At 49.5% G+C, this 139,658-nt stretch overlaps 5 protein-coding genes and 1 long non-coding RNA gene across 17 annotated transcripts in view; 3 read left to right on the top strand and 3 right to left on the bottom strand.

Annotated features, from left to right (window-relative positions):
* Positions 1 to 4,183, top strand: part of DEFB125 (defensin beta 125) — a 6,166-nt gene extending 1,983 nt beyond the window's left edge. The window contains exons 1-2 of the mRNA XM_031504548.3: positions 1 to 2,130; positions 3,911 to 4,183. The exon at positions 1 to 2,130 is cut by the window's left edge and continues 1,983 nt beyond it. Coding sequence (XP_031360408.2) covers positions 2,070 to 2,130; positions 3,911 to 4,032 — 183 coding nt within the window. The 5' untranslated portion in view covers positions 1 to 2,069 and the 3' untranslated portion in view covers positions 4,033 to 4,183. The remainder of the gene's footprint in view (positions 2,131 to 3,910) is intronic.
* Positions 4,184 to 23,330: 19,147 nt separating this feature from the next.
* Positions 23,331 to 35,929, top strand: CTSB (cathepsin B). Of its 5 annotated transcripts, none has more exons than XM_085574389.1 (10): positions 23,331 to 23,391; positions 28,544 to 28,695; positions 29,227 to 29,312; positions 29,726 to 29,840; positions 30,451 to 30,569; positions 31,194 to 31,279; positions 31,951 to 32,097; positions 32,743 to 32,859; positions 34,296 to 34,424; positions 34,535 to 35,929. In XM_085574389.1, exons 1-10 carry the CDS (start codon positions 23,343 to 23,345, stop codon positions 34,630 to 34,632), a joined length of 1,098 nt encoding a protein of 365 aa, XP_085430515.1. In that variant the 5' UTR covers positions 23,331 to 23,342; the 3' UTR covers positions 34,633 to 35,929. The 5 variants fall into 5 exon arrangements, with proteins under 5 accessions (XP_085430515.1, XP_021405722.1, XP_085430514.1 ...); XM_021550047.4 differs by having other exon boundaries at positions 23,373 to 23,450; XM_085574388.1 differs by having other exon boundaries at positions 23,373 to 23,945.
* On the bottom strand, positions 34,755 to 48,399 carry FDFT1 (farnesyl-diphosphate farnesyltransferase 1). Of its 2 annotated transcripts, XM_021550039.4 has the most exons (8): positions 48,245 to 48,399; positions 47,147 to 47,244; positions 43,473 to 43,656; positions 41,393 to 41,521; positions 40,839 to 41,030; positions 40,080 to 40,256; positions 39,714 to 39,866; positions 34,755 to 38,623 (listed from the first exon to the last, which is right to left on the bottom strand). In XM_021550039.4, exons 1-8 carry the CDS (start codon positions 48,344 to 48,346, stop codon positions 38,402 to 38,404), a joined length of 1,257 nt encoding a protein of 418 aa, XP_021405714.2. In that variant the 5' UTR covers positions 48,347 to 48,399; the 3' UTR covers positions 34,755 to 38,401. The 2 variants fall into 2 exon arrangements, with proteins under 2 accessions (XP_021405714.2, XP_085430506.1); XM_085574380.1 differs by lacking the exon at positions 48,245 to 48,399 and having other exon boundaries at positions 47,147 to 47,436.
* Positions 48,400 to 49,680: 1,281 nt separating this feature from the next.
* NEIL2 (nei like DNA glycosylase 2) lies at positions 49,681 to 55,652 on the bottom strand. 5 transcript variants are annotated; one of them, XM_085574386.1, is made up of 5 exons: positions 55,352 to 55,652; positions 53,176 to 53,376; positions 52,178 to 52,494; positions 51,128 to 51,324; positions 49,681 to 50,703 (listed from the first exon to the last, which is right to left on the bottom strand). In XM_085574386.1, the coding sequence occupies exons 1-5, from the start codon at positions 55,400 to 55,402 to the stop codon at positions 50,465 to 50,467; spliced, it is 1,005 nt and encodes a 334-aa protein (XP_085430512.1). In that variant the 5' UTR covers positions 55,403 to 55,652; the 3' UTR covers positions 49,681 to 50,464. The 5 variants fall into 5 exon arrangements, with proteins under 5 accessions (XP_085430512.1, XP_085430509.1, XP_085430511.1 ...); XM_085574383.1 differs by having other exon boundaries at positions 49,681 to 50,781; positions 55,352 to 55,648; XM_085574385.1 differs by having other exon boundaries at positions 49,681 to 50,781; positions 53,176 to 53,364; positions 55,352 to 55,648.
* Positions 55,653 to 56,870: 1,218 nt separating this feature from the next.
* On the bottom strand, positions 56,871 to 85,117 carry GATA4 (GATA binding protein 4). Of its 2 annotated transcripts, none has more exons than XM_021540519.3 (6): positions 84,440 to 85,117; positions 65,972 to 66,138; positions 63,030 to 63,155; positions 62,403 to 62,490; positions 61,996 to 62,141; positions 56,871 to 61,387 (listed from the first exon to the last, which is right to left on the bottom strand). In XM_021540519.3, the coding sequence occupies exons 1-6, from the start codon at positions 84,963 to 84,965 to the stop codon at positions 61,205 to 61,207; spliced, it is 1,236 nt and encodes a 411-aa protein (XP_021396194.2). In that variant the 5' UTR covers positions 84,966 to 85,117; the 3' UTR covers positions 56,871 to 61,204. The 2 variants fall into 2 exon arrangements, with proteins under 2 accessions (XP_021396194.2, XP_085430508.1); XM_085574382.1 differs by having other exon boundaries at positions 65,972 to 66,141; positions 84,440 to 84,972.
* Positions 85,118 to 85,155: 38 nt separating this feature from the next.
* On the top strand, positions 85,156 to 89,377 carry LOC146767764 (uncharacterized). Of its 2 annotated transcripts, none has more exons than XR_014953527.1 (3): positions 85,156 to 85,571; positions 86,484 to 86,646; positions 89,033 to 89,377. It is a non-coding gene; the product is annotated as an uncharacterized LOC146767764 (long non-coding RNA). The 2 variants fall into 2 exon arrangements; XR_014953526.1 differs by having other exon boundaries at positions 86,390 to 86,646.
* The last annotated feature ends 50,281 nt before the right edge of the window (positions 89,378 to 139,658 follow it).

Genomic DNA, 139,658 nt, shown 5'->3' with positions numbered 1-139,658 from the left:
ATCTGTTTTTTGTTGGTACTGTATAGTCCTGGATTTCTTTCCCAAGGCACGTTCTGCAACGTAACCCATGTACCACAGCTGCAGAACTGGGGTTTGTAGTGGTGTGGAGGATGCAGCCTTGTCCCCATGGAGTCTGCAGCATTTAAACAGCTCCAGGCACAAATCACCCTCTGCAGTGGTGCTGCCCTCAGCACGGGAGAGCAGCTGAGCTGGAGACAAACACCTGGAGTTTTGCCATCCGTCACTGGGAACACCGTGGCCACGTGGTACCTTGGCTCTGTGCTCCACATCCTCTCTGGAGAACACCAAGCCATCTGCACACACATGTTCAGACACTACAGGTCACACACTCAGAGCAGGACATTCACAGGAGCATCCACACGTTCCTTCCTGCTTGGACTGTAGCTCAAGACCTGCTGTCTCCTTTCTGCTGGATAAGCCCTTCCCAAATTCTTTGCTTTGGAAGTTCTTCCCTGTGAGGGTGGGGAGGGCCTGGCACAGGGTGCCCAGAGAAGATGTGGCTGCCCCTGGATCCCTGGAAGTGTCCAAGGCCAGGTTGGACAGGGCTTGGAGCAGCCTGGGATAGTGGAAGGTGTCCCTGCCCATGGCAGGGGGTGGGACTGGATGATCCCCAATGTCCCTTCCAACCCAAACCATTCTATGATTCCATAATTCCAGGAAATCCCGCTGCACCATCTCTCACATTGGAGATGTCAATCCTCAGAGGTACAGGGTGGTTATTGTCTTCCACCCAGGCAGAGCACCAACACTTTTCCAGAGGCTCACACACATCCCTGCATCCAGCTCTCCCCCAGGTGGGATTCCAGGTCCATCTCCCTTCCCAGGCTGTGCGTGGCCAGTTTGCAGGACACCCTGGTTAAGAGCTCAGTGTCCTCTACTCCAAAGTCCGACTGCTGAAGGCCCCTTTATCTGCACTGTTTGATGAAGGTGATCCTTGTTCTGTTCAAGCAGCCCGAAGGACACGGGGTTTGCATTTTCCAGCACTCCCTGGCATCCAGCCTGCAAAGTAAAATCCAACGAGGTGACTTCTGAAGGGAAAAGGGAAAACTTGGTGATGGCCTCCACTGCATCACCACTGTAAAAAAAAAAAAAAAAACAAAACAAACCTTTATAAAATTTCTATTTCCTCTTCCTCCATTTGTTGTTGGCTGGAGGACATTCCTGCTCATTGTTTGCTTTGCGTTGTTTTCCCAAGTTGAAATGCAGGTCTCACCTCTGCTGATTTCCTGGAACTGGCCTGGAGAACTGGCACAAACCTGAGAGCCTGCCAGGATCCCTGGGAGAGTTGTAATCCACCTGATGCCACTAAGTACTGCAGGGAGATACCCCAGCTTTGCCATTGAATGAGTACATAAATGAATAAAATATTAAATTTCCATTTTTTCTTGACAGTTGTAAACAAAACCTTGGCAAGCATCCTCTCTGCAGCAGGAAGTTGGTTGGGAAATTTAAGCAGATCCATTACTTTTTTAAGGATCACATTATTTTCAAGCCAGCTCTGTGAGTTGGGGAGTGCTAAGGAGGGGACTCCGGATTTTTTAAGGCTTGACTGTGTCAATGCTAAACACAGAGAGTGAAAGCTGGGAAAAAAAAAAAAACAAAAAAACAAAAACCAAAGCCCAACACTTTGATACTGCAAACACTTGGATTGGATTTTAACATCACATGCCCAAGACAAACACAGAGCCAGACTCAGTCAGTCCCAACATCCTGTCTCCAGCAGCAAGCAGTAGCAGACTCCCCAGTGCTCAGTGTAATTGTCAACAAAACCCTGATTTCCTCCACACTTTTTGGTCTTTTTCCTTCTATTTTTTTCCTTTATTTCCCCTTTATACTTTCTGTCTGTGACACGATGTGACTGAGAGCAGGCACACCCTGTGCAACTGTTTGCCTTCATGTTGAAATGCACCTGAGATTGACAAAGTTCCCTCCACTCCAGGAAAATTACACAACCCCCCTGTACTCTATAAATCCAGAATTTCCCTCTTATTCCTCTCCGTAGGGCCCTTCACTCCTCCTCGGGGTGGAACCTCCACCCACACTGAGCCATGCGTGTTCTCCAGCTGCTCTTTGCAGTCGTTGTCATTCTCCTCCTCCAGGGCGCTCCGGGTAAGATCAAAATTCTCACAGGGGTTCCTGCAGGACTATGGAGAGAGAAAGGGCAGGTTCCTACTCTTCTGAGGTAGAAGAGGACAAGACAGGGCCCTCAAAACAAGGCTGACCTAACTCGCCCTTCCAAGGAAAAATTTTCTCCTGAGATGGTCTCCATGAAATTCCTGGATGCAACCTGAGTTCATAGGCTGTGCATCCCCTCCTCTCAGCACCCTCAAAACTCATCTAGAAATGCTGAGCCTATTCCAGGAGCCTGAGCTTTGCTCCTGACCAGGATAAAATCCTCATCCCCCATCAAACATGGAGAATCATTAAATTCTCCATGAGTGGACTATAGATGTGGCAAATGCAGGAAGGTGCAAGTGTGACCAGAAGGCTGGGGGAGGTGATTTTCACCTTCTGATCTGCTCTGGTAAGATCCCACCTGCAAAGCTGCCTCCAGATTTCGGATCCTCAGCATCAGTAGCTCATGGAGCAAGTCCAGAGGAGGCCATGGAGATGCTCCAAGGGCTGGAGCCCCTCTGCCCTGGAGCCAGGCTGGGAGAGCTGAGGGTGTTCACCTGGAAAAGTGAAGGCTAGAGGGAGACCCCAGAGACCCTTCCAGTGCCTAAAGGAGCTCCAGAAGAGCTGGAGAGGGACTTGGGACAAGGGATGGAGGAACTGGAGAAGAGGGAATGGTCCTGAGCTGAAGGATGGTAGGTGTAAATTAGATATTTGGACTAAATTCTTGGCTGTGAGGGTGGGAAGGCCCTGACACAGGTTGACCCAAAAATCTGTGGACTCTCCATCCCTGGAAATCTGTTTTATATCAGGACAAGGATGGATGGGGCTTGGATCAGCCTTGGATAGTGGAAAGTGTCCCTGCCCATGGCAGGATGTTGGAAGTAGATGGTCTTTAATGTCCATTCCAATTCAAATAATTCTGTGTATCTTTGATTCTATAAAATCAAAACTATCTTTCAGGGGGGAAAAGAAGAGGGAAAGGCAGATAATTTACTTTTCTTTTTGTTTGTTTTCTTCGGGGATTCTGGTTTGATAGAGATTTATTCCTTGGTTTGGTATTTTTGCTGGCTGCTTGTATACATATGTCAGAGATCTGGGTTTCATTCAGGTGTAAGGTCACTATGATGTTAGCAGAACTCTGGTGATACCACATTTGCAGAAGGCAAACCTGATAACCAAGAGGAGGAGATTTTACTTGATTAGCCTGTTTATGCTCTCATTTATTTAACTGAAGTCCTGGGGACAACAAAGGGACAGAGAAGGGTTTGCCCACTCCACTGGTGGTGGGCCCTCCAGAACCCACAAACTTGGTGTTTTGTCTAAAGAGAAGCAGCACATTTTAACCAAGACAGCAAAAGATTTGAAAAACCCAAGCAAACAAAAACCCCAAAACACCAAGAAGCCAAAAAAATCTCCAAAAGAAACAAGGAAAGGAAACAAGGTGAAACAACAGGTGAAACACCTGTTCCAAAAGGCACTTCTCTGCCTTTTGATGCAGTCCAACCTCACCTAACTCACCTCACCTAACACAGCCAACCCAAACCTGGCTGTCTCACCCAGGCCAGTCATTAAAAGACTCCCAGTGCCTGCTGGATGGAGAAGCTCCTCCCAAGCACATCTGATCCTCACTGTGGAACCAGCTGAATTTCCCTGCTGCCCGCTGAGAATATCCCATTGCTCAGCCACCAACACCAGCGCAGCTCCCAGTAGGTTTTGGGGCTCTGAGCAGGTTCCAGCTCTCCTAACCAGGTCTCCTGTCCCCTTTCTCCAGCAGCCAGAGGCCGTTCAGACACCCAGCAGTGCAGAAGCAACCGAGGCCACTGCCGGAGGCTCTGCTTCCACATGGAGCGCTGGGAAGGGAGCTGCAGCAACGGCCGCCTGCGCTGCTGCCGGTGATAGCAGCCACACCAGCGGGGTGTGACAGCCCCAGGAGAGCCAGCCCAGTGATCCTGCAGCCAGAACTGTACACAGAACCTGTCCTCAGACTTCTCCGTGCCTCCACGTGCAGCTCGGTTTGCCCGTCACCAATAAACCTTTGGGTTTTCTGTGTCCTGCTGGGTCCGGAGTGCAGCCGTGCTTGCCCCTCAGATGGAGCGCCCTGCCTGACACTCGGGGGTTTGTGGTGCTGGAGGTGCACTGGGGGATCCAGATCGTCTGCACAAAGGTGGCAGATGTGGTGTAAGAGCAAGGGGTGTCCTTCCAGAGTGGCAGCAAGAGAGGCATCTGCTGGGGTGGTCCAAGCAGTTCTGAAGCATCTCTTTGGACACATTCCTCCACCTCTGTCTCAGTCACTGCCTTTAACAACCTCAATTTCAGAAGAGGCCATGGCAGGATTCATCCTCTTCAAGGGGATGGACCCAAGACAGAGGTGTGATTTTCCCTCCAGAAGTTCCTCTTCCTCTCCCATAGCAACAAGGTGAACCTGTATGGGTGACTCAGGTTAGCCAACTTGATCTCCTTGAAGATGTCCTTGCTCATTGCAGGAGTGCTGGACTAGATTACCCTTAAAGCTTCCAACCCAAACCATTCCATGATTCTGTGATCCATCTCTGTGAGGAAGGAAAAGTTGGTAAGGCTGAGAAATCCACATGGGGAAAACAATCCAAACAATTCACCCAGTCTCACAGGGAGTGTGGTAGGTTCTGCATCTGCCCTGTTCCTGCGTGGAGCAATTCCCAGGTGAAATCTTACTTCCACAGTGGATGTGATTCCAAAATCTATCCCAATATCACCCAAGGGGTATCATTGCCTCTTGTCCTGCATAGGCTGATTTATTGAGTAGAATTAAGAGTGGGAATGAGCTAAGGCCAAGTTCACTTCCAGCAGCTCCTCACCAGGGAGTGAGAGTTGTTGACTGTGGACTGTTGTCCACTGAAGCCCACTGTGGTGTGCTCTGGAGCAGGACCCCCAAAGCAAGTCCTCACCTTGGAGGTGATGAGACAGGAAGGAGGAGGTGTAGGAGGAGCAGGAATAGAGATGTCTTGGAGCTGTGAGTAGAGAGTTGGCTTGAAAGGGCATGAAAATCTCCTCACCAAAAAAAGCTGGGAGATTTATCCCTGGAAAACACCCACTGTGGTACTCAGGACATGGAAGAAATGAAGTGTGCAAAATTCCCACCCTAAAACCCCCAGCTGCACACCTGGCTTCAACCTAAACCCACTCTGCTATCCATCCCAGAGTCACCACTCTTGCCCTGGAGGAAACCAGTAAAACCAGTGACCCAGCTATGCCAGTTAACACCTAGTGGAGATCTGACCCATCTCTGGCTGGACTGTGAGCAGGGAATGATCCCCTCACTCCTCCCCACCATGAACTGAGGCAGTGAGGGACTGCCGGGCTCCATGCTGGGATGCCCCATCCTTGCTCCTGTGGCTCTGCAGGCTGCAAACACGGTGGCAATGCCTCCATGCAGTCCCCTTTCCTGGATGCTTCTCCTCTGTTGAGTGACAGCCTGGCTCCTCAGGGGCCTTGGAAAGCTCAGCCAGGGGTTAGCAGCCACTGTGGCTCGCAGGAGCCATCAGCCCCATCGAGAGATAAGGCTCCCCTTGATAACAGGACCTGCCAGAGCTGAGCCTCCACTTTTTCCACCTTTTTGAAGTCTGGCCGGTGAAGTTTTGCAGAACTTTGTCTTCTTGCCAAAGTAACCAACTTCCAGCTCCAGCCTTTACCTTCCCTCCTTTTCCCCGGCCTCCTCCTCCTTGCCTTCCCTCTTCCTCCTCGCCCCTCCAAGCACAGCCTCTCCGTGATAGGGATTCTGGGGGGAGGATGGACACGATGAGGGGATGATGTCATTTGTTTTTGGCCCTTCAGAGGAGCGAGGGTTAGACACGTCTGCCTCTACCCAGCCTGGCGCCGGGAGCAACTGGGAGCCTTCCTCTGGCAGCCGCCCCTGCGCCTTATCAGGGGCAGGATGACATCCCGGGGCCGGGATGCCGGAGCTGCGAGGGAAAGGAGGTGGGGAGCCCCTGAATGTGGAGCCCTGTGAGAGGCATGTGCACAGGGATGTGTCTGTGTGTGTGTCTGAGCTCGCTGGCAGCAGGGAAATCGCTCCCAGCAGGATGGAGCCGGCTATCAGCCACCAGACAAGGGGAAAGCACCGCTGTGCCAAAGCCCGGCCGAGTCAAGGGTGATGCTGTCACCCAGAGCTGCTCCTGGGGGTTAAACCTCTCATATCCCAGGCAGACAACCTGGAAAATTCATCTGAAAAAGGTTAGAAGATGCCCTTTGCCACCAAATGAGAAGGTCAAGGCAGATGGAGTGAGATAAATTAATTTGTCCCATACCCAAAGCTCAGGGTCTGGGCTACTCTCAAGCAGAGCTGGGTACAAATTTACCATGGAAATGGGTTTGGGATGGACCATTGTTTCCTCCTCTTGTTTTGGCATCTTTCTCCATTCTTTTAAAAGGCTACCACCACCCCCTCTTTTCTTCTCTCCCCCAGAAAGGTGGTTTGATCAGAAAAATGTAATATTTGAGGCTAAATCCAGGGAAAACTGGCCTTCCTATCTCCTACAACACAGCCCTCAGAAGAGAAAAGCTTTGTGGGACATGGGAGCCCAAGGAGAGACACAGTTCCCCACAGCAGTGGTCTTCAAATAAATTTAATTTTGTATTATTTTTTTATGTTAGAAAAAAATATTTTTCCCCCCATTCCGATGGATCATCATGCTCACTTTGGAGACCAGTGCTCTGGAGGAAAAAGGAGGTTTTGGGCAGAGCATCTACAGTCCCTGAGGATTGGGACAGAAATCTAAACAACTGGTAGGTCTCCTTCCAGCTGGAAAATTTATAAAATTTATAAAATAAATAAGGTTTTCTGCAAAAGTAATTCTCAGTTGCTGTAACTAGAGTGAGAAAATAAATACCAAAAAACTAGGAGTGCTATAAAATTAGAGGGAATGGCCTCAAGCTGTGCCAGGGGAGCTTCAGTTTTGACACCAGGAGGAATTTCTCAATGGAAAGGGTGGTCAGGCTTTGGAAGGGGTTGCCCAGGGAGGTTTGGAATCCCCGTGTCTGGAGGTATCTAAGAAATGACCAGCACTCAGTGCTCTGGGCTGGCGACAAGGTAGGGATTGATCATAGATTGGACTCAATGGCCTAAATGATTGTCTGATTCTGTGTCAAATGAACCTCTGCCAGCCAAACCCTGGCACTTTTTTTCCATTAATAAATTGGTGCCCTGTTTGTACATCCCTTCTTCTGGGAAGAAATGCAGCCACTGGCACTGCCCAGTGCTGACCTCGGCTCTCCACATCAGCACAAAAACCTGGCAGTGGCTCAGCCCCAGCAGCTCAGAGGCTGTGCAATAAAGGACACGTTTTTACTAGGAATAAATAAATGACTTCACCTTCTGGCGAGCTGCTCCGGGCTCTTTCAGCAGCTCACGTGGAAGCACGGCAGTGCTGGAGCAGCACAGCCCCCTCTCCCCACAGAGGGAGCACTGGCTGATGGGGAAGCTCCAAAACAAACACCGTGGTGAGCAGCTGCTGGACTGCTCCCCAGCACAACAGCAAAGCCACCTGAGGCCAAAATCTGGTGGCTCTCAGTTTGGAGATGCTCCAGGGAGGGAGGAATTTGGGGAATGTGCAGGGGAATGGCTTTGCACCTCAAATGGGGAGGGTGGATGAGCCCTTTCCCCTCTCCAGCCTCTTCCTCAGGACCACAGCCTGCAGGACCCTTTCCCAAATCCCACAGCTTCTTCCAGGACTATCCCCCCGTGCCAGGATGGACACAAAAGCTGTCAGGAGTCTTTATTTTCCAGATCTTTGCACCGTTATCAGCAACTCCCACACACTGGAAGTGAGATATGTGTGACAACATTTTTTCCATCAGCGAGCTTATCATGGCTGAGAAGAGTGGAAGGGGTTGGGGAGGGTGATGGGGAGGGGGAGGAGGAGGAGGGAAGGAGGGGAGGTGCATGGGCATGAACGCCCACCCAGCCCATCCTCCACCCACCCCATGATCCCACATCTATGGAAGAAGGAGAGGAAGAAGAAGGTTTTGGAGCAATGTGTTGTCAAAGCAGTTGTGTCAGACCCAAGACCTCCTGACTCAGTAGAGCCAGTCCTAAATTCCTTAGGTAAGATCTGAAAACACCCTTCCTGCAAAAACTCATCTCTTAATTCATATGGGTGTATGTACAAATGAGGAGAGCCTCTACAAGGATGCTGGCTGGGCTAGCAGGACCCCAAGGGGTCTGACCCCTCCTTGGTGTCAGGCTGATCCTTCCCAAGGCAGGGGGAAGCTCCAGCCAGCAGGAAAAATATTAATGTGGAAAATATCTCAGCTGTATCAGACCACAACAGAGCTACTGGGACGCCAGCGCTGCATCTGTGGTTGTGAACTGTGTGCTGCATCTCGCTGGGTTTCTGCTGTTGCCACTTTTCTCAAGCTCTGGGCCTACAACCCAGGTTTGTAGGGTAGAACCTGAAGCCTTCCCTTCCCTGTCTTCATCTGGACAAGGTGGAGGGAGCAGAAGTAGGGAATGATTCTTTAAGACTGGAAGTTCATCCCCAGCCTGGAGGACCTGATGCCATGGTCCTGAGGCACCAAGAAACGCAAAGTTTGTGCTGCAGGAGCTGTGGGGACAAAACCCAACCTGAAGCTGGGTGATGGGAAGATTTTAGGGAGCTACAAAACTTGGTGATAGAGATGAGGAGCTGGCAGCACTTGCCAGGGCAACACGTCCCAGTGAGGTCTGCAGGACAAGCTAAAAATACAGACGTGATTTCACAGAATCATAGATTATTTTGGGTTGGAAGGGACTTGAAAGACCATCTCATTCCACCCCCTGCCATGGGCAGGGACACCTTCCACTATCCCAGGTTGCTGCAAACCCTATCCAGCCTGGCCTTGAACACTTCCAGGGACAGGGAGTCCACAACTCCCCTGGGCAATCTCATCACCCCTATAGTAAATAATTTCTTATTTCAAAGGCTCTGTACATTTGCTCTGGATAGGACTATGTTTATTCCAAGTTCACGCATATCCCAAGTTTGCCATTAGCCCCTTTTCTTCCAGAGATCTGGGTTTCTGTTTGGTCCATAGCAGCCACTTCAAACGAAACACATTTCTTTTGTGTTGGGGTGAAAAACACAGAAATTAAATAATCCCTCCTTCCAGGATGCTGCTTTCAAGGAAAGCCCAAGAAGATGATGCCCTGGTTTTCAAGCTGAGGAGTCTGGCAGTGCTGTCTTGAGACCATGGGGAGGTGGTTGCCCAAGGGAACCAGTTCTGGAAGCAGAGGTGAAGCTGAGGTCCCCCTGCTGGCATGGGAACACCTTTGCCTCCCTGAAGAGGACAGTTATGGATTTTCCTGTTAGGATCTGCACGATGGACTCTCTGCCCCATGAACAGTTAAAGATCTGCATTATGGACTCTCCAGGCTGATGTTTGCAAGGATGAGGCCGGGTGACAACACAATCCTTCAATATATGATCCACAGCCCAGGGGCAGCCCTATCTGAGCACCAGACAACTCCTGACACAGAGCACATGGAGGGAAAACACATGGGAGGGGAAAATGTGGATGTTTTGTCTGCTCAGGGCTGTGACTGGTTCTGGTAGCTGGGGTGGGGAGGTGGCAGCTGTGCTCCTGTGATTAATGGGAGGTTTCACCGTCAGCATCGTCGCTCCCAGGCTGCCTGTTCCCCCAGGAGCTGCTATCTGCTGGGAGATGCTGCTCTGGGAGCTGCTATCTGCTGGAGAGGCTGCTCTTCAAGCACAGCTCATTAGCAGTGTCCCCTGGGGGGTGACAGACTGTGGTGGGTTCAGCACAGGCTGGAAAAGGGGATTTTGGATTTTGTGAGTTGACACAGTAGGGTATGATCCGAGGTCCTGCTGACTGTAGGCAGAACCAATTCTGGCTCGAGCTAATCATGTTATCAGCCCCAACAACAGCCCTGTCACTCACCAGAGTCACATGGTGAAATACTGCAAAAATGCCTTCAGAGATGGGAAGTAATCCTACCAGCCATTGTCAGTCACCAGCTGGTCAATCCTGAAGTAAAAGTGGATCCCAAAATATGTGCAGAGACCTTCTGTAACTTAGGAATGGGACAGGATGAGTGGGTATCTCATGGATGATCTGCAGCAGTGACTCTCTCATCAGCCTTAGACCAAGAATTGATGTTTGTGGATGAAGGTGGTGCAATGACAAGATTTTTAGCAGAGGCTGCTGTGACAGGACAAGGGGTGATGGTTTTAAACGAAAGGGGAGTCAATTAAGATTAGATATGAGAAAACATTTTTGCAATGCAGGTGTTGAGGCCCTGGAACAGGTTGTTGTGGCTGCCCAGTCTCTGGAAGTGCTCAAGGTCAGGTTCTGTTCAAATCAGTTTTTCCAGGGCTGAATTGTTTGGGTTAGAAGGAACCTAAAGGCTCACCCAGTTCCACCCCCCTGTCATGGGCAGGGACACCTTCCACTATCCCAGGCTGTTCCAAGCCCTGTCCAACCTGGCCTTGGACACTATCAAGGATCCAGGGGCAGCCACAGCTTCTCTGGGCACCCTGTGCCAGAGCCTCACCACCCTCACAGGGAACAAATCCTTCCAATTTCCCATCCATCCCTGCCCTCTGGAAGTGTGCAGCCATTCCTGTGTCCTGTCCCTCTATCCCTTGTCCCAAGTCCCTCTCCAGCTCTCCTGGAGTCCCTTTAGGCACTGGAAGGGGCTCTGAGCTCTCCCTGGACCCTTCTTTTCTCCAGATGAACACCCCCAGTTCTCCCAGACTGGCTCTAGAGCAGAGGGGCTCCAGCTCTGGAGCATCTCCGTGGCCTCTGGACTCTCTCCAGCAGTTCCATGTCTCTCCATTGCTGATGACCCAGAGCTGGATCCAACATATATCTCTCACTTCATTCTCTTTATGTTGGAGAGGGAAAGAGGGGCTGCTTCTCTCTGCAGCCCATGCACGAACAACTCTCTGAGCCCTTCTTTTTTTTTCCCTAATTAGTGGCAGTTTTGTATCACAGTTGTCCTAGGCACCACTTTCTCACATCCAGGATGTGTCACCAACCACATCCTCATCAAGTTCCCTGTGTGCTTGTGACTCTGAGGCTGGAATTTCAGTTTCCATCCCCAGCACTGTCAGTGTTGGCTCCTGGATCAGGTCACTGGGATGATTTTGCTCAGGCTCCTCTGCTCACACCTCTTTTCTGGCAGCAGAGTTGGTGCTCTGCATCCCATCTCATGCCAGGGGACACCGGCACCATGGAGGTCTCCTCAACCTCTGCTGTGTCTGGAGGATTGACCTCTTCCCTTCTGGGGTTATCATCTACCAGACCCTCACTGCTGACAAGTTACCTCGGCAAGACAGGGATAATCCTTCCCATCCAGGAGGGAATTAAATTTGTCTGCACTTTTAAATTAGCCACTCGTTGCTTTTAACGCTGACCAGTGAGCACAGAGCTAAACAAGCCCTTGGCACAGTTTGGCCATCAGGGCACTCCCAGCAGGCTCCTGTAGGGAAGAGGTCCCAGAGAAATGATTCTGAAGGAACACCAGGTTAGGTGTGCCTCCATTGCACCCATCTGTGTTTTGGGGAGGGTTCCTCCACAGGTTATGGCTGTGATCAGGAGGGATCTGGATTGGGGTTTTATCCATGTAAACGGAGAAGAAAGGCAGTGTCTTGGAGTCATGACAAGATTTCCATGTGCCACAAGTGTGACCTGCTCCAAGGTGAGAATGTGGAAGTGATCAGTGCCTGAGGGATCAGCAGAAAGTGGTGGTGAGTGCAGAAACCAGCCAGGAAATGCAGTTGTGGTGCTCTGCCACAGTGAGATTAAACAGCAGGGCACCTGCACAGGGAACCTGAGGCAAGACACACCTGGGATATGGACACAAGCTCCTCTCTCTGGTTTGTTCCACCCCAGCAGGATCCAAGGGGCTGGTTCACACTGAGTCATAGAAACATGGAATCATAGAACTATCGAGTTATGGAATGGGTTGGGTTGGGAGGGACCTTACAGATGATCTGGTTCCAAACCCCTGCCATGGGCAGGGACACCTTCCACAGACCAGGCTGCTCAGAGCCCCATCCAGCCTCCAGGATTGTCCCTGTGCCAAGGATTTCCCTCTTTAGGGACAGCATGCACGAGGCTCAGTCCCACAGCAATGGGAATCAGGCCACTAACAAATTAATTAGCAGTCTTCACAACAGGCTAATTACCATTTTTGTGCAGGGTTGTTCTTGGAGTTTCCCAGCCAGGTAGGACCTGTGGGTGTAGGACACAGACCTGCTGAGCACCCCTGTGCTGTGAGGCTGAGACTCGTTTCCCAGTACAATGAGAAGGATATTTCTGGGCTGCTTTCCTTTCAGCAGCTTCCTCTCGCGGCACGACGTCTGCCGTGATCTTCATTTCCCCCTCACCCTCCATCATGCCTCAATATTCCTCTTCCAGGTCCTTTTCCTTATCTGCCGCCACTTTCCTGTTTTTCTTCCTTGCTCAGCACCCTCCAGCCTGCCCGGCTCCTGGACCATCAGCTCCTGTCGAAGGGTTTCCTCCTCCTCTGGCCGCTGTCCTCCCAGAGATAGCCCCGAGCATCCCGGGGGACTGTGGGCATCCCGTGGGGTCCTGTCAGGAGAGGGTGGCGGTGCTGACCCCTCACTGAAGGAAATGGCGCCAGGAGGAAACAGCAGCTCTGGGATCCCAGAATATCTCTGCTCTGGGTTACCCCAGGGATGCAGAGATAAGCAGAAAAAGGGCGAAGGAGGAGGAGGTCAGGGCTGTTCAGCCGAGATGTTTGTGTGTCTTCTGGCACAAACACCAGTCTGGGCTTCCCCAGCAGGCGCCAGTGTCGTTTTGGGGGACAATTGTTGGTTCAGCCTCGCTCACCTTGGAACGTGCAGCTCAGCACCACGGCGGCCAGGGAGGTGCTCAAGGCCATGGGGAGACAATGCTGGGAGAGCCAAGCCCTGTCACAGCAATTCCCAGGGGAGGATCCCATCTTTTTGTGGTGTTTGTTGCCTTGGGTGGGTGCCAGTTCAGGGCTAGGACCTGGCTGTGCCTGGTGCTGGAAAGACTCAGGGTTATCCCTTACCCCTCAGACAGGACTTACAGGCACTTGGTGTCACAGCCCATCCCATGGGACAGCTGTCCGCTGTGCGGGAACTTCCATGGGCAATGTCCACCCTTGGTAGGGCAGTCCCAGGAGCTCGTGCAAGAACCAGCAAGTAGAGTTTGCCAGGTACAAGTCCTTGGAGAGGCTGCACATGCTTGGAAAATGCAGCAAGACCCCTCTTGGGAGACCCCATGGTGTTTAGTCAGTCCTCAGACCCTGAGGTCCATCCCAAGACAGGTGGCCAGGGGATTTGGCACAGTGGAGGCTGCAGCCAGGAGTCACCACCTCTTTCCCCGTGCCAGGAACTTCCTGCAGCCAAGTGACGCCTTGGCAGATAAATAAAAGACCCTGGAAGAGGAATATTGAGGAATAATGGAGGGTAGGAGGGAAATGAAGATAACAGTTACTCCTTCAGCACAGGCATAGCTGGAGATAGTGACATTCTATTCTATTCTATTCTATTCTATTCTATTCTATTCTATTCTATTCTATTCTATTCTATTCCATTCCATTCCATTCCATTCCATTCCATTTCATTCCACTCCATTCCATTCCATTCCATTCCATTCCATTCCATTCCACTCCACTAAATTCATTCAAATGATTCATGATTCCATGACTGTGCCATGACCATTGCTGTGTGTTGGGAAATCTGCCACCCTCTTCCCTGGAGAGAAAAGTCACCTCAAAACTAAAAAAAGCCCATTCCAATCCAGCTGACTTGTTACCCCATCAGCTGAGAAAAAAACCCAGCTGCCAACTTCCCCTCCAAACCCCAAACCCTCTCCAAAAATCCCAGGACAGCATAACTTTACACTTAGGTCTTGCTTTAAGCACATACACGTGACTCTGTTGCAACGATCACAAAACTGTCCCAGAGCCAGTTCCCTCTGCCTGTCCCCAGCCAAACCTTCTGCCTTCCTCCTGCTATATTTATCAGAAGGATTTGGCTGGTTGGAAAGTGCTTGGGGAGGCAGCAGGGGTGGAGTCACCCTGGAGATCAGCCATGGGAGAAAACCTGCAGCTGGCTCCAGCCCCATGTGGCTGTTTTGAGATGGTCTCACATCCCCCTCGGGGTAATTCCAGTGCAAACTTGGGAGGCTGCTCTTCCTTTGGTGGATTCTTCATGTTTTACAGATAATTTATAAGTCTTTAGCACCTTTGTGCTTGTCCTTGTGCTGGGGTCTTGCTCCCCTCTTGAACCTTCATAATCCTCATCTCCAAACAGAGATTTCCAGGAAGAGATGCTGCCACATTTTTTTCTATCCAGATTTCAAATTAATTTTTTTTTGTCACCCTAAACTGGGAATTCTTACAGATACAAGTGAAATCGGTGCATTTGAGTACCTAAAAAAGATTTGTCACCCCCCCACTCTCCTGTAGCAGTGAGAGCAGAGGAGAACAACACACAAAGCTCCTCCCAAACCTCCACAGTCAGACAGGACAGTGTTAGCTCCTCACTTTTCTGCATCCCATGAGAAGATCCATTCACAGCTGGAAGCCTTGCCCGTGCCAGCCTGGAGGCACTCCCTCAAATCCCAGCAGCTGCAGATGTTGAGCAATCTGTGCAGAGATTGCTGCTGCACACCACAGCACGTGGGCTGCTCTTGGGCAACCAGGCTTGCAGCAACACAGCATCAAACCTCTTGAACACAGAGGTTTTATGGTGCTCAGCTTCCTCTTCATCCCCGGAGCACACACCCCTGGAATTTTGGGCTCTGAATATGTTTTGTCTTTCTGTGCTGGGATCCCTCTCTGGGAAACCTGTGCCAGAGCCTCACCACCCTCACAGGGAACAATTCCTTCCCAATATCCCATCCATCCCTGCCCTCTGGCAGTGGGAAGCCATTCCCTGTGTCCTGTCCCTCCATCCCTTGTCCCAAGTCCCTCTCCAGCTCTCCTGGAGCTCCTTTAGACTCTGGAAGGGGCTCTGAGCTCTCCCTGGATCCTTCTCTTCTCCAGGGGAACTCCCCCAGCTCTCCCAGCCTGGCTCCAGAGCAGAGCAGCTCCAGGCTTCAGAGCTTAAAAAGAGATAGGATGAGACAGCCCAGCTCCCTTGAGGTATTCAGGATGGAAATTCCCAAACAGACATGGGATAAGATGATGGAAATCATCCTCCAGGAATGAGACTTATTCAAAGTGACAGGGCCAGGGGCAGATTTCACGATTCTGCCAGGGAAGTGACAGCAGTAGCTGCCCGAGTTGGTTTTTTGCTCAGCCAAGGAAGTACACTCCACATATCCTCCTCTGTAAAACCTTCCCGGACCACGAGATGGCATCAAAAACCAGGGCTGCCTGAACCAGACAGGTTTTCCCTCTGGTCTGGCCTCCTCCAGCAAACCCAGACCTTCTAAGATTCATCCTGCTGGGATGAAAGGCACAGCATGTCTCTTCTTACAAAAATATCACTTGTGTCCCAGAAAACTCCCTGTTGGCTCCCTCGTCCTGCGCTTTGTTTTTTCCTGAATAAATTAAATTTAAATCAAAATGAAATTCAATGTACTTCCAGTTTCTTCTACACCCCAAAAAGGTCCAGGCACCCATCTCACAGGTCCCTTGCTGCTGACATCAGAAAACCCTCCTGGCATTTTTGCCTTCCTGCCCCAGCTCCTTAGGAATGACCTTGATTTCCAGTCCCACCAGTTCTCCTCCTATTTCCATTTCCCCCCTGAGGCTCACGTATAAACAAAGCAGAGAACTGGGAAAAACAGAGTTACCAGGAGAAAATGGGTCCCAGCGGCCGGGTGGCTTGTGACAGACCCTGCCACGTCACCGGGAGCCTGGCACGGTGCCTGCTGAGATAACCTTCCACTGGAGCACCAAAAACGCCCTTTTCCGAAGGATCTTGGGAGGTTTCCCTTCCTGCTAGAAGCCAGCAGCTCTTCTGGCTTTGCAGGCAGTCAGAATGAAGGCATTGCAGCAAGGCTCTCCATGGCTCAGCACTGTGGCTTTCTCCAGCTGGACTCACCGTGGGATGGAGACTTCCTGCCTCAGTTCCCCTTCTGCCAAGAGAAAACAGAAAATTGCTCTGCAGAGAAATTGGTCTCTTCCCCAAAGGCAAATTCTGCCTGTGCCAGACACAGTCTCCATGCCTGTATCACCTTTCCAAAAACTACACAGAACAAATGGTTGGGCCTAAGGAATGTCCCCACCCAATGGGTGTTGCATGCTGTGGGCAGGAGACATCAAGAGATGAAGTCACAGACACAAATGAGAATCTGGGGGTCTCCTGGAACAGACAAGGGCAGTCACAGCCCCATTCCTTGACCACACACCAGAGCTGGGAAAACACCTTCCCAACTCTGTGTTGGAAAGGAAGGCTCAGGTGAGTGTAGGAGGAGCCAAGAGCTCAGGTGATCTGGGCCATGGACAATCTCTGAGTTTGCAGAGAAAGGCCAAATTGTGGAACACTCCCTCAAAAAGCCAGGATGGCAAAGTTGCTCTGGTTGGGGCTGACACACTGGTCATGCAGAAGAGCAAAGGACACAGAACAGGGGTTTTGTTTCCCTCTCTATAACACCCACAGAAAAGTGCTTTGGATGCAAATTTTCACATGCCACTGTCCCCACTTCTCTCTCACTTCTACTTTTCAGTGGATTTTCTCCTTTGGGGTCAGCTGGGAGTTTCTTTTTGAAGCATAAGATCCTCATCCTTAGATGCTCCCATCCTACATCTGTCATCTGGGCAGTGGGTGACCACAGAGGGACACAGAAGGGAAGTCAGATCCCACCTTCTGTCACAAGCCAGGATGGATGGACACAGATGCAGCCAAGTGGCTCCAAACCACGACCTCAGCAAGAAGTGGAAGGATGAGGTCAGGATCAGGTGACAGGGCAGAGCAGCTGGGTCCTGAGCACTTCCCAGCACTTCTGAATTCCCTGGAGGGAATGGCAGGAGCAAGAGCTACGTCAGGCATGTACCACAAAGGGAACAGAGACCACAGTGTCTGACCATGCCTGACCCTGCTGGACACGAGCCAGGTGTGCCCAGGTGGGCAAGAGGACAAAGGCACCAGGGCTGTGCCAGCTCTGGGGTGGCAGCAGGACCAGGGCAGTGCTGTCCCCTGTGCTGGCACTGCTGGGGCACCTCCAGGGCTGGGGACAGCTCTGGGACCCTCCAGCAAGAGAGACATTGAGGGGCTGGAGCGTGTCCAGGGAAGGGAATGGAGCTGGGAAAGGGTTGGAGCACCAGGAGCAGCTGAGGGAGCTGGGAAGGGGCTCAGCCTGGAGAAAAGGAGGCTCAGGGGGGATCTTGTGGCTCTGTACAACTCCTGACAGGAGGGGACAGCCAGGGGGGTCAGGCTCTGCTCCCAGGGAACAAGGGATGGGACAACAGAAAATTACATCAAGTTGTACCTGGGGAGGTTTAAATTGGATATTAGGAATAATTTCAATCAGAACTTTTCTCCAACCCTGGCACAGCTGCCCAGGGCAGTGATGAATTCCTCATCCCTGGATGGATTTAAAAGCCATGAGGGTGTGGCACTTGGGGACATGGGGCAGTGGTGGCCTTGGCAGTGCTGGGGGATAGTTGGATTTGATGATCTCAGAGAGCTTTTCCAAACTAAATTATTCTACAACACCTCGTATAGAAAGCACATGGCAAAAGTGCCCTGGAGTTAAGGCGTTTTCAAAAGGAACATCCTGGACTATCTGGGGCTGGAGCAGCTGCCCCAGCCAGCCCCTCATTGATGGGGACACAGCTCTGGGGAACTGCTGCAGCCTGAAAAGCTGAAAAACACAATCCCTTGTCAGGGCAGAGAGAGAACACGGAACAAGTTCCCATAGATTCAAAAATCTGTCAGATTCATGGAGGAAAATTCAGATCACATAAAGTTCCACCTTTGACTCTAGGAGTGATGCAGCCAAAAATTGCTGTGAGAGTGGGGAGAGAGGTCTGGCCATGCTGAGCAGTGACATTCACAGGGGTCTACAAAGCTCTGTCTCAAGCAAGACAAAGGACAAGTTTATCTCTGCCTCTCTGATGTTCCACACATGAAGAGAAACTTCCACCTTTGGATGAGAGCAGCTGAGCATGTCCTTGGGCACAGCTGATGATGTTTGCTTGAAGAATTAGGAGGGGAGACACCCCAGGAAGATAGGATGGATATGGAGCACAGGAACCCACCCAGGAGAGATTCTCAATAAAAATACATCAAACTATTAATGTTTAATTTAGACAAGGACTCTGCCTTACGCTGGTGCTGAGGATCAATTTTGTCACCCTGCAAAGGGACATAACATTGCAGGAATTAATCATATCCCTGTCCTTGAATCCCCACATCCATCCAGGGCCGGCAAGTTCAGCCCTGGAAGTCTCGCTGCTCGCCCAGCTCCGGGCTGGACTGGTCCCAGCGATGGTGGCAAGAAGGTTTTTAGGTTTTTGCTGATGCCATCTGCTGCCGAGCCACCTCCCGGCGGTCACAGGGCTCCTCGTGAGCCAGCCCGGCTGAGTCACCGCGGCGTTGTGTAACCGGAGTTCCCGGTTTGCGCCCGATTTTCGGGCAACCAGAGCTCCCTCTTTGCAAGGATTTACCGAAAGCAGTGGGGAGGATTCTGCAGCATCCTTCAGCCTCTGAAGCAGCATCAGCAGCACAAGGCTAAAGGTGCTGCAGATGGGTGTCCAGGGGGTGTCGGACACCAAGACCCCCCAATGCCTCGAATTATCTCCCACCCACACCTGGAGCACACAGCCCCACCAGCCAGGACCGCCTCTCTTGCTCAAGGAGACAGCAAAGCTCATTTTCTGTCTGGACAGGAAAAAATCAGTCAACAAACCTTCCACCAGAGAAGCCTAAATCCCTCAGAATTAGCCAACAAGGCATATTCCAGTGAGTTTTTTAAAGCCACGTGCTCCAGCTGTGACTCTGGCAGACACTGAATGCTTGGGGGGTGAGGATTGGAGCTCAGGATTATCCAGCTCCCATGGGAGAGGTGAGGATAACATCAGGGCCCAACCCATCCAGCAAGGATTTCTTAGGCAGTGTTATGGCTTTATAAAATCCTGTTTTAGTTGCCCTGGGTGAGTATTTTACCTTGGCAGCTGATGCAGCCATGTAATAACCATCATTATTCCCATCAAGGCCTCACAGATGTTCTGCTGCTGCCAGGGAGAGCAAGTCAGCTGCCAAATCATGCCACAGAAATCTTGGAGTCACAGAAATACTTGGGTTGGAAGGAACTTTAAAGCTTGTCTCCTTTCAACCCCCTGCCATGGCCAGGGACAGCTCCCACTATCCCAAGTTGCTGCAAGCCCCATCCAACCTGGCCTTGGACACTTCCTGGGATGATGTTCAAAGAGGGACAAAGAGCCAGGAATTAAAAAAACTTCAGAAGCAAATATTGTAATGCTGCTTGAGCAGTAAAATTACAGTTTAAAAGCATCAGAAAATGATGAATCAGGAAAAATCTGGGTGGATATTCCCCAAAGGAGATCCAGCAGCCCAGACAGGCTTTGAGCTCAGGGAGGAGCACAATTCACCACTACCCAAAGCAAAGCAGATCTATTTGGTTATTAAATAAACCTGCATTTCATGCTCTTTTTGTAAGCAATGATGGTTTTAAACCCTGAAGATGAAAAAAGCCACCCCTGCATTAATTAGGACCACAAAAATATTATGGTAGGGAATGAATATACACAGAAATTTTTTTCTAAAACCTATAAGTGTTGGTCCTTCAGCAGCCTCCTTAAGAGCTATTTGTTGTTCAGTGCTGAAGCAGGCTCACCATGATTCAATCAACACTGATTTAACAAGTGATAAGAGAAGATTGCCCAAGGCCTCCTGACCCATTTCCTTATCTTGTTCCTGTAGTGTTGGATTTTGTTCCAAAGGCCAAAGCCTCAGCAAACACCATTCTTTTTTTTTTTCTGATATGCTATAAAAATACGATGAGATAAAAAGGGGATTTGTTTCATGCCTGGTTTGGGCACACAAGGGATTTTTGAACTCTCTGGGAAGTCTCAAATGGGGAAACTTTCCTGGCTGCATTCAGCATCATATATAAAAACAAATTATAATTGAACCACAGAATGGTTTGGGTCGGAATGACCTTAAAAGTTCATCCCATTCCACCCCCTGCCATTGCCAGGGACACCTTCCACTATCCCAGGTTTCTCCAAGCCCCATCCAACCTGGCCTTGGACACTTCCAGGGAAGCCACAGCTTCTCTGGGCACCCTGTGCCAAGGCCTCACCACCCTCACAGGGAACAATTCCTTCCCAATATCCCATCATACCCATTGCCCCTTGTCCAGTCCCTCCATCCCTTGTCCCAAGTCCCTCTCCAGCTCTCCTGGAGCCCCTTTAGGCCCTGGAAGGGGCTCTGAGCTCTCCCTGGATCCTTCTCTTCTCCAGGTGAGCACCCCCAGCTCTCCCAGCCAGGCTTGAGAGCTCCAGCCTCTGGAGCATTTTATCTCAAAAATGATCATATTATCTCAAAAACTGACATGTTCTCAGTCCAGACTAACAGCAATAGGGGAAGCAACTTTGACACTTCCTCAAAAAGGGCAGAAAGTCAGCACTCTGTGCAAAATTTTAGTTCATACTTTCATTTCTTGAAAAAGACACCAAATCTTTGCAGGGAAAACAGGTGGCTGGTCCCTCAGCCCACAGAGGACACCAGCAGAGCCTGAAGGATGGGCTCCCTGGTGACTCAGAGCAAGGCAAAATAAAAGGTGTTTTATGGGACTGCACAGGTTTAAAATCGCTATTTTGTGACTTCTGGGTGAAAAGCTAGCTGGAAATAAGGAGGTGTGGGGAATTCAGAGGGAACTGACCGAGTTACTGGAATAAATCAGAGTTCAGTGATGTCCTGACTGCAGCTCCACACAACTGGAGGCACTGAGGCTTTTGGAGCCAGATTGTACAAAGGGCAGGACAAAATCCAGGTTATTTCTCCTGTATTTTATGCCAATAAAACCTTGCAGACAATGTGGAAAACTGAAATCGACCTTCAAAGGAGAGAGAAGAAATCCTGTGGAGTCAGAGGGAAGTCAGGCAAATTACAACTGATTTTTAAAAAAATTATTTTAATTGTTAAGGCACAAATAAAAACATAGTGAAGGGGTGGTTAAATATTACATGCAAAGGCATGCAATGGTCCAAGGGCCATTGCACACAGAGCATCGAAGAATAAAAACATTTAAACACATCAAATACATCTCCCATTTTACTGCCTAAATGCTGGGTTGTACAGTCAATTGTATTAAATGTTATTCTGATTTTTCTCATCACTTCACTAGGAAATCTTCACAAACCAAAATCAACCTTTAAAATGTGAGAGTGACAAAAAAATTGATTGATATAAATGGAAACGGGGAAAAAGGAATATGCTCACTGTTTTTTGATCACTGATTAATTATTTTTTTGATCCAGGCCACATGGTCTTTTCATTTCTGAGAATGGTGGGGAGTATAGTTTTTACCTCCTCACAGAGAAGGGTGATAAAATAATAATAAAAAAATATAGTTTTTCTCATTAAAGAGAAGGTTTAGTGTAATTGTGGTTTAGTACAGGGCTTGAAACTGGTTCCTGAGATTATTTTTCTGTTGTTCATACTCCTGAAGATTGGCCAAAATGAGGGAAAAAGTGTCAGTCAGCACAGTAACACAGTGAAATATTTCTGTATTTCCAGATGAAAACTTCAAGAGATGCTGACAGGACAGCATGGAGACGGGATAGTGGTGGGGTGCAAGGAGGTTGGAGTAGGAAAATTAGATGGGAGAGAGGCAGGCTGGAAGAGGGAAGCAGGAGGATCACAGAACCCCAGAATGGTTTGGGGGGGAAGGGACCTTAAAGCTCATCCTATTCCACCCCCTGCCATGGGCAGGGACACCTTCCACTATCCCAGGCTGCTCCAAGCCCTGTCCAACCTGGCCTTGGACACTTCCAGGGATCCAGGGGCAGCCACAGCTTCTCTGGGCAACCTGTGTGATGCAGGTGGAGTTGAAAAGGGATGCGTGTGGGATGCAGAAGGGTTTAGGAAGGATACAGGCAGGCTGGAGGAGGAAAAGTAGATGGGAGAGAGGCCAGCTGGAGGAGAGAAATGGGAAGGAAAAGGTATAGAGGCAGGATGGAGACAGGATAGCAAAGGGTGGGATACAGGAAAAATCCAGACAGGTTGCTGGAGGAAAACTAGATGGGATGGAGATGGGATGGAGGAAGAAAGCAGGAAGGATATGGATGGGATTAAACCAGGATAAAGGTGGGATGCAGGTGGGATTGAGGAGGAATCAGGCAGCTTGGAAGGTGAAAAGGAAATGGGATGGAGTGCAGCACAAAGGGAGAAAGGCAGGAGGGAAGATGCAGGACGGGATGGCAGGGGCAGAACATCTTTGGGATCGAGGAAGGTCAGAGACAGGCTGGAGGAGGGATACAGGTGGGCTGGAGGTGGAATTGAGGAAGGAAGGATGCAGGAAGGATGGAGGTATGAAAAGCAGGTGGGACGGAGGGATGGAAGCAGAGCAGGGGTGCAGGCAGGATTGATGGAAGCCTGCAGGGACAGGGATGGAGGCAGAAGGGAAGCAGGCAGGAGGAAAGAAGGAAGCAGTGAGGAGCAGGGATGGAGCCGGGAGCAGGGATGGAGGAAGGAGGGAAGCAGGGACGAGCAAGGATGGAGGAAGGAGGGAGGAAGGAGGGAAGCAGGGAGGAGCAGGGATGGAGGAAGGAGGGAGGAAGGAGGGAAGCAGGGAGGAGCAGGGATGGAGCCGGGAGCAGGGATGGAGGAAGGAGGGAAGCAGGGAGGAGCAGGGATGGAGGAAGGAGGGAAGCAGTGAGGAGCAGGGATGGAGCCGGGAGCAGGGATGGAGGAAGGAGGGAAGCAGGGAGGAGCAGGGATGGAGGAAGGAGGGAAGCAGTGAGGAGCAGGGATGGAGCCGGGAGCAGGGATGGAGGAAGGAGGGAAGCAGGGACGAGCAAGGATGGAGGAAGGAGGGAGGAAGGAGGGAAGCAGGGAGGAGCAGGGATGGAGGAAGGAGGGAAGCAGGGACGAGCAGGGATGGAGGAAGGAGGGAGGAAGGAGGGAAGCAGGGAGGAGCAGGGATGGAGCCGGGAGCAGGGACGGCTGGCTGGAAGGATGGAAGGAGGGAGGGAGGCGGGCTCTGGGGGCGGGCAGCAGGCAGGATGCTGTCACGCCGGGGGCGGGCAGCCCGGCATGACTCAGCCTCCGGGAGCTGCCCTGGCCGTGGCTGCCGAGCGGGGCCGTGAGCGCCGGTGGGTCCCGGTGGGTCCCGGGGAGAGCCGCGGACGCGCGTAAGAAGCGGTAAGGGAGGGGATGCTTAGGGCCAGGGCACACGGCAATGGGGCACCCCCTTGCACGGCTCCGTGAGAGCCACGGAGCACCCGCAGGGACAACAGCAGCAGCGTCTCCCGCTTTTTCCAGCGGCGTTTTGGGGGATTTTTTTGGGCTAGTGCGGGATGCGGGATGCGGGGTGAGGGAGGGAGATGCGCTGCGGCGCGGATTGTTGCCCGGAAAATGAACCCTCGAAACGCATCAAACCTTCAAGAAAGGTCACGGGAGGGGAGAGGAAGCCTTGTTTTTGTGATCGAGACAGGAAAACAGCGCAGCTCTGCCCGTCAGCTGACGCCGAGGTCGCTTTGGCACCCTGGGAGCATCCCGTGATGCACAGCCCAGCCTGGGTTCGGAGCGGGACCACGGCTTGGGAATGGCGCTGGAGAAGCTGCCCTGCGTCCCTCTGGCCTGGAATGAATCTCCCATCCCCGTATCCCACTCTCGGGGATGCTCTGCGGGCGTGAGGTAGCAAAGATCGCTTCCTCCTGGCATTTCCCTCGAAGGAAGGGATTTCCGTAGCACGGGGTGTGTGGGGGTTTGTGCAAGACTCTGGTTTATGGGCTGGTCTGTAAGAAGAGGGAATTAAAAATCAGTACAGCTTCATTTGGGAAGAATCTTGTGCTTTCTGTGCACGGAAGCTGCGGAGGTGAGTGCTGCAGCTTGTCTCAGGAGGGAATGACTTTGTCAGATACAGAGCAGCCAGGTCTAGTAGGGTTGAAATTAGATCACCTTTAGGATCTCTTCCAACTCAGATCTCTCTAGGATTCTGTTACCTGACCTGTGTTAGTGATCCGGCTTTGCTAGGAGGGAATAAGCGTGGGGAGGAGCGCCTGATATTGTTTTTTTCTCGATGAAAAAATAATTTAAGCTGCGGTAAGGCAGCGAGAGCTGTGATGAAGTCAGCAGAGCACGGGTTTGGTGCTGCCAAGCTCACCTGGTGACAGCAGGCTGAGCTGGATCGGGAGCTGGAGCTGAACCTCGCTGGGTTCGCTTTGTTGTGGCTTGGAGTCACAAGCCCTGGCAGAGAGAACAAAGGACAAAGGCTGGTGCTGAGCAGGACACATGATTTGGGCTGTGCTGAGCACCCCTGGAGGGCTGGGGGGTGTTGTGGAAGGGAGGGTGGGACAGCTTTTACCTTCCTCAGAGCCTTGCAGAAGGTGTGGACGCCTCTGTCTGTGCCTGCAGGGGGTTGGCCCAGACAGTGCAGAGCTGGAGATGCTGCAGGGCTGTGTCTTATCTGTGGTCTGAGCTGCCTCGGCTGAGTCATGTGAGCTGGGCTCGGAATAGCCGGTTTGGGGGTTGGGTTGTTCTTTTTCTTAAATGAAGTTAAATGGGACTTGTGGGCTTTGTTTTGGGGAAGGACAACCAAGAGTGAAGGGATTCGCTGCTTGGCTGCTTGGGAGGGTGATGTGGGGTCCTGCTGAGGTTGGGATGCCAGGGTTCGACTGTCAGGAGCTCCATCCTCCAGAAAACAGGCGGGGAGCTGCCCTGGCTCCCCGACCTGCTCAGGAGGGATGGAGATGGCTCTTGGGTGGTGTCTCCTCCTCCGCTGCGGCAGCTCAGAGGGCTGTGGGTGGATGCTGCAGCACCAGCACAGCCACAGCCCTGCGGGTGCTCTCCTCCCTCGCAGGCTGCAGCAGCTCCTGCAGAACCTCCGCTGCCTCCTCCTCCCTGCCTGGGAGAGGGGCTGTGCTCAGCTGGCCCAAATTTCCTCTTTCTGAGCGGCCAGCTGGCTGAATCGTGAGTGTCCTGTCCCACCCAGGGGCAGGTGTGCTGGTGGGTGTTCATTTCTTGCTTATTTCTTCTTCATCCTTCAAGAAATGACATTAGCAGATGCTTTGGATCTCAAAGTATTCCCTGCTCTCAGTCCAGGGGAAGGTGGAGCAACCCAAGGGGCTCTTTGCCAGCCCCAGACATCTCCTGCCACCTGGGGAATTCTGCAGGGTGAAGCTGCTGTGTCCTGAGAAGCCCAAGAGCCTTGTGTTGTTTCCAAGGTGGTGGGATGTGAGCTGTGGATCAGCTTTAGCCAGGGTTATCCTGAAGCTGAGGCACCTCTGGAGATGTTGTGGGGTGCAGAGGGAAAGGATCTGCTGGGGTTCCTGGGGAAACTCCTCTGCCCTGTTTGCTGTGCACGAAGCGGGGAGCAGATGTTGGGGTGCGGCAGCTGCGATGCAATTTTGGTTTTGGGGCTGCTCTGGGGTTCAAACGGTTTTAGGTGTGAGGAGGAGATAGCGGTGCTGGGGGAAGCACCAGGGTGATAACACTGCCAGGGGAAGCTTTGCTGCTCGGATCAGCTGGGACAGGGGGTGAGGGAGGAAACCAGCAGCTTTTAGTCACTGTCGGGTCTCTGGGCTTGTTGTGGTTGGGCTGCACATGAGCCACGGTCAGTGGGAATCCGTCCTGCCAGTCCCGTGCCCGTGTCCTATTTATAGACCTGCTGAACACAGGATAAAGCCTGGGAGAGGGGGGGTTAGGGAGGAAGAAATCCCACGGGGGTGAGGATTTCCCCTTCCTTTTCCAGACAGATCGTGGCATACCTGATCTTGGGTGTCAGCTCTCACCACCCCAAACTCTGCAGCCATAGGAGACCTCGTAGAATAATAGAAAGATGTGGGGTGGAAGGAGTGTTTAAAAGGGCATATAAATCCAACCTCTTTGCCATGGGCAGGGACATTTTAACTGTGTATTTTAGCTGTATGTCAGGTTGCTCAGAGCCCTGTCCAACCTGACGCTGAATGTTTTTTGGGATGAGGCATCCCCCATCTCTTGGGGCACCCTGTTCTAGTGCCTCACCACCCTCACAGGCAACAATTCTTTCCCAATATTCCAAATTCCTTCCCATCTATCCCTCCCCTCTGGCAGTGGGAAGCCATTCCCTGTGTCCTGTCCCTCCATCCCTTGTCCCCAGTCCCTCTCCAGCTCTCCTGGAGCCCCTTTAGGCACTGGAAGGAGCTCAGAGGTCTCCTTGGAGCCTTCTCTTCCCCAGGCTGGACACCCCCAGCTCTCTCATGACCCATAGGGAGGCTCCATGCCCACAGGAGACTTGGCAAGTAGGTTTTGGTTTTTTTTGCCTCAAGAGCCATCTGGCTCCCAGCTATTTGCTTTGCTGGGTTTGCTGGCCCTGGGCCATGTCCAGGGTGCAGATGCAAAGCAGCAGAGCTGAAACTCTGCCTCTTTCAGGAGAAACTTCTGGGATCTATTTTCAGTTTGGTTTTGGGTTGCCTGGAGAGTGTGGTCTGGTAACCCGAGGCTGGGAGATGTCCCTCAAAAGCTGGGTGTGAGCAGCACATCCATGCCTGGCAGGGTGCTTTTCAGCCTGTCAGCAGATTTACAAACATCTTGCTGGAAAACAACAAAAAAAAATAAATTATAATCATGTGACTTCTGACCTCAGAAACGCCTCCTGCCTATGCTGTGGGAAAATACCGAGTTGACTGCAGGAAGTACAGGGGGTTTTGGGGTTCGATATTTGTGTGTCTGTGTGCATTTTCTTTTATTATTATTATTTTTATAAGATTTTTCATTAAAAAGGTACTTCAGCTCAGGCTTGTTAACTGCAGGCTTCCTGTTGTGGGCAAAAAGCACAGTTGTATTATACATGTGTATTTATTTTCCTGGGTGTAGCCTTCTGTGTAAGCAGGGAGCCAGCGAGTGCCTTGCCTGCAGAAACCTCTAAGCAAGAAAATATTCATGAAACCCCTGAAAATATACATAAAACCCCTTCAAAGAGGTGATATTTAGGAGTGAGAGGACCCAAATGCTGCTGAAACTCAGCTGGTTTTCTTTTGGGCAGAGCTGAAAGCACACAGAAGGGGGAACAAATAAATAAATGGTGTAAGGAGGAGTGGGAAAGGAGAAAAAAGCCCCTTTATACAGCGAGCTGCAGCCTCCTGGGCTCACTGCTGGCAGAAAGTAGGGCACTCCTGCTGGGTTTTCTTCTCTGGAAAGGCTGAACTTGGCTGGAGTGGGTGGAAGCAGCCGGCAGGGAGGTGTGTGTGTGTCCCATCCCCATCCCCTGCTCATCCAGCTCTGCTGCTCTGGGGGCTGCTGGCAGGAGCTGCGTGTCAGCAGGGCTTGCAAAGGTGCTTACAGGTTCAGCTGGCTGAGTTGAGCAGGAATTAAAGCCTGAATATCTCTGCTGTGGAGGAGCTGAGGTTCTGGAGTGCTCACCAGGCTTGGGGTGGATGTGGGGCTGGTGGGAGGGAGCTGGGAGGGTTTGGAGGAGGAGGAGGAGGAGGAGGGTGCCCTGGTGTGTTTGCAGAGATAAAGGAGCTCGTGATGTGTCTGAGTCAGGCGTGGGGACGTGGCTCAAGTGGCTGCTGGCGCTGGGGTTAATGTGAAGTTGGGCAATTCGATGTGAATTAGGTTAAAGGGAGCATGGAAACCACAGAGCCCTGGGGTGTTTGGGCTGATGGTGCCTGTGCTCCTGCACGGGAGGCTGTGTCCTTTCTTTCCTGCTCTTCCTTTGCATCCCTGATCCCCAAACTGGAGCTTTCCTCACTCCCTGCACTTCCCTGGGGAAAAGCCCCAGTGGGAGAGGAGCAGAGGAGAGCAGCCACAGACAGCTCTGGTGCATGGACAGGGGGTCACACCTGGGGCTGTGACACCCCCAGGGCAGCAGGCTGGCCAAAATGAGGCTCTTACAAATGTAATTTGGAGTAACATTTTAAAAGGGAAGAGCAGGGGCAGGGTCTATCAAATCCCATGCCTGAAGTTTGGGGTGGAGATGGGATATCACTTATTCCTTCTCCTGGTCCTTAATCTCCATTGCTGTGGAAGTAAACACAGGTTTTAATACCCTCCAAATCCCTTGGATCTGCTTCAAAAGGTATTTTCCTGCTGCTGCTAATCTTGCAGTGGTCAACAAACAAGATTGCCTTGTCTGATTTCTCCTGAGCTGCGGGAGGGGGGTTGCTCTGTTCCTGTGTCTCTCTCCTGACCTTTGGGGCAGTTGGGGATCTGGAGGGATCTGCTGCAGCCACACCAGATTTTATCCTCCCACGTGTTGCTGCAGCTGAGCCCACCCTGGGAATGTTTCCAATGATGCTCCAATCTGGCTGCAGGTGGAGTGTCCTGTTCAGCAGCCAAGATGTGGCCACCCGTGTCCCTCCTGTGTGTCCTGGTGGCCTTTGCCAACGCTCGCAGCATTCCTTACTTCCCTCCTCTCTCTGATGACCTGGTCAACCACATAAACAAGCTCAACACCACCTGGAAGGTGAGTACTGGGCTGATTTGGGGTTCTTTTGGAGAGGCATTGCTGACGGTCTCTGTGGGGTTCAGTGTCTCAGCTTTGGGAGGGTCACTGTGGTGGTGACACAGATCCAGCCTTGGTCCCAGCTGGCATTTCCAGTGAGGTGATGCTGCCAGGGATTCCTGCAGTGACAGGAACTGTGAGCTCCTCCTTGGAGCAGAGCAGGGTGAATTTGTGGAACAGGAGCAATGTAAGAGTAGGAAACTCTGCAGGGGGCTGGAGACAAGCGGTGAGTGTCCAGTTATTGGTGACCTGACCCTCCTTGGCTGCTTTGCTCTGTCCAAAGCCTCAAGCTGGACCTCACTGGTCCTGATGGGCAGATCCTGGGCTGTGTTTTGTGTCTGTAGGTGCTTGGCTCTTGGCCCCTGGGCTTTGCAGCAAGTGTCAGACTCTGGTTGGGGTTCAGGGAGCTCTGGAGCACTGGGCTGTGATCCCAGAGATGCTCCCGGTGGCTCTGGAGAGTCGTGTCCCAATGCTGTGTGTGTCTCTCCCCAGGCAGGACACAACTTCCACAATGCTGACATGAGCTACGTGAAGAAGCTCTGTGGCACCTTCCTGGGTGGGCCCAAGCTCCCCGAGAGGTGAGTGCAGGGAGGAGAAGGTGAAGCTCCTGTAGAACTTGTGTGGATCCTTCATGAGCATCTGGAGTGGGTCAGGGGCTCTCCTGGCAGGCTGTGGGCAGCAGGGTGGACATTGGTGCAGCTTGGTGGACATTTTTCATGGAATTAAGCATGGAGCACACGTGAGGGGAAAATCCATCCTGTGTCCTGCCAAATACTCAGCCAGTTGTGCAGTTTGTTATCCTTGAAAATGAACACGCCAGAGGAGCTGCTGACCTGATCTAAGGACAGCATAACCATTTATGCTCCTTCAGTAAGCAAACAACACAAACGTCCTCCAGGCCACCTTCCACCTTCAGAGGAGGTTGGAGAGTGCAGTGCACCCCGTGGTGGTTCGCTGGTGCTCCTGAGACAGGATTTCCCTCTCCTCACAGGGTGGATTTTGCTGCAGATGTGGAGCTGCCTGATAACTTCGACTCGCGGACGCAGTGGCCCAACTGTCCCACCATCAGCGAGATCAGGGACCAGGGCTCCTGTGGCTCCTGCTGGGTAAGGACAGGGGAAGTTTAATGTCGTGTTCATAAAATTTACTGGGCAAAACCCACACCTTTGTATTTGCTGCTGAGCCCCCTGCCATGGGCAGAGGCACCTTCCACTCTCCCAGGTTGTTCCAAGCCCTGTCCAGCCTGGCCTTGGACACTTCCAGGGATCCAGGGGCAGCCACAGCTTCTCTGGGAAACCTGTGCCAGGGCCTCACCACCCTCACAGGCAGGAATTCCTTCCCAATATCCCATCCATCCCTGCCCTCTGGCAGTGTGCAGCCATTCCCTGTGTCCTGTCCCTCCATCCCTTGTCCCAAGTCCCTCTCCAGCTCTCCTGGAGCCCCTTTAGGCTCTGGAAGGAGCTCTGAGCTCTCCCTGGATCCTTCTCTTCTCCAGGGAACACCCCCAGCTCACCCAACCTGGCTCCAGAGCAGAGGGGCTCCAGCCCCTGGAGCACCTTTGTTTCCCTTTGTGAGGGGACACTGTGGGATCCTGCAGTGTCTGAGCTCCTGGGTGGCTTCTCCCAGCCAGGCCATGCTTGCTGCTCTCATTTCCAGGAGGTTTCCTGGTTTCTCTCCCCTGGCCAGCTCTAATGGGTGTTTTGGGGTTGCCCTCAGGCTTTTGGCGCCGTGGAGGCGATTTCGGACCGGATCTGTGTCCACACCAACGCCAAGGTCAGCGTGGAGGTCTCAGCTGAGGACCTGCTGTCGTGCTGTGGCTTTGAGTGTGGCATGGGGTGAGCTGCTCCTGGTCCCTGTGCACCTGGGAGGTGGCTGGGGGGAGCAGGGGCAGACCCTGGAGGTGCTGATTGCTTCAGCCCTGCCTTAATTGTCTCCCTTACGAGCACGGAGCTCCTCCAGAGGTTTGTGCTGTGGATGAGGGAGTTAGGTGGGAACGTAAAGGTGATTTGAGGGACTGGGACACATCCTGCCCCCAGCACAGTGGGTGCTGATGGCTGCAAGCACATAGTGCTGCTCTTCCACACAGAGCTGGCAGCTGCCAAAGCCAAAGGAAGGATCTTTTCTTAGTCCCAGACCCTTGATTTTCAGGCACAAGCCTTTTACCTGCAGCTTTCCCAGTTGTTGAGCACAGGGTAGGGAGTTGAGTCTCCAAGTTCTGTTGCTCCTGGCAGCAGAAGCTGGTCAGGGACCTGGTAAGAAGGCACTTTGGGATTTGGAGCCGTGTTACCTCCTTGCCCGAAACCTTGGTGTCTCAAGGCAGATCCTGGGGAAGAAAAGAACAGCCTAAGAAAAGGCTTAATGTGCCCAAACCTTCCTCTGAACCATCCCAGGCTGGCTCTGTTCCCTTGCCTCTCCCAGAACGGGATGGCTGGGGCTGGAGCTGGTGCCTCTCCTCCCAGGTGCAATGGTGGTTACCCCTCTGGTGCATGGAGGTACTGGACAGAGAGGGGCCTCGTGTCCGGGGGGCTCTACGATTCCCACGTGGGTAAGTCCTGGCAGACACCCTTGGGGAAGTAGGGAGGAGCATCTCTGCTTGGTTGAGGCTCCTGTTTTTTGGGCTGCTTTTCTCCTGGTCTGCATCCTTGTGGCTGCTCCCTCCTTCAACTCGAGCACCTCTGCAGTCCCAGCTGGCTGCCCGTGCCCTCATGGCTCCTTCCAGCCACTCCTTTGGGACAAGGGTGCCTGAGCAGCACCCAGAGGCAGATCTGGGAAGGGAGCCAGCAGCCCTCAACCCACCCCACAAGGCTCCTGTTTCCATAGCAAGAATGAATCAGCCTGTGAATTTTGTGTTATTGCTGGTTTTGAACCAGTTCACTACGCTTTGGATGAGGTCAGGAGTCTTCCTGACATGTTCCCCCTTTAAAAAAAAAAAACTTTCAGACTGGAACCCTCTGCCTCTCCCTGTCATTACCTGATTCATGTTTCCACCTTTTCCATCACCGTTTGGGAGAGGGAGGTGGTGGGAAGCAGGTCTGGTGGGAAACACGTTGCTCGTGGAGGGATTGCCAGTTTGGCAGGGGAAGATCTCCTACACCCCACTGATTTTTGGGGTTCCTGGGGCAGAAAGGCTCTTTCCTGGGGCTTCTGCTGCCTTCTCCAGCGTGGCTGTCGGGATCTCTGGGGACAGCCAGCTGATGTCACCTCTGTCCTGGACAGGCTGCCGGCCCTACTCCATCCCACCCTGCGAGCACCACGTGAACGGCACCCGGCCCCCCTGCACCGGGGAGGGAGGGAGCACCCCGAGGTGCAGCCGGCACTGTGAGCCCGGCTACTCGCCCTCATACAAGGAGGACAAGCACTATGGTAAGGGAGGTGCCCTCCAGAGCTGCTCCTCGTGGCAGCTGGGAGGGGTGGGCAGGATTGAACCCATTCCTGGTGTGTTTTTTCCCCCCCTGTGCCCTGTCCCTGGAGGCTCCGTTCTGGCAGTCCTGGAGCAAACCCGAGTGTGGCAGATGCAGAGTTTGTGTTTGCTGAGACTCAGCTGGGAAGGGGGAACTGGTGGAACAGGTTTGAGTCCTCGTGGTGCAGGTGGCTGGCTTGAGGTGTGTAGTGCTGAGCCCCATCTGGTGTCAAAGCCACCTCCAAGTCTCCTTGGCAGCAGCCAGCCCTGTACTTCTAAGATAATCCGTCTGTTTCTTGGAGATGTGTCTTCACCTTGAGTATTATGGGTTTTGCAAAGCAGAATGTAGCAGGGAAAAAAGTCCCTTCCCACTCAAGCTGTCTGGAATAGGTCTTTGGGTACAGAATAGGACTCAGATTAAATAATTCCCTCTGGAAGAGGGGTGGCTGGAGCCCACTTTTCCTGCTTGGCTGTGTCAGTCCCTCTGGAGCTGCCGGGTTTGGATTTAACCTGAATTTAAGTGCAAGAGGCCTCCTGCAGGGTCACACTGAGCCATCCTGTGTGGCCTGACCGTGCCATCCTAATGGTGGGAATTCTTCTCCTTTTAGGCATCACATCCTACGGAGTCCCTCGCAGTGAGAAGGAAATCATGGCTGAGATCTACAAGAACGGCCCCGTGGAAGGAGCCTTCATTGTCTACGAGGATTTCCTGATGTACAAATCTGGTGAGCAGCAGCACTGGGGCTGTGGGGGGAGCTTCAACCCTCTTCTGTGCCTCTTTTTGTCCCTCTTTTGTGGCCCTGGTCTGTCTGCTCCAGTCTTGGAGATCTCAGCCTCACACCTGAGTCTCTGGTGTGGCAAGGACACGGGCAGATGCCATTTCCTGTATCCATAGCAAGGGTAATTGGTTCTTGGGACTGGATCAGGGAAGGAGCCCTAATGGGAAGCACCCCAAATTCCAGCTGACTGCAACAGCTCAGATTTGGGACCTCAAAACTCTTGTGAATAGCATTCCCTTGGGGAATGCCTCTGGGTGTCCTGTGTGCTCAGCTGGTGCTGAGCATCAGTCACAGAATCATGGAATGGTTTGGGAGGATAATATTTAAAAAATCATCCTGTTCCAACCCCCTGCCATGGGCAGGGACACCTTCCACTATCCCAGGTTGATCCAAGCCCTCTCCAGCCTGGCCTTGGACACTTCCAGGAATCCAGGAGCAGCCACAGCTTCTCTGGCCAGCTTGTGCCAGGGCCTCCCCATCCTCACAGGGAAGGATTTGCTCCTAACACCCAACCTAAATCTCCCATCTTTTAGTTTAAAACCTCCCCCTTCTGTCCTGTTGCTATCTCCCCAGCAGAACTCCTTCTTCCAGACTCTACACTAAGTTTCAGTTTCACATTTAACCAAAAACCCCTCCTCAGCCACTCTGGGGTTTGTGACACTGGGTGGCCCCCAGGCTGTGAGCGCCCTGTGCTGTGGACAGATGGTGCCTGCTGACATTTTGGGGTGTTTTTCCCTGTCAGAGTCCAGGACATCCCTCTGGCTGCCCTGGCTGTCTCGAGACCCTGGCAGGGGCCTCGGAGACCCTGGCACGAAGTCAAAAACATCTGTGGCTTTGATTTTAGCATGTGGAAAAAGCTGTCTATTTTATATGAGGAATTACAAGCCACAAGGGTTTTAGTAGTTGGATATTTTAACTAACACAGGGTAGAAAAGTAGAAATTTGGGATTTTTAGAATGGGGTTCATGGGGGTACAAGATGGAGGAATTTGGGCGTGTCCTAGCCTTCTTCTCCTTTGTCTTGTCCTCCATGTCTTGGTGTGATGGTGACACTTTTCTATTGGTTTGAGGTAGAGGTTCACAGTCTAACACAGATGATAGGAGTTGGTAAGAAATTGTAAACATAGACATGTAGTTTTGAATATATAAGGTGGGAGCCACCCAAGGCTCAGGGGCAGATTGCCATGGCTTCCTTTCTGGACAGAGCTCAGCAGGTCAGAGAAAGAATGTTTAGATAAGAAGAAATAAACAACTTTGAAAGCACAATCAGAAGCATTCCAGGCTCCTTCTTTGCTGCTTGGGCTGGGGAAGCAAAGAGTCTTTAGGATCTCAGGGTCACCCTGACCTTAGGAACCCTCAGAGAAATGGACATTTCCCTTGCAGGCGTGTACCAGCACGTGTCTGGGGAGCAGGTGGGAGGCCACGCCATCCGCATCCTGGGCTGGGGCGTGGAGAACAACACTCCCTACTGGCTGGTGGCCAACTCCTGGAACACCGACTGGGGGGAGAACGGTGAGAACCACCGGGAATTCCCACCCCATTTCCCTGCCCCGTTCCCCTCGGGATGGATGGAGAGGGTGACTTTTTTTTTTTTTTTTTTTTGGTTCTTGGTGTTCTTCCAGGTTTCTTCAAAATCCTGCGAGGAGAGGACCACTGTGGCATCGAGTCCGAGGTTGTGGCCGGCATCCCCAGGACGGAGCAGTACTGGAAGAGGATGTAACTCTGATCAAACCACAAATAATCCTGAGTCCCTGATGCTTTTAACTGATAGTGGGTTGGGTGCAGAGACCCTCCCTTCTAAAAGAGACTCTAGTTCAGGTTACTTTATTAAGGCTTTTTATCTTTTCTTTTTTTTTTTTTTTTCAATTTTTTTGTTAGTGTTTTTTTTCTCTTTTAAGAATTTTTGGGTTTGTTTTGTTTTTTAAATTGTATGGTGGAGCTGGAGGTGGGACTGCTTTCTGCCAACCTCCTGCTTCTGGTGGGTCACAGCAGGACATTGGGGCATTCCCTGCTCAGAGGACTGCTGGAGAGCTTGCTGGCCTCTTGGAATCTGGTTAGCCTGGACCCTTTCCAGCCCAGTTTGTTACTGGGAGGGCAGGAAACAGTAGCTTTGTGCTGGGATTAGGGACTTGGTGGGGCAGCAGAGGTGGATGCTGCCAGGGGGGATTTGTGCACCCCCAAATGGGTTGATCTGACTGTTAGCACCTGAAACAAGCAGGGAAGAATTTCCTGTGAATGTGTGCCTTGAATTGGCTAAATTTAGACCCATTAATGAACAAAATACTGATGAACTTGATGTGGGGGTGGCTCTGGCCAGAGCTGCCTGCACCAAGTCCCTCGTGCATTGCCTGCTCTGCTCCATCCTTCTGGATTTTCAAACCACTCCTTCCTCAGCTGTTCACTGACTTTTTTATCTGCTGTACTCTGGGGTTATTGATGCTGGGGAAGGGCCTGGCTGGAGCTGCAAGAGCTTTTGATCAAATAGCCTGCAAGCCTCTGGGAGGGAGCTGGAAAGAGCAAAGCCCTTCTCCTCCATGGCTGAGCAGCTTGATGTGTGCAGGTCATGCCTGGGCAAGGGTGCAGCACCCAAATTTGGGGTGCTTTGGGGCTGCAGGTGCTGGATGCTAAGCTGAGGGATGGTTCCCAAGTCTGCTGCAGGCAGCTCAAACAGATGCTTGGAGGTGTCTCACTAACTTGGACACAATTAAAGCTTTTTTTTCTTGAGCCACAGTCATTGAGGAAGGTAAAAACCCTTATTTTTGTTACTGGGGGGAGGCAATAGCTTAAGTGTAGGAGGAATCATGCAATTTGCCAACACTAATATAGCAAAGAGCTTTTTTTTTAATTTTAAAGCACAAAATATATTAGTGACCTGAGGCTATGGGTCTGAAATGTGTGAAGCAGGCTCTCCATGCACTGTAAAATAGTCCCTTTCCTCTGCTTGCTCAGGCACCAGTGAGGCAGAGCTGTGCTGTACTTGGCTGGAACACCTGTGCCAATAAATGATTTCTCCAGTGTCTCGGCTCCTGGCTCCTGGCTGCTTCTGCTTGGCTTCCACCACCTCAGATGGTTGTGTGGAGTGGGAGCCAAGTGAGACCCTTCTGTCTTCAGAGAATGGTTTGGGTTGGAAAGGACCTTAAATCTCATCCAGTCCCACTCCCTGCCACAGGCAGGGGACACATTCTTCTATCCCAGGCTGCTCCAAGCCCCTTCCAGCCTGGCCCTGGAGACTTCCAGGGATCCAGAGGCAGCCACAGCTTCTCTGGGCACCCTGTGCCAGGGCCTCCTCACCTTCATAGGAAAGGATTTCCTCCCAATATCCCATCCATCCCTGCCCTCTGGCAGTGGGAAACCGTTCCCTGTGTCCTGTCCCTCCATCCCTTGTCCCAAGTCCCTCTCCAGCTCTCCTGGAGCCCCTTTAGGCTCTGGAAGGGGCTCTGAGCTCTCCCTGGATCCTTCTCTTCTCCAGATAAACACCCCCAGCCTGGCTCCAGAGCAGAGGGGCTCCAGCTCCTGGAACATCTCCATGGCCTCCTCTGGACTCTCTCCAGCAGCTCCACATCCTCCTGCTGTTGGCCCCAGGGCTGGGGCAGCTCTGCAGGTGGGGTTTCACCTGAGGGGGGCAGAGGGGCAGAATCCCCTCCCTTGTGCAGGTGTGGTCACTGCCAGCCCTGTCCCGTGGCCCTGCTGGTGACAGCCACCTCCTGGTGTGTGTGCTGGTGGTGCGGAAGATGCTTCCACCTGGAGCAGAGAGCAGCCAGGACCTGTCCCCAGCATCCCTGAGGATGCACCAGGGCCCTGGAGCATGTGCCTGCAGCCCAGGGCTGTGCCATCACTCCTTTCAAGGTGAATTTATGGACCCTCACCTGTCCCTCTGGTTAAAATTCTTCCCCCAGGTCTGGCACATGGGGCTGTACTTTGATACCCAGAGTTAGAACCAAGGGACCACTGGAATTTCATCAGCTGAAAGTTTGTAACTTGTAGGGAAATTACTCCTGTAAAATAAATGACAGATGAAAAGAAAAAAGATCCAGCACTTTTTTTTTTTTTCCCAAAGAAAACTTTTAATTTCAACAAGACGGGAAGCTGCACAAAGAGAGCTACCACGAGTTTCTTTTAGAACAACAGCTTAAATGTACACCAGGAACTGTGGAGTAGGGGTTCTCCTTCTGAGAAACAGCCTGGCCACAGGGGCTTGGCCTTGCAAAGGCCACCACCCTGCACCTGGTAGCTCTGTCCTAGACCAGGACATGAGCTCTCCTTCCCTTCACAACAGCAAAGCAGCATTTGAAGGAGGTGGGTAGGAAACTTGAAAACAATCCACCCCAGGAGAACAGGACTTGCCTTCTTCAGAGTGTTCAGTGTTGTTTCTTCCAGTCCAGCCAGATGTGTTTGATGACAGCGGTGGGAGCCTCTTGCAGCTCTCACATCAGTCTGACCCAAAGCCAGAGCCAAGTGGGTCAGGGAAACCTGCCCTGGTCACCCCCTTGGTGGCTCCAGCCTTCCCAGCTCCTGGCAGGGATCACTCCTGCCTTCCAGGGTGACAAATGCCCCCCTAAAAAAGCATCCCGTGAGGGACAGCAAGGTGCAAACTCTCACTTGCCCGCCTTGCTCTGCCATGACCACCCATCCCCTGGGGCTGAGTCAGTGCAGAGCCCAGAGCCTGCTGTGGAGTCAATCCTGGGGTTATGAGCTCAGGGCTGTGCTGGCAGCTCCCTTCTCGTTTTTATCACCTCCCCCCAGTGCTGAAACAGGAGCTGTGTCACTGCAGGGCCCATCTGTCCCAGGGCAGGGAGCTGCACAGCTGCCTTTCAGCCGGGGGACATAGTACCTCACCTCCCATATATTTAACATTAAAAGGGCTCATTTCAGCATCCTTCAGCACAACAGAAATGTGACTACGGCCTCTGCCTGTTTCCAGGCTGCAGGATGTCAGTCACTGAGGACCAGAAAGTGGCCAGGGCTTTTTCCTTGGATAAGGAAGCACATTCCTCTCCCAGCTGAAGCAGCATCTTTCCAGCATGGAACAGGCACCAGAGGTAAGGGAGAAGAGGCTGCCTAAGAAAGGGAGGCAAAACCTTCAGGGTTTTGCTCAGCTCTGAGCTGGAAAGATGCCTCAAATCTCAAGGAAGAAAAGAAACAACTGGAGCTTCTATTTCAAATCATCCTAAAGGAAAAAAAAACCAAAACAAACAAACAAAAAAAACCCACCAAAAATAGTCAGGTCAACAGGAAAGAAGGCGGGAAAAAAAAATACTCAACCCCAAACACTAAGACTCCAGTCACCATTTGCAGCCATCCAAGCAGACAGCAAGGGCAGTGAGGATGGAGTGCAGCAGTGCCACACTGTCACCCCAGGGCCTGCAGCTCCCCAGTGTCCCATCCTTGTCACCATCTCAGTGCTGGGCCACCCCCACAGCAGGGGACGAGGAGCCTCTGCCCCCGCTGCCCATCCGCCACCACTTGTCCCCCCGCCTGGGCACTGCCCTTCAGTTGTCTCCTGCCTGCACGTACTCCTCGGTGGCCTTGGAGAGGGTGCTGAGGTACTGCCAGCTCAGGGCTGCCAGGAGCATGGCACAGGACAGGTAGATGGGGGAGTAGTGGTGGCGGGAGGCCATGGGGCTGCCGGGCAGGCTGACGGCGCGGATGGACGCGATGACCTGCTGCGTCTTGTTGGACGAGGGGTCCGTGCTCGGGATCTTCTGGTAGATCTGAAGGAGGAGGGAGGAGGAGTTACGGCTCCCACAGGAAGTTTAGGAGGAGAGTGGGACGAGGTTGAAGTTTTAAGGGTTAAGAGTGACCTTGGTGGTGGAGTGCCACGAAGCAAGGAATGACTGGATGGGCTCGGGGCAATCTCCCTTGGGAAGTGCACTAAGCCAAGCTGCCTCCTGAGGGCACCCCATGATGGGACATGGACCACACGGCCTTGGACACGATCCCTCAAGCCCCAGTGGTGTTACTGGGACCAGTGGTGTAACTGGGATCAGGGGTTCTCACCCTGCAATCCTCACTCGCTGTACATCCCACTTGAAACCAGTGGGAACATTCCTGCCTGGAAACAGCCACCTCACCACCTGATCCTGTGGCATTTGGGGTTTTCTTCTCATGGCCTCCGAGTTACTCCTCTGCAGGAGTCTGAGCAAGGTGGGCACAAGCAGAGACCCTCTCCTGGGTTAAAGCCCTGCAGTGTCACTGTCCCTTGCCATGGGATCGGCCAGCTCACAAGAGCAGCTCTAATAACCCATGGCCTGGGGTCTCCCTGCTGCAGAAATGAAGTCTTTTTACTTAACAGCCCTCACTGGAATTGGGTTTTGGGGAGGGGGGTGGTTTTTTCCCATGAAACCACCCACGAGTTGACTCCATGTGAACTTTACACCCACGAGACAACTTTTCTCCAGGCTGAGCCCCTTTCCCAGCTCCCTCAGCTACTCCTGGTGCTCCACACCCTTCCCCAGCTCTGTTCCCTTCTCTAAACATGCTCCTGGCCTTTCAATGTCCCTTATGTTGTGCGTGGCCCAGAACTGACCCCAGAAGTGGGTCAAGGGGATGGGCACTGCCCTGGTCCTGCTGGTCCAGGCACTGGCCCCAGGCCCTGCTTCTCAACACAGACCCAGACCCAGGGTCATTCAAGGGAACACATCAAGCACAGTTTGGCCCAGGCCAAAACCACACCAGGGTCACCACTCCCCACCACCACTGAGCCAAGGATAGAATGAACAGATCCCCATGTACTCCCAATTCCACCCCAAGACCAGGGACAGGAACAGCCAGAAATGACTCAAAGCCAACTGCTGAGCCTACCTCTTCCACATACTGGTACATGATGGCTTTGACAGCTTGGATGTTGGTGGCATCCATCATGAGGGTGACAGCCTGGCCCTTGCGGATCTTCACCACCCCCCTGAACACCTGCTGGTTGTTGTAGCAGGCAGCCAGCGTGGCAATGGCCATCACCTGAGGAGAGACAGGAACTTGCAACTGCAAGGAACTTGCCAAAGGATCACCCTGTCCACAGTGACAGCCATGGAGTGGAGCCACAATCTCAACAACAGCAGAAATGGCAGGAGCCAAGGAATAAGTAAAAAACCAACACAGAACCTACTCCAACTCCAGCTCCTCACCAGCTGGGCTGCAGAGGATGAGGAACCACTTGGAAGCTCAGCTCACCTGGGGGATAGCGCAGAAGTTGAAGACGCTTTGGTTTTTGAGGCGGGACAGGTAGGTGAGGACGTCGGGGACGTGCTGGAGGGCGTTGGTGATGAGCTCATTGAGGCACTGCACGGCCATGTCGATGTTCTCTGGCTTGGCAAAGTCCGAGAGCTTCTTGGCATATCTGCTCCAAACCTAGACACCAAGATAAGTGTTGGTGAGTTGGAGGGGGCATTTTTGTCATCAGAGAGACACCAGGTCTGGGAGAGCAACAAGAACCACAAAAAACCCCCACACCACAGCCTTGGAGCATCGCTGGGGTAAAGAAAAGCAGGAAGGGAGGGCTGTGGAGACGTGACAGTGGCCTTGGAGTACACAAAGAGATGGTAAAGGAGGAGGGTGCAGCTCATCTCCACGTCTTTCCTAGAGAGGGCATGGAAGAGGTGAGTCACATATCAAGCTGAGCCACATGAAAAAGGGGGAGAAAAATCTTTGGACATCATGTCAGGCACAGGCAGAGCTGATCCTGCTTTTAGGAGCAGACCAGGTACCCTCCTGGGATCTCAACCAGTCTTATCCTCCCTCACTCCTAGAGAAAACCTAGCAGAGGGGAGCAAGAGCTGCCCAAGTAGCTCATGGCAGTGTGTGGTGATATCACCTTGTCCCCACATCTGTACCCAGAGAGCTGCAGACAGATGTCTGCCAGCTGTCATCAGAACTGTCATTACCAAGAAGATGTACAGCCAACAGTAGCAATTTTATGAGGTTTTTCCTCACCTCTCTGGGCCAGAACTCCCTTCCCTCCAGCTGGTCCTCCAGATAGTCACGGATGATGTTGGTTTTCTGTAGGAATAGGCCCATGGAGTTTGCCAGATCTGTGTCCTGCCCCACGATGGAATCTTCCAGCTCTGATGCGGAGAAGAGACGGGAAAGGCCAATCCCCACCAGCCCAGCAACGTAGTGACAATACTGCCAAGAAGGTGCCAAGTTGGGAAAGAAAACAAGATAAAAGGAGCAGTTACAAAGAGCTGCCTGTTTGCCACAGCCAGTTTTATGAAAAGCAACTGACAGTTTATTTGATGCAAGTTCTCCCTGGTCTCAGCTTTCCCATGAAAATACACAATTTTTCCCAACAAGGATGCTGTTTCCTCCTTCCATAGAGACAGGGTGGACCCTACCTGGAAGTGTTAAAAAAACCTGTGGATGTGGCACTTGGGGACATGGCTCTGTGGTGAGCTTGGCAGTGCTGATGGAATGGTTGGGCTCAATGATCTCAGAGGGCTTTTCCATGACCCTGCTCATGCTCAATCCATTGCTCTAGGCTGACTCACCTTATCCCACTCACGCTCAGAATCCACCTTTTTCTCCAAAAACTCTGCCATCCCAATGCCCATCTTGTGACAAATATCTGAAATCACATCCTGGTAGACCTTGGACAGGTTTCTGAACTCCATGGAGATCTGCAGTTTGGTAAAAACAACAAGAGAGTGCTCAGGAATCAAAAAAAAAAAAAAAAAAAAAGCAGCACAGCTCAACATTTATTAACAAATCAGAAAAATACTGTTTACCATGCTCAAATCCTACCCTGGCTGGAGATCTGGGACAACTCCCTCAACCTGAGCTGTTTCAAGGTCCTTGGAGCTCAGCCTTAGCCTGTTCCCAGTCTAAACAGGATGGTCTCTGGCAGGAGATCAGACACAGCAAAATCTTTGAGAAGGCTCTGTGGCCTTGGACTGGTATCATCTGGGAGCTGCAGGACAAAACTGACTGCACTTGGTACACAGAGCTGTTTTCCTCTGTAATTTGAGAGCATTCCATCACACCAGCCATGGGAAAAGACCCATGGGTGGTTTATAGAGCTCTGCTCTCCCCAGCCCTTTCCAGCTCTAGCTTCACAGGGCTCATTTGGCACAACTGGAAAGGCATCAAGCACTGAGGGAAGTGTGAAATCCTGCTACTGCATGTCCAGTGATTGTGGAATCACAGAATGGGCTGGGTTGGAAATGACCTTGAAGATCCTCCAGTTCCAAACCCCCTGCTATGGGCAGGGCCACCTGCAGTGTCTCCATCAGTTTCACACTGAAAAAAAAAAAAATTAAAAGTGTATCCTCCTTTTCCCTAAACTGTGGAGCATCATTATTTTATTGTGCTCAGCTTTATTCTTCATCAGTGGGTGACAGCAGCCAGCCCAAGGTTGGTGTGCAATAAGGGTTTGTCTGTAAAATAAATACATGCATCCACTCTGCTTCTGTCTCTGTAGCTTCAGTCCCCTACACAGAGGAGCACAGCCTGCAAATGCACCTCTAGGAAATATTATTAGAAGTTTTTTACTATAAGAGCGGTGAGGTACTGGCTGAGCATGCCCAGAGAAGTTGTGAATGCCCCCCAAAAAATTCAGGGTCAGGATAGGGCTTTGAGCAACCTGGTCTAGTGGAAGATGTCCCTGCCATGGCAGGAAATTGAATGGGATGAGGTTTTATAGTCCCACCCAACCCAGTAATTTCATGGTTCTACAATTTTATGATTATTAGAATCATACCTGAGCACGGATTGCCTCACATAAATAACACATACACCAAGAGAAAAGCAAAGTGCCACAAACACCTTCTCAAAAGCTCCTCTAAAGCCAAGCCACTGACATACCTACAGTATCCCTACACATCCAGAATCCCAACACAGACATCCCCTACAGCACTCCACCCTCTGACAGGCCACAGCCATGGTCACCCCAAACCTGAGCATCAAAACTCACAACACACCTCAGTTCTGCAAACAACTACCCCACTCCCACTGCTAGGGAAAGCCTGAAAAGGGTAGAATAAACTAAAAATGGTAACAACTTGAACAAAACAGGACATCCTCTGAAAATGAGATGCTCCTCACCAGAATTATTACATTTTTTCTTAAACAGAGCAAAGAAAAAACCCCTAAAAAATCAACTCAATAATAAAAAAAATCAACACAATATTGTTACTAGTAACAGTGAGGGTGCTGTCTGTCATGTAACATGGAATTATGGAATGGTTTGGATGAGAAGGCACCTTAAAGCTCATCTCATTCCACCCTCTGTCCTACCTGAGGGCAGGGACACCTCCCACTGTGCACACAGGCAATTCACCGTGTTGGGTAACAACCCCAAATCTCTCCCCACAAGTCAATGGTAATCTGCTCTTCCAGCAGAGGAGGCAAAAAGCCACTTTCCAGGGCTGGCACTGCTCCACAGCCAGAGCCCCTCTGCCTCACAGCGTTGCACAGTGTTGGAATTTCTCACCCCAGCCTGGCACCCAGCCCCACAGGCAGGTGCTGGAGCCCTTGGGAAGATCTGTGGCACTGGACAAGCTCTAGGAAATATTAGAGGAGACAACCAGACACCCAGAGGTGACACCAGGAGCAAGGAGGAGGCTGCCTTACCGTTGGGAAGTCTTCCAGCACCTGCCTGTCCTTCTCCTTGCTCTCTGTGTACTTCCAGTCTGGCTGGTAGAGATGGGAGTGGAACTCGTGCAGCATTGGGACCTTGACATCCAAAGGGATGCTCATGTCATCCTCTACAGTGTCCAGGGCACGGAGAACTAGGTAGAATATACACACTGCATGTCTGGGAGGGGAGAAAAAACAGTAATCCCTTACTTGGGAGTGCCCAGGAGGCAGGACAAGCAGCTGGGATTAAACAAAGAGCCTTCAGCAGAGGCACTTGGAGCTCAGCATGTCACACACTGGCACTGCCAGGTGCCTTTGGAAGATACCAGCCAGGTTAGGAAATCCAGGATTTTCCCTCATGAGAACTACAGCATGATTTTGGGGGCTCTAAGATGTGGATCAGGGAAGGGTCAGGCCTGTGAGCTCCCTGAGCAGGGAAGATCCAACCCTGCAAGCAAGGCCAGCGCTCACCTGGACCCACAGGACAGAGCCCGAGGTCAGCTTATGGGGAAAAGCAAATGTCAACAGGGAAGGGGGGCAAAACCCAGGTGTGTTTTCCCCATCACTTCCCCTTCTCTGCACCTTTTACCCTGTTGGGGAGGAATAAAGGGGTCACACCGTGCAACTGGAACATTAGGACTGGCAGAAAGAGCCAAAATCGCCCTGTATTTTATATCTCCAGGAACAAGACACTGGATGCAGCTCATCTGTCCCAGCATCCCAGCAGGAAGCAGCTGGAGAGCCACCTCCCCTCCTGCTCCCACCACCCCTGCCTTCCCTATCCCTGCTTCCTTCCCCATCCCTGCCTCCACATTTCTGCAGCTGAAGAGAAATTAAAAAAACAAATAAAAACAAGTCCTGATGGCAAGAAATTCTGTTTGCAGCTCCAGGATTTATATAAAACAATCCCTAGATCTCCATGAGCACAGGGATATATGCCAATGAGATGAGGCAATTGTTTAACAAATGGAAAGTAGCTTGGTCTGCTTAAATGCTAATTACCAGGTGATAGTGCCATACTCCTGGAATGACAATGTGCAAGCAGTGATTAAGCATCCAGGGAAAACTGACTTGCTCTTAGAGCCAATACTGTTAAATTTGGCTATTTTTCCTCCATTAGAAGGGTATTTAACACCTCTGTCAGATCACATGAGCAGCTCTCTGTGCTCCTGTTCCCCTGCACATGACCGAGTTTTTCCATTCCATCCGGGCTACAAATGTTCATCCAACAGGATGCAAGTGCCCAAGGCTCCAACCCGCTTCCAGGAGCTACCAAGAAAGGCAGAGCACAACCTGGAAATGCCATCCCAGAGGCACCTCTCACATGGCCATCATGCCCAGGGAAGAGCCAGCAGTAATTCCAGAACCCAGGAGAGTTAAAACACTTATTTAGCCCCAGTTCTGCATCCAGACCTTACCTGCCTCCCTAACTTCCATCACACACTGAATTTAGACCTGTGGCACAAATGGAAGCAGACATTTGCAAAGAATAAAGTCTGGATCTTTCAGAGCTCAAGCTCCAGCCCTGTCCTGGGTGCAGCTCCCTCCTGCCAGGTGAGGAGGACTCATTTCTCCTTGCCAGGACATACAGCCTGTGCTGAGCCCTCAGGAACAGATCCTGAAGAGTTCCAGAGACAGGCAGGACCATGGAACTGCAGCAGGGAGGCAGGAGCATCCCTCTTCTCCTCTCCATCACCAGGAGAGGAGCTATGAGCTTGGATCAAAAATCTTTTCTACCACCAGCAGTTAGGATGCTGTTGGCTCAGCTGCAGATGAAACTGCAGTTTTGAGCCTCCCATCTTCCCAAAAAACACCCTAACCATGGAGCAACAAGCTGGACAGGGCTCTGGCCAGCAAAACAGGTGGTTTATGGGGCCAAAAAAAACCAAAAAGAAACCAAACAGAAAGGAGGAACCAGATATTTCAGCTCAACTATCAATACCCTGTCTAGCCAGGGAAGCAGTGCTCCAAGCACTTCTCCAGAAGTTCCCCATTTTCCAGCAGCCCTTCTGGGATGTCTGTCTGTAACCACTGGGGCTCAGCTGAACTCCCTGATGGGGTCAACATCAATGCAAGCACTTTTTTTGATCTAGAAAAATTAATTCCTTATGTAAAGCTGTGAGTCTACCTATTTCTCTATCCTCCCTATTATGTATTTCCCTTGTTTGTCCCTAAATTCTCCAGTGGAACTCCTGAGCTTTGAAAATGAGTCTCTCCTGATCCACTACTGAGCCAGCTGTAATCCAACCACCACCCAGAACCGTGGGTTGCAGAGATCAGGCAAGAGCATTTTTAGGATGCCAGGCAGAAGTTTCTGTGCCCTGAAGGCTGATCCTGATGCCAGCAGGCTGCAGGACAAGGATTAAAGGACCAAAAAGACAAGACAAATAAAACTTCAGGAAGTTTGAGGCAAGCACAGGGCACACACATTGCTAACAGGTTTCATAGTGTTTTCTTAATTTTTTTTCTTAATTCCTGCACAGAAAAAGCATGGAAAATAAAAAGCTTAATTATTGGCCCTACTTGTACTTTTCCATGCAATTCCAGCCAAACCACTGAACTTCTCTGCCTTTCCTGTCAACCAGGCTGCAAACACCATTTCATAAACACTGAACACAGCTATGGGGCACCCTCCAAAATGCCAAGCCAGGGCTCAGAAACCCCACAGACCACTCAGTGTTTGGGGTGGTGCCTGCAACTGCTCAGATCAGAGCCATCAGATGTGTATGGAACAATTCCCAGAACCCCTAAATTTGATCATCAATCTGTCTTGGGATTAACTGGGGATTTAAAAACTGAAATCAATAATTGTCAAATGAATATAAGGAATTACATGGAGAATAATTACATGGTATGAGGCCCCCTGGGCAGCTAAGCTTTACATCCTGTTACTATTCCCATCTGAAGCTTTTTGCACATGGCAGCAAAATCTACACAGCAAAAAATGAGTGTGCAACAAACCTGCTGTAACATCTGCACAAGTTTTGAGGCAGCTGCTTCCAAAAGCATCTCCCAGGCAAGGCCCAGAACTTTGGTCAGTCCCAGGTTTTTCCTCACTTCGTCCCTCCAGCCTTTGTCCAGCGCCAGCCTTGGCAGTGCCAGGACACATTCCCAGGGTGTCACACACAGCACACTGCCAGGCCCTGTGTTTGACAGTCTGCTGGCCAGGAAGCTCAGCCCAGAGACCCAGTCTGGGGGATGATGTGGTGCAGAGGAGGGATGTGGTACAGCCAGCTGGGACGTGAAAAACCCCACGTCCTGCTGCACAGGGTGGGGCTGAGCTGAGCGAGTCCAGTCAGCTCCTGATGGGAGAGGGAGCGTGTCCCAGCAGCTCCACTAGTGAAAAATGGAGTTTGGGGATACTGCATGGACCCAGCTCTGGTACTGGGGGGGCATCACACCCACCAACTCCTGGGGAGACCTGAAACTGGGGGGCTGAGCTCCCAGGGATCCCCAGTGTCAGGGTGGCATTGTACCCATCACATCCCAGGGAGGAAAATTACCCCCACCATCTCCAGGGAATTCCCGGTGTCGGGGGGAAACCTGTGCCCACCCCTTCCCAAGGATCCCCAGTGCTTGGGTGCCCCCCCACCTGCCACCCCCCAAAGACCCCCAGTGCCGGGGCTCACCGCACCCCTTCCCCGGCCTCCCGGTGTCCCCCTGCTCACCGCAGCTCTCCATCCAGAGCCTGGATGACGGCGGCGAAGCTGCGGCTGGTCTGGTTGAGGTAGCGGTAGCAGGTGCGGAGGCCACATCCCAGCGAGTCCTGCGGGCACAGCGGGCCGGGGGCCGCGGGTTGGAGGCGGCGGGCGGCGGGCGGCGGGGCCGGGGGCGCGGCGGGGGCTCCGCAGCGCTGCTGCCGCTGCTGTCCCCGCCGCCGGCCCGCTGCCCGCGGCGGGGACACGGTCAGCGTCCGCCGGAGCACGGACACGGCCCGGGAGCCGGCCGCCATGGGGGCGCGGCGGCGGGGGGCTGCGGCCGCCCCGCCCCGGCCCCAAACCCGCCCCTTAACCCGCCCCGGCCCGGCTCCGCGGCCGGACACGCTGCCATGTACGGACAGCGCCGGGGCTCCGGGGATGCGCGCACCGGCACCGAGCAACGCAAGGGATGCTCGGAGCTGGTGGGATGCAGGCGGGTACGGCCAGCATGGGAAGCCTGAGATGCTCGGAGTCAGTGGGATGTTGGTGGGATACCGGCACTGAGCAACGCAAGGGATGCCCGGAGCCGCGGGATGCTCGGGTAGCACCGGGACTCTGCGATGTCCGGCACTGGTACCGCCACCGAACAATGCAAGGGATGCCCGGAGCCGGCGGGAAGCTCGCAGGGTACCGGCACCGAGCAATGCAGGGATGCTTGGAGCCGGTGGGATGCACCTATCTACAGGATGCCCGGAGCCGGTGGGATGCCCGGAACCGGTGGGAAGCACACACAGTACGAGCAATGCAATAGGATGCCCGGAGCCGGTGGAATGCCCGGAACCGGTGGAATGCCCGGAACCGGTGGGATGCACACACGGTACGAGCAGTGCAATAGGACGCCCGCAGCCGGTGTAACCGGGAAGCACCGAGGTGCACACAAGGCGCACAACGCCGGGCAGGTCCTATACACGCTGGATATGGGATGGTCACCCGTGGCAACACTCTGTCCGCTTCCAGACATGACAGTGCCCCCCACCTCCTCCTCCCGTGTCTCGCTCCCCACCGGGAGCACCGCGCACCGGCGACAGCGAAGCGCATCACGCCGCCCGCGCATCCCTCGCCGCTCACCGTGTCCATCCGCGGCATGACGGCGCGGTAGCCGCCCATCTTGAAGCGCAGTAGGTGGTAGATGTCCTCGGGGTGGCCCAGCCATTTCCGCAGCAGCTCCATGGGGGCCGTGCTCAGACCCCGCCGCCGCCGCACGCTCCCGCCGCCGCCCCCCCACCCGCCGCTTAACCGGACACGGGCGGGGCCGCTCGAGCCCCGCCCCGCAGCCAATCACAGCGTTCCGCACATCGCTCGGTGGGGCGGGCGCGGCGCCGATTGGCGAAGGCGCGCTCGCACCAGGGCAGCGCCAGCCAATAGGGAGGGGGCGTGGCTGGTGTGACGGCCGGCGGCGGGCGCTGATTGGCGGAGGCGCGCGTCGGCACAGGCGGAGCGGGAAGGAGTCGGCGGCCCTGGACTCCCTCGCGGGAGCGTGAGGGGAGCGGAGCCGCCATGGAGGCACGGGCGGCTTGGCGTGGGAAGAGAGCTTGAAAACCTTCCAGTTCCGACCCCCTGCCATGGCAGGGACACCTTCCACTATCGCAGGTTGCTCCAAGTCCCGTCCAGCCTGGCCTTGGACACTTCCTGGGATGGAGAAGCCACGGCTTCTGTGGGATTTCCATCCCGACCCCGCGTCCTCCTCACAGGGAAGAATTCCTTCCCAGTATCCCGTCTAACCCCGTGCTCTGGCAGTAGGAAGCCGTTCCCCCTTGTCCTAAGTCCCTCTCCATCCCTCTTGAGCCCCTTTAGGCACCAAGAGGGGCTCTGAGGTTTCCCTGGCACCTTCTCCAAGCTGGGCACCCCCAGCTCTGAGCCTGTCTCCAGAGCAGAGGGGCTCCAGCCCTTGGAGCACCCCCATGGCCTCCTCTGGACTTGCATCAACAGTCCACATCCTTCCTGAGCTGACAACCCAACACATACCCAGCTCCATCCTCATCCTTCAAACGATAAGATTGAGCTTTTGGGGTGCTTTTGTTGTGAGTGGTTTTCTTCGAGAAGTTGGGCTTTGATCATCATTGTGGGTCCCTTCCAACTCAGGATATTCTAAGATTCTTTGTTTTGGACGGGCACTTGGCCAACACTGCAGAAGGGACATTAACCACGTTCTTTGGCCCCATAAGCCCAATTAATTGGTTTATTCAGCAATCGTGTAACATGCAACCACTCAAAGGTGTTGCAATTCACAGGGGAGAGACTGTGCAAGTCTTACCTCGGAAGCAGCTGCCTACAACAGGTGTTTATCTTCAGCATTCCCAGGTGATTTACAATCCATCTTTAAATCCAGTTCCCATTAATGAGACCACTTACACAGCTAAGGAAAGTCACTGGTAGGACCCTCAATAAGCAGCACCAAAGAGGTAGCTGTTAACCAATTCCAGGCAGCTAGAACTTCCATGTACAGCCCAGTTTTTAACCAAGAAACTGCCAGAAAAGACACACTTGAGATGAACATCACCAAGTCTAATTCCAACTTTTATTTTTTTGCTCAGGTCAACAACTTATTATTAAAATAAACTCAAATCCAGGGAGAGAGGACAGCAGCAGTTCCCACCTAGTGTATAGAGACAGCTCTATTTCTAAACCTTTCTGCTTCCAGGTTTCCTTGGAGATCCTGAGTTTTATGCACACTGTCACACACTGTATTTTTGTTTAATTTTACAGCAAGATCTGGAATTGGCAGTTTGCCACACAGCTGAAACCTGTGGGTGCAGAGATGAGCTCCACCAAGGGCTGCTGACGTATATTTTGTACATGTTGACGTGGAAGGAGGGAGCTGTCAGATCTGACACAGGGAACAGCCCCTCACATTTAACCACACCCAATCACAGCCCAGCACACAGAGGCAGGATTATTTAATTCCTAATAATCAAGCTGTTTAGGGAGAGGGATATCCTCTGTTTTGCTGACTCCTCCAGGGTCAAGGGACAGGGCCACTTCAGACCTCAGCAATCCCCTGCTTAAACATTTACACTTCCCATCCACTGCCACCTGAACAGGGTGACCAATGCACCTCAAACTTGGTCAAACTCTTAACACTGTTGTGCCATTGTGACGAAAAAAAACAAAACATGGACAACCACTTTTTCCTTTCTGCAGCCACTCAGGGGACCTGGAACCTCCACTGAGTGCTTAACTCTGCCAGCTCCCTAAGGACCAAACTCAACAGCCTAAAAGAAATCACAGAGACCTTCTAGGACAACGAAGAGCATGGATCAGAGACCACCCAGCACCCTGCAGGACAGATCACTCAGTGACTGGGGAAGGGTCCCCATCCCCTGGCAGCACCGCAGGCTGGCACTGAGGGCACCACCACGTGAGTCTCTTGAAGCCACCCGAGGGTCCAAAAGTGCCCTTCATGAGGGGATGCCCCTGGGGACATTTCTCCTTCTGGTACACCTGGGGGTGCAGCCCATGGCCACGCAGTTTATTGTGCAGCCACTCAGAGCTGAACTGAACGGCGCAGTCCAGCAGACGCTCCAGATCTGAGAGAGCCAAGAGGGAGCCTGGTGTTAGCGGGTGGATCCTGGCCAGGTACAGGATCTCGTTCTTAATGATGTTCCCTGGAAGGGGTCAGAAACAAGGAGACAGCAAGGATATTTCTAATCAAGGTAATGCAGGTTGCTTGCTCCATCCTGTGATTTCTGCCTCAAGGACCACAGCCAGCAATACCATTCCCTGTACCAGAAGTGGCATCCAAAGAATGGACGTAGAGCTGGGATCAGACTGGAAGTGGTTCTCTTCCCTCTACCATTGTTACACACCTTGAAGATGACCACATGCCCTCAACTGGATCAACCAGAACTCTTAAACGAAAGAGAAAGCTGCCCAGACATGCACTTCTGCATCTGTAGACATCCCACCCACCTTCCTCCATTTCTCCTTCTGCCCCTTTTCCCTGGAACTCACCCAGCCCTGAAAAATATCTTTGGTTTAGGAGGGTGTAGCAGACGGGATCGGGTGCACAGAGGGCACGCAGCGCCCGGCCACGGTGGAATTCCACAGACAGGATGTCAGAAGCAGGATCAGCCCTTGGAGAGGAGCACCAGAGCATCCGGCAGTTGTAGAAAACAAGGAAGCCTCCACTCTCAAAGTGCAGAACCAGCCTGGGAGAAGCAGGGAATTTGGAGTCTCCCATCAGAAATATCTCTGAACTCCTTGCTGTACTCTGCAGCTAGCCACTGTCTCAAGGCAAGGTGGCATCTTTAACAACTGCAGCCATGAAGCTTGGTGGTAAACTCACACAGCTGGTGGAAAATTTTTCCTTCTACTGCCCTGTATTTGACAAAGCCTTCAGCAGGGCAGTCCACAAATCAGAGAAATGAATGTTAAAAGTATCACAAAAAACTGTCTAAGAATATTTGTATGGAAATTAATTCATTCTTCAAAAAAATCATAGAACCATAGTTGGAAAAGCACCCAAAGATCATCTTGGGCCACCCTCTGCCATGGGCAGGGACACTTTCCCCCATCCCAGGTTGCTCCAAGCCAGGTCCAGCCTGGTCTTGGACACTTCCAGCAATGAGGCAACCACAGCTTCTCTGGGAAAGAGAAGCTGTGGTTGCCTCATTGCTGCACAATTCCAGTGGGATATAGGATGCAAACCATAGCCATGTTTTCAATTCACTGCTGCCTTCAACAGCATCACTCCAGCCTGTGATTCCAAATGTATACAACATTTGCTATTTATCCAAGATTTTTCTAAAAAGACATAATTGGGGAAACTGTCATTTTTAGGGCATGATTCAGCCTGGCATCCTAAAACTTCTCTCTTCAATACAAAAATCTTAGCAGAACTCATACTATAATCCCCAGACAACTGCATCCTACAATTCCACTGTGGATTCTCTCGTTAAACACACCCTACATTTACTCATACCTTAAAAATTACCAGAGAAAATCAAGGCTAAGAGCATTCCCACACAGATTTGGTTTGAGAGAAAAGAGAAGAGGAAATACCTGGGCACAGGATCCTTCCAGTCCCCCCTTTTATTGGCTCTGCTTGCCCTTGAGAACTCGTTTGCTCGGACGCTGCCGAACATGCCAAAGTGGATGCGCAGCCAATTGCCCCGACCCTCTGCTGCCTCTGGGGCTTCAGATCTTGAGTGCTGGGCTTCCTGTAGCTCCTCATCCTGGGAGCAGGGATGTGGAGCACCATCCTGGGCAGGACAGTGTGCCCCACAAGCAGCCTCTCTTTGCAGCGCTGTCTCTTCTGCAGTTGGTCCAACGGGACCTTCAGCTGCCACAAATGCCAGGTACAAGTTCTTCCCATGAACCTGAGAAAAGACGTGGGATGTGCTGATGATCCATAAAGGATCATAACATTTTAGATGTTTCAAATGGACCTTAAAGCTCATCTCATTCCAAGCCCAGACACAGGCAGGGACAACCTCCACTAGACCAGGCTGCTCAGCCCTCATCCAACCTGATTTTGAACACTTCCAGGGACAAAATCTCTACCTGTTTCCATACAAGTGACTTATTTTCTACAACCTTTATTAGAGTGCACATCAGCCCACCATGAACATGGGATTCATCAGGATCCAAACCATTCCCATCCTTGCAGATTCCTTTCTTTGCCTGCCTGAATCCCTCCCAGGGGCTCCCACTAGGCCCACCAGGACAGACACTCAGGGGTTTGAAATTTTGTCATCATTGCTCCTGATTCATCTTCCCACTTCGTGCTTTTAATTTTGCTCCCCACCTTTAATCAGAGGTGAGGCTGCACCAGGGTTTGGCCAGTCAGGTCCAAATCATCATCTGAGGGTGTCAGGCCAGTGAAGCCCCAGCAGGACCCAGTGTGACTTCTGACAAGTACCCACAGCACAAACATCTCAACTTAGCCAGGTGAAACCCCCAGGGAAACATTCACAGGTTCTGCACCTTCTGTCACCCAGCTGTGGGACAATGGTGATTTCTGCACTCAGACTTGTCATGGATCTGTAAATTCAACTCACCTGGGAGTCCTGGAGCCTCAGGGCATTCAGGTCATTCACACTGAGCTTCCGGCTGCTTCCCCCCACCTTGGCCACCACTTGGCCCACAAAAGGGGAGGTCAGCAGCTGGAACTTCCTCACTGATGGGCCCTCTGGCATCTCCAGCAGCTGCAGAGGGATTAGCAGGTCCTTGTCACACTCTGCCCTAGACTTGAAGAGAAGCTGCAACTCAGAAATACACAAAACATTCTCCTTATTTTCCTCCTTAAGTTGCTGTGGCAAAGTCCATGAAGGTAAATAGGACCAGGATGGTAGAGGAGTTTCCATCCTAGCAGATATGTATAATTCAATCCAACACAGCCCTGAACAACATACTCCAATGGCAGTTTTCACACAACTGGGAATTTGGCCTGGGGAATCTCCCAAAAGTCCTTTTTTCCTGGGGCAGTGGGAGGTTTGCCTGCCAACATCATGGGGGTTGGAAGTGGATGATCTTTAAGGTCCCTTCAACCCATTCCATTCTGTAATTTTATGATTAGTGACCCAGAACCAGCACAGGCCAGTGACCCATCTTTTTCCAAATACACCATGGGAAGTGCTTCTCCCATGGAAAGATCAGCCCTGGAATTAGAGCATCCCCACCCCTTGCTTTACCCATTGCTTGCCCCATTGACTGCAATGGCATGGAACCAGTTGGGGAGCATTCCTACACTCTGCTAGCAGCATCTGGGAGCAGAAGGCTCTGGGTGAGGGGGAGATGAAGCAGCACCATCCTGCAGCTCCTTCCAGGAAGTCACACAAATACATAAGGAGTTATTTCTGGCATGAAGCCCCTGTCATTGGCATTAATTCTGAGGATTTCTGCTGGCTGTGGGTGTACAAGGAAAGCTCAGCTTGGCTTTCATCCCACAGCACCAGTTCTCCCTGCAGACTAATCCCAGAGACCAGCACTGATCAGAGGCTCAGCTTCAAGCTCCACAGCACTCAGTACAGGGCTCTGAGGCACCTGGGACAGCTCTGAGACAGTCTGATGAGAAAATCAACAGCAATCCTAGGGGTTGGCTACCAGAAGAGCCATTCCCACCTCATGCCAGACATTCCTGTGCTGCAGCACAAACCAAATCCCTTTTGGAAGGGCTCAAGAGGAAAACATGTTAGGGAACATTTATTTAATGTCTTAGATGCACATACAGATATTAAGTGGTCATCAAAACTAGATTTGGCATGGGTAAAAGACTGAGCTTTAGTCCTCTGCCTTCAAGGGCACATGGTGATTACTCACAGGCTCCTCTAGTTTAATCCAAAAAATCTGCATATGATGTTGATCAAGAGACAGCTAAAGAGATGCTTCTGCTGCCAAAGGCACCAGCAGCAGTTTGGATCCCTGGAAACAGCTGAGCACAGGTCACCCAAGGAGTCTACCCTGACTATCCAGGCACTGGCTTCACATCAGGCAGCATGGATTGAGCACCAGGACAGCCCTGTTAGCCCAAAGCTCATATCCCAGGGAAGTTCATCACCTGCAGAACTCTGACTGCTGCTAAGTCAGCTCTCCACAGCTCCTTGTGAGAGACTGGAAGTGCTTGGAGCTCTCTAAGGTATTAATGCTCACACTGCCCCAGCTGTAGTCTGACAGCAATGGACTCCTCAGAAGGGAAGACTGCCCTACTCCCCAGCACATCAGAACCACCAGCATCTGCCATCCTTATCCCATGTACCTGATTCCCTTATCTCCATGTACCTCCTTATTTCACATTTTTACTCTAGACCCGCTTCAGTCTCACCCACAGCACTCCCCCCTCTAAGGAGGAAGAGGAAGAAAACCATCCCCAGCCCTCTGCAGGGCATGACACCCATCTCATCATGAGCATGACCACCTGAGCTGGTACCTCTGCAGGTCTGGGGCAGGGAGACAGGCTCCAGGACAAATCCTCCCCCTGTATGGGCTCATTCCCAGTCCTTGTGCCCAGACAAAAAGCCCAGCACCCAGAGCAGAACAGAGCAAGGACAAGGCAGGATTGCAGGAAGGCTCCCAGTGACCTTACACCCCTGGGCAAGGCTCCTGCAGGGACTTCAAGGCACAGCTCTGACCCTCCACATGCAGTCAGTGGGGGTACAGAGCTCTCCATCTTCTCACATTCAGCCAAGCATCAATTTGCAGCCATCCCCAGAAAACAGGCCCTGAGTTCTCACTCACATCGTGCCAGGGCAGTGAAGGCACACACTGCTTTTCTCCCAGGCCCCACATTCCTGCATCCAGCTCTCATCCACTGCTTTCCCCAGGCTGGGCAGCCTTCCCCACTACTTCATTACCTCCCCTCTACTCCTCACAGCCCTTCCTCTACCCCCAGCCACGTCCCACAGCACCTGCACCTCAACAGGACCTCGCACAGCCAAACACCTTTCACCCACTTCTTTATATAAGGGAAGATCCTCCCTCCCCCTTCCCCCAAAAAAATCAGGAGAGCTCCGCTGCTGGGGGAGGGATGGGCGGGCTCCAGGTGCTGCCTGCACTCACCCCGGCAGCGGTAGGGCTCTGCAAACCGGCCCGACTGGAAAGGAAGCTGGGCAGCACCCGGCAGGGCGCTTGGGTGCTCAAGGAGGCTGTGCCCCTGCAGAGTGGGAGGTGGCTGAGCACAGCCCTTGCTGGCAGCCTCATTTCTGCTCGAGGCTGTTGTTGTCCCCGAGTTCAGCTGGAAGCATTCAGGCTGAACAAGATCTACCGAGTAAAACTCAGTGAGGAGATAAAAAAGCTAAGTCGTGATGGTTTTTAAGCGCCCCCAAGGGCTTTCCCCCCCTCTCTGCTGTGTTCGGGTGTTACCAGTATTGGAGATTTTCCTTATTTATATTAAAATCATAGTCACAGTCTGGTTTGGGTTGGAAGGGACCTTAGAGATCATCCAGTTGTGCCTCTCTGCCATGGGCAGGGACACTTTTTACTAGACCAAGTGGCTCCAAGCCCTGTGTCACTGCTGAGTTTTTCATGCTGTGTTGGCAATCCCAAATCCTGTGTATGGGAGGGGGCTGTGTGTGACTCTGGGGCTTGAGAACAACACTGGTTTTCCTGCAATGACTCATTGCTTGGGAATTCCCAGGTCTAGGCAATTAATTTACCAAATATTTTGATTATCTTTAATAACCTAATATTTATTAAATAGGAATTTTATATAGGACAAGGAGTAATAGGTACAAGTTGAAGGAGGGGAAATTTAGATTAGATATTAAGAAGAAATTATTAACTTTGAGGGTGGTGAGACACTGGAACAGGTTACCAAAGGTGGCTGTGGCTGCCCCATCCCTGGAAGTGTCAAAGGCCAGGTTCAATAAGGCCTTGAACAACCTGGTCTAGGGGAAGGTGTCCCTGCCCATGGCAGGAGGTAGGACTAGATGAGCTTTAAGGTCCCTTCCAACCCCTTAACATTCTATGATTTGGGAAAACATTTCCACCATGAGGAGTGTTTTCAGACACTGAACAGGAACCCAGAGAGGTGGTGAGATTTCCATCCTGGGGTATGTTCAAAACTTGACTGAACAGGTCTCTGAGGAACCTGATCTCATCTTTTCTGACTTTCCCTGTAATTTTTTCATTGTGAGCTCTCTGGGACAGGACCCACTTAATTTCTTTTCCAGGTGCGTTTCATGTTTTCAGTATTTCATCATTCACCCCCTGCCCTCTCCAAGAAGCCTACAAGGGAAGACAGAATCAAGCAGAAACCTTCTGGTTTTATTGTCATTGTTTTATTTCCATTAGTTCTAAAGGTGTAGAAGTTACATGGATTGGTAGCCATACTACTTAATAATAGATATTTTTTTACATCTTTAAATAATTACAGCTTGTTCAGTTGGTTGGTTTCCCTCTCCCCCTTACAAATAAGTGTCTGTTTCCATGAGACCTTCCCAAATGACCTGGGAAGCTTCAAACTTTATACAGGGAGAGAAAAAAAAAGGCAAAACAAAACACCACCCCTGACATAGCCACAGCTTCAATATTACATTGAGAGTTGTTGATTGGTTCAAAGCTCCCTTGCAATATTCCTGAGCTCCTCCTGATTGCACACTCTCCATCCAAGCCCAAAAGATTGCAGGTGGTCTGTGGATCTAGTCTGATCAATTTACAAAGAGTAACTGAAGTGGATCAAGATACTGCACTTCCACAAAGAGCAAAGACATTTAGAAGTGGTTAAATGACCTTTCTTGGCTCCCGATCCTGGTTCTCATCTGCCCATCTCACTTCGGTGGCCACTGGCCACTGCCAGTGCCAAGGTCTGATTTGACACAACCAAACTGTAACCCTTCTGTAAATCCTAGCTGTAAACCCTTCAGCATCAAAATTTTCCTGATTAGGGATGGTATTAAGGGGAACAAATCCCACAAATGCAGTTTTAAATGTGCTGAGGTGTTTTGCAGGAGTGGGCCCTTCCCTCTTGCTCCTCAGGGAAGGGATAGTTCTCGGTGCTGTAGTTGTGTAGGACCTGGTATGAATCTCATTAGGTTCTCCAGCAATAAAAGAAATAATAAAACCAATAATTATTTTACCTTAATGGGTCTCTAATAATTGTATCTAATTCATTACCAAAACAGGCTCTAATTGCCTTCCCCATCACAGGCAGGAAAGCAGAGCTCAGGTAGAACCTGGAATTTTGTAATTGGTTCCTCTTGCTGGAAGGAGCCGAGTGTCCTGAAAATGGTGGCACTTTAATCCTCTTGTCCTGTGAGTATCCCTTGGTCTGTTACTTCTGGAATTTGCCATCCTGCAGGGGCCATCCCAGCTCCTGCCTGCAAGACGTGGCTCTGAGGGATTCCTGGGCTTCAGCCTCCCACAATGACTATTTACATGGGAATCCCCAAATGTGAGTAATTAATTTGCCAGTGATTCTTGGGAAAACATTTCCAGCATGAGGGTGGTCAAACACTGGAACAGGAACCCAGAGAAATGGTGGGATTTTCATCCTTGAGAATATTCAAAAGTTGCCTGAACAGGGATTTGAGAGACCTGATCTCATCCCTTCTAAGTTAATTATTTTGTAATCTGATCATTAGAAGCTCTGAAGAAGGGGGCCCATCAATTATAGTGTGTTTGTACCCTACCAGAAATGGTGATGCTGCATCTGAGATCAGTCTCTCACCATCCTGATATCAGCACTGGCCTGAGAAAAACAAAATCTCTTGGGCCAACAGCAGCTCTACAACATTTTTGGATCATTGAAAAGAACCACAGAACCTGGTGTATCCAAACTTCTGCTTCTGGTACAGAAAGGGGGACAAAAGAGCTAATTTCTAGCCCTAAAGAGTTGTCCTCTACCTCTAAAGCTGTCCTCACAGACCCCAGAGCTTCACCTTTTGAAAGCAGATATCTTGTTCTGTTATCAGGGACTTGTAAACACTCCTCACTCTGTTTCAAGAATTGTTTTTCAGGCTTTGAGGAAGGCTAAAATCCAGTTCATAAATCTCTACTAAGGAGACATAGGCAGATATGTTCTGCAGGGATTTTTCCTCCTGGCATTATAAGCAGAGTTGTTTCTGAATGGGTTTTAAGAGCAGGAGAAAAATTCCACTGGGGAATTTGGTTTTGTGGGAAGGAGGAGGAGCACAGCAATAGGGAAGGGAAGGTAGAACCAGTGTGAGCCTCCAGATGCAAGGAGAAGTGGGGATGTGGTTGGTCTGGACTTTTAATCCTCATCAGGAGGCTCCACTCCCTCTTGGGCTTTCCAGGATATTTCTGGATATCTCAAAAGTTGGCATGAGCCACGTAGCATTTTGTGGTGCAGGCTGCTGTGTTATGACCAGGAATTCACAGCCAGATCCCAGGAGAGCTCGACTGCCATTTACAAAGGGATTTACTTCAAGGAGGAGTTTGGCTAAAGATCTTCCTGCCAATGGAGAAACACTTTTGTGTTTTCACCTCAAATTAATATTTTTTGGTGCTATTCCTGGCTTCTTCTCTAAAGCCTAGCAGGTCTGAACAAAATCATAGAATTTAATTTCTTTCTATTCATGTTTCATTAATATCTTTCTCTCATCTGTAATTAGCACTAATGAGGCTAAACACTGCATTAGCTCCACAAAACAGTGGGAACTGGTGCAAACACCACCCAGCTGTTCCCATGGCAGCATTGCCATGGTGTTTTTCTTTAGGGAGTGTGGAGACTCTGTCATCCCTACGAAACCCTGCAAATCTGAGCTATGGAGAGAACGAGGAATGCAGGAAGGTCCAGAACTCTCCAGTCATGACCAGTTCAGTTGAATCCTTCTCCTTAGAGAAGCTTTTACAACACAGGGAGGAACAGGGTGAGTTCAAACAAAGACAACACAATGCCATTCTTTTGCTTCAAACCTGTCCGTGGCTCTCCTCTTTACCAAGCCATGTGGCTTAGTTTGCATGGAAGAACACTCCTTGTGGAGTGGGAGGCAGAGGGTGGCACATTTGGGAGGGCTGCACAATCCCCTTTAGAGATTTTTCACTTGGTAGTTCTGTACTCGAGTTCTGGATGCGGGGAAGAAAAGAGAGGAGCTGGGAAGGTAAGGAGGGTAACAGAGCTTGGGAGCAGACAGGAACCAGAGTGAAGAATCTTGCAGGATGAGGTCTCCCAGGAACTCTCTGCATGGACAGGCAAAGCTATCCTTCCTTGGAAATATGGATGCAAGCGCCATGGGAAGCATCTGGTGAAGCACTTGGACTTCCCAGGGGAGCTGTGGTGTCTGCCCTGCTGGAGTTTGAGTTTGTTAAACCAGAGGCAGAACAGTCAGGGCTGGATTAGGTGGGACTGATCCCTTTAGGAAAAGGGAATGAGTCCTGCTCTTAGCATCTCTTCCGACTCCATTTGCCAGGATTCCCTGGTAGCTGAGAGCCTTATGGGCAAGCAAACTGTCGAGTCTTGTTTAATGGAGTTGTGCTTCTCTTGCAGGCAAGCAAGTCTGTGTACATGCTTGATAAGGAAAACGACCCCTGCCACCTCCAGTAGGGGCTGAAGCCACTGCTTGTTGCAAAAAGTGAAATCCTAAAGGATTAGATGTGGGAAATGGTCACGAGCCAGCTGTTAGGGGGAAAGTGGGCACTCACAGTACAGCCAAAAATAAGTGACAGTCAGATTTCATCAGTGGCATTCAAACCAGCATAAAAATAGGTAAAATAATTAAATTATCTGTCTGAAAAGAAGTGGCCCAGCAGTGTTAGAAGAGCATCTTTCACTTGCTGTGCTCTTGAATAATCTCTAAACCTGGCTTGTTGCTATCCATCAGGGAAGAGCCCAGCCATTTCCTCCAGGATCTGATGACCAGCATGGGTCTCATCTACCTTCTTCCAAAATCCTCCTTTGACTTTGGACCGACCTACTCCAGGCTCAGCCAACAACCTTCTGGAAACACTGTCCCATGATTTCGTAGTGATAAATAGGAAAGGAGTTTCTATTAAATACGGACATTCATGAGCTTTCCAGACCATCTAGAAAAATGAACAAAATGCTCTACACGTGTGAGCTGAAGAGGGAGATATCTCTTTTTTTCTCTCTCCTACATCATATCAAATCCATTAAAGCCACTAAAGAATCTCAAGTGAAGTCTGTTCAGCAAACTGTCCTGGAACTGGCTCCGTTTGGTGGAAGATCACTGAATCTGGGTCATGAGAAGACAATGGCATTTTCTTCTGTTCAGGAAAAGAATGGGTGGTGAAAGAAGAAGTGTCTCTGTTCCACCATTGTCTGAGTCTAAAAATGCCAGATACTGTTAAATAAAACTCAAGAACTGTGTCTGTCTCCATGTTTCTGGCTGTTTCGAAGTAAGTGGTGACAGACAAATAGAGATGCTCATTTAAAGTGGGGAAAAAAGGCTTCAAATCCTTGAGTTACTCTGAGATTTGAGTCTTCCCTGTTCATTTCATAAGATCTCCCCTACACCTCAGATAAGTTCTTTTTGCTTCTTTGCTGGAACATCTCACAAGGGGAGAGAAGGCAGGAGAGCAGGGGAGGTGGAGACAACATTGACTTGATGACTACGTGGCGTCTTCTTCGTCTCTCAAGCGGATCAGCCTGGAGTTCATAGGGAAGGGGCCAGGTTATGCAGTAATGATGTCCCCATGGTTCTCAGCCAGCACCAGGCTGTTCCAGGAGTCCTGTTTGGAGCTGGTTTGGGGAGACTGGCTCATGGCTGACTGGTAAGTCTGGGGGGAAAGCTTCAGAGCTGAGATCGCAGGGTGAATGGATGATCCATGTCCGGACATGGCAGAGACTGAGAATGCCTATGGAAAAAGGAGAATGCTGTGGAAAAAAGCTTCAAACCTTAGAGGACCATGTGAATCCATTTAGTGTGGGCTGGTGCTGTCGTAAAAATGTGTCTGGGTTTGCTGCAGGGCTGGAGATTGCAGCCTATGTGGGATACCTTGGGCAGGCTCTTTCTTCCTGTCTCCCTTTCTTTCTAATTCTAGAAACAGAGAACGATTTGGGTTTGAAGAGACCTTAATGATCATCTCCTTCCCACCCCCTGCCATGGGCAGGGACACCTTCCACCTTTCCATGTTGCTCCAAGCCCTGTCCAGCCTGACCTTAGACACTTCCAGAGGTCCAGGGTCAGCCACAGCTTCTCTGGGCACCCTGTGCCAGGGCCTCCCCACCCTCACAGGAAAGAATTACTTCCCAATATTCAATCTAAACCTCTCAGTTTGAAGCCATTCCCCTTTGTCCTATCACTCCATACCCTTGTAAATACTCTCTCTCCATCTTTTCCTGCAGCCTCCCTTCAGGTGTTTGTCTTTTAAGTACCTAAGTAAAGTTATGAGGATGTTCTCCCCATGTGTACCATGCTATTTCCCTGTTTGTTTTCCCCACTGCCAACACCTCCCCTCAGTACCTGAGAAACGGGGCTGGGGTGCCCGTAGTGAGATGAGAGGCCAGGTTCTGTTTTGATGGGGCGCATTTCCTCGGTGGTCGTGGTGCTGCTGCTGCTGCTGCTGGTGGAGCTGGTGGTCGGGGTATGACTCTCGCTGCTGGATGGGCCTGGGAGAAACCAGAGGGTAAAACAGGCTCTTCCCAAAGACCTTTCACCACAGAGCTGTGCCCACTCATCCAGAAGTTAATGTGGTAAAAATAAATTTTAAAATCGTTGGGAGGGCATTCAGGTATTTAGACATCCCCCATTTTTAAAAAAATTGGCCTGTTTTGTCATTGGATTTCTCTAATTCAAGGGCAATGTGGTTAGAAATACAAGTGCACACACAAAAATGCATAATAAAATAAATTCCTTCATTCAATACTTACCTGCTGGTGCCTTTGTTTTGTTAAGGTTCTTAGGCTTGCGTTTCCTCGTCTGAATTCCCTCTTTTCTCATGGCTAAAGGCCTTGGGACCTGTAGATCCAAATAGAACAGCACATTTGTTTCTGAATGTCCTTAAGGTCATCTAAGAGAACATGAATCCAGTTCTAACTTGTGGTCGAGCTGGTTTAATTGAAAATTTAATTTAATTTAATTAATTGAAAACAAGAATATGGAGCTCAAATTCCCTGGCCAAGGTAGATTCAAGATGTGCATCCAAATGGGAATAAGAAGGCAGATCACACCATGGTATTGTGTGGTTTAGGGCCAGAAGCGAACTACAGCTCATGTATTTGTGCTTTTGACTTGGCTTTTTTTACTATAGTGCCTGAATTTATGTGGGAAGAATCTGGGCCTGGTTTTATTAGGTTTTAAGACTTATTTGCAAAGGGGACCTAATTAATAAATGATAAATAGCCAGCATGCACACGCCTTTGCAGGTATAAACACTTTAGGGGGGACTAAACCCAAAAGGACAGCAGACAAAACAGCTCCAGGAGAGCACAGAGCTAATGTAAAGAACCCAGCCCCCAGCCCGGTGCCATGAACACCCTACCACAGCGAGGATTTACCCCGTGGAGCTTCATGTAGAGCCCGCAGGCGTTGCAGACGGGCTCCCCCTCAGCGTTCCTGCGCCAGAGCGTGGTGGTCGTCGTGTGGCAGTTGGCACAGGAGAGCCCGACACGGCGGGATGCTGACTGTGGGGACAGCAGAGCGAGGAGACAGTCAGCCCTGCAATGCCCTCTCCAGCAGCGTCCCACATCCCAACCAGCTCGCTCCATCATGCCTCAGGGCTTCCTCTCCTCTTGCCTCATGTATTTCTCTGGCTTTTTATCTTTTTGCCCCTTTGCAGTTGTCCAGCTGCCTCTTTCTGCCCCTCTTGCCTTTCCACTGGCTCCAGGAGGTCTCAGCTCTCCTAGGCCATCCCAGATGGCAACAGAGACATGAAATAAAATCATTGGAAAAGACCTCCAAGGCCATTGAGTCCAACCTGTGACTGACCCACACCCTGTCACCCTGCCCAGAGCACTGAGGGCCACATCCAGTTGTTCTTTGGACACCTCCAGGGATGGGGACTCCACCACCTCCCTGAGGAGCCCCTTCCAATGCCTGACCACTGTTTCAATGAAGAAATGTCCAACATGAACCTCTCCTGGCACAGCTCGAGGTTCTGCTCTCTCATCCTGTCCCTGTTTCTCGGCAGCAGAGCCCAAGCCCCACCCAGCTGCACCCTCCTGCCAGGGAGTTGTGGAGAGCCAGAAGGTCCCCCCTGAGCCTCCTTTCTCCAGAATCCCACATCACCTGAACAGAGCCCCAAGATCTCCAGCAGCTCTAGTGGCAGCCTAGAGACCCCCTGCACGTGTACACACCTACACTAACGTGTCTGGATCCCTTTTCCAGCTCCCAAGCCCTTCCAGGCATCGTAGCTATCCTAAGAAAATGTTTTCAATACCATAAATGTTACATATTCCTTGCTTGCTTTGTGCTAGGTTGTTTATAGAGCTCAAGGGAAAGATAAAAAAAAAAAAGAGAAGCTTCCAGCAGCATTTTCCTCCTCTTGATAAAGAGGGATAATTAATAGGAAGTCTCACTAATGAATTACTGCAGGGAGCAGACCCAAAGTTCCTTTTCTGGGTGAACTGGTTTAGTCAGGCTCAGAAGGCAACAGGAGAAAGCAACGGGCTTGAAGCTGTATAAAATCCAAGTTTTGAGCTGGGAAACAGTGGGAGGTAGAGGAAGAAAAAGCCACATTCTCCAGACCTGCCTGACTCTTGCCATCATCCTTCAAAGCTCAGGCCTTGGAGGCCAGTAAAGGAGAGAAGGGAGGTCCTGGGTGCCGGGCGAGATCCTGATCCCGCCGGGATCAGCCGCTCTCTGGAAAGGCGTTTCACAAGAGGGCGCTCGGTGCCTGCGGCTGCTGGCAGCGCTCCGGCCGCCCGTGTCACTTGTGTCACTCTTTGGGCACAGACAGGGCTGAGCCATGCAAAGGGCAGGGCGGTGTGGGGATGGAGCCTCGTGGAAAACAAGGAGTGTGGAAATCTGGCTTTCCGGCGGCTGCTTTTAGCTTGGGTTCGTGATCATAGAATGTTATGGAATCGTAGAATGTTGTAGGATCATAGAATTTTAAGGGGTTATGTTATGGAATCGTAGAATGTTGTAGGATCATAGAATTTTAAGGGGTTAGAAGGGATCTTAAAGCTCACCTAGCCCCACTCCCCTGCCATGGGCAGGGACACCTTCACTAGACCAGGTAGCTCAAGGTCTTATCCAGTCTGGCTTTGAACACTCAGGGTTGGAGCATTCACAGCCTCCCTGGGTAACCTATTCCAGAGTCTCACCACCCTCCTAGAGAAAAAAATCTTCCTAATACCTAACCTAAATTTCCTCTCTTTAAAGTGGTACCCATTGCTCCTTTTCTGTCACTCCAGTTCCTGATGAAGAGTCACGGCTTCCCTGTAGGACCCTTCAGATACTGGAGGGGGCTGTGAGGTCTCCACAAGACCTTCTCTTCTCCAGGCTGAACAGTCACAACCTTCTCAGCCTGTCATGATGGACTCATGTCACTGGGGACACAGAGATCTTCCCAAAGCCCCTCACCAAAACATCCAGGGAGCAGCAGATTATCAACACTGAGCTCACAGATTCATGGAATGGTTTGGGTTCGGAGGGACCTTAAAGATCATCAGGTTCCACCCTGTGCCATGGGCTGGGACACCTTCCACTATCCCAGGTTGCTCCAAGCCCCATCCAAACTTGCCTTGGGCACTTCCGGGGATCCAGGGGCAGCCACAGTTTCTCTGGGTACCCTGTGTCAGGGTCTCAGCACTCAGAGGGAAAAATTTCTTCCTGATATCCCATCTAAACCTGCTCTTGTCAGTTTGAAACCATTCCCCCTTGCCCTGTCATCCTTGTAAATAGTATCTCTCCATCTTTCTTATAGGCTTCCTTCAGGAAAGCTGCAGTTAGGTCAACCCAAAACTTTCTCTTTTCCAGGCTGAACAATCCTGTTCCTGTCCTCCAGGTTCCCTGTGCATGCCCAACCCTGACTCCAGAGGCTTTGGGATGCCCTGATCTGCCCTAGAATGATGGCTTCACCTCACCCAATGGATCTAGGAGCAGAGTATCCAAAAAAAGTACCCAGAAAAGTCACCATGAAGTGAGGGGCGCACCCAGCAGTGATCAGGGAATAAGAGAAGATGGACTGGTACTGTGCTGGATCTGGAAAGAGTTGCCATTCCTCCAAATATACCTGCAGTGGTACTAAAGCAAAGACACCACAAATTCCAAATCACCAGTGCTCTGTCCTACAGCCCCTTCCACTCCCTGGCTGGGTGTCTGGAGTACTGCTCTGGGCAGTACAAGGGCTTGGAGTATCCCAAGCATGAGAAAATCTGGCTTGTTTTGAAAGTCTGGACCTCAGCTGAGCAGATGGGAGTTGAAACACCCTTGGCATCTCCAGCTGGCCGAGATTTCTTTGCCTCCTCCTCACCCTGCGTGTGTGATCTTGACTTACCAGCCTCCTCTGGGGTTTGAACAGGGGCCGGTTGATGCCGTTCATCTTGTGGTAGAGCCCGCAGGCGTTGCAGAGGTAGTGCCCCGTGCCGTCCCTCCTCCACAGCGGGGTGGACATGGCCCCACAGTTGACACATTCTCGCCCCTCGGAATAATCATCAAAAAATTCTGCTGCCAGGATGGGAGAGAAAGGAAAAGACTCCGTTAATTAGGTGGCTGTACCTTGAATTGCTGCTCTGCTTCTCAGTTTAGCCCAGGAGGGATATTTCAAGAAATCAGAATTCAGATTTAATAGAAATTTTCTGCAAGGAACAGATTTTATAGAAATCTTTTGCAAGAAACAGCTCTTCCTTCCCCAAGGAAACCCCCCCAGGATTACTGGGAAGAGGGATTCGTTTCCTTGTCATGGCTGCAGGGATGTGCTGGGACACAGATACCAGGAGACAGAAATAGAAACCTTTCCCTTCTGCTCTGATGTTATCCAATTTTCGAGATTGGCCACAGCCAGGGCAAGCAGATCGGGGCAGGTGAACAACCCTGGTTACAATCAAGGCAGAGACCATGGAAAAACACAAACCCCACAGAGCAGAACTGCCCAGAGATCAGGCAGCTGCATCTCAGCTGGGCAGGGAAAACCATTCCATGCACCCTGTTCCCCGTTGGAATGCTCCTCACCCAGCCCCTCTCCTGGGGGAATGGCTGCAGGGAGCCAAGGGGAGGTTCCTGTACCTTCACCCCACTCTCTGCATGGAAAACATCTCCTGAGTTGCAGGAATCCGCATGTACAACATGAAGATTCCCGTCCATGGAAGGGGGTTGGAAATGGATGGTCTTTAAGGTCCCTTCCAACCGAAACCATTCCATGGTTCTGGGATTCAAACCCCAGCTCAGGCTGACAGCTAGCAGGGATTTTTGGGAATTTATGTGTGTTGGAGGCTCAGCTTTTGATGGAAATCTCTATTTGCTTGATGCCACGCTCCAGGGCTTGCTGCATTCTCACACTGCATTCCTGGTACACCCTGCACTGGGGCTCAGCTGGGATGTGAGGGACAACTGGGCATGGAGTGATGGGAGAAGGGGGAATGCATTTAAACTGACAGAGGGCAGGGTTAGGTCAGATCTTAGGAAGAAATTCTTCCCTGCGAGAGTGGTGAAGCCCTGGCACAGCCTGCCCAGAGAAGCTGTGGCTCTTCCATCCCTGGGAGTGTCCAAGGCCTGAACAGGGGCTTGGAGCAACCTGGGAAGGTGGAAGCTGTCCCTGCCACGGCAGGGGCGTGGAATGAGATGAACTCCAAGACCCCTCCCAGCCCAAACTGTTCTGTCATTCTCTGAACTGCTCTGGGCTGGGCCAGTCCAGTCCCTCTGGCTGTGGCAGGCCCAGCAGATTCAAAGGTCAGCACAGCACAGCTCGACTGCATCATCCTTTGGAAAACACAGCTCCCTCCCCGTTCCATACAAACCCTTCCAGAAACCAAGAACTTCACTGTATTTTTTTCTTGTCCACCTGCTTTTTACCCAAAAATCTCAGCTTCCTGCTGGAAGACAATTGCTCCTCAAGGAGCAAACCAACAAAATTTGGCTTCTGGCTGAGTTGTGCCTCAATTCCATGTGGATTCTCTGATGTCAACCGAGGGTTATGTTCAGACGTGGCCTTATTTTCTCTTTTCCCCAGACTATTTTTGGAAAATCTGCAGGAAACTGCATAACCGTGAAGCGGCCAAAGGACAAAAAAAAAATTAATGAAGTGGCGCCAGTTAACAGAGACAAATATTCACGTGAGCCTAATTCTCCCTAGAAAATCTGACTAAAAATGGCAGGAGATTACACTGTGTGCCCATGGGGAAATGGTAGAGAGGAGTAATTTATTGTACCTAAGCAGCTCTGGAGCCAGAAAAGCAGGAATCCAGTATCTTCCCAGCAGTTTAAGAAAATCTCATTACCCTGGGGCAGTTCTGGTGGTTTCAAAAAGATGGGAATCCCCCCCAGGCAATTTTTGTCTGCATGAATTCAGTGATACCATAACCCTCACTTTCCCCCTTAAAATGACAATCGAGTCACAGCCAAAATCTAGATCAAATAAACTTCCTTTGAAAAGAGAAGGGATTGGAACAGCTGGTCAGGAAAGAACTCATTTCCTTGAAAAATCTCAAGAAAGGAAAACATTTCACTTTTTTTTTTCATCTTAGAAGTTGTTGAGGTTTTTGATTATAATTTTCCAAAGAAAAAGCCAAAGTATTTTCACAGTAATTTTTTTCCTGTATAAAATGCCTTCTTTTTTGAAAATGATTCAGTACAGAGTTGTGGACATAATCCAGGAGAGGTAATCAAAAGGTAACAGTTAAAACTTGAGTGATTTGAGTTGTGCCTGTGACTGATTACAAAATATAGTCTTTCTTGGAGATTTTTCCACCAGGAAGCCAAAATACAAAATTTTTAATCAAAGGAGAAAATTCCTAAGAGTCCCTCGGAAATGTTAAGAATTGGACTAGTTCTTGAATAAGAAGGTCCCTCAAACAATGTCAAGTATGGATATATGTCTGCTTTTATAAAAACGTAAGTCTCCTCTCTTCTGGCAATAAATAATTTGTTGCCAAGTGTTGAGTGTTATTTCCCAAGAGTGGGACACCCAGCTCCAGTGTCATGTTATTTTCAGTGTTGGTTTCTCATTGGCGTCCAAAAGACCAATGCAAACCTGCCTTGACACCTGCTCTTCTTTTCCATCTTCATTTGACTGATATTCTTCCCTATTTCTTTGGTGCCTTTGGGTTGAGTTTTGGGGTTTTCCCCCAGTTTCCATGGGATTTGGTTTGGAACATCTCTCTCAAGGGACTTCCATGGAATCACGGAATAGTTTGGGTAGGAAAAGACCTTAAACCATCTCATTCCAACCCCCTGCCACGGGTAGGGACACCTTAAACCATCCCAGGTTGCTCCAAGCTCCATCCAAACTTTCACTAGTTGAAGTTTCCAAAAGTCCCCTTCTGCTTCTGTGGCAACAACATTTGTGAGACTTTCCTCTCTCAGCTGCAGGCAAAGATCCTTGTGAACATTCATAAACAGGAATCAGTGGTGTTTGAGACAGGGAAGGAACAGACTTTGTTCCCAGGGGACACTGAGGCTGTCTCTAATCACAGCCTCTATCAGATGGGTGTGTCTCCTCCAGGCACCACCCAGTGCTGAGTCAGATGACACCCGCAGAGTGCAAACTCATTAAAAATATTCCTGCAGCCCTGACAGAGTGAGATATCACCTGGAGGAGAGATAGCCTCACCTGCTTCAAAGAATGCTTTGGGATGGCACAGGAGGTGTCTTGAACACTGCTGGAAGTTGGTTTAGAGATGATGGTGTGGGCTTGGTGTGTGTCATTTATTGAACAAAGGGTATTTGGGCCCTAAGGAAGTGGGAAACAAGGGACTGAATTTCTTTCTAGAAAATATTATATCTACGTAATTGTTATTTTGTATATATACAATTATATACATAATTTCACAGCCTCACTGAACTCCAGGATGAAGTTGCCGAGGGGAGCTTTCTGAGCTGTCCTTCTGGCTACATATCCCCCCCTGCTCTGAAGAACCCTGAAGATCTACAAAATAATGAGAACAAGTCACCTGAAGACCTGAAGCCTGTGCAGTTTTTTGTGGGTGGGTGTTCAGGACCCAGGAAACCAAAATGTTCCCAGGGCTCAGAGCCCACAGGAACTGGGATCTGCCACCAGGCTGAGCTAAATTTGGCATGGAGGTCACTGGGCTTCAAATGCACTAATTGTTTAATTTGTCACTGTTATTAATAATGGGGATTAAGGAGACTCCCCAGGAAAAAGCAGCAAAGTGTTTCTTTGGCTTCTGGCTCAGGGCTGGAGCTCTAAATCCTGGCATTATGAGATCCCCTGACACTTATTCCTTGTACTTTGCAGCCGGGAAAGGAAACGTTTATTCAGGCAGCAAATGGCCCGAGCGGCTCCCGGAGGGCCCTGAACAATGAGGGGGGAAGGAAAGGCTCCCCCAGTCGCACTCAGGGCAATAATTTCCGTTCCGTGGCACAGGAGCCGCTGCCTGATAATGGAGATTTATGGGTCCATCCGGTGACCTCTGTAATGGCCTTTCTGCTGGAAAGATTTACTCCCTCTCCCAAAGTCAGGTACAGCCAGCACTGGGACAGGGTTGAGGAAAGGATTTGCTGATCGGGCTGAGCAGGACGCCTCATGTGTGCTGAGTGGCCTCACCTTCCTCTTTGAATGTTCAGCTTCCCCACGTGCCTTTGCCAAGCCCTTATCTTGTATCTTGGGATCATTCAGTCCTTTTTATGGGCTGGGTCCCTGGTGTTGGCTAATCCTGATGGCCTTCTACTTAATTCTTCATAAAACACTGTGTTTAGTCAATGAAGGAGCTTCTCACATGAAAGCAGATCATGAAATCTCACTGAATGACCAGTGGAGAGGATGGATTGTGTCCCATCCCTATCCTGGTCATCAACTTGCTGTGTAAAATGAGATTTTTCCCCCTCACATCTACTGTTTATGAGCACTGCAAGGTCCCCAAGGCAGGAAATGTCACTTGTGTGTTGCACAACAGCCTGCTAATCTTGGGTGAGGCCTTGAGTGCACTCATGTCAGAAATACTTTTCACAATGGGATATCCAGTCCCCAGGGTGCCAGGAGTGACTCCTGAGTGGGGCACGGGGTCTGGTAGGGAAGAAGAATTCTTGGATGTGGCCCTTCATGACACTTGGTAGTTGGGAGGGGTCCTTCACATCCACTGAGATCAGCCTGTACAGACAATGCTGAGGTCATCAGAAACGCAGATTGGAGCTGGCACTGCCAGCACACACCTCCAACACCTCTGGCTCACCAAAAGTCTGAGGAATTTTGCCTTCCCAAACAGGAGAACCAGATACTCACTTGCAGCTCAACCCAAGGCTTGAGCCTGGAGAGTGGCTTGAAATGACTTCTTTCTACCATCTCTGCAAACCCCAGCTCTGCCAGCCTGGCACTACATCCATTCCTGAGTCCAGACCTTTGGGCTTTCTTTAGGAACCCATCCCTGGAAGAGGTCCAGACCAGGTTGGATGGGGCTTGGAGCAACCTGGGATAGTGGAAGGTATCCCTGCCCATGGCAGGGGGTGGAACTGGATAAGCTTTAATGTCCTTTCCAACCCCAATCCTTCTGTGATTCTGTGATTAAATCTGTTTGCACAGGAGACAATGTATAAGCCTGATGGATCAGGACCCTAAGGAATGATGACAAAAAAAAGAAAGGATTTTGAATCCTTCAGTTCAGAGTCAGCATCCAAGTTATGAATTTCTCTTCCCAAAGGATCCTGTGGAAGGGAACAAAGAGCCCTCCTTGCCCTGGTTTGGATCAGACCCTCCTGCATGAGAAACAACGAGGTTGTCTTCTATTTCCCTCCAGCCCCCTCCTGCTCTCACCCTCTCTGGATGGAAAGAGACTTCCATTAATATAGCACTGGAGTTTTGTTTACAGCCAGAGAGATATTTGATATCAACAGTTCCTGCTGCAGAAGTGTCTTCTCAACCCAATGAAGCAACTCAGTAAAGGAGGAACTGTCCTTCAAACACAGCCAGGCCACTTAGAGGCTCTAAACACAGCCTGAGAGCAGTTTTCCCAGCAGAGAAGCAGTTTCCTAAAACAATTTGTTATGATAAGAGGTGAGAGCCACGATCCTGTGTATACACAAACCCCAAATGGACTCTCAGGGGCACTCGCAGCTGAGGCAAAGGACATGGACACCCTGGAATCCCACCCAGGACACCCTCATCTGCTTCAAGGGACAGCCACAACAGCATGGCAGGGGAAACAGAATTTACCATTCCCACCCACTCTGTCCCAAATACCAAAATTGTTCCCATTAAAAAAATGGCAGCTTAGAAATCCTTCCTATTCTTCAAGCCTTTTGGGGTCCTTTAAAACAGCATTTTGCTGCAGCTGAAAGTTGCATCTTCTATTTCTTTGGAATGGGTTGAGGTGTTTCCATGAATTGCATGATTCCAGAAGCTGAAGTTTCAAGGGAAAAAACCCACCAAGAGGTTTCTGGTCAGATCACATCCCAACTAAAAGTGCTGGTTGGTCCAGGATTGTGGCAGAGAAGGAAAAAAACAAGAGGAGAGACAAAAGGGGAATGGGCAGGGAGTGGCTGGGCAAATTTTAAAACCCCAAATTTATGCATGGGGGAGCTCTGTAGCCAAAGGGAAGCTGTCAGGGATCCTTTGTCCATGGGGACATCACCATCTTGGCACACAGGCTGAGATCAGAAAGTGAGGATGGAGCTAAGGGAGCCAAGGGTGTTTCTATAAAAACAGGTTTTGCTCACTGACTTTTTCCCTTCTACTTCCTCTTCTCTTCCTGTTTCCTCTCATACAGAATCTGGGGACAATTCACCTAGGGTTTTAGAGATTAATGGGATCTAAACAGAGAGATCAGGACAGTGCCTGACTGAGCAGTGCCCATCACTGGGCTGGGTGCTGTGGGAATGTGGCTCCCTGCTCTCCCCTGGACTGGGTTAACAGAAGGCAACCCCTTGTGATTGAGGATCTGTAGGGAGTGGGGAACCAGTTAAGTTCCCCACACATAGCCAGAAACATGGTTCGGAGCAAAAAGCATCATTGTGCAGCCTCACAGAAATGGCGTGGTGCCATCTCAGAAAGTTTTAGGGTTTATCTGACACATCTATGGTGGAGAAAATGGCTGTGTACCCAGTTAACTGCCTGGGCCAAACAGTTTTCCCTCTGAAAACATAAAGACCCTACTTATTGCTGAGGAAACATTCACCCTGCAGTTTGGCTTTCCAGAAGGCAAAGAAATCTGCTTTTTCCCCAGCTTCGCAAAACACCACGGCGAGACATTTCCCGTGCAAGCCTTCCCAGGCCAAATGTTTCACATCAAGGCAAAGGGAACATTGTGTCCCTCCCCTGCAGCACTCCCTGCTCTGCCTGCAGCAAGCCAAGGTCTGTGGCACACACCATTGCCAGCAGCCAGGAATACTCCTTTTCCTTCGTGGATATGTTTTCTGCACTTTGAAGGACGGTGGAGGTGGAAGCAGCCAAAGGACCAGCTGAAATCATGTGCAGGAGGGCCACGATGGGAATGTTGGGCAAATTCTGGGCCTGGCTTGGAGCTGAGTCTTGGCTCTGCAATAGGATGCCCTTGAGCAAGGCTTTTCATCTTGTTGTGACACTGTCCTTTCCCCATGGCAAGGAGTGACACTGGAGGGGACCACGAGGACAACTTTCAAAAGCCACAGCTGGAGATAAGAAATGGATGGAAGAAGGGTGGGTGGAAACAAGATGGATTCCTCTAAATCAGCTCTAAACAGTACTTTGGGAAGGGGCAGGAGCTGGGGAAATGGCCAACCTGGTAGCTTGGAAAAGCACTGACGGCTCTCCAGCACACAAAAACCACCAGAGCCCAAACCATCCAGCCCCATGGTTGTCCCAGAGCTGAGTGGAGAGACAGTCCACACACACACTGAAGGACCACGTCCCACATCCCAGAGGTGCACAGCCTGCTCTGAAGGCGACAGGAATGCAGACATCCCTGAGGGTCTTTTGGTGGGAGCCTCTTGGCCACCTCTTTGAGACCGACCTGGTGTCCAACAGCAGCTTCTGCTGACTGTCAAGTTGTGCCTGAGTGAACTCCCACCCACCAAGGTGACCCTCCCCTTCCTTACTCCTCCTTGCAGTTCTTACACTTGTAAATATCTGAGGCTCCTCTGATAAACAGAAGATTCCTCTGCTTATCGACTGTCCAAATATTTTTTAACAAATCTCAGATTAGCGTGGAGAGCCCAGGGAATGGGCAAGATGGGGTCAGCCACAGCCTGGGGTCTGCTTGGCAGGAGGCACCTGGAAATGGTCTTTGTCTCTTTTGACAAAGAAAAAAGAGCCACAGCCTTGCCCTCCTTGAAAGCTGGCCCGTCTCCAAGTGGATGTGCCCATCAAGAGACTCTTCTTTGACAGCCTCAGGGAAGGGACAGTGGGTGAAAAAATGAAGAAGATCAGAAAAGCTTGGGATTTACAGTGCCATGATCCCTCCTGGGCAGCTATTTCTGAGTTGGGGACTCAGGTAATGGATCATGTGCAGCCATTCTTGGTGCCCCACAGGGGATCACAAGCAGGTGTGCTGTGGAGTCCTGCCAAGCTGCTGCTCCGTGCCTGAGCCATGGGAATTGGCCTTATGGCTACGGGGTAACCTGTGAGCCAGGGCCAGCTACTGGCTGGGTGGTGAAGCCTGACCCTAAGCCCAGCCAGCAGAGTTCAAATGTTCTGAGACCACAATCACATCCAAACTTCTTCTCAGGAGCTGCACCAGGAGCTGCTGGGCTCAGGCTGAGATGGTCTGTGCTTGGACCATGCCAGGGGCTAACAATTATCACAGAATCACAGGATATCCCGAGCTAGAAGGGATCCATGAGGAGCATTGAGTCCAGCTCCTGCCTCTGCACAGGACACATCCCAAGATGGTGACTGAGGATTATGGTCTGTTGGGTTTTCATCAGGAGATGGGAGAATGACCATCCTTGGGCATTCCAAAGCCTCATCCACATGCCCTCAGCCACTACTGAATTGATTGTCCTGCTAGGAATCTTAAAACATGCATTTCTACAGTCCTACAACTCCAGGAACTCCAAGTTTGGGGTTTGGTTTTTTTTTTTTCCCACATCAGAAGGACAGACATTTATCTGCAGCAAATGGGCAAAATCTTTCCTGTAGGAATAAAAGAATTCAACTGTATTATTGTTATTATATTTGTGGGCATGTGGTATACATATATATAAACATATATATTTGTATATATGCACATAGTATGTCCTAGAATCACAAAACAGTTTTCCTGGTTGGAAAGATCTTAAACATCATTTAGTTCCAGACCCTCTACCACAGACAGGGATGCCTGGGATGTCCTTGAGAATGCCATTGTAGCAAGTTAGGAATCATCTCTAATAAATTCTTTCTGGATTTGCTATTAAAATTATTATTATTCTGTGACCATATAGAACTTAGTTATACAGAATGTTGTGTGCATATATATGTGTGCACAAATGCACAAATATATATATTTTAAACATTATATGTGTAAAACACATATGATATTCTAAACCTTTATACATATAAAACAGGTCTATACCATGTGTAGGAATATATAGAATATGTAGGACTGCCCCACATGTCCAATCCCTCCCTGGGCATGACAGCACCAACCAATAATGACATATCCAAACCCCTGTCCCGGTTTTGTTCTAATTTCACTGATTTAGACATGGGCTCTGCCTCCAGTGTGGAGCTGCTCCATTGATAAATCCCCCTCAGAGGAGCTGCACCAGCACAAGCCAGGCCAGATCCCGGCCTCCCAGCGGGACTCCAGCCAGGGACAAACAAAAAGGTGTTTACTAGGGCTCATCACGTTAGAGGGGACAGTGAGTTTGTCTAACCCCTGGCCCTTCTCTTTTCCTCTTTTATTAGTTATTCTGGATGTTAAGTCAACTCAGCCCCCGAGCGGGGCGGGAGGAGGGGATGATAAAGCATCTGCAAAGGTCACTTCGCAGCCCAGGCCAATAAAACGGCAGGTACTGAACTTATCAGGGCCACATATAACTTGCAGTTTTTCTAACTCAATTGATTGGACTTTTTATCTAAAATAACAGGCATTATAAGATAGGCGAAAGTCAAGATAAGGAGGAAAATTGAGTAGCCTCGAATCAAGATCAGCCTGGGGACAGGTTCAAACTCCCACACCTGCCCCAGAGGAATCAATGAAAGTTTCTTGGCGCCGTCCGCTCGTTTTGAAACGCTGCTGAAGTTGGGTGAACTTTGAGACCGCGGCGTTTATTCTGTGATTATAATTAACCTGCTCACCCGTTGTTATTGATTTGTGTGGAGGGAGGTGCCAAAGACTGACTGGGATGTGGGTTTGGGAAGAGAAGTGCTCAGGGAGAGAAGGCAGCAGTGAGACCCTTCCCTGGCTCGAGGCAAAGGGAACGGGATGCAAGGGGGATTTCACCCTTCTGCTTGTAGCCATACTTATTTTGGGAAGTGAAAGGACCCCTAAACCCAGATTTTCATGTCCAGAGGGGCAGGATAAATTACAGCATCACTCATCTGTCCCAGGGCAATCATGAAGAGCTGAAACATGGGAAAAGTCATACCCAGGATCCAGAGCATCATCCCAGCCCAGGAGAGAGTGAGGAAGAGACCTCCTGCCCCCAAACCAGCTGCTCCTCTCATGCTCCACACCACCCAGGCATGTCCCAACCCAGAGTCCTTCCCAGCAGCCATTCCCCCAGGCAGGCAGCCCCTGGGGCCAGCACTCCCTTCCCAAAATAATCTCAGACATCTGGGACCACACGTCATTTGGAGGAGTCCTGATGTCTGGGGCTCAGGGCCTCACTGATTTTTTTTTTTTTTTACAGCTCCAGCACTGTGAGCCCTGGATGTTGAATAATAGTGGCTCCCTGGCTTGCAAATCCAAGAGTCTGGCTTGGAAAGTCATAGGAGTTTGAATAATAAATATTAGGGGTTTTTTTTCTTTTTTTTTTTTTGTCTCATCTAAAATTTCAGCATGAAGGAATCAGGGTTTTCCAGCCTCTCCCTTGTCCAGGAAAGCTGTTCTTTCCCTTTCTGAAAGAGCAGAGCCTGACATATGATAACAGGACTCCAGAAGCTGGAGCTTGAAGGAAAATTGAGGTGAACCAAAGCATGAGGGCTGCAACAGCCAGGAGTGGGAATCCAGCAAGAGGGAGATATCTCCTGAACTGTCTGGAGGTGTTTGCAGAGACAAAGGATACCCTCGAGGTCAGAGCACAGCCTGAAATTTGTTTAAGTATTATGGACACAGGGAGCTCCATGTGGAAAAGCCAGGAAGAATTGGCAAAATCTTGCTCGGAGGGACTGGTGTGGCCTCCTTCTCCCTCCCTGGTTCAGCTCTGCCCCCAAATTTGGGTTTTAACTTTTTAGGAGAGCCCGATGGCAATGGGAGCCCAGCCCCATCCCTGCTCCCTGTAAATCCACCGTGCTGGAAGCATTGTCCAGCAGCAAAGGGCTGAGCTCTGGGAAGGAGAGCAGGAGCGGGGAGCAGCATCCCACCACGGGACCTCTCCCAAAATGCTCCCCCGGCAGACACCAACTTAATTCCCAGGGATTAAGAGGGAGCATTTCCAGGCAGCGATTTTGTTATCCCAGATTCAGAAGCAATCCAGTACCAGTCCCTGGTGGAGACGGGAGATGAGCCCTGCGGGATCCCTCATCCGGCTGCCCTCACCCCACCTCTGCTGGAAAAATTATTAAATTTTGGCTTTCCAGGAGTTATTTCTTTTCCTCTTTCACAAACAAAATTAATTTCCAAGTCTCTCCCAAGTCTGGTGTGAGTGGTTCGAGCCCAGCTGGCTCCGATAAGGGTCTCACAAGCTTTAGGGGTGACTAAAAATAATTAAAAAAACATCATGAATTCCTTCATGCTGCAGCATATAAATTAAGTCACTGCTTCTCAAGAAAAAAAGGAAGGTCCCACTGGATTTTGGGGTTTCACCTCGCTGAGAACACATGCAAATTCCCATGTAATTTGCAGTGGGCTGAGTGTTTTCCCTATGGAATCTATTTGCATGGGCCTGATCCTGCGTCAGCTCCCGATGAAGTGCCCTGTGCTTTAATTCAGGGGTGGCTTCAGCTCTGAGCAAGGAACATGGATATTTTTGAGGTTGTTTTTTTTTTTTTGGTCATTGTTTTTTCTGTTTTTTTTAGGGGACGGCTGATCCTCAAACCTGAGCAGGTTTGGCCTTGAAAAGACAGTGAAAGCAAAAAGAGATTGGAAATACCCAACTTGCTCCCCACAAACAAAGACTTCATTCTACAATTAGGTATTCACCTCATTAAGCAAAAAAAAAACCCTCTGTGCAAGCAAATAATTGAAAAAAAAATTAATCACTGGGCACTTCTTGGAAAAGAAAAAATTATTTTCACTTCCAGTTGACGCTGCCCCAAATTTGGCTTTAAAATCCAGGTCTTGCCAAAACCCCAAAGCTGAAACATTTCAGCGCTGATGACGGGGTCAGATCTGCATCCAACTTGGAAAATCTCTGCCTGGCTCTTCTTTTGGAGCACACCCAGCACCCGCCAGTTCTTTTTTTGGGGGATGAGAAAATCCAGCCCGAGCTTATCGTATTGAAAAAGAAATCACTGCCGAGCGCCGCGAGCGTTTAGAAAGGTGCAAGAGCGCGGGGAATGCTGCGAACTCAACATACCCCGCAGCAAGGAGCTCCTGGAGAAAAGGAAAAAAAGGGGAAAAAAGGGAAAAAAAGGGGAAAAAAATGGAAAAAGCCTAACATTTTTGGGTAGGTTTGAAACCACAGGCGTTTTCAGAAGGGCCTTTAATGCCACTCGTGCCAACGGTGCTGGAATTATTCTCGAGCGCTGTCACACAAGTTCAAGCAGCCGTGTGTGGGAAGACCTCAGGGCTCAGGCCTGGCAGATAATTTGGTTTAATTTGTCATTACAGATGTATTTACAGCTCGGGCCCGGTCACCGTGACCCATGATGTGGGGAAGCCTTGGAAAGGCAGGAGAAGTTTTCATATTTTGCCATAATGTGGGATGTGATCATAGACAGCTGCAAGAATTCTGTCCCATGAAGGGGAAAGACCAGTTTGTTTTTTTTAAAAAAAAAAACCCTCAATCCGACCTTATAATGAAATTTGCTTCTATAATTTGGGTTAATTTCAGAGGTCAGAGGAAATTCTCACCTATTTCCCTGGTTATTTAAGCAGCGTTTCACACTCACACACCAAACGCGAATTTACACCTTCCTGCCAGACGGCAGCGCGGATTCTGACCCGCCGACAAGGTGAATATTTGGCATTTCCAGATATTCCCATCTCCCTTTTTGCAATCCTGCAGGCATAATATCACACATTCCCCACTCCAAAGCAATTCAGACCTGTAACAACCCAACCTGGCCATTACAACTGAAGTGTTTGGGCAGCATAATGACATTTTTTGGGATCCCTCGTCCCTGAAACGTGCGGCTGGTGCAGCAAAAATCTGCATTTCTGCCTTTCCCTTCCAGCATCAGCAAAACTTGCTTCTCTAGCTCATGAGGTAGATCCCCACCTGGTTTTGCAGCCACAATGAGCCCCAAAGGAGAAGCAGACTCTTTGTTTTTTATAGTTTGGTTGCAAAAGCATTGAAGAAACCAAGATTTTGGCTTCTTCTTCCCCGTGAATCCCTAGGACCATCACCGAGCAGGGAGAGATCCCCAAAAATCCCATTTCTGCACCTCCTTTTCAATAAAGAAATTACAGAGAGGGAAGGACGCAACAGGCTGGTGTGCAGATTTGGGAGTAAAACCTCTCGAAGTTGATATATTTGCATTCCTTTTTTTCCATATGCTTGCAAAGCTCCACAGGGCTCAAGAAGCAAAAGTTTCAGTCCAGAGCCCTGCACCAATGAGAAACAAAACTTCTGAAGGGTTCGGGACAGCACAATCATTTTTTTAAATTTAATTTTCCTTAAAATTTCACCTTTATTTTAATATCTTCCCTCAGAAACAACAGGCTGCCAACCTTCAGGCACATAAAATGCCACTTTTTCACCCAGTTTGGAATTTTATTTGCTGTTTGGTGCTTTGTTGGTGTTTTTTTCCATGCACCCTTAAATTTTCAGAGAAAAATGGTTTGCCCATTCAAAATACCCCTCTGCATTTGGCAGAAGCATTTTTGGGGAGCCCCTTTCTGCTGGCCAATCCGAGGTTTTCCCATCATCAGAAGAGCACAGAAGTGTTAGGATTGGGCCTAGTTTCCTTTGGAATACTCTGCCTGATAAACCCTCATCTATGTCCAAGAATTTCACCTCTTTCCTTTAAAATTTCTGGCAAAAAATAATATGTAGAGTGTAAAATATAAGTTGTCTCATAAAAAAAAATCTGTTATTGTTACAGGGATAAAGAAATGCACATGGATGGGTGAAAAATAATTAATCCTAGTTTAATAAAGTCTTAGATTAAGCACCATCATCCACAGCCTTAATTTTACTGCTCTACAAAAATTTGTGAACACTTATTTTATATAGTACCCCATGGCTGTTCTGTGCAAAATAAGCTGCACTTGGTAACACAAAAATTGCTCACAAAAGTGCAATTTTTAAGTAAAGAATTGAATTATTAATAGGGGTGACAGAGTGCCCGCGATGGTGTTATTTTTATTATTACCATTGATTTATTTGCAATTTAAATTCTACTGCTTGGGGGCTTGGAGGGGGGAATAAACTCTTGTATATCCAAGCTTGATCTTGCTCGGAGATTAGAAACCCTGATTTCTGTGGGTTTCATCCCAAATCCCAGACCGGCGGGTGACAATTAAATTAGGAGGGAGAGCAGAAGGTGAATTCAAACCCAGAGGGGGGGAACAAAGCCCTGGGAGAACCTTCCCCGCCGGCGGGGCTGGGGTGAGAAATGCAGCCGCTTGCGAAACGGGGGATGGAGGAAAAGGCAGACACGTCCAACAGCCCCATCAAGATGTCCCAAGCCCCATCCCGATGTCCCAAGCCCCATCCCGATGCCCTACAGCCCATCCCGATGTCCTACAGCCCATCCCGATGTCCCAAGCCCCATCCCGCTGTCCCACAGCCCCATCCCGATGTCCTACAGCCCATCCCGATGTCCTACAGCCCATCCCGATGTCCTACAGCCCATCCCGATGTCCCAAGCCCCATCCCGCTGTCCCACAGTCCCATCCCGATGTCCTACAGCCCATCCCGATGTCCCACAGCCCCATCCCGATGTCCCAAGCCCCATCCCGCTGTCCCACATCCCCTTCTCGCTGTCCCACAGACTTTTCTGCCATCCTACGCTCACATCCCTCTGTCCTATGGCCCCATCCCTGCGTCCTGAGGTCCCATCCCTCCAGGATCAAGGACAGGACAATTCTGGGCACCCCTCATCGCCTGCCACCCCACAAGGGACCAGCCACCTTGTGCTTTGGTGCGTGGGGAAGGTCAGGGGCTGCTTGTAGGGCAGAGGGTTGTAACAAATGCCAATGAATCACTGGAAATGTCAGCCCCGGGATGCGACAGGGCAAATCTCTTAGCATCCCTGTGGGAAAGCTTAAGATCTGGTTCTCAATCTCTCCCCCACCAGCAGCAGAAAGGACATTTTCCAACCCAGTGTCTGCTCCAGGCTTTGATCTTCCCAGATGCTGCTGCTGTGTTCCAGCAGCGCTTGTTTGAGGAGCCCTGACTTCGATTTAGGAAAAAAAAAAAAAACAACAAAAAACAAAAAACACCCCAAAATACCCAAAAAGCACCCACCAGGAATGCCCCCAGCCCAGATTTATCCTCAACCACAGCAATACCTCCTCGATGCCACAGCAAAAGTAAAGTTCCCGCAGCGAGCCAAATAAAAGGGGGTGGCAATCTGGGATCGGAGGCTCATTGCCCAGCCTGGAAAGATCCAGGAGGCAGCGCGGAGCTGCGGGATGGATGCGCTCGGACCCCGTTCCGCGCTCCATCCCCGCTCCCCTCTGCCTGTGGAAGAGGCAAGAGCCAATCTGCCCATCCAGGGTAATTTTGGGAGCGGTTTCAAGAGATTTTTGGTGCTGTCGGGGAACTCTTTTGAGAGGCGATTCTGCAGCTGGTCCTTTCCATGCCTCATTAAGTCGGGAATTCACAGTAACTCCATCCCAGGCAATGCCTGGGGCAAGTTCACTGCCTCGACCACAGGGTCTGATCCTGCTCTTCAGGGCAATTAAATCAGTCACCAAACTTACCCCGAAAAGGCCAAATTTGGCATTTTGAACTCACACCAGGGAAAGTTTTCCAAACGGGGCCGTGCGTTTTACCCATCCCTCCCAGTGCCTTATACCAAGCAAAAATTCATCAATTTAGAGAAAAACAAGAAGATTTGTATTTCTTTTAGTGTTATTTTCTTCAAATACATTTTCACTAATCTTCTTCTCACTGTGTGTTGCTTTATTGCTACAGGGATATATTTATATAAAACAGGGAGGAAAACGTCATGCCCAATTGTATAAACTGTATTCATGTCTGCATATTCAGATGTAGCTGCTGATACTTGATCTGTATTTTTAAAAAATTATATTAATTAAAATTTTAATGGCCCCAAGGGTGCTCTGCATTTAGCTCTACACGAAGGTGGTGTTTTTTTCTCTGGGAAAAGAAAATGAGAGCCCTGCAAATACCACTCACACATTTAAAAGGATTGCGTTTCCACCTTGAGATTCCTTGCTGTGCAGAGAATAAAACTACTTTTAGCCCTAAGAAAAGGCAAAGAAAGAGTCAACTCTACCGTTCCAGGGATTTCTTAGGTGCTGACCAGGCTCGGATGTGGAATTAAAGTGGAATTAAAGTCTGTGATGGCAATAATCCACAACGGTGTCTCCCCTACTACATCTTTCAGTGCCTTCAGTTTTTTAGGTTTTTCTACCCTAAAAAGCATTAAAAAACAAAACCCTTTCCCAGCTCATAATCCCACAGACAGCTTCTACGTGCTTTTCTTAACCCCCTCGATGCCCAAAGCATCGCTCGGCTTCAAGGAGAGACCCGGCAGCGGTCCCGGCTCAGGGAGAAGTGGGAACGGGGCAGGTCTGGACCGAAAACCACTTCCCGGAGGAGCTGCCTTCCAAAACTCCATCTAAAACTCACCAGCTCTCAGGCATGGGGTTTTTTTGTTTTGTATTGTCTTGTTTTAAACCAAAACCCAAGCACTTTTGTTTTAAAATTCGAACGTTTTTCCATATCCAAGGCAGAGGCGTAATTAGCCCCGTGCTAATGAATCCCGCGGATTCGGCCGCGCTGCCGAGAATCCGGCACTCGAGTCAGGACCTGGCCGTGAAGAGGAGTGGGGGCTCTTTCCTCCTTCATTAAAAACCATTTTCTGCACTGGCTCAACTCATTCCTTCTTTCCAGTGCTATTTTAAACTCTTTTTTTTTTTTTTTTTTTTTTTTTGCCATCAAAATGCGGGGCTGCAGCACAAACCACCCGGCTCAAAACTCCCAAATCCCCACGCTCAGCCCCTAGCAATTTAAAAGCTGATGGGTGTTTGGGTGTTTCTGCAACTGCAGTTCTTAATTTGCATTATTTTGGGTTTTTTATTATTAAGAACCCTTCTGAAACCACCGCAAAAAGGTGATTTTTTTTCCAAAAGAGATGGCACCATGGTAAAATACAAATATTCATAAGTGCATACTGATATTCAATTAATATTTGATTGTTTAATTCATCCTGATTTTTTTCCTCTATGATCTACCTTCTCATGGCTTCCAAGAAAACATTGCCTGATTGGCTAAAATTTTATCCTTAATCTGTTCTTCATTTTGAGAAATTTTCTAGCACGCAAAGAAAAGCACAAGATGTTGGCAAGGCCAAGCCTTCACTGGCGCCCAGCTTTCCTTCTTTTAACATCTTAAAATAATGCTAAAGACAACGCAAATCCTGCTGGACACGATGGAAAAATCACTCTCCAAAATTCGGGTCAGAGAACACAATCGTAAAATAGATCTGAAGACAAATTTGAGGTGTTTTCTTTGTTAACCCCGACCCAAAGCGGACAGAAATACCTTCATGGAGAGGAGACGGGAAGGAAAAAAGGGTTTCTGAAACCACAATGCAAAGATGTGCCTGCATTTCTCTCTCCTTTTATCCCCCTTCCACCCCATGAAATATAAAAGCAGTATTTTAAGCCATTTGGACCAATTCTTCATTGTAGGAACCAGAAGAATTTAATTAAATTAAAGGCTCTGAGCACAAGAGATCAGGGTGAGGTTTTTGGGGTAAGGAGACTCGTTGTTCAGATGTGCTTGAGTTCCCCAAAAAACACCATTATAAATGTGGATGCATTTCTTTTTAATCCTTCTCCATCATCTCTCCCACCTTAGCTCTAAATTTCTCTTTGCTCTCCCTTTTTGTAGCCCAAATGACCTTTCCAAAAGAATTTTTAGAAGACCAGAACGGAAACTGCCTGAAAGAAAGCTTTGGAATTCATGAACCCAAGTTTGATTTCTTAATGCTCCCAGTTTTGCACCTAAGGCCAGCTCAGGAAGGGGCCGCCTGTGTGTCCATGGAACATCGTGTTCCTGCACCCCACAGTCACCCCATCAGAGCCCCTAAATCCCCTCTGAGCTATTCGGGAACCAGCAGGCCCTCTCTCCAGAGCTCGGCTCATCACTCCTTGCCGCTCTGGGTCTGCCCTAAATTTCATTTACTTTTTGGAAACCGTGGCCTTTGAGGCTGTTCTGGAATGGTGACTTTGCAGAATAAGTAAGAATAAGGACCCCAATGTTTTCCAGACAGAGAGGCCACTCAGCGCAAACACCAACGCTCCAAAAACCTCCCTCCAAAAACCAAAACCACTACATGCCCGTTGTGCCTACGCACAGAGGGGTGCGTGCCCCAAAATCTGGGGGGTAACGGGGTGAAACCTCCCCTCCCATCTCCCAGCCCCGTGCTCACCGATGTTGGCGTGGCGGGCGGCCGCGGGCGTCCCTCGGCTCTGCAGGTTGTGCAGCATGGGGCTGTCAAAGGGCGAGGAAGTCCAGGTCGTGGCCATTTCGGGGCTCATGTAGGCCGGGTAGGGGCTGGAATAGGAGCTGCCGAAGCCCCTGCTGTACTGCTCCCTCCCGTTAGCAGAAAGGTTCAAGGAGCTGCTGTAAGCCGCCGCCGCTTCCCGGGAAGAGGTGGCCGGGATGGGGGTGCTGGTGGAGAAGGAGAACCGGGGTGACACGGGAGGGTGAGAAGATCCAGGGTTGTAAGCGGCGCTTTCGGCTCCGGGCTGAGTCCAGATGGAGTGGCTGGAGACGGGGCTGCCTTGCTGGGAAGAGCCGCTGCTCTGCAGGTAGGGCAGGCTGGGGAGCATGGAGGTGACCCTCGTGGTGGGCACATAGACCGGGGACGCTGCGGCCGCGCTGTGCATGAAGCCACCTGCCCCCTCGTACGCCGGAGGGCCAGGGTTGGCTGCCATGGCTAAGCTCTGGTACATCTCGTGCGGGGCCTCCCCACAGCCCAGCCGGCTCCCCGGCCGCGATCCAGAGCGATGGGGAGCGCGTGGAAGACCCTCGGCTCCACTTTTCCCCGGAGCGGTCTCGCGTGGGCGCAGCCTTCCAGCCAAAACCAAAACACCACCAGCGATGCGATTTTCCTCCGACCCCCTCCCCCCTTCCCCACCGCCCACCTTCCCCACCTTCAGCAGGTCCCGCCGCCTCTTGCAGACCCCAAGCAAGAAGTCCAGGTCCCTCCGGAGGGGAAATTTAGCTCCCGCCTGGATTTAGCTGCTCCCACCGGGCTCCATCCATCACCTCCCGCCCCCCCCCTCCCCCCCGCCCTCCACCATGAGGTTGGGCTGTTTAAAACCCTCGGTCAGTCTCCTCCTCCTCCCCCCCGCCCGCCCCTTCCAACACCCCCGGGGGAGCAGGGGGAGATGCTGCCGGGATGCGGGATGCGGCGGCGGCCGGGCCGGGACCCCCCCGGGCGGGGAGATAAGGAGGTTAGAGAAGGGGGGAGGTGAAAGAAAGGGGGACACAGCCGGGAAGGTGAGAGACAGCGATGCTCTCTCCTCTGGCCCGGAGCAAAAACCTTTGTCCCGCAGGTACGATCGGTGCTTTAAGTTGCTAATGGCCCCCGGGGCCGGCGTTTGATGTGGGCGGCGGGAGGCGGCTGAGGAGGGCTGGGGTGGGGGGGGGGTAAATTAGGGAAAAGTAGGGGGGGAAAGAGGGAAAGGAGGAAGGATGGCTCGACCCTCCCACCCCGCGCCTGCCCCAAGCGTGTCCGCACCCTCTAAACCCCGGCCACGCATGACCGAGGGGGCTTAAAGGAGAGGGCAGGGGGACATAACCCACTGCAGTCCCATTAGTGCTGCCCAAAGTGAGGAGCAGACCCCAAACAGCGCCCCCAAAACTCCCTCTCCCTGGTGCTTTTTATCCCTCTCCCCCGTTTTTGCCGTGTGGGGAACTGGGAGAAGCTGGAAGCACAGTGGGGTGACCCGTTGGGTACTGGGAATGCTGTAGGTCTGGATAGGGAGGAATGTCCCAGAGTCGTGGGACAGGGTGAGGGAAAGGCATGCTTTGCCTCATGTTAGGTTGGTTTCGAATTTAGGGGATTTTGTGGGAATTTGGAGAGGATTTGGGCCTTGGGATGCCACTGGGGCCTTGTGCGTGGCTTGCAATGGCAAGACCCCAAAACCCACTTGTGGAAAGGGGTCAGGGTGAAACCCCTTTCCCAGGGAGGATCTGGGAAAGGGGTGAGGTGAGCTGAGGTCCTGGTTCCTCTGCAAATCATGGAGAGAGCCTCTTGGACAGTGCTTGGAACAACCTGGTCTGGTGGGAAGGTGTCCCTCCCCAGGGCAGGGGTGTCGGAACTGGATGAGCCTTTAGGTATTTTCTAAGCCAAACCATTCTGGAATTATAGGATTCCATGGAAGCCACTTCACACCGGCAGAAGAGCTGGATAGGGCGCTGGGGGGGAATTACGGCCGGAGAGTTCACTCTTGGTACTGCTCTAGGTTTAACCAACAGATTCCCCCGGCTGAACCCCTCCGCTGGGCTGAATTTAGCAGCAGAAGAGATAACCAGCAGATAAGGACTGATACCCTGGGAGGACAGCGGGAGACTGGTAGGCGGCCGAGGAAAGGGAGAGGAGCCGGAGGCAGCGCTGGGAAGGAAGGGGTAAGGATGGAAGCGAGCCGGGAAGGGGCTTTAAGGGAGGTCTTGTGTCCCCCAGACCCCCGGGAATGGCTGGCGTGTAACCGGCCTAGGACGGAGCGTTTCCACAGGATTCCCTAAAGAGGAGCAGGATTCACAGGGCGGGAACAAGGAGCGAGTTCCCCTCTTACCCTACAAATAGTAGTGGTGATAATAAAAAAGCTAACTAAAAAAAGGGGGAAATCGAGTTACTTTTTAAGCCCGCAGAGATAAGAGGAGGAAGTTTTTGGGGAGGCCTCTAGAAAGGGTCTCTCGGGGGTCCCGGCGTGACAGCGAGGAAGAGGAGCGAGGGGACAGAGAAGCGCTACCCACCTTCAGTGCTGGAGGGGCACGGGGGTGGAGTGGGGCGAGGCCGTGGGGCAGGAACCCCCCCCTCGCTGTGGGGAAGGAAGAGGGCTCAGAGATGCCCGGCTCCTGCTTCTTTGGGGGGGATTAGGGGCAGCGCTGCCCCCCTCCTGTCTCCCCAGTATGGCCAGGCTGCCCAGTCCCACTCGCTGACTGGTTTGCCCACGTCACGTGGAAGTGGGCGGCGATGGGAGGGGAGGGGGTGAGGGGGTGGCCGGTATCTGTTGCACCATCAGCCGGGCGCCAGGTTTCGTGGCTGTGGAGAAGAGGGGGGGAAATACAATAAAAAAGGGATAAAATAAAAGAATAAAGTCAAACCAGCCCTTCGGGCATGGCCCCACCAGCAGGGCACCCTGGCGTGCCTGCGCACCCCAGGGATGCCCGTGCCCGGCTCCCAGAAAAAAAATCAGAGGGATTTTCTGAGGGGTACAGACACCCCCCGGTCCCCCAATCCCGCTGGAGTCAGCCCCTTTCCTTGGCGATATTGCACAAGGGAGATTTTTCCGTGCTTCTGCCCTAAATCGTGATCCCAAATTACAGAGTGAGTAGGTGGCAGCTGGTCTCCTCTCTGTCTCAGCCAGTTTTGGGGTGCTCCCCCCTAACTGGACGCCCATTTCCTGTCCCCCCATGCTCTGATGGCTTTAAAGGTTAAGGATGAAGTGCAGCGGGGGTGCTGCACCCCTCTGCAATTTGGGGTCCCAGTCGCATGTGGGGTTCAGCCCCACATCCACAGCCCCCCCTCCCCAGGGGCTCATTTCACCCTGGAGTCTCTCCAGACATCGGGGTGTCCCCCTGCCCTGTTTCCCGGGAATAACTCTCGCGCCATTAACACTTCCCACACTCTGGAGCTTCCCGTGGAAATCTGGGGTTCCTACTCTAAGTCTGTGGGAAGCAGGGGAGATGTCAACGGATTTTGCTACCTGTAAATAAAAATATTGAATTAAAATTTCAAATCTCCGTTTAAAAGAGACAAGGTGGAGGAGGAAGAAGGGATGGGAAAAGCGATTTATTGAAGGGGGATGGAGGGTGAGGAGAGCACTTGGGGGGTACTCCAGGGTTGGGAATGAATCCCCGGGGATGTGGGATCACCTCATCCTCTGCCTTCACGTTATTCTGGAATACCCAAGGGGCGCAGGGACTCCCCAAACCCCAAAAACTGTGAAAACGCAGTTGGAGATAACCCCAAATATCGGGATGAAAGTATTTATAACCCCATCTAGAAATAAAATAAAATAAAATAAAATAAAATAAAAGGCACAGAAATATATAAGAAATAAACAGCAACGGTACCTCTCTGCGTATTTGTAATTTCAGCGCACGGGGGGAAATATGTAATTAATAAAAAGTGTGTATTCGATACAAAAATTAAGTTTAGATGGGACTTAATGTATAATTCACAGGAACGTGTGTTACATGCAAACATAGATGTACTGTCATAACGAAATAATTTACTGTTAATAATTTATAATGCCCTGTGGTATTCTTTTTGTATATATGTAAATTATGAAATATATAGAATAGACATATAACATATAAACTATAATGTTTAATAATTAATATATAATATGTAAACATGTAAATGCGTATATTTAAAAGTATGTATGAATACAGGTATATATAAAAATACACTTATGAACACGGGGCTAGCAGCACACAGGGAAAGAAAGGAGAATTAAAGACATCCATGTCTCTTTTGATATCCCTTCTTCGAAGCAGCTGCCTATCCAGATGTGCCAGGTTCGGGACGCTCATCTTTCCTTCCTTTGCAAAATCCCTGACGGTTTTCTCTCCCAAAGCAACGATTTCCTAAAGATTCGTTGAATCCCTACAGAAAAGCAGTTCTTTCCTTACTAAAAAAAAAAAAAAAAAAAGTAACACAAAATTTTTTAAAAGTCACAAAAAGCGAAAATGCAATTTAAACTGATTAAACCCGCCCAAGCAGCAAAGCAGCAATACGAGGATCAGAGAAGATTTCAAGGACCTGTTTTGGCTTTGCTACTTGCAGGAAAAAAAGGTGCAAAAGCAATTCCCGTGGATTGTTTCCCGTGCGTGTGGTTGGATCCAGCCTCTTCCTGCGGGAATTGTCGGAGCCGGGAATCGCGGGGACGCGCATCCCGAAAATCGGAGAGGTGAGGAACCGCACCGAGCCCAGCCCGGCGTGACCCAACAGCCGGCAGGGAGAGGATGGATTTAGGACACAATTTCTCCCGGAAAAAGCAGATGGGACACAGCAAATCGCAGCGACAAAAAAACCCCAAACCAAACCTAAAACTGTGTTCTGCACGCGGTGGAGCTTTTTATTTCCTTGCGATTAACGAAATCTGTGTGAAAATAATCCAGGGGGACAAACTTTGGCCTTGCCTCTCTCCTTTACTGCCTCCACTTCTGCCCCAGGCAGGAAAAATATCGGCACGATGCCTATTTCTTAGGGGGTTTTTTTTGGTTTTTGTTTTTGTTTTTTTTTTTTCTTTTTTTTTTAATTTCCCCGTATCGAACTTAGTTCCACGGTGGTTTTAGAGTTAAAGATCCGGGTGTTGATGCATGCACGGGAAAAACCCCCAAACTTCCCCTCCAAAAAAAAAAAAAAAAAAAAGAAAGAAAGAAAGAAAAAAACCACTCAAAAACACTTTAGGAACTGAAGTGGGGCGAGAGGCAGAGGGGATGAGGGGAGAAAGTGAATTTAATTTTTGATCTGTGCTAAAAATTGAATTTTTAAAACAATAATGAAGAAAAGTGGTTAAAAATATGGAGGTAAAAACCAGCGGGGGATATATGGTTTCAGCAGAGCAAAAGGGATAAATGCGGCCGGCGCTGCTGCGTATTGGGCATTTGGGAGTATTTGGGGGTTTTATTAGCATTGCCTTAATTCTTTTATTTATTCCTTGCTTTGGCTACAGCCGGGAAGGGTCTGGAGGAGGGGGCTGGGGAGAATCTGAGAGTTACAGACTGTGGGAGGGGATCGGCCTCCCGGGGACAGCGGAGAGGGGAGAAATCGGCTCCAAAAAAACCCGGTGCCTACGGCTGGGCGGCATCTGCGGGCGGTATGGATCAGCTGTGGGTATCTAGCTATAGGTATCTATAGGTATCTATCGATAGGTATCTATCTATGGGTATCTCTAGGCTGTCCCTGGCTTGTGTTAGAGCAGCCGGTGCAACTGGGGAGGGAAAGGGGGGTCCCAAACCGGGGGCAGGGCACGGCTGCACCCCGGATTTTCTGGGGCTGCGCTGCAGGACCGGGGTGGTTTGGGAGCGGGGCATGGCCGGGAGTGGGGGACGAACCTCCCTGCGAGCCAGGAGACGTCTCGGGACGGCATCGCCTCCTCCCGCCCCCTTCCCACCCGTCTGGGCGGCTGGGCACGGGCAGGGGGGTGCTGCCTCCCCAGCCCTCCCCTGGCCCAGCAAAAGGGGGAAATCCCGAGCGCCAACCCCTCCTGGAGCCATGCGGGGAAAGGGATGAGCCCCCAGCCCTCCTGGGGAGCAAATCCTGGACCCTCCTCTCTGCGGAGCCTTGGAGTCCCCGCTCGGGGACCCCTCTGCCCTCAAACACCTCTCGGGACACCCCAGCACAAGGAAAACCCACGGGACGCTGTGGAGAACACAGCTGGCAGGGACAGCCCCACGCAGAGGGACCGTGAGCCGCTCACAGGGGACCCCGCTGTGGCTGCCACCCCCGCCCCGGCTTATCCAAAGCTCCTGTCACGCCTTTCAGAGGCACTTTCCCAAACAAACGTCACGTCTGTTTACAGGACGCCAGTGGTCCTAAAATGCCACCAGCCCCCCGCCTCCTCCCCCATCTCAAAGGCCAGGTACTGCCCTTCGCAGAAGGGTGGCCAAGCATCATCACGGCTCAGCGGAGCTTCGGGGGGATTTCTAAATCCTTTCTGACCACCCCCTCTACCCCCAAATACTATATTATTGCTTTTTCTTGTTTGTTTTTTTTTTTTTTTTTTCCACCCTTTTTTACCCCCAGTGGAAATAAGCACAAGTGACTTCCTCAGGGACAAATCCGCGGGATGCGGCGGTGCGTGGAGCAGCGATCCGTGCTTTGGTGCCGCAGGAGAGGAGAGGCTGAGAAGTGAGGGTCAGTGCCGTGGAAATCTGGGGACAGGCAAAATCGAAAACCCACCCGGAACGGGGTTTTTTAGGAAACGGGGAGCACGGGACATGTGGTGCCCTGCGTGTCTGTGCCACTGTGTGCGCGTGGCGGGGACAGATGCGTCCCAGAGAACACTGGAAATACAGCGTGGATCAATGCGCTGCATTCCTGTCACCTTCACTGCCAAAATCGAGTGAACTGAGCCTAAAACTTCAGGGCTCTGAATTTCCCGGGCTGGGATTCTCTGGATCGGTGCGGAGACGTGAAAGCCCGGCTCAGAGGGATCTTCCCCGGGGGGCTGGGGCTGTGTCACGGCTGTGTGACGAAAGTCTGCGTGACATCTGTGGGCACAGGTCACCCGTGGATGGGGGATTCCCCGGGGCCACCAGCACGGGGACGAGCGGGAGAACTTCACCTGCGGAGTGGGGGAACCGCTGGGGACGAAGGGGGAGCGTCACCCGCCGGGCTCTTGTCGCCCACTCGCAGCGCCCTGCACACGTGTGGTTCTGCTGTCGTCATTGTCACCGCCCTTTGGCGCAGTGACAGTGAAACCACCCGCGTGGGACGCACCTGCGGCGGCATCCCGGGCTGACCGGCCCCGGCAGAGCCCCGCGGGGCTGGTGGGAACAGCAGCGGTGATGGAAAACCCCTTCCCATTCTTGGAGAGGCTGGAAAAACCTCGTGCATCAGGCGGGGAAGGCTGCTCTGCCTGGAAATGCCTGGGATGGAGCCCTGGGAATGCGGAACCTCAGTCAGTATCACCACCCATCATGTGTCCATATATCCATTTATCCATCATGTGTCTATATATCCATTTATCCATCATTTATCTATATATCCCTGTATCCATTATGTAGCCATATATCCTTATATCCATCATCTGTCCATACATCCATTTATCTATCATCTATCCATATATATATTTATCTACAATCTATCCATATATCCATTTATCCATCATTTACCTATATATCCCTGTATCCATTATGTAGCCATATATCCTTATATCCGTCATCTGTCCATACATCCATTTATCCATCATCTATCCATATAAATATTTATCCATAACCTATCCATATATATATATTTATCCATCATCTATCCTTATATCCATATATCCATCATCTAGCCATATATCCTATATCCATACATCTCTGTAACTCCCTACTCATTTCTATGTCTTATTTGCTTTTTTGTCCCAGTCTATTTTGCCAGAATATCGATTTATTTATCCATCTATTTATCCGCGTGTCTGTATCTCTCTCACCAACGTGTCTACTTTCCTACTCGCTTGTACCACTCACTGAATGTCCTTGTCACTGTACCCCCCTTCCAGCCCCCTTGACCCCCTCTGGGATGTTGGTAGCCCCTCACAATGATGCTGCGCCTATCCCAGACCCCCGGGGCTGCTGCCTGCGGGAATGCCGGGATCCCTGTGGGGTTACCCGCAGCCTGACCCCCACGGGGTTCTCTGCACCCCGCCTTGGCCGCTTCTCTCCCGGGACACATCCCGGCTGGACGGCGCTGCCTCCAAGCGCACCTTCGGGGGATCCGGGCCGTGCCAAGCCGTGCCGTGCCGGCGGCGGTGCCGTCGGGGCGGCGGGGCCGGGGCTGTCAGCCCCTATTGATGAGGTGTGGGCTGACGGCGGCCGCCGGCTCCGCTCCAGACTCCCCGGCGCTGGGGTCAGCGCCCCGGCGGCCCCGCCGCCGCCGGGAAGGGAAGGGCTGCGGGGCCGGAGCCCCAGGCGATGCCCCCGAGCTCCCTCCGAGCTTCCCGCACCGGGTGCTGGGAGATGCAGCGCCGAGGTTGGATGTGGTGATGAAAAAAAAAAAAACCAGTCCTGACCCAAATCCTCTCCGCCCCTGCGGAGATGCAGGGTCAGGACAGAGGTTTTGTGGCGGAGTTCCTTCTGGGATGAAAAAATTGTTTCTGTCCCTGCACTGATGTATGAGTGGTTGAATGAATCCACTTATTCTGGAGAGGAAAGCAAAAAAGAAAAGAGGTACATTTCACATAAAACTAAACCATGAAGCCAAAATAATTTTTCATGCAAAAGTCCAAGCACTGACTTTCCAAGCCAAAATCCATGTGAAATGCCCTCACATAAGCAAAGGACAGGCAGGGTTTCATGTGCAGGCAGTGCTGGCGGGACTGAGTGGTAATGCAGGAGGATGGTTTGACCTTGGACAAAATGCCAGTCAAAAAACCACAAAATACTGACAATTATAGAAATGAAAACTTGGGGGAAAAAAAGGTAAAAAATTCTCTGGTCTTTTCCAAAAAGGAAAAACCTCCCTGGTGCAGGGTAAATTTGTGACCTGAGGTTGGCAATATCCCCCAGTGAGAGACACTGGGGGCAGATGGGAATTTTTGGTAATCTTCCTTCTTCACCTAGATTTGCAAAGGGTTGAATTCCCTGAGAAGATGAATTCCCTGAACTTTAGGCTGGAACTCAGCCTCTCCCAGATCCCCTGGCCTCAATTTTGCAAAGGAAAAGAGGACTCAAAGGGCTTCCCAGGACAGTGGTGGCATCTCCATCTCTGGAGAGATTTAAAAGGTGTGTGGGTGTGGAACTCTGGGGCAGGGTTCAGTGGTGGCCTTGGCAGTTTTGGGGGAATGGTTGGACTCAGTGATCTTAGAGGACTTTTCCGACCTAAACAACTCCATGGTTCTATTAGGTGCTGCCAGAGTTCCTTCAGATTAATATCCATGTCATCTACACAACAATTTCTGGAGCTGAGGCAGCAACGTGGGATATGTTTTCATTTCCTAATTAACATCCACCCAGTTTTCCAGAAATATCCCACCAAAATCCCCCTTGCACTGCTTTCTCCAGCCAAGTGAACATTGCAGCCCTCCCCAGCATCTCTCAGGGCAGCAGGAATTCAGACTATGCCACTGAGATTCCTATGGCTGCACAAATAAAGATCCCAGTTTCCTTCTACCATCAGGAATATCCTGGTCCTCCTTCTTCTCCTCTTCTGGGTTTGCAAAGAAAAATATCACTGGTGTAATATTTTTGATGCACCAGTGTTACCAAAGAGAAGCAGAGTTGATGCTCCCTTAAATCTGCTGAAGTCCAGTCTGCCTTTGGCTTTTGGACCCTTCCCACAGCTTCACACCCACCTAGGAATGCTGTCCAGGATGGGAAACCCTGGGTGAAGGTGGCATTTTGTCATCCATGGGGAAAAGTGAGAAAATACACCACAGACCGTAATTGTAAAAGGCACAATGACATGAAAGTTCATTTTATCAGGAATTATATTATTATCGGGCAAAACTCCAGTGCAGTGCGTGTGGAAAGAATACTCAGGTATGTTGCCAAATTTATGTGTAATTAGGCCTCATTCTTAGATCATTATTGCAGTGTTGATATTATTAATAAGCTGTGGTATCAGTTGGGCAGCTGATGCATCTCTGAGTTTTCATGCACTGGACAAATCAGGAATTATGTGATTCCCAAGACTTTCAGTGTAGCAGGAGAGAGCTAGGAATCCTGGACAATGGTTTAAGTTTTGGAGGGTTTTAGTTGAAATGAACAAAAATCCCACCAAACCAGTCAGAGACAGGAGAATTCTGGACTTGAATGTGTAGTTCTGGCTGTTGTACAGAATCAGGGAATCATGAAAGGTTTGGGTTAGGAAGGACCTTAAAGATCATCCAGTTCCACCCCCTGCCATGGGCAAGGACACCTTCCACTATCCCAGGTTGTTCCAAGCCCTGTCCAGCCTGGCCTTGGACACTTCCAGGGATCCAGGGGCAGACACAGCTTCTCTGGGCACCCTGTGCCAGGGCCTCCCCACCCTCACAGCCAAGAATTCCTTCCCAATATCCCATCCATCCCTGCCCTCTGGTAGTGGGAAGACATTCCCCATGTTCTGTCCCTCCATCCTTGTCCTAAGTCCTTCTCCAGCTCTCCTGGAGCCTTTTTAGGCCCTGGAAGGTGTTCTAAGATCTCCCCAGACAATTCCCTGCTCCAGAAATTGCCTTTTGGCTGGTGTGACAGAGCAGCTCAGGCTCGGCTCCATCCTGTCCTACCCACCAGGGACAAGGTGGACAAATCAGATTTAGTTCAGTACAGAAAGACAAAGACATCTCAAAGGTGCAGCTCTTTCCATGGGCTGGAAAAATGTCCCTGCAGTATCACCCTCACTGGCAGCCAGGGGCGTAAGTGAAGGGTGGCTGCTGGGTTCTGCAGTGATAACTCGGGCAGAGACAGCTGATCTGAGCTTGTCTGCACAAAATCCTGAAATCACAGAATGGTTTGGGCTGGAAGGGTACTTATAGATCATCTGTATCTCCCTGGGAATCACTCCTTGCCCGTGTGACACAATCAGGCTGGGTCCTACTTTTTTTTTTTTGTTCGTGTTTTTTTTTTTTTTTTTTTGTTTTTTTTTGCTTTTTGTTTTTTTCCCCTTTCTTTTTCTTTTCTCTTTTCCAAAAGATCCCATGGCACCTTATAAAGATTACCACCTTAAGCCTCCCAACAGCACTGCAGGGTAGGTGGATCTTATTATCTGGGAAGACAAGGGGAAGGGGGATTAAAGGCCTTGTGGGGGACAGCAGATCCAGGACAGGACCCAAGCACTTAGTCCCCTGCCTTTTCACAGGATTATGGAGTTTTGGCAGAACAGCTGTGAAATCTCACTGTAATTCCAGCAGGACACTGGAGGCATTGGAGCATATTCCAGTTGTTAACACCCAAAGATACCTGAACCAGCATGGATAAGTGGTTGCAGGCACCCCACAGAGGGCTCCTTCCCAAAATATCTGCTCTTGATGAACTGTCTTTTTCTGACAATGAAAAAAGGTTCATTTTTAGCACCTTTCCATCAGGTCTGTGGTAAAACCACACGTGTAATGTTCATTCCAGGAAAACACCCATGAAAGAAGTAAAACCCATTAAGGAACACATTTCTTTTTTTTGTTTTTTTCAGTGGAAAATCCTCCCAAAATAAAGGAAAATGTTATTTCTGTTCCATCTAGAAGAGGTGGAAATACAAAAACAGCAAACTGGAACATTCAATAGTTGCTGTTTCTGGCTGGACAAAGCTCCAAAGTTTAATAGTTGGGTTTTTTTTTTAATTGTCTTTTAAATTTGATTGGATTTTACTTTCACTTTGGGCTTTTTTGTTTGGTTTTGGTTGGTTTGCTTGTTTTAATAAAATTCTAAGACCTTTCTAGATGAATTACTGTTTAAATTCAATAAAAAAAAAAGCTGGGATTGAACTGCTCTAAGCAAGAAGTTTAAATGTTTCTAATAATTTTACTAATCAAAGATGAAAAAATCTGAATTCTTCTCCTTCTTGTTTTGGGGGAGGGTGGTTAGTATAGAGAATAAAGAACATTTTCAGAATTCAGCCTGCTTATTGCAGTAAAAAAGCATTGACTGTGCATAGTGCACAGTGGGAAAGCCACAGCAGGGGAAGAAGTTGTTACATTTTATATAATTTCAAGCAAAACCAAAATATACAAAGGATGAAAAAAAAAGCCAAAAAAAACAATGGGGATGTTTGTATTTAACTCTTTCTTCCTTGCTTTTCCTCTTACATGGAAAATTAAAAATATGAGAACCACAGATCTCCACCACAAATACCAGGATATTTAAGAAGTCCCCAATTCTTTTTTTTTTATTTTCGTATTAGATTATTGTTTCTACCATCACCCCTTGCAGATGTTTCTTGTACTCACCTCTTCTTTGAGCAAATCCCAGCAACACAGAGGGGTCTCATTGTTCTTGTCCTTGAGGCTGTAGGCAAAGAACTTTTAGGAAGAACAGAGGATTTGCTCCCTAGAAGTGTCCAAGGCCAGGCTGGATTTGAGCAGCCTGGGATTGTGGAAGGTGTCCCTGCCCATGGCTGGGAGTGGGACTGGATGAACTTTGAGGTCCCTTCAATCCAGACCATTCTCTGATTTCATCGTTCTATGGTTCTTTGATTTCCACATTTCATATCCTATTTGTATTAAATCAAGGAATTTTTTGAAGACACCCCAGAATCTTCCATTTCCCCATGGTTGGTTGTGTGAAGAACGTCTTTCGGCCTCATCTGCACCTGCCTCATTTCCTGCCTTTTGTCCGTCCTTGGGATTTCATCACCAGATCAGAGGTGATGGGAGTTAAGATGCCATGAGTTCACATCAGAGAATCATGGAATCACAGAGTCACTGAGGTTGGAAATGACCTCCGAGACCATCGAGTCCAACCTGTGACCAATCCCTCTCTTGTCACCCAGCCCAGAGCACTGAGTTTCCAAACATTCCTTGGAAACCTCCAAGGATTGTCCCTCTCCACCAGTTACTGACAATGATTTGGACACCACTGGGAAGCATCTGAAGAGGGTCCAGCTGGGCGTCCAGGGCAGAACCTTTTGTGGAATGCTCTTTGTCTCCTTCCCTTGTACTTGACCACCAATATTGACTATGTGGTGAAAACATTTTCTGTTGGTCACTGAATTTTTATTTTTCATAATTATGGGTCAATTTCATTTTGGGAAAAAAAAAAAAATGTATATAGCTTTTTCCTATTTTTCTCTCCCCACACTTTTTTTTTTTTTCCTGATTTCTCTTTGTCCCCTCTCTAACATTTTTCTCTCTGCTGCTGGTTTGGTGCTGAAACCCAAATGCCTTGTACTGATACTTGTGAAAGAAATAGAAGACAATTATTTAGGGGAGAGCTCTTCCCTTCAGATTTGGCCTCTCTTTGAGCCTGGATCATCAAGAGATTTTATTTTTACTTTTTGTTCTTTCTTCTTTTCCATCCCATTGTTGTCCTGTCAGGTGGGTCCTGATCTGATCAAGGTCTCCTCCTATGTCCTTATCTCCTCCCCAGTGACTGGAAGAGGGTTGCTGGGTGAATAAAGCAAATGGTCACGTCTTTAAAAAGATATTGGGAATTTAGACAGAAAAGTGTCTCTGGCCAAGGCTTCTGTGTTCAGCTGCCAGCACAAAAACACTCTGAGCTGGTGCGGTGCTGTTGGAAGAGAATGATGTCCTTAAACTTTGGGAATTCCGAGCTCAATTTTAAATTGTCCTGGGATTCTGCAGAGGCCATGGCCTTTTTGGGAGCTCAGCTGTCCATCTGCTCAAATAAAGGTAATAAAGCTTCATGGGGCTAAGCCTTGACTGCGACGTGCTCTCCACATCGTTAGGATCTGGGATGGCACGATCCCAGGGGGACATTGAGGACATTTACCCCCACAACCAGCCCACAGACAAGGCAGGAGGGATTTGGCCTCACAAACAGAGATTTATCCATTGATCAAAACAGTCCTGAATGGGATTAGGGATAAGTCTATCAGCAGAGAGTGTTTGGTGTCCTCCCTGCAAACGTGGGGCAGATGCTGCTGCGCTGATGGGTTTGATAGCCTTGACCAGAGGAGTTATCAGGGCTGGGGACAATGCGAGGACAGGAGCAAACACTGGCCAGCGGCACCTCAAGAAAGGCTCTGGGAGTCACTGGGGTGATGTTATCTCACAGGGCAGACCCTGGGAGCCTCTTTCTCCTACAAGGTAGGATCAGTGACTGCGGCAACCTTCAGACATGAAAGACTGCGGGTACAACGTGACGGTGTTTGGGCAACAATGCTGGAAAATCAGTGGGCAGAGCAGAAGTCCTGCACTCTCTCATGAAGTGAAATCATCAGTTTTCAGCCCAACTTCCACAGAATCACGGAATTTTTAGGGTTGGAAGGGGCCTCTGGTGATCATTAGTCCAGCATCCATCCAGGGCAGGGTCACCTGGAGCAGGCAACATAGGATCATATCCAGAGAGGGAGAGTCCACACCCCACACCCTCCTTAGGCATATGTTTCCATGCTCTCCCACCCTCAACATGAATAATTTCTTTCTCCTCTTGAGGTGGAACTTCTTGTGTTTTAAACTAACTTTTAGTTTTTGGCCACTGCTTTTTGTAAATTTGTGCACACCTGGGCTGGAGAAGGCTGTTGGAAAAGAGTCTCTGTGTTGTGTCCGTAGCCTCCCCTTTAAGAATGAGGTTGGGTGCATGTGCTGGCTGCACGTCCCTCCAGATGACACTTGCATTGACTGATTCATTCAAGCTGGGCTTGGCAGAGGGGTGGAGAGCTGGAGGTAAGAGCAGAAATAAGCACCGGCTATCAGGATTCACAGACTGGCTGAAGACAGCTCAAATCTGTAGAAAATCCAGTGTTTTATTCCTGCCTTTCCCAAATGAGATCGCAGAGCTAAGCCCCTGAAAACTTCACACCTTTAAATGTTCTCATCAGAGGAGAAGCAAACATCCAAAAACTTGGCAGTAATTGGATCACCAAGTGCAAGCTCCCGTGATTAGATCAGGAGTCCTCTGCCAGGGTTTTACTGAATCAAAAGAAAGGATCAAATGGCTGGAAGAGGGAGCAGCTCTTCATTTAAACTTCATTAATTTCCTGTCCACTTGGCAGAGCCCTTGAAATGCAGAGGTGGCTTCTAGTGAGCACAGGCTATTGATTAAGAAAGAAAAAACCTTCATAATCCACAGGATGGGAAGAAGCAAAGCCCAGGTTCCAGCTGTCTGGGATAAGCCTTGCCTAAAGAAAATATGTAGCTGGCTTCTGTATTTTTTATTCAGGCCCATGTGATGAACCAGAAGAAATGCAAATTTCAGTTTCTAATGAAAGAATCTAAGGTTGTTCAAGAAAGTTCTGAAGATCTCCAGCTTATGCTGTGCTGGATAGAGGACTTTGAGCCCTCATAGCTGTTCTTGGAAGGATATTTGTGGAGAGGCTAAGCCACAAATTTCCTGCTAAAAAAGAACTTTACTAAGCAAATACCAGGAATCCAGAGGTTTATCCGTGCTCAGCTGTCACTGAGGTGATGTTTGTGGTGATCCAACATGGGGCTCATGCACACTTGGATGGCACTGACCAAAGTACCCAAAATCTGATCCATCTGAACTTTGAAGAGGTCCAAGCCCTGATGTAGCTGCAGGGCTGCTCACCTGATCCCAGGACCCCTAAAACTGTCCTTGTCATGGCCCAATTTATAGGGTCTGGCTGTCCAAACCTGGCAGGAGACACCAGGAATGTCCTGGGCTGTGGATGCCCCATCCCTGGAAGTGCTCAAGGCCATTTTGGGTGGAGCTCTGAGCAACCTAGAAGGTGGGAGTGTTGAAGGTGTTTCTGCCCATGGCAGGAGATTGGAACAAGATGAACTTTAAGCTCTTTTCCAGCCCAACCCATTCCATGATTCTATTTGAAATGGTGTAACTACCCCAGAAGGCTATTCTGGTTTTCCAGAGCTTTTCATAACCACAGGTGAGCACACTTTCCAATGAGGAAGGTGTTTTATTTTTTCCTAGCAGGAAATCTGCTAAAATCCCATCAGTTTTAGTTTGTAAGCAAAAAATAAGGGAGTTGCTGTCAGCAAGAAGGTTCATTCATCTTAAAAGGACATTCCTGCCAAATTATATAATGAAAGAGGTGATAAAACCCACCTGCTTTTTACTCCAGGTTTCTGTTTCTTTTTAAATCAGATCAGTGTATTATTCAGACTTATACTTTTTTTTTTTTTTTTTTTTTTTTTTTTTTTTTTTGGAAATTTTGGGCCAGATCTGTATCTGTCCCAAGTGGGAAGAGGCATGTCCATCCAGGAGCCATCATTTTATCATGCTGTACATCCCTTTTCACTATGGTCTCAGGGCAAGCAGATTTCTCTTGGGTTTGATAGCGGGGGGAAATCAAAGCAGGATATTTTCCTAAAATTTGTCAGGAGGTGAGGGAAGAGGCTGTGAGGACAAGCAGAATATCCAATCATTCCCTGCCCTCTGGCAGTGGGAAGCCATTTCCCCTTCTCCTGTCCCTCCATCCCTTTTCCCAAGTCCCTCTCCAGCTCTCCTGGAGCCCCTTTAGACACTGGAAGGGGCTCTGAGCTCTCCCCAGGGCCTTCTTTTCTAAAGATTGCTGCAATTCCCAGCTGACCACAGAGCAGGGCCCTTCCTGGGAGGATGTCCACATCCAGTGAGGAATGACCCATTTTGGGGGTGTTTTTGGTTTGATGTTGCCAGAGAGAGCAGAGTGCTGCAAGGAGTTGGGCTGCCAGAGCCCTGAATTATGGATAAATATAAAAAAACCTTCATGTGAGCAAAATGGAGAGTGGCTAATTTGGTTTCAAGGGCTCTAAACGCCTCTGTGCATGGGAGTGTGTTGGGAATTTAGGGAACAGAGACGTCACACGGTGGAAATGCAGCCCTGATAAAGCTGGGCTGAGTGAGAAGTGCAGCTCTTGGCAGAGCCAACTCCATTGCAAAGTCTGGGACACTCAAGCACAGAGGGTGGCAGAGGCCTGGGACGAGGGAGGACTTAGAGGAAAACTGGATAAAACTGAATAACAGTGGGACAAGACTCTAGAGAAAAACCCAAGGGTAAAAGACGGTTCTTAGTTAAGGGCTACGCTAATTAGGAGCAAGCATTCACAATGGCATGAAGAGGATCAGCTGGAAGTAGGAGGTGATGAGTTGAGTTTGGTGCTGGACCAACAAATCCTGCTTCCTTAAAACTGGCAAACTCTACAATCCAGACAGAGACTTTGCTGAGAAAGAAGTAAAACCTTCAAAAAGTCCTTCCAACCCATGTTATTTTGTGATTTTTATGAAAATAAGTGAAGGGACATGCCCAGGGCTCAGCAGTGAGTCCGTGGTGGAGCCAGGGAGGGGGATGGGGTCTCTTGCCTCCTGCTGGTTGTAGTGACTTGGCTCAGGACCCAGAAAGGAGCAGTGACAATAAGTAATGAGCAGGATTGTTTTTTTTTTTTTACTCTTTCCCTTTTTATGACACCCTTGGAGACTCACACTAGTGAATATATCTGTATATTCACTCATATTTTAATGGAAAGGATGGTCCCTGCTCAGGGACATAATTTCACTGGTGTTTGTAGGAGATTTTGGGAGATACCCCTAGGAAAAAAAATATATATATATTCAGGAAATGGGCCTACTTTGTGGCTTTTCCATTGCTGTTCCATTTGTATGGTTGTGTTGAGCATAACAGGCTGGTTTTTAACAAATCTTCCAGGCATTTGATGTGAGCCCAGGGGAAAAGTGGGAAGGAGAGCTGTAAATGGCAAGCCCTGGCTGTCTCTGCTCCCAGCCTTTCCTCAGAGTTAGATAAGAGCAGCAGCAGATAAGAGGAAAAGCGGGTCTTTAATTCAGTCAGAATTTCACTTAGTGTGAAGGAAAACATCTAATAGGAGAATTAGACTAAGCCAGGAAATTGCCTCTTAAACCTGAGCTCTCCTGTGCTGGCACAGTCAGCATTTTATATAAATACATATCTACACATCTGCCTTTCTCAGTACCGCCATAAAATCCTGCTCTTAGCAAGGAGGCTGAGAAATTCTTTTAAACTCATAAACCCAAGCCAATGCTGCCTTTCCAGCCGCATGGGCTGGAGCATTTTTCCAGGTCTCTCCCAGTGGCAAATATTTCCAGCCTTTCCAAAGGACACCTGAAGCCAACAGAGCCATGATCTCCCCTTGCCCAGAGGTGCCCACCCAACCCATATTGAGCTCCACAGAGAGGGGCCTTGGCCAGGTGGGGCCACAATGGGTTTTTAAGTGATGCATACCCCAAATGAGGAGGCACCATCAAGGCTTTGCACTGAGCAGAAGCTTTTGGGGAGGCTGAGGAGGGATCAGGCTTTGAGTCTGACTCTTGTTGGAGACCTGGATCCCACATCAGGGAAGGGAAGGCTGCATCTGCTCTGCCACTCCTCTCATTCATCCAGCCCTGGGTGTTTGCTGGCAGAAAACAATGTTCCTTCCATGTGGGCAGTGGTGTAGGATTGACACAGGGACATCACTGAGGTTTGGAGAGATCTGCCATGAAGGTGGAGTGTGAAGATGAAAACATCTAATAGGAGAATTAGACTAAGCCAGGAAGTTGCCTCTTAAACCTGAGCTCTCCTGTGCTGGCACAGTCAGCATTTTATATAAATTCATATCTACACATCTGCCTTTCTCAGTACTGCCATAAAATCCTGCACAGCACAAGGAATATCACTGGGGTTTGGGGACATCTGCCATGAGCAGCCCATTCATGGCAAGGAGGTGATGCCACGTCAAGAGGATAATTTGGTTTAATAAAAGACCTTTGGGTGTTCCTGTATTGTCCCAGCTCGCAGCTGGCAAATCACTCCGATTCATTTTTGGACTTGGGGAGGGAGATACATCCAAATATCCATTCACAGCCCTTGGGGTCTTCCCAGTCTGCATCTCACAGGGATGTGGTCTCCTGATCCCTCCATCAGCAGCTGCTGAGAGGGCCCTGCAGCTTTGTGTTACTTAAGCCAGGGAAATCAGAATTGTGGCAGGTTAGTATTAAAACCTGGCCAAATTCCATGCTGTTTCTCATTTCAGGTTCCTGAGCTCAGCTCTCCTGAAAATGTCAGGCAGAAAGGAAACCCTGGGAAGCCTCTGGGTCATTCTTTGTCCAAAATGAGTGGGTTTGATAAGTGATTTACATTTAATTTCTTCAATCCTCTGGCCCTCAGAGTCTTTAGGTGGGAGATTCAGGCTGATTGTGGTCTTCCCTTCCTTGATTTTTCATTTCAAGTCATTCTTGTTATGGAAGTCCAGGTGCTTTTAGAAGTAAAGCAGTTTTCTCCTGAGGCAGTGACATCTAATTAAAGGTAGCAGGAGCCACAATCTCTCCTCTGAGAAGTCCTGGTTTGTGAAACTCATCAAATCCTTTATTGGGATCTGTTTCTGGTTTGATTTTAGGCTGAAAACTTTTCAGGCTTTGAGTTGTCTTAGTATTCCCATCACCTACTGCAAAGGAGTCCTGGTATGCTGAGGGGCAGAGATTGCTGCAGTCATGCAAACTTTAGGAATGTTTGTTTTATACTATAAACATTAAATATTGATCACTAATATAAACAATTATATCAGAAAAATATGAATATGGTAGCACATCTTTGGTAGAACACATAGAGAGGTGCCAAGGGTTGTGCTGAACCAGAAGTGAGGATTTGAGGTTTAACTGGGGATTTTAATACTGTCATTTTTTTTCTGGTCACTGTTTAAATGCTCATGGACTTTTAGCAACACCAGCATCCTGTGGACACCTCCTCGAGGCTGAGAGCAGCTTCTTGCAACACCTGGGCCCAGTGCAGAAGCAGGAGACATTCTCTGTGCACCTAGCAAGGAAAGGTGAAGTGGAGCTCCCCTGAGCTGATGCCGAGATAGCAGCTCAGTATCTGAACAGGTAACACCCAATTACAACAGAACTGTGTTGACTTACACTTTCCCTTATCAGAAGAATCAGGTATTCATGTAAATCACAAAAGAGTTTGATGGATGCCAGTTCACTCTGAGCCCCACACCAAGGAACAAGAGCCTAGTTAAACAAAATGTATGTTGCCCTTATCTTTAAGCTGTGACTATTGCTATGAAATAAAAAACTATAAAAGAAAAGTGCCTTATCGTGAGGGTTATAATTCCTTAATGTTCCCCAGGGGCTGTTCCTGTGCTGGAATCAGCCCCTTGGGACCACTTTCTGAACCCTACAGAAGTCATTTTCTTGCAGACAGATGATCTTTCCTTATCACGTGTTGTCTTGGCAATAAAAAAGTCTCTTTCTGAAGATGCCTGTTTAGACTGAGCCGGGAGAAGAAACAAAAGGAAAAGAAGGGGCAGCTAAATTGGTCTTAATTCTGATGCTGGCCTAAAAGTAAACAATGAGGTCCAGGGACAATCTTCATTGGAGCCTCCTGGGCCTGGAAGCGTGGCAGGGGAAGCACATGTGGCCAGGAGCCTTCAGACAGCCCAGCTGGAGACTTGTTCCATCCCAGCCTGATGGCCACGGCTAATCAGCCTCTCTTATCACATTTACTGGGAGATGGGTGATGCCAATAAAACCTAGTCAGGCTCAGCACACTTAGAGGAGCCCAAAGCTGGTTGTTAACAGATGCCTGTGGCTCATGGAAAGCCAGCTGGCCCCTCTGCTCTCCTGCCTGGGCGCTGGTGGGACCCCAGATTTGGGTTATTCCCAAGTTTCCTTTGGAAATCCTGAGCTGTGTCAGGAATGATGGGCAGGATCCACATGATTTTACTGGTGTTTAGTTACATTATTTTCTGTCCAGGTGCTGTGTTTGAGATCCAGGTCTTTTTAACATGGCAGCTGGGATCTCCAAGGGTGACAATGAAATCAAGCTGGTGCTTTGCACTAGGGTTAAACTGAGCCCTGACTTTGCCAAACATGGAAAACTGAAATGTGTATCTTGTGACAGTGATGAACTGTGCTCACACTTCCTGCCTCCAAACTGGAAAGAGATATTGGTGGGAAAAGATGAGATGGAGTTGATCCTGCAGTGATTTATAAATGTAATACATTTATATCTAAGAATATAAAAAATTATAAACTTATATTTTTATATAAGAATATAAAAGATTACAAGCAATGGATATCCAGAACCAGAATCAATATGGATGTGTTTAAATCCTTACCTTCAATTTTTTTTCCCCTTCAGATTCACCTGGGTATCTAAAGCCTTGTCTGCTTCAGCATCCTGGCAGTTTAAGAGAGATTTTACACCACTGTGGGACACTGTTCTGTCTTGAAGACCTTACAGCTTAAAAAATATTATATTTTTTTCTATAACCTGGTAATTTAAAGTAGTTTTCTCTGTTGATCAACACATAGTTCAAACTCAGCACCAAAGGCCAGGACCCAGACATGAATGCCAGGCACTTTTCCAGCTGCTTGCTCTCCCTGCAGACTCCCAGACTGCAGCGAGTGCCTCCCCAGCCTCTGCAGCAGCCACTTCCCCTGCCTGCTCTGGAGGGAGCCTTGGACACCAGGTCCTTGTACAGCAGATTTGAAATCCTTCCTTGCACCTGTGTGAGTCTGAGTGTGGAAAACACCTCGGGGTCAGCTGCAGCCCTCCCTGATCCACATCCAGCAGAGGTGGGAGAGCTCTAGTGCTTGTTTTGGTGGAGGGACTGTGGTGGGAGCAGGGATTCCCTCTTTTCCCAGGCTGATTGGAATTCCTGACATGGACACAGGTTAATCACAGAATGGTTTGGGTTGGGAGGAACCTTAAAGCTCACCCAGTTTCAACCCCCTGCCATGGGCAGGGTCACCTTCCACTCTCCCAGGTTGCTCCAAGCCCTGTCCCTCCTGGCCTTGGACACTTCCAGGGATCCAGGGGCAGCCACAGCTTCTCTGGGCACCCTGTGCCAGGGCCTCCCCATCCTCACAGGGAAGAATTTCTTCCTGAGGGCTGGGATTTTGAAAGGCAATCCCTTGGCATTTTCACCAGCTGCCTTCTCCTCACCTTGCTGGTGCCCACCCTCATTTCTGAACCCCTAAGCCCTCATGAAGCCTCTTCATTACGAGGTGCACAACAAATGGATATAGACTTTTAAGTGTTTTTTTGGAGAACAACAGCAGGAGAGTGCCCTTCAGGTACACCTTAGTAGCCAAGTGGCCTCTGCAGAGGCTTTGCAGGATTATTTCCTGTCCCTGAGGCCCTCATTCGTGGAGTGCATGGCACCATTTGAACTTCCCTGCCATTTCACTCCATCACTGGACCTGAAATCCTGCATCCAGGTGCAGAGACCTGTTGAGCTCAAGACATCAGCCTGCACAAAGGGGAGCAGGGAAGCAGCTCCTGGAGAAGGGAAGTGGGCTGTGGTTGCACAGCCATTGGCATGGGAGGGGGCTTGGCCCCAGGTGTGCAAATACAGCTCATCCCTGGCATCTGCTGGGAACACAGCTGAGCAGGGATTCACTGCTTTTGTCTCCTGACCTCTTGCTCCCTGCCCTGAGCATCCAAACACTCTGGGTCCAAGTGCATTCCAGCCAGCCCCGATGGGTCCCACACCACAGGTAATGAGACTCTTCGGGGGATCCCTGTGGAGGGATGCTGCTTCCCAAAATAACACATTTTCACTGAGCCCCACAGAAGCACAGTCCTGTGGATGCAGCTGCAACACCCCCGGATCTTGTCCCAGCACATCTGCATCATCTGGGCTCACACACTGCACACAGAGGGGCGGGTCAGACCCTCTCTCAAACAGCAGCAGTTAAAATGCCATAAAACACCTTGGGAAGCCCCCACCATCCCATGGGTGTTGCAGAAGCATCTTTAACTGGGCTGGCTGATGTTTTTTCTCAGCATCTTCAGCCAGCAGTGCTCCATGTGTCATCCAGCAGCCAAAAAAAATCCCAGAAGCCCACGGCCCCACCTCTCTGCCTCTCTGCCATTCACACGTGTCACTTCTGCTTCGTTTTTCTGGCAAGGGAGGCAAAAATAGCTCGTGCGAAAATTATTTATTTTGTATTAATAGCTCGGAGTCAAAGCCTCAGCAGACACTTGGAATAAACAGGATCACTCAAAATACAGTTGTTTGAAATCAGAGCTTTGCTCTGACCCTGGGGTTTCCAACCAAAGCCAGAAAATTGTATATATAGAATCCCTTATTATTTTTCCCCACTGTTAATCCCCAGTACAACAAGGCCTTGCTTGTAGCCAAAGGACTTTGACCAGGATGATTAAGGCAACATTTCATGCAGCGCTTGCACACGTGGTTGTGGAGGTGGTCGAGATGTAAAATAATCCTCCCTATCTGACTAATAACCCCCTTTGCACTTCCAGTGCAATTTGTATTTAAGCACATCCCATTTCTCCCCAGCCATTCCTCTCCTTTCATTCCTCCTCTAAAAAAAATTATTTTTCTGTGCCGGCGGCTGTTGGGTGAAAAACAGTTTTGGAAGAAGTTTACTGGACTTGTTTTCTTGAGAAAGAAGGAGAAACACTCACTTTTGTTTTTTGGTTTTCCTTCCTCTTTCTTTTGTTTTCTTTCACTCCCTGTCCTGCACACTCAGTTTTCCAGTGAGATAAAAGGAAGAAAAAGGGGAAATAAAACAACGAGTGAGTTTGTATTTTTATCTGACTTCAGCGTGGTTTTCCACTCTTCCCTTTCCTCCCCCCAAGTAATGGAAATAGTCCCAGCTGAGAATTAGGGCACCTCAGCTCATTTAAATTCACTACATTAGTGAATCCAGCTCTTTAATTATGGTAAGGCCTTGCTACTAATGGATTAATTAAGGCATGAAAGGGAAAAAGTGTCAATGCAGGTGTTAATGTAGACCTGGAGAAACCCTGGTTCACGTCCACGAGCTCCTTTAGGACCCCAAATCATCCACGTGGCCACTTTTTGTCTTGTTTGTGAGATGGGGCTGAGCAGCACACGGGGTCTTGCAGGGTCTCACAACACAACGGTGCAGTCAAAGATACAGGTATTTCTCCCCTTTGCAAAACTTTATTATTCCATCTGCAATTCAAAGGCTCTCAAAGGATGAGCGCTGGCTTTGCCCAACACCCCCTCCACCCTGCAGCATCCCTGAGGAAGGTGGCTCCTGCAGGGCTGCCGAGCCTTCACACTTGCTCCAGCCCTTGGAAAGCCTCAGCCAGCGTCTCTCCGGATCCCAGCCAGCTGCCATAATCACACATTGTTCCCTCGCCGTCCCGCAGCACTTGGAAAATGTCAAATGTGGGAGTCCGGCAGCCTTAGGTTCGAGTAAAAAACTCCCAAACATATTTGGAGGGCTGCCAGCACTTTGCAAACCCTCTGCAAACTCAGATAAGGGGCGACCTTGCAAGCCTGCAGGGTAGGCCAGGAGTTTATAAACCCTGCTCTTGCTTGGGCTGAGCTTTCCCAATATTTTGACCATCCTGTCCCCTCCCGGCATCGCCCGGCGAAGGCAGCGTGCGAAAGCTGGGGCTGCTGGCCACCGCGACCTTCAGCAAAACATCCAAGGTGGAAGAACCCGCTGGAGATGTGACGTCCAGAGCTGGCAGGGACAGGACTCCCCCGTGGAGGGGAGGCAGAGGCTGCCTGGGGCTGGATCCGACAGAGCCGAGTGAGCAAACGCAGTGCCCGGGTCTGTTTCAGACCTTGTCCCCGAAAAACCCGTTTTGGTGATTTTTGCAGTCCCTGAAAATGCGGCTGGGGAAGGGTGGCAAATGCTGCTTGGTGAGGAGGGGGGAGGAAAAGTTGAGTTTGGGGCTTCATTTTGAACCGTAACGAAATATAAACATTTTGAAATTCTTCCCCAAATGACAAATAATGTCAAATACTGAGATAGCACCGGCCTGGATTTGAGCCGCGAGGCACCTTCTTATAGTCCTAACTCTGATAAAAAGGATGGAACAGAGTCAGGAAAACTTTCCTCTCCTTCCCCTCATTATTTTTCTTTAAAAAAAAAACAACAACCTCACTGAAATCAGCAACGTCTCCTGAAATGTTCCAGTTTGGATGGGAGAGCCTTTCCCAGCAGGAAATGTTTCCCTCTGGGTTTTCCTGGCCAGCTCTGGCTGCACGTTCCAGCTGAAGGTCCAGCCTGGGCATGACAGCTCAGATCAGGGTGGGCAAAGATCCCCTACCCCCACAAAAATCAGCTCCCAGGGGTTGATACCTGCACCTCCATTAATTAACAGGGTTAATTAGCTGAGAGGCAGCACAGTAGCTGTGTAAGTAAAGGATGTGTATCCTTAAACCAGTGTTATTAATCTTTTTTTCCCCTTCTTTTCTCAATTGCTTTAAACTTGAGGCTTTCTGCTAAAACCTTTGTGGCTTACTTAACCAATATTTATGCATTTTTGATCCATGAATCCTTACAAATCCTTTCCCCCTTTATCCTTACCACAGAGCTGTATGTGGGCAAATTATTTCTCACCCATCCATACATCATCTGGTGAATTTAGGCTCCTTTGGGGTCTGTTTGCAGTTTGTTTCTTACTTGCAAACACATTTGTTTTCTCTCCAGGTCAAATAAGTCATGTGAAAATGTCAGCGCATTAATTACCTGTGAACTATTTACCCCCTGCATCCCACCTGGCACCCCCTGAGCTTCCCAGTGCACACCCGGTCACCTGAAACACCAAGAAATTTTGAAGTAAAGAAGGATAAATGGCCAGGAAAACACCCAGGTGGATTCTTGTTTACCTTCACATTCATAAAATAATCAAGAGCTGTTTTCCTGGATGTATTCTCAGCTCCCAAACCTAAGCAAACTATGATTTTATGGGGGAAAATACTCTCATCCACATTTTAGGGCTTCTGGGCAAGGTCCTTAACCTCTTTCAGGTTAAGTTTGTTAAGTTGGTTCCTGATAAAAGTTTGTTGACTGGTTCACAAATTTGAAGGAAAATCGAACAATAATAATAACAATAAAAAGAATAACAACAATAATAATATCTATATAATATGTAATAGATACTATATACTATGTAAGATATTTTGTATAATATATAATGTATACATTTATTGTTATTATTATTACTAATATTATTACTATTGCTATTATTATTATTACTATTACTATTTTTCTGTTTCTTTTTCCATTGTGCCCTGCAGGCAGCTCCAAGTCCCAGCCCTCCCCGGGCAAAGTGCACACTTGGGGATAATAAACCCCAGCCTATGTGACATGGAAACAGCTCCTTCCTTATTTTCCTTTCCAGAAGGATGAAGGAAAGATCCTCCAGATCCCTCCAGCTGCTCTCATCCTAAGGGGAGGAGATGATGCAGATTAAGGAGTTAAAAACCCCCAAACTGGGGGGGTTTATTAGTATGGTAAAGCCAATCTCCAGGATAGGAATGGAGAGAAATGAGAGAAAAGACCATCTCTGGGCAGGCACCTGCTTCTCCCCTTGCCCAAATCAGCCTTTGTCCCCCATTTTTTTCCTTTTTTCTCCCCCGTTTTTCCCCAGCTCTCTCCATGCCATCGGTGGAGTGCTCAGCAGTTAATATCCTTCTGTCTCCTATTGTGCCTGGAGAGGTGTAACATTTGATAAGCCCCATTTAACTTGGCTGTACTACATTGTTTAAATAATTCAAATACAGATTGGCCCTTTAGAAGGATTTCTGCTCTATTGACCCTGCTGGTCCTGAGTTACCAGGAAGTCAGGGAGGGGCTTCTAGAGCTGAAAGCCTGGAAAAAAAAAAATCAATTCCACCTCTTTAGTGCCCCAATCACACCCCATTATTCCCGAGTAATTGCAGACTTGCTTTGCTGTTAACTCTTTGGGAACAATATGGGAAGAGGGGGAACAAGAAGGGTTTTCCTTTCCAGTGAGGTCCTAATCTGCTTGGAGAGTGTCATGCCCTTATCACTGGAGTTTGGATGAATAATTATTTACAAGTAAAAGTGTCCAATTGCTTTGTGTGCTATTTTTTTCTCCCTCTTCCCTGTCAATACCTGGTTTGCTGGAGGTTGTTTGAGCTGCAGAACTCATAATACTTTTATTTTTCCTGCTTGTATTTCTTTTTCTATGTTCATTGAGCAATCAGAAATAAGGAATGGAATGAGGAATCAATTAGTTTTGATTAGTGCTTGTCTTTCATGCAGGGACCCCACCAGGTCCCTTTGATGCACAGACACGTGGCAAATCCTACTCAATAACTTGTGGAAGAGCAGAAGGAAAGGTGGCCATGTAGGAGTAGGACAAAACAGCCAAAATATTGGTCTTGAGCATGTGATGGCCCCACTGCAGAGGGTTCAGAAGGGGCTTAATCTGATCCCATAGAAAACAGACCCGTGGGGAGCTGTAGTGCATCTTTTGGATTGATTTAATCCAAAAGAAATCTGTGATTTTAGGCACAGTTGGATCTGAAATGGAAAATGTTGAAGGCTCAAGACAGAGGTTGGACTGTGGTGATGCTTGAGAAATGAACTGGTTCAATCCCAAAAGATATACTTCATTCTTAGACAGCTAGAAAACTCCCCAAACTTTGCATGCCTAAAAATGCCAGATAATAAAAATGTCCTTTCTATTTTACTCTCATGAACAGGTGAAACCTGCCCTGACAAGAAGGGGGTTGTGATCCTGGCACCTTTGCCTTGTGAGATTCAATTGATTAGGCAAAGAACCCAAAAGCAGTAAAAATGCCCCAGATCCCACCTCTGGCATGGTGTTTTCTGCTTTCCTTCAGAAACCCTGAGCTCATGCTCCTCCTTCTTGACACGAGGCCAACAAGATGGGACCCAGGGCTAAAAACTTCTCAGGACGTGACGCACAAAAAATCCATCCTTCCTTCCTGGTGTGGCAAGGCTAAAAGTCACCCACCCCATCCTCCAGCCTGGTCTGGCCTGGGGCAAAAGCCAGGGCCTCACCCTGTCACCCAGCAGGGCTCTTGGGGTGGCACTGGGTGAGGAGATGCCAGCTGGGGTGGAAAACTTGAGGTGTTGGGGAACTGAGAACGCTTGTTGAGGCTGCTGAGTCCCCACCCCTTTCACAAATGGTCACCTTATCACTGGGCACTGTTTATCCAGGAACAGGGGCAGAGGACAGGGAGGAGCAGCATCAGCTCCACTCTGGGTCACCACACCAGAGGCTGCTCAGAGTCCATTGGTAGGATGGGTGGTATTCTTGTCGCAGCTGCTTCTCCTGGGATGTCATTCCAGATGGCTCCTCTGTAGGAGCCATCTCCTATGGGTATCCCTGCTACCTTCTTGAAGGGTGTTTTCGATTGACTTGTTGATCCAGCCCATGGATTTCAGGGTGTGGACAAGGATGAGGTGACATCTCAGGGTAATCAATGCAGCAATGTCCATCCTGACCAGTTTACAACTCTTAATGCAGTAAGTGATGGTTTCCAGGGGGGGTTACAGAGCAGGAGCCCAATTTTGGTGTGCTGAACTGTCCTCAGGAGGTGCCACTGTCTCTTCTCTCACCATAGAGGGCCTACAGAGCCTCTCTGGTTAATTTTACTGGCTAAACAACTGCTTACAGGTCAAGAGCCTGAAAATCTTCCTCAGTCTGAAGGCAGGAACACATTTCTCTGCACATTTCAAAGACTGAAACACCCAGCAGCAAGACAAGAGGGACAAAGCACTCCAGGACCTGGTTCAGAGGTGGGCCTGGCCTTGCTGGGTTAATGGTTGGACTCGATGATCTTAGAGATCTTCTCCAACCTTAATGGTTCCATGATTCCATAATTCTAGGGTTTGTTGGTGTTGCCATGGAGACACCAAGTTCCAGCTCAGGATATTCTATGATTCTGTGAAGTTGGGGTAAATCCTGCCTGCTCCAAGCAGCAGCAGACACGTTTGCCTGTGGTGTTTTGTGTCCCCAGGGTGTGTCTGATAGGCTTTGTGCCACTCAGAGCAGAGAGAATCCCAGTACAGATGTGCCCAGCTGCAGAGGAACCTCAGCTCAGGGGAGCTGCAGAACCACCGTGGTGTGAGCGCAAGCAGCACCTGAAGTGTGAACCAGAGTCATGAGGAAGAAAAGTCCGTGGTAATTTTTCAGTGACAATACTTGGGGCTTTCAAAGCATTTTAAAGTGGTTAGGTGTTTGGCCCCTAGCTGGAATAGGATGTCTTCAGGTGCAAGTACCAAAACATTCCATAAGAATTCGGGAAAACCGTGGCTGTAGAGTAAGGGAGCAGTATCCTAACTGGAGTAACTTACACCTATCTCTGAGGAGACTCCTGGGACCCTGATTTTAGACAAAGCAGAGCCATGCTCACCTCCTCCCCCTCCCTGAGCTGCGAAGGGTTAAAGGGTGGGGGAGTCGTTTGATTAATAGATGTCGTGTGAACGAGCACATTTGCCTGTGACTGCATTCCTGGGGCTTTCGGCGGGGCGATAAGCTGCGACCAAAGTCCTCGGGCTCTGGGCAAGGAGAGCAAACAGGGCCCCAATGGAGCAGTTATTAATTCCAGCCTTGCATCTCCCAGGGCTGTCTCTCAGCAACGGGGCTCCCGGGAAGCCTTTCACACACCAATCGATGCAGCTCACCTCTCCCCTTGGCCTTTTCATCCTCATTCCCCTTTCTTTTGCCCTTTCCATCCTCATCCCCCCTCCTTTTGCGTGCTTGCCCTGGTCTCCTTCCATGCCAGGACCTCCAGCTCTGGGACCCTTTCCCATGGGCAGCACGGGAAGGGGAGGATGATATTCCCATTAGGGTGATGGAGCAACCCAAAGTGATGCTGTAGCTGTTCCATCCTGTGTCCCCCCTGTTTTTTTTTCTGCAGTGGGGATGGAATTTTTGGGACCAAAAAAGGAGAATTCAGCAGTAATATTTCCCAAGAGCATACAAACCCTTCTGCTCCCATGGAAAGACATGCTCCGAGAGTCATTGCTTTCCTTCAAAATACATTTATAAAACAAACACACCTGATTCAGGATTTATTTGGGTGAAAAATTTCCTTTTCCCTCAGTTGCAAATTGATTCAAGCCACAAGTGATCATTACAAGTCCAAACTTTGGCATGAAGATGCAGATTGAAAATGAAACTCATTTCCCTTCCCTGAAAAGCAAAACAAACTGAATCAGCCTGAACCTTTCAGTTTGCTGGTGTTCAGGTAGAATATTGGCATCCTTGCACGCCTGCTTTCACAAGGGTGTATTTTTAATGGCAGTGATTGGCACATAGAGGATTTCTCCGTGCCACAATTTGGGGGCAAAAAGTAGGTTTCTGGTTGCTGACATCTCTCCTAACCCCACAGCTGTTCTCTGGTGGTGGCAATGATCAGACCAGGAAGTGTCTCCTTCAGGAAAATCAGTTTCTTGAGGTGGGCCAAGACATTTGGTAATGGTTTTGGGAAGATTGGACTCCAGACCACTTCATAATTTACAATTTTCCCGTCTCAGAGCAAGAGGTAGGACCAGGGTTAATGGTTTTAAACTAAAGGAGGGTTGATGTAGGGTACATATAAGAAAGAATATTTTATTATGAGGGTGGTGAGGCCCTGGCACAGGGTGCCCAGAGAAGCTGTGGCTGCCCCTGGATCCCTGGAAGTGTTCAAAACCAGGCTGGACAGGGCTTGGAGCAACCTGGGGTAGTGGAAGATGTCCCTGCCCATGGCATGGGGTGAAATTGGATGAGCTTTAAGTTTCCTTCCAACCCAAACCATTCCATGATTCCCTGATTCCATTAATGTGTTTGGTGCTGTATGAAAATAAGGTGTTTTCAGGGCATGCCAAGCTGATCACTTCCAAAACAAAGTCAGCTTTTTAAGGCAGCCTGTTTTCCATACTGAATTCCAGATTTCATAAATATTATGGAAACCTTCTGGCATTACAGAGCATCACAAGAGATTTATATTCACACCTAAGCAGGCAGAACTCATGGAAAGGAGCCACCTGCAAGTGACAACAACTTTCCTCTGAAGAAAACTGATTCAAGTTTGAATAATTGAGGAGAGAAGTTGGGACTGCACCAGAGTTTGATCCAAACCACAGCTGTCTTCCTTTCCCATATCTCCTTCAGAGGTCGTGGTGGTACACAGGATGCCACGGACCTACAAAGGATTTGGAGAAGGGAGACAAGATTTGATTTGATTTTACAAGATTTGATTATAAGCAACAAGTCACAAGCCTTGTGCCTAGCCCTGGATTGTCACGGAGAAACAGTAAAATGAGATCAAAACTGATCCTGTACTGAGAAATGGAGAATTAAATGCCTGATTGGGACTGTAAATGTCTTCGAAACTATTGCGTGAGAAATGTGATAATTTTGAGAAGAAATTCCATTTAGCACTGATAATTTTTACAGGAATCACTGCAATGAGTACATTTGCATATGAAAGAGTAACAACCGTAATAATGATAATAATAAAAAAACAAATAGGTTTTCCCTGTTAAAAAAAAAATAGAAAAAAAGAGTAGTTCTGTCTAAGAATTCCCAGCAGACTCCAGTAAGCCTTATATCTGTGGTAGCAGATATGGGAAAGGCATACTGAGGTCACCTAATCCAAGGGCCGGAAACCTTTCAAGGGTTCAGTGCCAGACTGTATTTTTCTTCCCTGGCAGAAACTCAGCAGTCTCTGTCTCTCCTGGAAAAGGGTGAGGATCCCATAAGGGTGGGATCCTGCCTCTCCAGACCCAAATTATCTGCAGCAGCCCAGCTGCCCTCTCCAGAGTTTATCCTCATAGTTCCTCTCCCAACACATTTCCCAGCCTCAGGGTATCATAGAATCATGGAATATTCCATGTTGGAAGAGACAGGGATCATTAAGTCCATATTCCACTCAATCTCCAGTTGCTGGACAGAAAAGTGTGAGTCACTCGTGTTCCCTTTGCCTTCCAGCCCCATGAGGGCATCTTGGCTGCTGTGGTGCCTCTTCAGTGAAGAAAACCATCTTAAACCCTGAATTTAGGCTCCTGGAATTTGCAGTTGAATCCCATCGCAATATTTTAGGGTAATAAACCCAGGATGAGAAACGCTGTGCCTTTGCTGAGTTAAAGGATCTCCCCGGAGGTTTTGTACTGTGGGAGGCAAAGGGTGTTCCATGAAGACCCCAATATTCCCACAGCCACATCAATCCCACTGGTGTCAGAAGGTCTTTGAGGATCTGGTCTGGGGACACTTGTGCTTCATAACTATTCCCACCAAAGCATTTCCAAAATGGAAGGTGGGATTTTTTGATCTTGGAGGTCTTTTCCAAACCTTACTGATTCTGTGATTCCATGAAAAAAGACAGCCATGGGACATCTGCAGGAATTTTAGACCAGACCCAGGCTGTTCTCCTCCCTGAAATCCCAAGTCTTCCTCACACATCCCTTCTCCCTGAGCTTCTGAAGCCTCTTCCCCAACCACTTCTCCAGTTCCACAACACAGCTTCCACATTTCAAAGCCAGATCTAAGAACCAGTGAGGTCAGGGGAGGGAAATGGGTCAGCACTGAGGTTGTACAAACTGGATTTTTAATCCTTGAGCAGCTTTCATCACCCTCCTCTTGTGGGCTGCACATCAACACTGCAGAGCCCTTCTTCAAGTAGTTTTGAGTCAAAGGGATCATGGATTCTTCTGGAAGAGAGTGGCTTTTCAGGGATTCCTTCTTTCCTGAAGGGGTGATGCATTTCATTGTGTGGAATGGTGTTTTCTCCTTGGAAAATTTCCCAATCTGTGGTCATTAAAGATTCCCCATGGGAACAGAAGTGCTCATTGGTGTTCCAGATCAGATAATTAATTTCTCCTGTGAGCATCTCGCTGGAGTTTCCATGCAAACTCCTCTTCTGCTCTGTCCCAGAGGTGATCAGTGCAGACAGACTGCAATCCCTCACCCATGCCCATGTGTGCAGAGCGTGGCCCATGTCTGCCTCAGGCAATTCCCTCAGGCAGGATATTGAGTTTTGAGAAAACAGAGGTCAACCTCTGAAATATTGATTACCTTGAGGCCAGGCTGGATGGGGCTTGAAGCAATCTGGTCTAGAAGAAAGTCTCCATCCATATCAGTGGGGTGCAGTGAGATGATTTTTTAAGGTCTCTTCCAACCTGAACTTTTCGATGATTCTATGATCCAGAGACCTCTACAAACCAATGAAACCCAGGGCACAAACTGTGCCCACAGAAGTCCTGATGAACATGGGAATTTGAGCCTTCAACCCTGCCCTTTTCAAACAGAGAGGACTTTCTCTCCTTCCTGGTCCACCTCAACACTAAATCCAGGCATTATGACAAGAAATTGCACTCCAACCATTTAGCTGGTGTTAGAAACCAGATCCAGACTGGATCTCCTTCCTCACAAGAGGTCCATTGGGATTGTCATGGGGTATTTCTGGTCAGCATCAGTTTATTGAAACAAAGAGAATAGAGATGGAGATGAAAGAGTCAGAGCTTTTTACATGACAGGGTCTCCTCCACAATCTTCCACCTTCAGCAGCTTTCCCTGGGCATTTTAGCTTCTTCACAAACATAAATGATGGGCTTCCATCCTCTTTTTTTTTAGTTTTAATTTTTTTATTTTTACTCTTCAATATTTTGGGTTTTGCTTCTATCTTTGGATAATAAGGAAATGGTCCCCAAGTTGACCAGATGGGTAAGAAAGTCCACTAGCTTGGGAAAAGAGAAAGGTCAAAAGTTTTTCAGAAGGAAAACATGTAAGAAAACAGTGTCGAAAAAATACTTTATTTTTATTATTTATTTGTAAGTCTTTACTTCTGATGAAGCAGAAGGGCAATCTTTGAAGCTTTTCAGCCAGATTTCCTTCTCCATCAGTGGAATTCCGTGCTTTCTACCCCTATAATATGCCATGTCCTCATAAATATGCTCCACCTCTGAGCATTTGGGTAAAAGCATCACCCATTTCTCAGCATAAAACCCATTTTCTGCTTTTACACTGAGTTTTCAGCCAGGCCTGATTTTGCACCCACTGTCTCGTGGCAGGCTCTGAAGTTTTCGTATTCCCACAGAGGTGTGAGCAAGCACACAATGACCAAGGCTGGTTCCTGTGCTGGGTCCCAGATCTTCCCTGTGACACCAGGCCTTAGCAGCATCTCCACTCCTTTCTCTAGGACCTGCCTTCCCATCGAGTGCAGCATTGGCACTAAAAAAAGCCTCTGCACTGTGAGCCAGGCCAGCACGTCCACTGGAAAAATGACATAACCCCACCACATAATCTGGAGTTCCTCCTCTGGGGCAGCCTTGCGCCGGGGCCGTGTGAGATGAGATCAAAGGGCAGCACAGGAAAAGGAGAGCGGAGCCCACAGAGGGAAAAACACCCTCACCCGTCAGGCAGGGCACTATCGCAGCCCTCGGCGGGCTCTGGGAGTTCCTGTTCACAGGAGGGATGGAGACAGACATCCTCTGGCCCTTGGCACCAGCTGGGTGTCCTTCTCCATGCCTCTCCCACTTTTATCTTTCAGACTAGTGTGGGACAACAGCTGGAGACAGGATTTGGCTCCTCTTGTGCCTGCTCAAGTCATGTGGAAGGGATGTTCTGGACCCAAAAGAACTTAGGGGACTGCGGGGTCACCAGCATCCCCTCCTCTGCATTCTCCAGCTGATTTCCCACTCTTCCTCGACTTCAGAACACCTGGGAAAAACACAGAAGATGGGTGAGGCAGTGGGAGGGTGGTGAAACAGCAAGGAAAAGCCATGGAAAGCGGTGGGTCCCATGCCAGGAGTGGTGGTGCTGAGGGATCTCTGTTGCACACAGAGCCTGGCACAGTGCTGCAGGCTGGACCCTTTCCATCCTTCATCCTCCTCCCTGTCCCTTCAGCCACAGGGAATTTGCCACCAGCTGCACCCCCAGCCCCATCTGCCCAGCAGTGCCACACCGGGGGATTTGCCTTGCCCAGGTTTGTGGTTTCTGACCCCTGACTTGCCCGTTGCCACTGGAATTCCCTATCGCTGCAGTGACTCAGCTGACAGAAAGGGAGACAATGGCATTTTACATCAGCCCAGGCTATCAGGAGCCTGCCTTATCTGAGCTGTGTTTTTCTATTAGTCTAACACTCCATTGTGCATCCCTTTATCAGCTGCAATGTTGATGTAATGCTGGCTTGGAAGTGGTTTCTGCATCCTAGCACTAAGACAGCTCACTTTTATTTCGGGGGGGGGAAGGGGAGGGTGCGAGAGGAGGGTTTATCGGGATTCTCAGGAGATAGGAGCCCTTCTCCTGCATGGAGCAGGGAGGGAGGGCTGGCTGAGTGGTGAAGGGGGGCTACCAGCCCAAATTGAGCAGACTTTTTTTTTTTTTTTTTTTTTTTTCCAAGCAGCAATATAATAATGAGCATAATTCCTGCTCCTCCCATCTAGACAATATTTTTAATTGGGGTGTTCGCTCATCAGGATAAATGTCCTCTCTGGGTCCTTCTGCAAGTCCCAGAAGGTGCAGACCTGGCTTTGTGCATTAGGGCTGACCCAGCTGCTGGTGGCATCTTGAGCCCTGTCATGTCCTGTAGTATGGGTCATCCCCAACAGCATTTTCTTAGGCAGGTTTTCACTGGCTGTTACACTCAGGGGCTTTTTCCCCCCCAGATTTTTTGCATCTCTAAACATCTATTTTCAAAATCCTACCAGCAACTAAGCATCCTTAAAATGACTTAAAAAAAAAAATGGGGTTAAATGGAAAGGACAAATGAATCCTAATGCATTAAATAATAACATAATGGTGTGGCCTCATCAGCTTTGCTTCCTGATGATCCTTATGGGTCCCTTCCAACTGAGGATATTTTAAATTTAAACCATCAGGACCTCCCTCCATGACACAGCAGGGGCAGAGTCACTTCAGCTGTTGCCCAGGAAGAAAGAAGCACACTGGATTTCTGTTACTGCAACATCATGAGGTTTACAGCCAGGTAGGATCAAATGTTCGATCTGGCTTATTCAGCAGTGGAAAGAGCAGCAATGAGGCTGTCAAGGCAGGGCACAGAACATCTGGAGCCACATCTGAGCATCATCTGTTACCATCATGGCCTGCTTTCACTCAGCTCCCCCAGCCCATGTGGCACCCATGCTTTGGCCAAAGTCAGCAGCAACAAATACTGACCAAAATCAGTGTTTTCAAACTCACTGTGACTCCCTCTTGGAGCAGACTCTGGTCTGAAGGGGATGGACCTCATCAGGTACTCTCTGCTTCCTCCTTGGTGGGATGTCATGCTTGTCCTTTCCTCCTGTCTCTGTGTGTGAAGGTAGGACCAGAAGATGTTTTGAGGTTTCATCTTCTCTTAATTAAGTTAATAATTTCTTATTTTGCTTCACTCAAGCCCAGAGGCCTGGTAAAGATGCTGCTGCCATGATACCCCCTCATACTTGTAGGAACCATATATGAATTAGAATCACAGAATCACAGAATCACAGAATCACAGAATCACAGAATGGTTTGGGTGGGAAGGGATCTTTAAAATCATCTTGTTCCAACCCCCTGCCATGGACAGGGACACCTTCCACTACCCCAGGTTCCTTTAAGTCCACCCACCCTGTCCTTGAACACTTCCAGGGATGGGACAGCCACAGCTTCTCTGGAAAACCTGTGCCAGGGCTTCCCCACACTCTGATTAAAGAATTTCTTCCTGACTTCTAATCTAAACCTGTCCTCTCTCAGATAAACACATTCCCTCTTGCCCATCACTATATGCCCATAGAAAAAGGCCCTCTTTCTCCTTTTCATAAACCCCTTAAAGCTCTCTCTAGAGCCTCCTCCTTGCACATGTGCCATTAATTAAAACCCAGTCTGCCTCCTACTTTGCTGTTTCACTGGTGCCCAGTTCACAGGGTGACCAAGCAGAGGATAGCATTGATTTTGGACTTTGGGTTCAGCTGCTGGGTGGCTCACTGTGAGTGAGGGGCTGTGTTTTGTGACTCTAGACTGGTGCCTGCTGCAAATCCATCACTCCAATGGCTCTGGTCAGCTCAGCAGGTTTGTTGCTGTGAAAGAACAAGCAATCACATGTCTTGCTGTACACACCTGTACTCCTGTTTAATAGCAACCGTCAGACTTCAGGCTTTTCTGGAGTCCATGGAGCTCCAAAAAATTAATCAGGACCCATTTGCATCCCTTTAAAATTTATCCTTTAGACCAGAGGAATTTACAGTGAACTGCAAATAAGAACCCCAGGAAAATCCTGTGCAGACACGTGAGGTTCATCCTTTCTTCTCTCCCCAGAGGAGAGGCTGGGTGGTACCTACATGTGCTGCCCAGGGCAGTGCTGGAGTCACGTTCCTGGAGGGATTTAAAAGCCCTGTGGATGTGGCACTTGGGGACATGGGTTACTGGTAGTCCTGGCAGTGCTGGGGGAACAATTGGACTTTTCATCCATCCCCAACAGGGTTCAGCCTGGGCTTTGGCATTTGCCTTCCAGCACTTTTCCATCTGTGTTTGCATATTCTGGGTGACTGTTTGCATGCTGAGCCCTGGAGATGAGGGAAGACCATGTTTTATTTGCAGCAGAGAAACTAAAACAGGCCTTTCTGAGAAGAACTTCAGAGATAATTTACTTCATTTACTGCTCCTTCTCCTCTGCACCCATCAGATTAGTGAGAATTCCACGTGATGGGGACTCAACAGAGTTCAGTTGGAGCTCTTGAGTGACAGTTCTGAAGTGCAGTTGAAGGGACAGCAAGAGTAGAAACACAAACTGGGGTGGGCAGAGTCATGGTAAATGGTTACTGCCCATCCCCACCCACATTTCTGGGACTGCTGCATCCTCATACCTCAAATAAATGTATGGAAAGGCTCATGCAATGGAGTAAACAAGTCCTGGAGGGTCTGAGCTTGCAGAGGTCCTACCTGGATCAGCTAGCTCATGTACTGAAGCTGTTTTTTGCTCTTGCCTCTTCCTCTTCAGCCTCTCCTGCCCGAGGTGGGCCGGCTGCTCTGTCCGCACAGCGAGTGGCCAGGGTTTCGTCTCAGTCATCATTTCTATTGTTATCTGCCCATTATCTGATCCTCTCCCAGGCCAGGCCAGGAAACATCCTTCTGTCTCTGTCTTCGACGGCGCTCCATCCTCTTCCTCCTTGGAGAAGACAAAAGCAAAACAAGTGCATAATGAATCAGACGTTTCCCTTCTTGCTTCGCCCCTTATTTCCCCCTCTCATTTTTCACACGGGCCAATTTCTGCCTTTTCCCTCCTGTTTGTTTGGGATGTGCTCAGCATCCCGGGGAGTCTGGCCGGCTCCTCTCGGAGTCAGCGGGAGTTCAGCGGTGGGTAAGGCTGATAGGGCTCCTCCGGCCCCCACTGCGTCCTCAAACGTCTGCAAGAAGCTTGGCCTCCTGACACCGGGGCATGGGATCAACTCCAGGCCAAGCTGGAGGTTCATGAGGGTTCAGGAAAGCAACTGGACAGTTGGGTGGAGGGAAAATGTTCTATGGAGGGCGATTAAACATAAGATCAGCTTATCCAGCTCAGGATGTCACGCAGCAGAAACGCGCTAAAGGCTGGATGAGGGTGTTGGGGAAGCGTTGCCCTGTCCTTGCCCTCATTTTGTATTTCTCCATAGCATTCCTGGAGGAGAGGTGGGACACTCACCTCTGTGCACTCCATGGGTTGTGTTTCAGCTCTAGAACCAGATGGGCAAAGCTCTGCCTGTGAAGCTCAGCACTCCTTAACCTCCGGTGACGTTTCACATTTGCTGTGCCAAACCAACACTGGGTCCCACATCCAACAATCAGTGGGATTCTGCTTCTAAGACAAATAGTTGTGGTCCTCCTTGGATCTGGTCAGGGTAGAAGTTCTGAGGACCTGTAAAGAAAGCTCCCCTGAAACACCCACACCAGTCCTCATCTGAGCACCCCTTCCCTCTCCTTCACCTCTCCCCACCACCCAGCAGCGCTGCAATTTGGCTCTCCTGTTAATTAGTCAGCTTTTCTTAAGAGCCTGATTTTCAGAGATCCCTGCAGCCCAGGGTCAGCACTGCTGTGGGCTTGGTTTTATCTTCTAGGTAGGAGTCAGGTCTTTGGAAGCTCAGCTGCTTTTTGGGGAACTCATCTGCAGGTTGGCCAAGGGTAAAGGTCAGTGGCAAAGACTTTGATGTCATTGGTGTGAGTGATGTGGGTCAGTGCCAGTGGGTGTTCCTGACCCCATTTCCATGACTGGGGGATAGACAAGAATCTGCAGGGAGTGATCCCAGTTCTGAAGCTTTCCCACTCTTTTCAGAAAATGAAGGTGAAAAACAAGACACACCCATACACCCCAGATAGATGAGTTCCCCCAAATACAGATTCTGCAGTGATTTTTTTATTATCAGTTTTCACTGTAAATAGAAAGGAACAAAACCTAAAATAATTAAGGTTGGAAAAGACCTCAAACATCACCAAGTTCAACCTTTCACCCATCACCACTATGCCCACTGAATTATGTCCTGAAGTGCCGTGTCTTCTTGTTTTTTGAACATTTCCAGGGATGGTGATTCCACCACTTCCCTGAGCAGCCTGTTCCAATGCTTTACCTCTCTTTCAGCAAAGAAATTTTTCCTGATAACCAACCTGAACATCTCCTGGCATAGCTTGAGGCCATTTCCCCTTGTCCTCTCTCTTGTTGCCTGGGAGAAGAGGCCAAATCTCAAAATGTAGAAAAGAAAGATGAAAACATCCGTATTTCTTTACCTTTATAAAACACCCTGACTGTTTTCCTGCCATTACTAACCAGGCCATGTGGCTGAGACCAGAAGGATCATCTGTCAGTGGGTGCTGGGATAGTTAATTTGTGGTTAGGCACTGAGAGAGTCACATTGCTGCTTTAGAGAAGATCCTGAAAAATGAGAAAGGGCATGGAAAAAGGGCTGCAGACATTATCTGAAGAGTGAAGGGGAAACCTTGGCATGGCAGGCTCAGAAAGCTTGGTCTGGTTGGCTTACTGGAAAAGGAGATGAAAAGTGACTGGAGAAGAATTTATTGGGGAGAAAAATGCCTGGTGATAAAAGTGTCTTTATCAAAAATTAGCCTTCCTTGGCTGCTAAGCAGAGCCAAACCACCCAGTCTTGTGGTTACTGCAATGGGAAATTAATCACATGGTTAACCCAGATTCTTCATCCTTGGATATCTTTAAATTGGGAGCAGATGCATTCCTTGAAGCAATGTTTCAGTCAGGTGCAAGCTGCTGAGTTACAGGCAGGAGCTGCACCTGAATATCACACTCAGTGCTGAAAAGAGATGGGATGAGCTCTGATGGATGGAGATTCCAGCTGGATTTGCTTCAGCAGTTCTGGAAGGACTGCAAAGGGAGATCTGGCACCTTCTTGCTTACTGGTTTATGAGAGTTATGAGATTTCTTCCTGGTTTCAGGACACAGCCCTTGTTCCTGTCTCAGAGCTTCTGACTGGGGTAAGGCAATGGCTCAGCAAATCAAGATGATGGGGAAACCAGAGTGAGAATCACAGAATCATCAGGGTTGGAAGAGACTTTCATCTTGCCCAATTAGAATTTCCACTGGGAAAACTTGGAGTAGTCCAGGAAGTGTTTCTGCTGATGAAGACAGTCTGGGAGAGCTGAGGGTGCTCTGCCTGGAGAAGAAAAGGCTCCAGGGAGAGACCTCAGAGCCCCTTCCAGTGCCTAAAGGGGCTCCAGGAGAGTTGGAAAGGGACTTTGAGCAAGGGCCTGGAAGACAGAACAGGGGGAAATGGCTTCCAGCTGCCAGAGGGCAGGGATAGATGGGATATTGGAATCCTTCCCTGTGACGGTGGGGAGGCCCTGGCAGAGGTTTCCCAGAGAAGCTGTGGCTGTCCCTGGATCCCTGCAAGTGTCCAAAGCCAGGGTGAACATGGCTTGGAGTAACCTGGGATAGTGGAAGGTGACCCTGCCCATGGCCAGGGAGCTGGACCTAGGTAACATGTAATGTCCTTTCCAACCCAAATAATTCTCTCAGTCTATGTTAATTCATGCTTTTCTGCTGGTGTTCTGATACTCTTTATCCTTCTGGGTGTGCAGGTCATAAGCAAACAGGGAGGCTGTTGGATTTAGTACTTCACCTTTTCAAAATGGAATTGTCCTTTCTTTAATCCTTATCCTGTTCTTCCTTCTTTTGGTTGTTTGTTTTTCTTTTTGAAGGCATGCTTCACTCCCAGCTGTTTCATTATCAATGTTCGGTTTTCTCACTGGGCAGAATTTACAGGAGAGACTTTCAACAAATATGTGGCTTGAAAAATGCTTTTTCTGAACTTTGCCTGCCATTCTGAGCAGGAGTCTTTGTTGGGGAGAGCCAGCAGCAGCTAAAAAGTGTCTAAAAATCCCAATTAGAGCACAGCCTGCAAGGTGTGAGCATCAAGAAGGCAACTTCATTGAATTCTGAGAAAATCTTCAGCAGTGGAGGAATAAAAAGTGAACAGGGCTGAAGGATGTTGTGACAGGTAGGGGACCTTGAAAAACTCAGTCCAAACACTGGATCAAGCCCCCATAACATTTCCTCCTTGTGCAGCCTGTTCTTGTAAACCACTGGGGATGGAGACAGTGTTCTTCCTCTCTCCTCTCTCTGCAGACAGGGAAATGAGGGACATATCACATTTACCCCATGCCTTATCTAGAACTGAACACTCCATGTCCTTCAGCTGCTCCTCCTTGTCTGTGTTTTTCTCCTCATCCTTGTTGCTGTTTCCTGCATTTCCCCCACTTCCTCCTATAACTCCATGTGGTGCCCAAGCTGGAGCTTGTGCTGGACCTCCTCAATCCCAGGTTTTGGGCCAATTTAAGCATCTCAGTGTGGAATAGAAGCCTTTTGCTCCAGCTGGTTGATGCTCAGCCTCTGATCTGCAATGCAGATCCCCTTCTGCTCCTGCTCTGCTGCCCTGTGGTTGGTCACCATCAATCCTATCCTATTGCATGCAGGATCTCTTTCCTAAATCCACCTTTTACCCACCAAATTTTGTTTGTGGAGATTACCCTGTACTCTTACAAACATTCTGCTTCCAGGAGTTTTTATACCAATATGGGAATACTGTGTTCTTGACAAATTTCCCACACTCCCAGAGCACCAGTGGTGATCCAAACCTTTTGGAGGTCAGACCAGCCCCACCCATACGAGATGGAGGTGGGCTCCCAGCCCTCTGAGGAATCAAGGATTTCATTCCCTGGGTACACAGCCCAGTAGGGAGGACCTGCAGCCTCTTACATAGAGCAAGGCCCTAATACCTTTCATTACACGGCAGGAGAGGAAAAAAACCCTTTCCATTCATTCTGAGCAGGTTTTCCAGCCCCTCCCATCTTGACCCTGATTGCTTATCAGCTGAGATATGTTTATCCTAAATCTTTCTTTTCTCTTTTTCGTGTCTCCCCCTCCACCTCTCCCTTTCCTGCTTTTTCTCCCACTGTTTCTCTCTCCCAGCAGCCCACATGCACACCCCCTTCCCAAGGCCAGGGCTGAGCTTGCAGAGGAGTGAAGCTCCAGACTAAACTTTAATTTGCATGCTCCCTCTCAAGGGCACCCGGCATTTTTTTCGGCTGTTGTTCACCGCAGAACTGGAAGGTTCTGGTTTGTGCCACTGTCGATCGAGACAGCACCAGTGTAATTACAGCATGTTCCCTCCCTCTGGAATTCAGGAGAGACCAGCTCCTTTTATAGCCTGGCCAGAGCCCCTCTGAGGGGCTGCTCTTGTGCCTCTCTTACATCCTCTGTCCCCAGACTGGCGTGGAAGTGCTGCAGCGTTGACCTCAAGCCCTGCATGTCCTCTAAGTGGTTCCTAGAAAACCCTCCTGGCACTTTGCCCATGGGGTACCGTCACAGCTCTGCCCTGGGAGGGCTATGATGGTGCTGGCCTGCATCTCTGCAAAGTCCCTTCTGACACTATTTGGAGGCCAGGTCCTTAAAAAATTCACATTATGGCTTAGAAACATGGTTTAGTCCTGGGCTTGGCAGTGCTGGGTTCGTGGTTGGACTCAATCTTAGGGGGCTTTTTCAGCCTGAATGGTTCTGTGATTCTCTACAGTGTGAACTGCCCAGTTGTGCACATCTCCTGTTTCCAGGAGCTCTATTCCTACCACTCTCTAGAGAATCCAGGAGCCCTTTTCCTCAGCAGAGGTTTTGCCCATGCCAGGGCAGATGTTAGGATGCAGATCAGGAGCCTCCCTCCCTGCAATGATCTCCTGCCAGAGCAGTAGTGCTGAGGTAGGGAAGAGGCAAGGGGTGGGTCTGAGAAGAGAAATCCTGCACTTAGGTGTCTGGGAGGTGCTCGTGCTGTGGGAAATCTGGGCCTTTTTGGTGTCCTGGTAGTTGACAGCAATGTCTGGTCAGGAGGATTAAATAGGGAGAAGGGAAGACATCACTTCATGCTGCTTTCCCAGCCTTTTGAACCCAGCTTTCAGCCAAAATCACACAGAAATATCAAAGCACAAATGAGAATCATCTTCTCTCCATGGACCTGTGACTTCCATTCTGATGGACCTGTGATTTCCATTCTCTTTCTGTCTCTGGGAGCCCATCCTCTGGTTTTCCTCATGCATCCCAACCTGCTGCTGTTTCTCCACATTCCCAACCACTGGACAATAAAGTCAAGTGAATGCAACTCCTTCCCAAGAGATATTTCACAAGGGGGATTGGCCTTTATATGAAGTCCTTCCTGCTCCTTCTGTAAGGACACAACGTTTCAGTGAAGTCATCCTGGAGTGTTTCTCTTGGATTGCAAAAGCAGGATGTTGCAAAATCCCTGAAGACTCTGGGAGAGTGAGACTGGGTAGAAATTGAAGAGTCTTGTTCTCCTGAATTGCTTGGATGTTTTGGCTTTCCTTATCCCAAGGTCCATGAAGTGGAAGTAGAGTATCTTTGGGCTGTCCAGAGTGTGTGTTGTTTCCCAAGTGAGACAGATTTAGTTATCCACTGGGTAGAGTGTTGGTCTGGGAAGTGAGGTGGGATTTAAACTCTCCTCCTTGAGTGTCTCATCATGCTTCTCCCCAGCTGTGAGACAGAGGCAGTGCAAGAGTGGGATGAAGAGAGCTCTGTGTTATCACAAATAACAAGAACAAGTGGGTTTCTAATCTTGGGGATGAGATGATCTTTTCCGTCACAGGACACAGCTCCACTAATAAATAAAACAGTGCCAAACACAGGCACTGGAACTTGATTGTCTCTGTTGTTGACATGGTGCTTGGCACAGTTGGCCAAGCCAGCTACTGCCACCCTAAATCTGCAACAGGGCACAGCATAGGGATGCTGCTTCACCCAGCCAAATTCCTGGTGAAACTTCCAGACTTTGGGGGTGCCCTGTAGGAACCCCCTCTGGGTTCATACAGGAACATGTGGCAAAGCACAGCTGAGCCTGTTGATGCATCACTCCTCTTGTGCTGCTTCTTAGACCCTTTACATAAACATGTGCAAGTGGCCAGGGTTGGGAAAGAGCCCATGAGCAGATAGGGCTCTGCTCTGACTCTGCGGCTGCTCAGATGTTTTTGCCCTGCTTTTCATGAGGATGAGCTTAGACCATGGCAGAGGTCAAACCAGCACGGGATATCTTTAAAAAGCCCAGAGCTGAACCAGATAGCTCTTCTCAAAAGCCTTCATTGCCAATTATTTTCTCCATTCCTGCCATACTCAGGTCATGTCAGAGGTGCTGCTTGCAGCACGTGGAAAGTGCAGCAGTTGCATGTCAAAAAAATGCAAGAAATAAAGAACTAGAGAGGAAAAGGGCAGATTGCACAAGGCAGTTCTTGTTTATCTTGTAGTGGGGCTTGCAAGATTGCAGAGATCCTCAGGCTGAGCTTGGATGGGGAGATGTCCATTTGCTCAGTCTCCTTGATTTTCCATGTAAAGCTTTCCCCCCACTTCTCCACTCCGGTCCCCCCAGCACTGCCCCTGCCCCCCATCCCATTAGGACCCAGTGGGCTGTCGGAAGCATAATGGAAGAGAGCTTTCATCCATCACAGACCTTGAAGAGTTCAGTGAGGCAGAGCCATCACAGAGGAGAAACATTCCTCCGCGGATCCCCTCTTGTCTCTCGGGTGGGAAGGGGGAGGAGGAGGGAGAGATAAGGCCAAACTAATTTGTCTTTTTTAATTGGCTCAGAATACTTGAACGAAAGCTGGTTTGTTATCCTTGGCTTTGCTCTGGCAGGCGTCCAGGATGTAGGGCAGGGCTGGAGGCTTCTGAAGAGTTAACCTCTTCTAAATATCCTATTAGGATCCTCTCCATTTAGTGTAAGGACGATGTAAGCAGAGTCAGAGTGGGAGGGCCTCTTCGGCTTTCTTTTTTCCCTTTTTCTGGTGGAAACTCATCTTTTGGAAGGGACACTGGGACACGCAGAACAGCAAAGGCCTGAGGGTGAGAGTCTGCTGGTCAGATTTTGCTGTATGCACTGTAAACATCCAGAGCTGAGCTAATCACCCCAAGCTCACTTTGTAGTCAGTGAAGAGAGACACGGACTCGCTGGGGGACAATTGAGTCAGACTAAGGCAGGATCTGAAAGAGGTCAAACGATTCAGGCCTGGAGTGCCTGGAAAGGGAGAACAGAATGGTTTGGGTTGGAAGCATAGAGTCACAGAATGGGTTGGGATGGGAGGGACCTTAAAAACTATCTAGTTCCAACTCCAAGGCGTTTTTTCCTCAGGATGTTTACATTTATCCCGCGTCACACAGATGTGACAGCAGATCTGTTGGGAGGCTTGTGCAGGCCTTGGAGAGCAGCTGCAGGGTGAGGGCATCTAAAATGGCACCTGATGTCAATGGATCAATCTGATGAAGTCACTGTGGATGACTTGGGCTCTGGATGTCTGGCCTTAGATGATAATTTCTTGTATACAGAGTTGTGAAGAATCAAAGAATCATGGAATGATCTGGGTTGGAGAGGACCTTAAAAATCATCCATTCCAATCCTCCTGCCAATAAGCAGGGACACCTTCCACTAGAGCAGGTCAAGAAGTGGCACCAAAGTCAGGTTTGGGGTCAGATTGACTGGCGATCCACAATTTCTGTTGAGTGACCTGTTTGTTGTAAAAGAGAGATCACCAAATCCTTTAAAACAAACTCAAAGGCATATTTACAAGATTGTTTAGGCATGAACTCCACCTTCATCAGTCTTTGTGTTCATGATGTCTGACAGACAAAGTGGTGAAACTCACTTCCTTGAAGGGTCCCAACTGTACCTTTCATGAAGATGGATGGCGTGGGCCAGGCTGGTCCACGGGCTTGGAGCAACCTGGGCAAGAGGAAGGTGTCCCTGCCCATGGCAGGAGTTGGAGCAAGATGAGCTTTAAAGTCCCTTCCAACTCAAACCATTCAATGATTTTATGTGTATAGAGCTGAATTCAGGACAGTGCTGGTGGATCTTAGAAAAACCCTGGAATTTTCCAGAGCTCCTCACACACCCAACTGAGGTCCAGCCAAGAGGCGTTCTGCAGAAAACCAGTGATGCCTCACACTTTGGCTTACTCCCGTGCTCAGAGGGGTGAATCCTTTTTCTGCAAAGGGTTGCAGTCCCAGGTCAAGGCCTGTGCCCTCCACATGTCTCAGAGCATCAGATTTGCTTTGGTCTCTGACAGCATTACTGCAAAGTAATTTCTCTCTCTAGGCCGTGTGACTTTGGCAGGGGAAGAGGCGAGGGGCAGAGCCCAGCAGCTCTGACAGACAGTTTGAGAGGTCCAAGGGTTAATTCTGTGCTCTGTTATAAATTTCCCTTTGTAGAGCTGCCAGGCCTAATTGATTTAGGAGCCAAATTCCCATTTCTCAAAGAAGACTTATCTGGACTTGCAAAAAGTGGAGCTTGCTTTCAACCCCAAAGCAGGAGAGTTAATGTGCGTTCTACATGTCCTGCCATCTTAAATCATGTTAATTAGCAATGTCATTTAATTCATAGAAATGCCTGATTCCTTTTTTTTCCAGAACCCCATATTGCCATCAAAACCCATCATTTAGACAGTTAGTTGCATTCCTCAGCTGGATGGAAAGGAAATCTACCTTGTAGGGGGTTGTTTATACAAATAAAAGCCTACAAAGTGAGAAAGGGGAAAGTCCTGGAGAAATATATCCAAGACTGGAATGGTACAGCAGGGTTGTATTTGCCAGGGCTGGAAATCCTTGCTCGTTTTTTCACTGATGGAATTTCCTGGAGTTCACCCTGTGTGACCCAAGTAGCACCATCACAAACCAGTCCCAGCCCCTGGGTTTTGCTTTTCCTCGGGATTTTAATCAGCTCTTTTGACAGATGGAGGCACGAGGGGGTGGCCCTGCACTAAATACTTCTGTGGGTGTCCCTAAAAATGGGTCTTGTTCCAAAAGTCTCAAGATGCCTGGGGCAAGTCCCATCCCATGGCAGCTGCCACAGCCTCAGCCCAGGATCAAAGAACCCCAGGAGTGAAGGGGCTCCTCAAGGGCATCTCCCCCCTTCTCCTGCCCCAAGACCCTGCGTACCCTTGCCAGGGCTGTTCTGAACAATGCTGAGTTTCTCAGACAGTTTCTCCTTCCTACACTTCCCTGTCCTTGCCATTAAAACTCCATTCCCTCCCGTCTTTTACCTCTCCTGAAGGAATGCCACTCCTCAAGTGTCCCTGCAGACTAACCAACTTCACTGCTCCCTCCTTAATCTGACTTTCCTGCTCCTTTAGTCATTCTCTTGGCATTTTTTTGGGCTGTCCCCAGTCTGACCCCTCTTTCCCTTGAAGCCTGGAGAGGGGCCCAGTGCTCCAGCTGAGACCTTCTCAGCACCAAGGAGATAACTCCAGAGCTGACTTCAAAGATAATGCCATAACTCCACGGAGCTTCCCAATGGCTCAGACACTTCCCAGCTTCCCAGAGGTTGGGAAGAGGAGTTCCCATTATGAAAGGAGACAGGGGAAGGCTGATCTGACACCCACATTTTGGTGTCTACACCTGGCCAAGCCTCAGGTTCTGCTGCTGAGGGGAGCTGTGGTGGCTCCATCAATACTGGAGTGGGATTTGGTTGCCACAGGGGTGTCTAATGTCATTTTAATCTGAGGTCTTGCTGCCATTTGGCTTTCTGTCTTCATCTCAGGTGCTTTCAGACTTTCCCAGTGCCTCTGTTTGGCCAACTGAATCATAATTAAGGGAATAAAGGGAATATAAAGAGAATATATAGGGAATTGAGACATCCAGATCACTCAAAGACACTGACCTGGGAGAATTTATTAGTTTTAATCCCCAACTGAGTCCTGACTTGGCATGCCAAGTCTCACAGCCTCCGTTGCTCTTTCACATCTCCCTTCTCCATTCCCATCACTTTTCCCTTTTCCCTGCTCAGTGGAGGCATTGCAGGACCCCTTCCCTCTCCATCCCTGAGCATCCCCTGGGAGTAGAGCACTGAAACACCTGAGAGGGACCCCAACACTTGGCAGTTGAGCCTTGTACAGAGGAAAGGGGTGGTAAAACACCTTCCCTCAACTCCCCTCTCCCTTTTGAGCTTTGCCTGGAGAGGAGCTGTCTCCTCCTGCCTGGGGATGTGCTGGAGGCTGAGCAGAGCCCATTCCCTCATGGAAACCCCCCTTCCCTTTTCCATGGCTCTCAGAGCCGGGCACCCCCAGCCCTGGGAGGGCTCTGACAGTAACCATGCCACGGGGGCTGTCAGTCAGAGCAACGTTGGGCAGTGTCAGCCACAGTTCGCTGTAATCTCCCGGGGGGAGAGCGGTGCCAGAAGTGACAGCTACCTTTATCCACATCCCAGGGATATAAACAATATCCTGGAATAATGACAGGGGGAGAATAAGCATCAATATCCTTCAGCTGCTTCTCCCCCCTCTCTCTCCACTCCGGAGTATGTTTCTGAAAATCCTCGTTTCCTAATACCTGAGGTTTCTTTGCTTATTAGCCTTATCTGCTGTAGCAAAGTACCTCGGTGAAAGACATTTTTTGGTGACGTTTTTCGGAATGTTTTTGTAATCCTTGCATTTATAGGCAAAGACAAGGAGATCAAAGCTGCTCAGGGTTTATAAAGCATGTCAGGCTGAAAGTTTGACATCAATTAGAGTGATATACACGTTGTCCAGATTTATGAGAAAACACTGATTTGGCCCCATCTCCTGCCCCCCAGTCAGTGAAACTTTTTGCAGTGACTTGCATCTCTTTTCAGGGCCTGCTGATGAGTGATCAGGGATCTGTGACCCAGTGCCCAGTGGTTCTTCCCAGCTGGAATCCTGCATGCACTGAGTTGTCCAGACTCAGTTGCTTCCATTCACTCTGGCCATGGAACTGCAGTGGCAGAAATCAGAAATTATTCACTTGAAGTGTGTTTGAAAGGGGAAAGGGGATGTGGGACTGAGAATTTAGTTTTCCTCTTTATGCTCTTCTGCTTAATACTTTTTTGTGGAGTGTTTTCTTATGCTTTCTTTTGCAGTAGAAATGACTATCACCAGAAGGAATGGCTGAAAACTGTAAATCCTTCATGGTTTGGTTGCAAGTGGACACATTCCCTCTAGAAAGGCAACTGAGGGATTTCCTAATGAGAGAGGTTTGGGTCCCCATCCTTACCACATCCCAGTGTGGACACCCTCTCTGTGACACAGCAGGGAAGGGGCAGGGGAGCCTCATGGTTGAGTTGTTCAGAAGAAAAAAAGAGATTTCAGTTCACAGCCTCTCTCAGCCTCAGGAAAACAAAACTGAAATCATCTGGCTCCCAGAAAGGAGCCATGACCTTCACTTCAGCCCTCTTGCTGAAGGTGGCTGAGTCTGTAAGAGAAAATAAGTGACTTGTAGAGCGTGAAGGTAACGGAGGGGAGGGAAGACTGTGGCTTTCATCTTCAGGCTGCTCCCCTGCACAGGTGGCTGTGCTGTCCTTGCTTTTTCCTTGATGCAGTGACATGGTGGGGATGGAGCTGGAGTCTGATTTATAGGCACAGACTCCCTCTCTTGTGATCTTCTGGGATTTGCAGAAAGAATCATGGAAAAGTTTGGGTTGGAAGGGACATTTAATGGTCAGTTAGTCTCAAACTGGGACACCATCTACTATCCCAGGCTGCTCCAAGCCCTATCCAACCTGGCCTTGGACACTTCCAGGGATTCTGGGGCAGTCACAGCCTCTCTGGGAATCCTGTGCCAGGGCCTCCCCACCCTCACTGTAAAAAACTTCATCCTTATATCTATCAAAATACAGCCTCTTTTAGTTTTAAATCATCACTCTATATCACAAAAGGCCCTACTAAAATTTTATCACCTCTCATGCAAGGTGATTGTGATTAGCAAATCCTGACCCTAAGGAACATTTTGAAAACTAATTTTGGGGCTTAACTGTGTGTTTTGCAGATCCCCTGCCTTTTGGAATTTGGTCCAGGGAGAAGATCTGAAATGCCAGGAGAAAGTCAGCTTTCCTCCAGCTGGAGGAAGTCCCTAGACATGGATTTGGAAGCAATGGACCTGTATATGTATCTGTTGTGCAGATTTCATTTACCTCTGGTGTCTGGACAGGCAGCAAATCCCACAGGATCATTTACCTCTGCATGGCTGGAGCAAATAAAAAAGCAGTCTTGAGTGTCTGGAAGCCTAAAAAAGATTCCGGATCTAAAAATGGCCAAAGTGAAGGCAGGGTGGGGGATGAAGATAATAAATGCAAATTGGAGAGTTTATCCCTAAATTAGACCTCGCTTCCATCTCATTTCCCCTGCTGCCTTTCAGATATCCTCCCAGTGTTTCCTGGCAGTCCCTCCACATTTTTAACATCCAAATTTTCCTCATGTACCCCAGCGTTCACTGCTCTTCCTGTGTCTTGTGACTGAGGGTTGATTGTAGTGGACGTTGCTCCTCCAGAGCAAACCAGGAGCTGATTGTCTCTTTAACCCTCCTGGAACACAGAAATTGTCTCAAACCAAGGAATTCTCCCAAAGCACCTATGGCAATTAGAAATGTAGTTTTCTGGGTGGAGGGAACAGAAGGTGAAGATTTCAGAAGGGAGTTTTTTCCCTGTGTTGTCACAAGTTGTTCTATGCCACAGCTGTGTAATGAGCACAGAAGCTTCCACCAGGATTTTCCATTTCCTCCAAGTAAAACCCAGTGCTGCAAAGATTCTCTCAAATCTCATGGCTCCTACACATCTCAACACCTCCTCCAGATAAGACTCCAGGCAAAGGATAAGATTTAATCACTTATTGTTTTTGCACGGAAAATATCTCAGCGAAGAGGATTTTCAACTCCTTTTTGGCTGTTGAATATGTCCTGTGATGGTCACTGGAGGTGTCACCCAGACCTTCATCAGACCCTGGAAGGATTCACTCATGTTAGACACCTCCATCCAGCACTCCAAGCTCCACTGACAGTGGAGCCTGAGGACTACGATGGATTCAGATGCCTGAAATAATCTTAGATAATTTCTTGGGATCCTTTGGCTCTGATGCTGAGTGCTGAGTGCTGTGGTCTCATTTATCTGGGAGTGATACTTGTGCTGTCCAACAAAGCCCATTAGTGTGACCAAACCTGTCTTCTGATCATCCTTTGGAGGAGCACTCTGAAAATTCCTGTAGATCCATGAGTTGGCATAGCAGAGTTTGTGTCTTGGCAGCGAAGGATGATTGAGAATGGACCAAAATCAACATTTACGGACCAAAAAGCTGATGTGGGGCTGTCCACTGCAGCCATTGTAGGCTGAAATGAATGAAGAATCCCTATGGGAACACCTTTAATGTATTTTTCCTAATTTCTGCAGCTATTTAGCACCTCAAGGTGTGCAGGTTTTCTTGAAAGACAACCAGTAGTTTGTTCAGACCCCAGTGGGTCATTACTTCCCACCTTGGGATTTCACAGTGGGAGCCAATGTTGTAGCAGTGAACTGAGCTGAGTGATCCAATTCATTAGGGGAAGAAATCTTTATTTCAACTTCTCCTGAAGAGATTTTCAAAAGTTGTCTTTAGTTATAGTGCAGCCACATCCTTTATTGCTTATTCTGGGCCAAACCAGAAATACCTTGCATGCCTGTTCTTCTCATTTCTCCCAGATTTTCAGACCTTCAGCTTCTCCAAGCTGTGCTGTTCAGTCTATGCCTACACTTGCTCCTTGTTTACAAAGCCATAGTGAGCAACTTCAGTCTGAGAAAGGCACCAAAAACTGGGACCCCTCTTCCAAAGAGCTGCGTGTGGGAAAGGTGCCAACCAGAGAGAGAAATGCTCTGCTGTTCCCTGTTGGCTACATGGCAGTGGGATACAGAGACAGAGTTTTAGCTGTCCTGGCTGCAATGCTTCCTCCTATGATTGCAGTGGGAAGGAAATGGGAAGCCATGAAAATTGTCAGAAGAAAGGCTGAGATAATTGGCATGGTTCAGTCATTTTGAAACTCAGGGCAAAATGCGTCAAAGTTTTCTCCATTTTTGGGTTGTTGGTTGTTTTTTTTTTTTTTTTTTTGGCTGAACTTGCCAAATTTGGCCTGAACTTGCAAAGATACTTGATCTGCCAAAACCTGCATTTTTGAGTGAATTAATGATGGTCATGAAAAATTTCAGCCAGCTGAGACAAAACCCAGAGCTGTCTTGAAGAGATAAAGTTAAAATGGTGCAAAAGTCTTTCCAGACAAGCCTTTATGGTTAGCTCCTTAAAGGAATGCATGTACCTAACTCCCTCTCAAATGATGGAGAGTCACTACTTAATTCTTGGATGACTTTGGCCCTTCATGCTTAGATGGTGATGGCTGTTCTTGACAGCAGGAGGGACTGAACCAACAACCACTGAAAGCAAAAAGCAGAATTCATGCTAATTCCATTCACCCCATCCAAGGATTTGCACAGTTTCCTACACGACTGTAAATGCAACATTTGGTGGCATAGGATTGGGTCTGACCCTTCTTCCTCTGAGCAAATTCCTGCACTTGGCATGTTTCAAGCCCAGCTTGTTTTAGATTTAGCAGTAAATGCAGATTCTGTTGACAAATGCCAGTGACTGTCTCTACTCTTTGGCCTTGTTTCGTTTTCAAATCAAAGAACAACCTTAGCATCCTCCCTCATCCTCCCTTTTATTTCCCTCTTGGCAAAAAATAAAGGCATATATTTTTCCTAGGATGCTGGTATCTCTGCCCAGAACATGCCATGATATTATTTTTAACTCTGTTTTCTCTTCCTTGCTTTTCTTTATGGAAGAGCCTTGGAAGCCTCTCTTTTTTTCCTTCATCTGCGCCCACATCTGCTTTGCCCTTTCCTTCCCTTCCTCGCTGCTCCTGATAAAACACCTTGGTCTGATTCCAGCAAAATGCCAAATGTGCTGTGCAGGGAGCTGGGCAGAAATACCTCTGCTGATTAAATCACCCTTTTTAAAATAGCCTGAGCTGTTCACGTCAACCCTGGTGCCAAACAGTTTCTTTCCTACCCAAATCTCCTCAGCAGCAGCAGACCAGTGGCAGCCAACCTCTCTTGCTCTTGGCTTGTGCTGAAAAAAGGCAGCTCAAACCCAGACAGATATGGACACGTCTCTTGAAACAACAGGAGGAGGTGAAGGAGCAGGAAGAAACAATTCTGGGCATCCTGGACTTTGCATTTCACCCAAATTCTGTTGTTTTTTTGCTGAGTGTGGGCTGGGTGTTGTGTGAAGGGCCTTAGAAGGCTGACTGTCAGATGTGGTGTGTTTGGACCTTTCCTCTGATGGATGCACAGGGCAGTGAGGGGTTTTGGGAGGCTCAAGATTTGTCTTGGTGACCATCAAGGTCCTGCCACATAAAAAAATATATGTGTAAAGAATACAGAGAGTATATAAAAGAAAAAAAGGTAAAAACCAAAATGGCATCACCTTATCTTTGAGATCGTGTGACACTTCCTGGTGCTGAGTTCTCTTTTCAGGGACATGGGGCAAAGGGGCTGCCCTGCTCATGGGTGGCTGAGCTTCCAGTAGCTCCAATGCTCCTGTTCAGGTAGGGAGAAAGGAGGAATTTATTCCATCTTGCTGGGCACTCTGGGCTTCGCAGATGTTGCACCTCAGAGGAAAGGTTAAAGGAGGAAAGGCATGAGGAGGAGACCTGACTTACTCTAGGCTGGCTGTGCTCAGTGGATTACCAGGGAAGGAGAAACCATTTCTGACTAGGAACAGATTTCTCTTTAAGATGGAAAATACATTTTTTCCTTACTATCTATACTGGTGAGCTACCAGAACTGCAGCAAAAGGCTGAAACATTGTTCCTATGCAAGGTGGATGAGGGCTTCAGTGCAGTTCTGCGTCTCATCTCTGGGGATTCCAGAGCTTTGATGTTTCCTTGTCCTCATTTGGGTTAGCCCTAACAGGTGATTGGGCCTGTGGGCCAGGGAAAATCCTGGTCAAGGTCATGGTGGATTTATAATCCACAGGAAAACAGCGTGGATGTTTATATGGGTAGAAAGAAACCCCAATTTTACACCAGCAAGTCTTTAAGTAACACACCAGGGCTTTGTCAGGGGTACAAACCCTAAGTCTGAGTGGACGAGAAGAAGAATGGGATCTAAAAACTATCCCATGGGAGCTTCTCAGCCTGCTGCTGGGCTGTCCAGCACTTTCTGTTGAATCACCAGCTCAGGGACCCTGGATGGGAGCATCCCTCGCCCCAGCCCCATTATTCCACACCGGTCTGCCAGCGCAGCCCTGGCCTGGCCTGCCTGTTCCCAGGCAGGAGTCAAGGTCTCCGTGGCAGGAGATCCTGACGCAGGCGCTGCCCCGTGACGCTCCCGCTGCCGGGGACAGAACATTCCCCGGGGAGGAGAGGGGCGCCGGGGACAGCACGGACACGCAGGGACGGTCACCTTGAGCCAGCAGGGATACAGCTGGGGTGTTGTGCCGTCCTGCTCCAAGCAGGAGGAGGAGGAGGAGGAGGAGGAGGAGGAGGAGGAGGAGGAGGAGGAGGAGGAGTGGGGCCGCCAGCAGGGATTTCATGGGAGATTGTGTTGGAAGTAGCCGGCACAGCTGGGCTCCGTCCTGTGGCCTTCACCTGCTGTTTTACCCAGAGGAGAGGAGAGGAGAGATGTGCTGTGGAGCTCTTTGCTTTCTCCTGCTTTCACATTTTGTTTTCTCCTCAGGTGGAAGGACCTTCCAGTCCTGCACCATGGGTTGGGTCCATCCTATTAAGCTTTCCTCACCTTCCAAAAAGGATGGCTGGGCTCACAATGATTATTGGGAATTTGGGAATGGTCCAAAAAGGATTGCTGGGCCCACAATGATTATTGGGAATTTGGGAATGGTCCAAAAAGGATGGCTGGGCTCACAATGATTACTGGGAATTTGGGAATGGTGTCTGGTTCATAAAAACCCCAAAACTGTGCCTGGGACTCACCTGGGTTGGTGCTACCCAGGCCAAGCCAGATCTGTGCCAGACTAAGCAGGATGGAGAGTTTGGAGATGGAACTTCAAAGGGGTTTTTCCATGTTTCTAGGAGAGATAGAGAAATGGAGTCATCACCTTTCCCTTCATCCATCTTTCTGGACTCCTTCTGCTTCAGAGTGAACATTGATTGGGCATTTCCCCTGCAATGAATTATCCCAATGTTCCCTCCTTT

This window comes from Lonchura striata, chromosome 3 (assembly GCF_050655825.1).
Source record: "Lonchura striata isolate lonStrDom1 chromosome 3, ASM5065582v1, whole genome shotgun sequence".
NCBI lineage: Eukaryota > Metazoa > Chordata > Aves > Passeriformes > Estrildidae > Lonchura > Lonchura striata.
The sequence above is the reverse complement of the archived record's forward strand: the minus strand, read 5'-3'. Positions and strand labels throughout refer to the sequence as shown.

Coding starts and splice junctions, on each gene's coding strand:
- CTSB (XM_085574389.1), top strand. CDS start 23,343: ATGACTCAGCCTCCGGGAGCTGCCCTGGCCGTGGCTGCCGAGCGGGGC. Junction 29,313..29,725: donor GGGCCCAAGCTCCCCGAGAG/GTGAGTGCAGGG, acceptor CTCTCCTCACAG/GGTGGATTTTGCTGCAGATG. Junction 32,098..32,742: donor CAAGGAGGACAAGCACTATG/GTAAGGGAGGTG, acceptor TTCTCCTTTTAG/GCATCACATCCTACGGAGTC.
- FDFT1 (XM_085574380.1), bottom strand. CDS start 47,430: ATGGCGGCCGGCTCCCGGGCCGTGTCCGTGCTCCGGCGGACGCTGACC. Junction 41,522..43,472: donor TGCTGGAAGACTTCCCAACG/GTAAGGCAGCCT, acceptor ACCAAACTGCAG/ATCTCCATGGAGTTCAGAAA. Junction 40,257..40,838: donor GGGAGTTCTGGCCCAGAGAG/GTGAGGAAAAAC, acceptor CTTGGTGTCTAG/GTTTGGAGCAGATATGCCAA.
- NEIL2 (XM_021550044.3), bottom strand. CDS start 53,481: ATGGAAACTCCTCTACCATCCTGGTCCTATTTACCTTCATGGACTTTG. Junction 52,495..53,175: donor TGAGGCTCCAGGACTCCCAG/GTGAGTTGAATT, acceptor GTCTTTTCTCAG/GTTCATGGGAAGAACTTGTA. Junction 50,782..51,127: donor AAGATATTTTTCAGGGCTGG/GTGAGTTCCAGG, acceptor GACCCCTTCCAG/GGAACATCATTAAGAACGAG.
- GATA4 (XM_085574382.1), bottom strand. CDS start 84,965: ATGTACCAGAGCTTAGCCATGGCAGCCAACCCTGGCCCTCCGGCGTAC. Junction 62,491..63,029: donor TCTACATGAAGCTCCACGGG/GTAAATCCTCGC, acceptor TTGGATCTACAG/GTCCCAAGGCCTTTAGCCAT. Junction 61,388..61,995: donor ACCCCAGCCCCGTTTCTCAG/GTACTGAGGGGA, acceptor CTTTTTCCATAG/GCATTCTCAGTCTCTGCCAT.